Source organism: Ranitomeya imitator, chromosome 8 (assembly GCF_032444005.1).
Source record: "Ranitomeya imitator isolate aRanImi1 chromosome 8, aRanImi1.pri, whole genome shotgun sequence".
NCBI classification, from domain to species: Eukaryota; Metazoa; Chordata; class Amphibia; order Anura; family Dendrobatidae; genus Ranitomeya; species Ranitomeya imitator.
This window is the reverse complement of record NC_091289.1, coordinates 190,239,212-190,383,390: the sequence shown is the minus strand read 5'-3', so window position 1 is coordinate 190,383,390 and position 144,179 is coordinate 190,239,212. Positions and strand designations below refer to the sequence as shown.

General features: G+C 48.4%; 2 protein-coding genes across 3 annotated transcripts; one reads left to right on the top strand and one right to left on the bottom strand.

The window, feature by feature from the left end:
- Positions 1-34,034: 34,034 nt before the first annotated feature.
- GNG12 (G protein subunit gamma 12) lies at positions 34,035-112,227 on the top strand. Of its 2 annotated transcripts, none has more exons than XM_069738236.1 (4): positions 34,035-34,171; positions 69,056-69,110; positions 107,336-107,440; positions 107,523-112,227. In XM_069738236.1, exons 3-4 carry the CDS (start codon positions 107,348-107,350, stop codon positions 107,646-107,648), a joined length of 219 nt encoding a protein of 72 aa, XP_069594337.1. In that variant the 5' UTR covers positions 34,035-34,171; positions 69,056-69,110; positions 107,336-107,347; the 3' UTR covers positions 107,649-112,227. The 2 variants fall into 2 exon arrangements, with proteins under 2 accessions (XP_069594337.1, XP_069594338.1); XM_069738237.1 differs by having other exon boundaries at positions 34,115-34,226.
- An 8,560-nt stretch (positions 112,228-120,787) lies between these two features.
- Positions 120,788-125,526, bottom strand: GADD45A (growth arrest and DNA damage inducible alpha). The gene is made up of 4 exons (XM_069738235.1): positions 125,379-125,526; positions 125,153-125,254; positions 122,725-122,938; positions 120,788-121,451 (listed from the first exon to the last, which is right to left on the bottom strand). Exons 1-4 carry the CDS (start codon positions 125,420-125,422, stop codon positions 121,338-121,340), a joined length of 474 nt encoding a protein of 157 aa, XP_069594336.1. The 5' UTR covers positions 125,423-125,526; the 3' UTR covers positions 120,788-121,337.
- Between the last annotated feature and the right edge of the window lie 18,653 nt (positions 125,527-144,179).

Sequence of the window (144,179 nt, the reverse complement as noted above, 5' to 3'; positions counted from 1 at the left end):
TTTCAAACTTTTAATTTTATGCCCTTAGACCAGGAAGTTATGTCACACAAAATAGTTAATAAATAACATTTCCCACATGTCTACTTTACATAAGCACAGGTTTTGAAACGTAACTTTCTTTTTTGTTAGGGAGTTAGAAGGGTTAAAAGTTGACCAGCGATTTCTCATTTTTCCAACAAAATTTACAAAACCATTATTTTTTAGGGACCACATCAAATTTGAAGTGACTTTGAGGGATCTATATGACAGATAATACTCAAAAGTGACACCATTCTAGAAACTGCTCCCCTCAAGGTGCTCAAAACTACATTCAAGAAGTATATTAACCTGTCAGGTGCGTCACAGGAACTAAAGCAATGTGAAAAGAAAAATGAACATTTTACTTTTTTCACAAAAATTTTACTTTAGACCTAATTTTATTGTTTTCATAAGGGTAACAGGAGAAAATAGACCCCAAAAGTTTGTGTGCAATTTCTCCTGAGGACGCCAATACCCCATATGTGGGGGAAAAATGCAAAGTTGGCTGGAATCGACAGTGGACAACATGTTGTGTTTGGAGAGAATTTGATGTGCCTAAACAGTGGAAACACCCCACAAGTGACACCATTTTGGAAACTAAAATCTAAAAGGAACTTATCTAGATATGTGGGGAGTAACTTGAACCCTCAGGTGCTTCACATAAAATTTCTAACATATACTTCACTTTATGGTGCACCAAGCCACCACGATGCGTTACTGTAGGGAGCAATGAGCTACCATATGCTTCATTGTAGGGAGCACTGAGCCTCTGCCATGCTTCACTGTAGGAAGCACTGAGCCTCCGCCATGCTTCACTGTAGGGAACACCAAGCCACCATATGCTTCACTGTAGGGAGCACCAATCCACCATATTATTTTGTGAAGGGGAGCACCAAGCCACCATATGCTTCACTGTAGGCATAAGCCTCTACCATGCATAACTGGAGGGATCACCCAGTCACCACAATGCTTCACTATAGGCAGCACCAAGCCACCACCATGAATCACTGTAGGCATCAATGACCCCCCTTCCGTTTTTTACTGTAGGCATCAGTGACCAGCCTCTATGCTTCACTGTAGGCACCAGCGACCCTCCTCTATGCTTCACTGTAGGCATCACTAAGCCACCAAAATATTTCACTGTAAGCATCACCGAGCCACCACCATGCTTCACTGTAGGCACCAGAGAGCCTCTGCCAAGCTTCATTGTAGACATCACCTAGCCACCGCCGTGCTTCAATGTACGCAAGGTGTTCTTTTCAGCATACCCTTCATTCTTCTTCCTCGTCCAGACATTTCACTGAGCCAACAGCCTAGAAAGTTCCAGTTTGGTTTCATTTCTCCACAAAATGGGATCTTATAAATTTTGGAGCTTATTTATATGATTTTGAGCATATTTAAGTGACTTTTCTTTTGCTTGTTTTTTTGTCAGCAGAAATGATGTCTTGGACCTGCTTTTTCAGCATATCAAGAGTATTTGACCACCTGTCTCCTCAGGAATCAGCTGACAGCTTCGTCTTTTTTTTTTTTTTTGCCACATCCTGGCAGTGTAGCCACTGTTCATACAGCTTTATCTCTAGATACATTCCTTGTCTTTGACTTTTTTTAATTTATTTATTCATCAGAGATTTATTATAGAGCAGAGGCTTTATCATAACTTATTGCCTATATGTTTAAAAAATAGAAAGTCTGAACAGTGCAGATCAATGAGGACTCTCAATTCACTTTATATAGAAATCAATAAAGTTGCAGAGTTAATGATGATTTTCTTCCAAATCTGGACACATTCTTTGAACTCTGTGGCATGAATCACTCTGGAAATGCTTAGCTGGATGTATCCGCTGCCCCTATTAGAAGGGCTGGAAAGTTCTATAATAACAGTGATTTGCTGATTGCAGGATGTAGGAGGAATTCACTTTAGCATATATTTTGCATACTAATTAAAGGTCATTTGAATGTTAGCTATTAAGTCACAGCAAATATAGTATAGTTTGTGTTAGGTTCAGAAAATCAGGCAGAGAAAACATGAGCAGTGTGTGATAAAAAAAAAAAGCCTTAAACTCGAGTATATACGGTAGCTATGTGCACACGATGCAGATTTGCTGCGGATCCGCAGCGGATTTTACCGCGCAGAAACGCTGCAGATCCGCACTGTGATGTACATTATAATTTTAGTCTATGGAAAAAAAAAAAGCTGGGCTGTCGCGAAACAGAGAGGAACAGTGAAGATAAAGGACAAGTAAAGAGGAAGGAATTGAAACTATGTGTGGAAAATGCTATGTTTATTTTTGACTGGTAGTCTACCTCATTGAACATCCAAACATCTTGTCCTGGCAAACCAAGTACATTGGTTACACGGTGCCTTCCGGGTCATAGCGCCCGCACAGCGCAAGTCTACACAGCCAGCCAGGACACACACCTTCATGTAACGTGCCGGTGAGTAAGAGATGAGTAACTCAGCCACAGCTATCACCCCGCACCACGTTACATACTGAAAAGTCTTCACTAATGTACAGTAGGGAAAAAAGTATTTAGTTAGCCACCAATTGTGCAAGTTCTCCCACTTAAAAAGACTAGCGAGGCCTGTAATTGACATCATAGGTAGACCACAACTATGAGAATCAAAATGAGAAAACAAATCCAGGAAATCACCTTGTCTGATTGGGCAAAAATTATTTAGCAAATTATAATGGAAAATAAGTATTTGGTCATTAACAAAAGTTCGTCTCAATATTTTGTTATATATCCTTTGCTGCAATGACAGAGGTCAAACGTTTTCTGTAAGTCTTCACAAGGTTGGCACATACTGTTGGTGGTATGTTAGCCCATTCCTCCATGCAGATCTCCTCTAGAGCAGTGATGTTTTGGGCCTGTCACTGGGCAACACGGACTTTCAACTCCCTCCAAAGGTTTTCTATGGGTTTGAGATCTGGAGACTGGCTAGGCCACTCCAGGACCTTCATATGCTTCTTACGAAGCCACTCCTTCGTTGCCCTGGCGGTGTGCTTGGGATCATTATCATGCTGAAAGACCCATCCATGTTTCATCTTCAATGCCCTTGCTGATGTAAGGAGGCTTGCACTCAAAATCTTATGATACATGGCCTCATTACTTATTTAATGTACACGGATCAGTTGTCCTGATCCCTTTGCAGAGAAACAGCCCCAAAGCATGATGTTGCCACCCCCATGCTTAACAGTAGGTATGGTGTTCTTTGGATGCAACTCAGCATTCTGTCTCCTAAAAACACGAGTTTTGTTTCTACCAAACAGTTCTACTTTGGTTTCATCAGACCATATGACATTCTCCCAATACTCTTCTGGATAATCCAAATGCTCTCTAGCAAACCTCAGACGGGTCCGGACATGTACTGGCTTAAGCAGGGGGACACGTCTGGCACTGCAGGATCTGAGTCTCTGGCGGCAAAGTGTGTTACTGATGGTTACTGATCTATGCAGGTCATTGATTAGGTCCCCTCGTGTGGCTCTGGGATTTTTGTTCTTGTCATCATTTTGATCCCTCGGGGTGAGATCTTGCGTGGAGCCCCAGATGGAGGGAGATTATCAGTGGTCTTGTATGTCTTCCATTTTCTTATTATTGCTCCCACAGTTGATTTCATCACAACAAGCTGCTTGCATATTGCAGATTCAGCCTTCCCAGCCTGGTGCAGGGCTACAATTTTGTTTCTGGTGTCCTTCGACAGCTCTTTGGTCTTCACCATAGTGGAGTTTGGAGTCAGACTGTTTGTTGTTGTGGACAGGTGTCTTTTATACTGATAACAAGGTCAAACAGGAGCCATTACTACAGGTAATGAGTGGAGGACAGAGGAGCCTCTTAAAGAAGTTACAGGTCTGTGAGAGCCAAAAATCTTGCATCTTTTTAGGTGACCAAATACTTATTTTCCACCATAATTTGCTAAATAAATCTTACCAAATCAGACAAGGTGATTTTTCTGGATTTGTTTACTCATTTTGACTCTCCTAGTTGTGGTTTACCTATGATGTCAATAAGGCTACGTTCAGACTAGCGTTGTGCGCCGCTGCGTCGGCGACGCAACGCACAACGCACGCAAAAACGTGGCAAAACGCACGGAAAAACGCTGCGTTTTGCGACGCGTGCGTCGTTTTTTGCCGAAAATCGGACGCAAGAAAAATGCAACTTGTTGCGTTTTCTTGGTCCGACGCTTGCGGCAAAAAAGACGCACGCGTCGCAAAACGCAACAAGCAAAAACGCATGCGTCCCCCATGTTAAACATAGGGGCGCATGACGCGTGAGTCGCCGCAGCGTCGCCCGACGCTAGCCCGACGCACACTAGCACAACGCTAGTGTGAACGTTGCCTTACACACCTCTCATCTTTTTAAGTGGGAGAACTTGCACAGTTAGTGGCTGACTAAATACTTTTTTCCCCACTGTATACTACACAACACAGTACACATCTTCTATATACTACACAACACAGGACACATCCTCTATATACTACATCCCATGGGACACATCCTCTATATACAGCACCACATGGGACACCTCCCTTATATACTACACAACACGGGACACATCCTCTATATACTGCACCACACGGGACACATCCTCTATATACTACACAACACAGTACACATCTTCTATATACTACACAACACAGGACACATCCTCTATATACTACATCCCATGGGACACATCCTCTATATACAGCACCACATGGGACACCTCCCTTATATACTACATAACACGGGACACATCCTCTATATACTGCACCACACGGGACACATCCTCTATATACAGTACCACATGGGACATATCCTCTATACACTACACCACACGGGACACATCCTCTATATACTACACCACACGAGACACATCCTCTATATACTACACCACACGGGACACATCCTCGATATACTGCACCACACGGGACACATCCTCTATATACTGCACCACACCTCCTCTATATACTACACCACACGAGACACATCCTCTATATACTACTCCACACGAGACACATCCTCTATATACTACACCACACGGGACACATCCTCTATATACTGCACCACACGGGACACATCCTCTATATACTGCACCACACCTCCTCTATATACTACACTGCACAGGACACATCCTCTATATACTGCACCACACGGGACACATCCTCTATATACTACACCGCATGGGACACATCCTCTATATACTACACCACACGGGACACATCCTCTATATACTACCCTGCAAGGGACACATTCTCTATATCAGGAAACTAACAAAGAAATTACGCTATAGTAGGTATTTTATGAAAAATAACCTCAGAGTTTCTAGAAGCGTCTTGTCCTTTAAAAACCCAGCAGGGTTTGCACGAGTTTAGCAGACATTGCGTTTACAGAACCTTAGGACATCCTAAGAGCTACAGCGATGAGCATTTTTCTGAAATAGCTGTTTAATAGAATTTGCAAAAATAAAATTTGTATCAACGTAACAAATTAACACGGTGTAAATGTAAAACACGCGCTTGTATCATATGTACTTTTGCATTAGAGCCCCTTAATCTCACTATGATTTATCTGCTGCTTTTTCTATCTTTTTACGCACAGCCTTGAGAATATTTTGTGTCCTCCTTTTATTCGCTTTGACGTGAACAGCTGCCACAGAAGAGCCGTCCTCCAGATTACTAATGTTACAATGACACTGGCTTTGCCCTTGAGGAATACATGCAATTTGATTTCCTTTTCAATTGACCTCAGCCATAGCAGACAGTAAACATAAAACACTTTTAGCATGGAGCCGGACATTTATGATGTCGTAACTAGGACCCCCATGGCCATTTCTTTATTGAATAAAAGAATGAGGTTTCCCGTATCTTTTCTCTCTGACTCGACCAATGAGAATGGACTTCCTGAGACCCGCAGAGGCCACTGATCTGCCCCCTGGCGTCCCGCACTTCCATTACTAGTGAATGCATTAGGCTATTTATTACACATTAACCCTGCTGTTCTGTTGGTCAAAAATGACCGACTTTGAACTTCAATATTCTTTAAAATATTCAAGATGCGGCTCTGAAACCCGTGGCCGACCGACCCATCCTCATTTAAGTCAATCAACCACAAGTTTCAGAACCGCATCTTGAACACCCCAAAAAATACCAAAGTTCAAAATAGGTCTCCCCAGACCGAACAGAACAGCAGGGTTAAATGTCTTTCTGGGGGCAAAGGCATCTCAGAGGCCCAGATAAAATTCCTCACATTTCCATTGAACCTAGATATTGTCGACCGTGAAGCACAAGTGGGTGCAATACTCTGTGCAGTGTTCATTTCCCAGCTGCTGCAGAACATCCTTTAATTCAGCAGTTAATAAAGGTACAAAATGGAATCTGTTAGCAGGTTTTTGCTATTTTGGTAAATAGGCTTTCTCGGCTCCGCACACAGGTAATCATGGGAACACTGAGTTTTTAAGAAGGATGCACTTGGTTTAGTAATTACTGCAAGTTTTGCTCACAAAATAAACACAGCCCTCTGGGGAAAAACAGCAAAAGAAAACAAAATGGTAGCAAAACGTGCTGTCCTTGCATCAGTGGGGGTCAGCCCACTCAGGGTTAGCAATGTGCTTTGACTGGCACCACGTGCACAAACACTGTCCTGGAGTCTTCCTCTCCAGGCACTCACCAACCCACACTGCCCCTGGAATTCAGCCATATAAGACCAAACCATGTGACTCCTCCATCATGTGACTGATCACATGATTGTGACATCACACTGGTCCTGTCAGGAATCTGTAGGTGGAGTTCAATGAATGAATGTCCACATAAAACCAGCCCATTTATTTAACTTTAGTTTAAGCTTCACAACACTTTAGTGTGGAGTGGAGGAAAATACTCTGGCTTTATATACACCACTAAGCGTAGTGACACATATCTCCCCTCCAGTACTTTACCAGTGACTTTGTCACATTATGTAATCTGAAAGCAACTTGAAATAGAGGCTGAGACCCTGATTCCAGCAATGTGTCACTTACTGGGCTGCTTGATGTAGTTTGATGAAATCACTGCATGTGCAACAGTGCTCAGAATGCTGCGCAGTGTAGAATCCCGCCCATACCACTGATTGTCCGCTTCCTGTTTACTCTGTGCATAGGCAGAAAACTACCAGTCAGTCGTGGAGGCAGGGTTACAAAAATAAGCTGGACTAGGTTGCAGTCTGAAACCTCTGTCACTCCAGCTCTATTAGCACAAAAAAAGCGACAAATCCGCAGGTGCGTTTTCTGCCAGGAGAGACAGACTCCGCACCAGAAGTTCCTAAGCCTAATCTGCAACGTGTGCACATAGCCTCACTCTGCAACCATCTCTTCCATTCTCATAATATGCTGTAGCTTCACTGCAATTCTGCAATATTTTGAATCCTTTCCAATGCTTTACAATAGTGACCTGGTGACATAAGACTAAGGGCAAGTTAATCAGGCCAGTGAATACGGTAATTAGCATAGATTTGATTTATTTCCCATGCACAATGATTTGTTCTTATGCTGTGAATTATTTTCATCCATATATTACCACCTTAAATGAGTCGTGAACGCCCGGAAGCATTGTCATAAAATGGGCATTTCCAATACAAGTGCAGAACATTGTTCACGTCACTGTGTCACACTGTTTACAACTTGCAGAGTATTTTTGACAGACTGGTTGTCAATTCCAAACAATTCGGAATCCATGAGAAGGACGTCATCCGGTGTGTTGCAGACTGTACACATTATTATACAAGTGATCTTGTGCGACAGCACAGTCCTGAACAATTCAGTAAATGGAGCTAATGTAATGATATTCATCGTAGCCGGGATATGCTAAAACAGATTATTGCACTGACAATATTTCATTTAGTAAGAGCATGGATCGATCCCTGTGAAGCGTTCTTCCTCCTCCAGGAGAAGCACCATTAGTTTGTATGCAGAATTCATTTTCTTATGCAGAGAAATTACATGGGGGATTTAGTAAAAAATGTTGCACCTTCAATTACAATATTGAGATACTTGATAGCTGTTTTCTAATAATTTACACGGAGACCTTCTATGGATGCAGAATTGTTCTGCTATGGGCTCGTACTGTACCTCTGTTTGGCTCCAATTTTATAAGGGGCTTAATGTTCATCTGCAGAATTACACTCACTGAAATGCCTTATTGGCAGCAGCTTATCTTTCATGCCTGGTGAAATCCAATATACCCACTTGTTCTTTACACCCAAAATCTTGGAGGGTCAGCTATGTGGCTCTCACCATATTATCTCAATGGCAGGTGCTAATAAAATTAACAGATTGGACTGAGTTCTGTCTATTGTTAAGGGGCATATTTGGGGCCTTGAAATTTATCACAGAGTGTCCCCCTGTGGGGACCCCATAGTAATCAGCTATAATCGATAGCAAAATCCGGTAATAGATGTTGAACTTATGAGCAGCACTCCCGCAGGGTGAAATTAATCATTACACATTGACTATTCATATCAATGGGTTGTGTGTTTAACGCAGGACTGGAAAGGTCCTCCAGAGCGAGCCATTCTGTTTGTAATGCCTCTGTACTCCAGCCAAAAGGTGAGCAGCCTTTAAAGAGTTTCTTCAGAGTGAGAGGCGCTGAGGACATCGTGGTCACAGGTAGCTCCAAGGACAAGATGAGCTTTTGGTGAGTTTTTGATGTTGCCGATTTTCTGCACCCATTAAATAGGTGACTCGTATTTTCAAAAATATGCAGCGTCAATAACTCATCAAAAGTCATTGTGGGAACGTAGAATAACAATTCTTATCTAATGTTCTCCCAGTAAACACTAAGGTGTCAATCATGCCATTTACAGCATGATAACAGAACACTGCTAGGATGAGTTGCAGCGTTTGTTGGACTAGTTGAGGTTTTGGCATGTGCCAGTATTAAACTTTATCTTTTTAATAACTGCAGCACTTACTTATTAAAGATGTGTGGATTATTTCACGGGACTCTGGTCCATCGGTAAGGTCAGTAGTTTCTGGTCGTTGTATGGGAGGCTCATGAATCACCTTCCATGATCTACAGCATGGATTTTGATTAGCAGGTGTGGTAGATTGGCTCACTTGGTTGCACACGGACGTAGACACGGGAACACTGCAGCTTTAGAAATGCACTTGGTTTATTGGATATGGCATAAACCAAGCTGGAGCAGAAAATAAACACGGCCCTCTGGGCAAAACAAAACAGTAGCACTACGTGCAGTCCTTGCATTAGTAAGGCTCAGCCCACTCAGGGTTAGCAATGTCCTTTAACAAACACCACGTGCACAAACACTTTCCTGGAGTCCTTCCTCTCTAGACACTCCGTACCCAGACTGCCTCTGGAGCCCAGATATTTAAGCCCAGACCATGTGAATTCTTCCCCATGCGACTGATAACATGATTGTGACATTACACAGGTCCTGTCAGCACATGGCGGTGCCGGCTCTGCAGGTGGAGATAAGGTGGACACCCTCCCACACACTCTATGGATGTCCACTTAAAACCATCCCAATGATGCAACTTTAGCTTAAGCCTCACAACACTTTAGTGTGCTGGAGGAAAATACTCTGGCTTTTTATCACCGACGCCACTAAGCGTAGGGACACATATCTCCCCTCCAGTACTTCACCAGTGACTTTGTCACACAGGACTGGCACAACGTCATCACTGTCATTTTTTTTTTTTACATTATTCTATATACTGCTAAATCACAGTATTGCAGTATACAGAGAAAATTATGTTTCATTGGAGACCTATCAGATGGCGCCAAGGACCTTCAATTTCTTCTCCACTGCAATGACAACTGACCAGCACGCCACGATCGCGTTATGGAGGGCTGAGAGAAGTATCATTAAATTGCATCATTTAAATGTCTCTCAGTGAATGATGGCAGTATTTAAAATGTTTAAAAGCAGCAATTGGAGCAAGGTCCGGTCGCTACTGTTATAGGTAGCTACCCACTGTGTAATACAGCTTATATCTGCTGGGTATGATACAGACTCAGCTCCTGAGTCTGATCTATACATGGTTGTAGAAAAGCCGCGGAGACACCATCACGTGTTTCTCAACGCAAGTAATAAATAGCCAGGTCTTTCACCGGGAAGGAACAACCACCGGAAGGGCAGCATCCAAAAAGGAAAACCACCTATGCCAAAACATGGTATCCATCCACGGACAGCTGTTTCGGGGTATTTGCCCCTCATCAGTGTGGAGTAGGAAACTGGCTATTAGGAGCAGTGCCTATTAAAAGGACTATAAACATAAGGATGAATGACCTCGGGGAGATCAAAACATCCAACACCGCGGAGACACCATCACGTTTTTCTCAACACAGTGATCCAGAACACTGCCCCCATCCCTAATGGGAAATATGCAAATGCATGTAGAAAAGCCGCGGAGACACCATCACGTATTTCTCAACGCAAGCAATAAATAGCCAGGTAGTTCACCAGGAAGGAACAACCACGGGAAGGGCAGCATCCAAAAAGGAAAACCACCTATGCCAAAACATGGTGTTCTGGATCACTGCGTGGTCATTCATCCTTATGTTTATGATCTATACATGGTGACCCGGCATTGGACGTAGTGGCAAGGCTTAATTCAGGAAGGGGTTAAAGTAATTCTCTGGGATTTATTAGCTGTCTTTATGATAGGTCATCAATATTTAAGGATTGGGGGGAGGGGAGGTCATCACCTATCAGGTAGGGGTTGCAATAATAATTCAGGTCAGTCCCATTAAGGGGCATGGGATAAGGCAAAACTACCTGTATGAATTGAACCACTGTGCCTAATGGCAGAAGTGGCATTCATAAGTGCCCCTAGGTCACAATATTATCCTGAAGGCCAGACCCTCACCCGCTTAACACTTATAACTTATTGTTTAAAATCTAAGCCGGGAGATCACAATGTAGTTTGGATCTCAAGGCAAACATGCTGCATATATGGCGTTCTCAGCGGCTGCATATAAAGCCTCCCGAAGATTCATACTGATTTTCCTTTGTGGATTCTCAGTTATGGGAAGAGAAATAAAACCTTGTTCCGGAGAACAGAGACTTTAACTAAACAGTTGATAAGTTTTTCAAACAAACGAGCGGACGCAGGAAATTACTGTTTTCATTATTACTTACATTTTCATAGCAAAAAGACTGTAAGATTCTGACAAACGATATCCTGACTGATTCAGCGTCACGTTTAGGGCTCCTGAATATAAAAGACACTGTTCTTATTTACTGGCAACAATTATTGGGAATTGAAACATAAAATAATGTAGGAAGATAAAAAACATTACTAAAGGTATGAACTGTATGAAATAATTTTTTGGCCTTATGATATTGATGACCTATAATTATGATGTCAGCAATACCAGGCCGGAGGGGGTCTAAGACCCGCACCTATCAGCTGAAGTTGGACATCACCAGTGTATAGAGCTGAACAATCCACCAAGTGGTGATGTCCCATTAGTCACCTGACTACTGTAGCCTGTGACTGGCTCAGTGGGCATGTGACTGCAACAGGTCATAATTGGATGATGCCCTATTGAAGTCACCTGACCCCTGCACGTTAAACAACAAAAAGTGATAAATTCTGCTGCGTTTCGCTTAGTAAATCGCCTCCAATATGTGAAGATATTTCATACTCCTATAAAAAAAAGGATAGCACAGAATATCCTGGTGCGAATGTGCGTTTAAGGATTTTTTTGTACAATACATTTTTCATCTCTTTTTCACCCCACGGCAGACGCTGTAAACACTGCTAATTTTGCTTACAATACACAGAGCTGCACTTTAAAATGTATATTCTACAGTGTAGGTAACTAAGTCTGGTGACGTCTGCCCTCCTGCCCACGTATATCGCATAAACCAGTAGGATACAATGTATTGTTTTCTCGTGCTCAGCAAATTATGACAATGTTGCAGGAAATAATTACATTTTCTAGATTCGTATCAGTATTATTCCTTCTGTTAAAAAAATTACAATTCTGTCTTTTGGGGATGAGATTGTAGAATGTTAAGAGTTGGAAAATACCTCCAGGGTCATCGAGTCCAACTCCCTGTTCAATCTAGGATTCACTAAACCATCTCAGACAGATATCTGTCCAGCCTTTGCTTGAAGACTTCCATTGAAGGAGAACTCACCACCTCTTGTAGCCGCCTGTTCCACTCATTGATCACCCTCACTGTCAAAAAGGTTTTTCTAGTATCCAATCTGTATCTTCTCCCTTTCAGTTTCATTCCATTGCTTCTCGTGTTTCCATGTGCAAATGAGAATAAGGTTGATCCCTCTACAATGTGACAACCCTTCAGATATTTGTAGACAGCTATTAAGTCTCCTCTTAGCCTTCTTTTTTGCAAGCTAAACATTACCAAATCCTTTAACTGTTCCTCGTAGAACATACTTTGCAGTCCACTCACCATCCTGGTTGCTCTTCTCTGAAATTGCGCCAGTGTTTCAATGTCTTTTTTAAAATGTGCCCAAAACTTAACAGTATTCCAGATAAGGCCTAACCAAGGAGGAGTAGAGGGGGATAGTTATTTCATGTGATTTAGACTCTGTTTCTCTTAATACATCCTAGAACTATTTGCTTTTTTGCTGCTGCATCACACTGTTGACTCATGTGCAGTCTGTGATCTATTAGCATACCAAAGTCTTTTTCAGACGTGCTTTTGCTTAGTTCTATTCCTCCCATTCTGTTTTTTTTTTCTTGCCCATATGTAGAATCTTGCATTTCTCCTTGTTAAACACCATTCTTTTAGTCGCTGCCCACTTTCCAAGCTTCCATAGATCCTTCTGAATCCTTTCTCTGTCTTCTCTAGTGTTTGCTATCTAGTCTAGTGTTAGCTATGTCTTTACTTTGCAGTTTATTATACACTAGATGGTGGCCCGATTCTAATGCATCGGGTATTCTAGAAAATGCATGTCCACGTAGTATATTGCACAGCTCACGTAGTATATTGCCCAGCCACTTAGTATATTGCCCAGTCACGTAGTATATTGCCCAGTCACGTACTATATTGCCCAGCTACGTAGTATATTGCCCAGTGACGTAGTATATTGCCCAGCCACGTAGTATATTGCACAACGACATAGTATACAGCACAGAGCTATGTAGTATATTGGCCAGTCACGTAGTATATTGGCCAGCCACGTAGTATATTGCCCAGCCACGTATGTAACAGGTTAAAAAAGACTTAAAATAAAAAATAAGCATATAATCACCTTCCCGAGGGGCCCCTTGTAGTCCTGGTGCTTGTGTGTGGTGCACGCGGTAGCTTCTGGTCCCAGGGTTGGTATGAGCGCAGGACCTGTGATGACGTCGCGGTCACATGACCGTGACGTCATGGAAGGTCCTTCTCGCATAGCATCCTTGGCACCGGAGCCTGCCGCTTGCACTGCCGAGGACAGCGCGCACGTTGGAGGGTGAGAATAACTTTTTTTTTATTATTACTATTTGTAACATTTGATCTTTTTACTATTGATGCTGCTTACGCATCATCAATAGTAAAAAGTTGGTCACACAGGGTTAATAGCTGCGTTAATGGAGTGCGTTACACCGCAGCATAACGCGGTCCTTTAACACTGGCATTAACCCTGTGTGAGGGCTGACTGGAGGGGAGTATGGAGCGGGCACTGACTGCGGGGAGGAAGGAGCGGCCATATTGCCGCCGGACTGTGCCAGTCGCTGATTGGTCGTGGCAATGGTCGTGGGCGTTTTGCCACGACCAATCAGCGACTTGGATTTCCATGACAGACAGAGGCCACGAACAATGAATATCCGGGACAGACAGAAAGACAGAAGGACAGACAGAAGTGACCCTTAGACAATTATAGTAGATGTTGCCAGTTACATTTCATAATTCTCCTTTAACTCCTCAGTGACCAAGCCCAATTTTTTCAACTCTGATGTATGTCACTTTATGAAAGCTTCCACATGCGCCACTGATTTTATGATGTCTTTTTGTGACATTTTGTCTTTCATTTAAATGGCAAATTTAGGTCTATACGTTGTATGTTTTTTTTCTTTTATTAAAATATCTGAAATTATTAAAATTTTGAAAAATTTGAAATTTTCAAATTGTGAAATGTTATATCTTAAAACCAGATATTCATACCAAACAAAAAAATGTCTATTTTACATCAGTGCTTCACAAAAAAGTACTGTAACTTAAAGAGGAATGAAAATTATTTTTCCCACTAAAATATTGCTTTACTTAACCTGTCATGTCATGTCATGTCAGCCATCAGCACCCCATCAGTAATCGCGGGATGTCAGTGCGTTTAAAGAAGGAGACGCTCCTTCTGTTACTATTTAGATGCTGCTGATGCTATTGATGGGATCATCTAGGGGGTTAAACTACCACAATTGAGGCTGATACAACAAAGTTTTATCTATAATATACAAATGACACCCATCTGAGGGCGCTTATTTCTAAGGCTTCTTTCACACTAGCGTCGGAATCTCCCCGTCGCAATGCGTCGGGGAGAGATTCCGACGCTAGCGTTTGCTGCATTGCACAATGGGTGCAGCGGATGCATTTTTCCGGCGCATCCGCTGCCCCATTGTAAGGTGCGGGGAGGTGGGGGCGGAGTTCCGGCCGCGCATGCGCGGTCGGAAAAAGCGGTCCGTCGGGAGAAAAAAACGTTACATGTAGGGTTTTTTTCTCCCGACTGTCCGCCAAAGCACGACGCATCCGTCGCAAGACAGATGCGAAGTGTGCCAATCCGTCGCAAATGCGTCGTCAATAGAAGTCTATGGGGAAAAAACGCATCCTGCAAGAACTTTTGCAGGATGCGTTTTTTCTGCAAAACGACGCATTGTGACGGATTTAAAAAAACGCTAGTGTGAAAGTACCCTAAGATGCACTTGGGGGCAATTGTAAAAGATGTAAAGTCATAAAAAGGGGCTGTGAATTTGAAATAATTAAAGGGGTTGTCCAGTTCTTAGATGTTAATAAGCTATTCCTAGGAGAGGTCAGCAGTATGAGATTGGTGGGGTCTGACACCTGGCACTCCCACCAATCAGCTGCTTTCGAGTCAAGCAGCAGCTGGTTTCCAGTGACTTCAAATAAAGGGAATGGAAGATGGGAGAGAGATGCAACTAGGTGATTGTTTGGGGTATTGCCCACTTCCAAAATTTGATATTGATGAGCTATTATAAAGATCTTCACCCTCTGTAAACTATTCAAAGGCAGCAGAAATCTCCTTTAAAGGGAACCGGTCACCCCCAAAATCGAACATGAGCTAAGCCCACCGGCATCAGGGGCTTATCTACAGCATTCTGTAATGCATTCTGTAATGTTGTAGATAAGTCCCTGATGTCACCTGAAAGAGGAGAAAAAGAGGTTAGATTATACTCACCTGGGCGGGCGTTCCGGTCCGATGGGCGTCGCGGTCCGGTCCGAGGCCTCCTATCTTCATAGGATGACGTCCTCTTCTTGTCTTCACGCTGCGGCTCTGGCGCAGGCGTACTTTGTCTGCCCTGTTGAGGGCCTCTCTGACCTTTCCCGGCGCCTGTGCACTGCAGTACTTTGCTCTGCCCTCAACAGGGCAGACAAAGTACGCCTCCGCCGGAACCGCAGCGTGAAGACAAGAAGAGGACGTCATCGTAAGAAGATGGGAGGCCCAGGACCGGACCGCGACGCCCATCGGACTGGACCGCACCTGGGTGAGTATAATCTAACCTCTTTTTCTCATCTTTCAGGATACATCGGGGGCTTATATACAGCATTACAGAATGCTGTAGATAAGCCCCTCATGCTGGTGGGCTTAGCTCATCTTCAATTTAGGGGGTGACAGGTTCCCTTTAACCTTTTCAACCCCAAATATAGAGAATATCAAAATTCGGAACAACCCCTTTAAGCCAAATAGAGGAAATGCTGCCCATGCTCTAAAGGTCCTCATGTTAATTTTCCTGCAGCTGTGACTTGTCGCATATCCACAGGACCTGTGCAGCCAATCACTAGACAACCCTTTTCAATGTGATTCAATAAGAGACCTCAATCTAACATATCCCCAAATTTAGACCATTTAATCATTGTGGAAAAACAATGGATTATGCAAGAACAGAAGGGTCATGGCCCCTTCCTGGCACAGTGCACCTCTCGACCAGGCAGTCAAGTGTGATAACACAGCCCCATTGCTACTGCAAAATTCTGCAATGCATCTTATTAAAGGTATTGGTATCATACCCACGTTCTTGTGCCTGCAATCCCTTTATCTCGGCCTGTACAGTAAAACAGACGAAGAGAGGAGGAGGGAAACGCAACTGCAGTTTCACACTCAGGGTTTTAGTAAAATAGCACAAGGTGAAGGAAGAGGGTGAGTCTCTGAACAGAACAGTTTTTATATCATAAAGACACTGCCCCCATAGTGACGAACCACCGCAAGGCCAAATTCAGACTGTAATTATATTAAAACATTTATATTTTTTATTATTACAGGTTCAACAGGTTTATAATAACACTTTACTTTCAGTGAACACAACCATAATTATGCAATCCTAGATGGGATCAAATGAAGCTGTGGGCAAACTGTTTATCAGTCTACTACTTTATGGAGACCTCCTGTTACAGCCCCTTCTTAGCACCATCCTTGGCTTGTTAACGCATAATTCTCACACAAATCAACAGAACTTTTGCAGAGAAGGATGAGATAAAACTGTGGGGTCCACACATTGAAAACCAATGGAGCCTGAAATATGAATGTAATAGCGGCCAAATGTGACTACAAGGAAAAATCGCTAGTGGTGCTGCCAGTGGTACTCCCAAGGAGGCACTGTCTCTTGGCTCACCACAAAATCACTAGCGGTACTCCCAAGGAGGCACTGTCTCTTGGCTCACCACAAAATCACTAGCGGTATGTTATGTTTGCTAATGACAGGTGTTATGAAGGCAATCCAGAAACACAGTGTGCTTAGCGACCAGAGCGCACACAGTGATCTGACAAATACCCAAAAATACAAGAACGAGCTCTGAGACGTGGAAACTCTGTAGACTGCACACCTGATCCTATCCTAAACACAACTAAAAGCGGCTGTGGATTGCGCCTAACAACTACCTAGGCAACTCGGCACAGCCTAAGAAACTAGCTAGCCTGAAGATAGAAAAATAGGCCTGACTTGCCCCAGAGAAATTCCCCAAAGGAAAAGGCAGCCCCCCACATATAATGACTGTGAGTAAGATGAAAAGACAAAACGTAGGGATGAAATAGATTCAGCAAAGTGGGGCCCGATATTCTAGGACAGAGCGAGGACAGTAAAGCGAACTTTGCAGTCTACAAAAAACCCTAAAGCAAAACCACGCAAAGGGGGCAAAAAAAACCCACCGTGCCGAACTAACGGCACGGCGGTACACCCTTTGCGTCTCAGAGCTTCCAGCAAAACAAAAGACAAGCTGGACAGAAAAAAAGCAACAAAAAAGCAAAAGGCACTTAGCTATACAGAGCAGCAGGTCACAGGAACAATCAGGAGAAGCTCAGATCCAACACTGAAACATTGACAAGGAGCAAGGATAGCAGCATCAGGCGGAGTTAAGTAATGAAGCAGTTAACGAGCTCACCAGAACACCTGAGGGAGGAAGCTCAGAAGCTGCAGTACCACTTGTGACCACAGGAGTGAATTCAGCCACAGAATTCACAACAGTACCCCCCCCTTGAGGAGGGGTCACTGAACCCTCACCAGAGCCCCCAGGCCGACCAGGATGAGCCGCATGAAAGGCACGAACAAGATCGGAAGCATGAACATCAGAGGCAAAAACCCAGGAATTATCTTCCTGAGCATAACCCTTCCATTTAACCAGATACTGGAGTTTCCGTCTAGAAACACGAGAATCCAAAATCTTCTCCACAATATACTCCAATTCCCCCTCCACCAAAACCGGGGCAGGAGGCTCAACAGATGGAACCATAGGTGCCACGTATCTCCGCAACAACGACCTATGGAATACATTATGTATGGAAAAGGAGTCTGGGAGGGTCAAACGAAAAGACACCAATAAAACGAGGTTTAAATTTAGGAGAGGAAACCTTCATAGGAATATGACGAGAAGATAACCAAACCAGATCCCCAACACGAAGTCGGGGACCCACACGGCGTCTGCGATTAGCGAAAAGTTGAGCTTTCTCCTGGGACAAGATCAAATTGTCCACTACCTGAGTCCAGATCTGCTGCAACCTATCCACCACAGAATCCACACCAGGACAGTCCGAAGACTCAACCTGTCCTGAAGAGAAACGAGGATGGAACCCAGAATTGCAAAAAAATGGAGAAACCAAGGTAGCCGAGCTGGCCCGATTATTAAGGGCGAACTCAGCCAACGGCAAAAAGGACACCCAATCATCCTGGTCTGCAGAAACAAAACATCTCAGATATGTTTCCAAGGTCTGATTGGTTCGTTCGGTCTGGCCATTAGTCTGAGGATGGAAAGCCGAGGAAAAGGATAGGTCAATGCCCATCCTACCACAAAAGGCTCGCCAAAACCTTGAAACAAACTGGGAACCTCTGTCAGAAACAATATTCTCAGGAATGCCATGCAACCGAACCACATGCTGAAAGAACAAAGGTACCAAATCAGAGGAGGAAGGCAATTTAGCCAAGGGCACCAGATGGACCATTTTAGAAAAGCGATCACAGACCACCCAAATGACTGACATCTTTTGAGAAACGGGAAGGTCAGAAATGAAATCCATCGAAATATGTGTCCAAGGCCTCTTTGGGACCGGCAAGGGCAAAAGCAACCCACTGGCACGAGAACAGCAGGGCTTAGCCCTAGCACAAATCCCACAGGACTGCACAAAAGTACGTACATCCCGTGACAGAGATGGCCACCAGAAGGATCTAGCCACTAACTCTCTGGTACCAAAGATTCCAGGATGACCAGCCAACACCGAACAATGAAGTTCAGAGATAAGTTTATTAGTCCACCTATCAGGGACGAACAGTTTCTCTGCTGGACAACGATCAGGTTTATTCGCCTGAAATTTTTGCAGCACCCGCCGCAAATCAGGGGAGATGGCAGACACAATGACTCCTTCCTTGAGGATACCCGCTGGCTCAGATAAACCCGGAGAGTCGGGCACAAAACTCCTAGACAGAGCATCCGCCTTCACATTTTTAGAGCCCGGAAGGTACGAAATCACAAAGTCGAAGCGGGCAAAAAATAACGACCAACGGGCCTGTCTAGGATTCAAGCGCTTGGCAGACTCGAGATAAGTCAAGTTCTTATGATCAGTCAATACCACCACGCGATGCTTAGCTCCTTCAAGCCAATGACGCCACTCCTCGAATGCCCACTTCATGGCCAGCAACTCTCGATTGCCCACATCATAATTACGCTCAGCGGGCGAAAACTTCCTGGAAAAGAAAGCACATGGTTTCATCACTGAGCAATCAGAACCTCTCTGTGACAAAACCGCCCCTGCTCCAATCTCAGAAGCATCAACCTCGACCTGGAACGGAAGAGAAACATCTGGCTGACACAACACAGGGGCAGAACAAAAACGACGCTTCAACTCCTGAAAAGCTTCCACAGCAGCAGAAGACCAATTAACCAAATCAGCACCCTTCTTGGTCAAATCGGTCAATGGTTTGGCAATGCTAGAAAAATTACAGATGAAGCGACGATAAAAATTAGCAAAGCCCAGGAACTTTTGCAGACTTTTCAGAGATGTCGGCTGAATCCAATCCTGGATGGCTTGGACCTTAACTGGATCCATCTCGATAGTAGAAGGGGTAAAGATGAACCCTAAAAATGAAACTTTCTGCACACCGAAGAGACACTTTGATCCCTTCACAAACAAAGAGTTAGCACGCAGGACCTGAAAAACCATTCTGACCTGCTTCACATGAGACTCCCAATCATCTGAGAAGATCAAAATGTCATCCAAGTAAACAATCAGGAATTTATCCAGATACTCACGGAAGATGTCATGCATAAAAGACTGAAACACAGATGGAGCATTGGCAAGTCCGAACGGCATCACTAGATACTCAAAATGACCCTCGGGCGTATTGAATGCAGTTTTCCATTCATCTCCTTGCCTGATTCTCACCAGATTATATGCACCACGAAGATCTATCTTAGTGAACCAACTAGCCCCCTTAATCCGAGCAAACAAGTCAGATAACAATGGCAAGGGATACTGAAATTTAACAGTGATCTTATTAAGAAGGCGGTAATCAATACACGGTCTCAGCGAACCATCCTTCTTGGCTACAAAGAAGAACCCTGCTCCCAGTGGTGATGACGATGGGCGAATATGTCCCTTCTCCAGGGATTCCTTCACATAACTGCGCATAGCGGCGTGTTCGGGCACGGATAAATTAAATATTCGACCTTTAGGGAATTTACTACCAGGAATCAAATTGATAGCACAATCACAATCCCTATGCGGAGGTAGAGCATCGGACTTGGGCTCTTCAAATACATCCTGATAATCAGACAAGAACTCTGGGACCTCAGAAGGGGTGGATGACGAAATCGACAAAAATGGAACATCACCATGTACCCCCTGACAACCCCAGCTGGATACCGACATGGAATTCCAATCCAATACTGGATTATGGGTTTGTAGCCATGGCAACCCCAACACGACCACATCATGCAGATTATGCAACACCAGAAAGCGAATAACTTCCTGATGTGCAGGAGCCATGCACATGGTCAGCTGGGCCCAGTATTGAGGTTTATTCTTGGCCAAAGGTGTAGCATCAATTCCTCTCAATGGAATAGGACACCGCAAAGGCTCCAAGAAAAACCCACAACGTTTAGCATAATCCAAATCCATCAGATTCAGGGCAGCGCCCGAATCCACAAACGCCATGACAGAAAACGACGACAAAGAGCATATCAAGGTAATGGACAGAAGGAATTTGGACTGTACAGTACCAATGACGGCAGACCTAGCGGACCGCTTAGTGCGCTTAGGACAATCAGACATAGCATGAGTGGAATCACCACAGTAGAAACACAGACCATTCAGACGTCTGTATTCCTGCCGTTCAACTCTAGTCATAGTCCTATCGCACTGCATAGGCTCAGGTTTAACCTCAGGCAGTACCGCCAAATGGTGCACAGATTTACGCTCGCGCAAGCGTCGACCGATCTGAATGGCCAAAGACAAAGACTCATTCAAACCAGCAGGCATAGGAAATCCCACCATGACATCCTTAAGAGCCTCAGAGAGACCCTTTCTGAACAAAGCTGCCAGCGCAGATTCACTCCACTGAGTGAGTACTGACCATTTCCTAAATTTCTGACAATATACTTCTATAGCATCCTGACCCTGGCACAAAGCCAGCAAATTTTTCTCAGCCTGATCCACTGAATTAGGCTCATCGTACAGCAATCCGAGCGCCAGGAAAAACGCATCGACACTACTCAATGCAGGGTCTCCTGGCGCAAGAGAAAATGCCCAGTCTTGAGGGTCGCCGCGCAAAAAAGAAATAATAATCAAAACCTGTTGAATAGGATTACCAGAAGAATGAGGTTTCAAGGCCAGAAATAGCTTACAATTATTTTTGAAACTTAGAAACTTAGTTCTATCTCCAAAAAACAAATCAGGAATAGGAATTCTTGGTTCTAACATAGATTTCTGATCAATAGTATCTTGAATTTTTTGTACATTTATAACGAGATTATCCATTGAAGAGCACAGACCCTGAATATCCATGTCCACACCTGTGTCCAGAATCACCCAAATGTCTAGGGGAAAAAAAAAAGTGAACACAGAGCAGAAAAAAAAAAAATGATGTCAGAACTTTTTCTTTCCCTCTATTGAGAATCATTAGTTTGGCTCCTTGTACTGTTATGTTTGCTAATGACAGGTGTTATGAAGGCAATCCAGAAACACAGTGTACTTAGCGATCAGAGCGCACACAGTGATCTGACAAATACCCAAAAATACAAGAACGAGCTCTGAGACGTGGAAACTCTGTAGACTGCACACCTGATCCTATCCTAAACACAACTAAAAGCGGCTGTGGATTGCGCCTAACAACTACCTAGGCAACTCGGCACAGCCTAAGAAACTAGCTAGCCTGAAGATAGAAAAATAGGCCTGACTTGCCCCAGAGAAATTCCCCAAAGGAAAAGGCAGCCCCCCACATATAATGACTGTGAGTAAGATGAAAAGACAAAACGTAGGGATGAAATAGATTCAGCAAAGTGGGGCCCGATATTCTAGGACAGAGCGAGGACAGTAAAGCGAACTTTGCAGTCTACAAAAAACCCTAAAGCAAAACCACGCAAAGGGGGCAAAAAAAAACCACCGTGCCGAACTAACGGCACGGCGGTACACCCTTTGCGTCTCAGAGCTTCCAGCAAAACAAAAGACAAGCTGGACAGAAAAAAAGCAACAAAAAAGCAAAAGGCACTTAGCTATACAGAGCAGCAGGTCACAGGAACAATCAGGAGAAGCTCAGATCCAACACTGAAACATTGACAAGGAGCAAGGATAGCAGCATCAGGCGGAGTTAAGTAATGAAGCAGTTAACGAGCTCACCAGAACACCTGAGGGAGGAAGCTCAGAAGCTGCAGTACCACTTGTGACCACAGGAGTGAATTCAGTCACAGAATTCACAACAGCGGTACTCCCAAGGAGGCACTGTCTCTTGGCTCACCACAAAATCACTAGCGGTACTCCCAAGGAGGCACTGTCTCTTGGCTCACCACAAAATCACTAGTGGTACTCCCAAGCAGGCTCTGTCTCTTGGCTCACCACAAAATCACTAGTGGTACTCCCAAGCAGGCTCTGTCTCTTGGCTCACCACAAAATCACTAGTGGTACTCCCAAGCAGGCTCTGTCTCTTGGCTCACCACAAAATAACTAGCAGTACTCCCAAGCAGGCACTGTCTCTTGGCTCATCACAAAATCACTAGCGGTACTCCCAAGGAGGCGCTGTCTCTTGGCTCACCACAAAATCATTAGCGGTACTCCCAAGCAGGCACTGTCTCTTGGCTCACCACAAAATAACTAGCAGTACTCCCAAGCAGGCACTGTCTCTTGGCTCACCACAAAAAAACTAGCAGTACTCCCAAGCAGGCACTGTCTCTTGGCTCACCACAAAATCACTAGTGGTACTCCCAAGCAGGCTCTGTCTCTTGGCTCACCACAAAATCACTAGCGGTACTCCCAAGGAGGCGCTGTCTCTTGGCTCACCACAAAATCATTAGCGGTACTCCCAAGCAGGCACTGTCTCTTGGCTCACCACAAAATAACTAGCGGTACTCCCAAGCAGGCACTGTCTCTTGGCTCACCACAAAATCACTAGCGGTACTCCCAAGGAGGCACTGTCTCTTGGCTCACCACAAAATCATTAGCGGTACTCCCAAGCAGGCTCTGTCTCTTGGCTCACCACAAAATCACTAGTGGTACTCCCAAGCAGGCGCTGTCTCTTGGCTCACCACAAAATCATTAGCGGTACTCCCAAGCAGGCGCTGTCTCTTGGCTCATCACAAAATAACTAGCGGTACTCCCAAGGAGGCGCTGTCTCTTGGCTCACCACAAAATAACTAGCAGTAATCCCAAGCAGGCACTGTCTCTTGGCTCACCACAAAATAACTAGCAGTACTCCCAAGGAGGCGCTGTCTCTTGGCTCATCACAAAATCACTAGCGGTACTCCCAAGCAGGCACTGTCTCTTGGCTCACCACAAAATCACTAGTGGTACTCCCAAGCAGGCACTGTCTCTTGGCTCACTACAAAATCACTAGCGGTACTCCCAAGCAGGCACTGTCTCTTGGCTCACCACAAAATCACTAGCGGTACTCCCAAGGAGGCACTGTCTCTTGGCTCACCACAAAATCACTAGCGGTGCTCCAAAGGAGGCACTGTCTCTTGGCTCACCACAAAATCACTAGCGGTACTCCCAAGCAGGCACTGTCTCTTGGTTCACCACAAAATCACTAGCGGTACTCCAAAAAAGGCACTGTCTCTTGGCTCACCACAAAATCACCAGCGGTACTCCCAAGCAGGCACTGTCTCTTGGCTCACCAAGATGGGTTACCGTGATGGCAACTGTACAACAGGTCCTCGGGTTTTGATATCCAGTCTTTTCGCTTAGTCTACGTTCACACTAGCGTTCGGCTAGTGTGCGTCGCGCTAGCGTCGGGCGACGCAGCGGCGACGCACGCGTCATGCGCCCCTATGTTTAACATGGGGGACGCATGCGTTTTTGCTTGTTGCGTTTTCCGACACGTGCGTCTTTTTTGACGCTAGCGTCGGACCAAGAAAACGCAACAAGTTGCATTTTTCTTGCGTCCGATTTTCGTCAAAAAACGACGCACACGTCGAAAAACGCAGCGTTTTTGCGTGCGTTGCGTCGCCGACGCAGCGGCGCACAACGCTAGTGTGAACGTAGCCTTAGCTGTGGTAATGTCCAAGTTTTGCTCACTTTCTGGACACTTCAGATCCGAGTTACAAATCAAAATCACCTTTAGGCTATGTGCACACGTTGCGGATTTGGCTGCGGATCCCCAGTGGATTTGGCCCTGCAGATTCGCAGCAGTTTTCCATGTGTTGTACAGTACTATGTTAACCTATGGAAAACCAAATCCGCTGTGCCCATGCTGCTGAAACTTCCACGCAGAAACGCAGCGGTTTATTTTCTGCAGCATGTCAATTCTTTGTGCGGATTCCGCAGCCTTTTAGTTGTTTCGTTGTAGGATTCCGCAGGTGTAAAAACGCAGGCGAAATCTGCACAAAATCCGCAGAAAACTCACAGGGAGTCCGCAGGTAAAACGCAGGTATTTTTACCTGCGGATTCTGCAGAATCCGAGTGGAAAAATCCGCAATGGAATCTGCAACGTGTGCACATACCCTCAAAAGTCTCAGGGTCTGGGAAAATCACAGACGGCACATAGGTTCCCTCCGTGTGCTGTCTGTTACTGACATTGTACTGGTTGGGAGAGGATTTGCAATCTTCTTTTTAAGCATACGAGAAAATTACTGATAAAACACTGATGGTAAAAACTGACACAAAGATAAAACACTGATGAAAATCTGATTCATTTTCTTTTTACTACTAATAGGGGTGGAGCCGCATATTCATTACTGTAATAAGCGGCACCACGTGACCGCTCATACAGGAGAAGGTGCGGCGAGGACATGACGCTGCGAGGGAGCGTGTGAGTATTTTAGTTACAGCGGGGGGGCGCACAGGGGGTGGGAGGGGGGAGGGGACAGGGATCTTTATTTTAAACACGAGGACAAAAAAAAAAGATTTTTCATATCTTCTTTCCAGCGAACGCTGCTGGAGAGAAGATATGAATGGCCGCTTCAGCACCAGATGCAGGGGACAGCGCTTATCTCTAGCGCTGTCTCCTGCACGTTCCGTGTGGTACCCAGTCGGCACACGGGCGGCGCACGTGTGCCACACTGATGTACCACAGGAGCACACGGACATGGATAATTCCGGTACCGACTTTTCCGGTACTGGAATTATCTGGACGTGTGAGACTGTCCTAAAGGAGATTTTACCATTAAAATCAGTCAGGAATGTATTCAAAGAATGTATTTGACGTGGTTTTTGATGTGAATATTGTAGCAGAATAGTTATAAATCCTTGACAAAATCTCAGTCTGAACACACCATTAGGGCTCGCTTCCACAAGCGTATTCATCAGCAGAGTGCTATATGATGTTTTATCGCATAACACTCCGCCCAATGTCATACTATGGGGCAGTGCAGATCTGCAATTATTTTATCATGCCGATTCGAAATGAGAAAAAAGTCAAAGCCTGCTGTGAGTGGCAATGAAAATCAAATCACGCATACCCATGCCAGTCTATGGATGTGTGTGAAACATCGGACTGCGCTGGGATGTCACCCATGCAGTCTGATCTATTCAGACAAAAGAGAAATGAAGTTCTCTGTCTTCTCCGGACCTGTGCTGCAATTTTTGCATGCGGGAGAATCCGATCACAATAAAATTATACTCGGCTCAAACTCTGATCAGATCACAGTACTAATTGCTGCAGCAGAGCTGAACTACTTTATATCTGACGTGTACGACTATGTATCGGATTCTTGTACGTCTATGAATAGATGCTGGGGGTAGTTGTACCATTTCTAAAGCACACAAAATAATACATTTCTTGTATCTGATCATTCATTCCATCTCCCACTCATGAAACAGAGAAAGGAAATCACATTCCTGTTGTATTTCTCTGCATCGTTTCACCAAACATGGTGATACAAAGCATTTCTTGGTTTGTGTTTTGTGAACAGAGACAGGGAATAAAATGTTCTCTACAACAGCAACCAAAATATACAGCAGTAAGAGGAAAACTACTATTATTGCACAAATCTAAAATATGTACAGAAAGGTGTAGACAGATCTATATGGAAACATTTCCTAATTATCTGGATTTGCAGAGAAAATAGGAACAAGGGGAATCCCCTAAAAAACAATGGGGTAGGAAGCAGAGAGGGTATGTGTTATTGAATAAAGATTCAGAGAACATACACCCTCGTCTTCACTCTGTGGCAGACCCCGGGAATTACCGCTCTTTTTCCTGTTTGGTGTGAATTTAATAAGTCTATGTAATAAAGATTTACAAATTGGGGTCATTTTTCTATTGCTAATCATCCAGATGTATAAGGGGAAATGATTCATTTATGTAAGCTTCAACGTGATTGAGTGTAGATTGTGCAACAGGCAATCCCCACATGTATTCAAGCTGTCTAGCAGCCACAAATCATGCAGCTGCGCCGACATAAACTAAATCTCCGAGCATGCCGAAATACTCTGAGACCACCAGAGCACGCTCGGAGAAACTCGAGTAATGAGCATACTTGCTCATCACTAGTAGTAGGCTACATGCACACGTTGCGGAAAGTCTTGTGGATTTTTCCAGACTGACTTTGGTAAATCCGCAGGAAATCCGCACTGCGGATTTACCGCATTTTTTTTTACGGTTTTACACCTGCAGATTCCTTTTATGGAGCAGGTGTAAACCGCTGCGCAATACGCACAAATAATTGACATGCTGCGGAATAAACAACAAAGCGTTTCAGCATGTTTTTTTCCGCAGCATGTGAACTGCAAATTTTGTTTTCCATAGGTTTTCATGGTACTGTAAACTCAGGGAAAACTGCTGCGAATCTGCAGCGGCCAATCCACTGCGGATCCGCAGCGTGTGCACATACCCATAGGCTACTAAAATCCGCACTAAATCCGCATCGTGTGAATTCAGCCATAATGTCCCCCATCCTGGACCCCTTACAGGTTTATATGTCCACCATCCTGGGCTCCTTCCAGATATATATGTCCTCTATCCTGAGCCCCTTCCTGGCATATATGCCAGATTCCTGGGTTCCTTCCTCGTTTATATGTCCCCATCCTGTACTAATGTCCCACATCCTTGGCCCCTTCCTGATATATATGTTTCCCCTCCTGGTGCATATGTTCCCCATCCTGGGCCCTTCCATGTATATACACTACCGTTCAAAAGTTTAGGGTCACCCAGACAGTTTTGTGTTTTCCATGAAAACTCCTACTTTTATTAATCAAATGAGCTGCCAAATGAATTGAAAATCTAGTCCAGACATTAAGGTTCGAAAAAAATATTTTTATTTGAAATAATAATTTTCTCCTTCAAACTTTGCTTTCCTCAAAGAATGCTCCATTTGCAGCAATTCCAGCATTGCAGACCTTTGGCATTCTAGCAGTTAATTTGCTCAGGTAATCTGGAGACATTTCCCCCCATGCTTCCAGAAGCCCCTCCACAAGTCGGTTTGGCTTGATGGGCACTTTTTGCACCATACGGTCAAGCTGTTCCCACAACAGCTCAATGGGGCTGAGATCTGGTGACTGCGCTGGCCGCTCCATTACAGATAGATACCAGCTGCCGGCTTCTTCCCTAAATAGTTCTTGCATAATTTGGAGGTGTGCTTTAGGTCATTGTCCTGTTGTAGGATGAAATTGGCTCCAATCAAGCGCTGTCCACAGGGTATGGCATGGCATTACAAAATGGAGTGATAGCCTTCTTTATTCAATATCCCTTTTATCTTGTACAAATCTCCCACTTTACCAGCACCAAAGCAACCGCAGACCATCACATTACCTCCACCATGCTTGACAGATGGTGTCAGGCACTCTTCCAGCGTCTTTTCAGTTGTTCTGCATCTCACAAATGTTTTTCTGTGTGATCCAAACACTTCAAACTTGGATTTGTCTGTCCATAACACTTTTTTCCAATCTTTCTTTGTCCAATGTCTGTGCTCTTTAGCCCATATTGTTTCCTTTTATTAGCCAGTCTCAGATATGGCTTTTTCTTTGCCACTCTGTCCTGAAGGCCAGCATCCCGGAGTCGCCTCTTCACTGTAAACGTTGACACTGGCATTTTGCGTGTACTATTTAATAAAGCTGCCAGTTGAGGACCTGTGAGGCGTTGATTTCTCAAACTACAGACTCTAATGTACTTGTCTTGTTCCTCAGTTGTGCAGCGGGGCCTCCCACTTCTCTTTCTACTCTGGTTAGAGCCTGTTTGTGCTCTCCTCTGAAGGGAGTAGTACACACCGTTGTAGGAAATCGTCAGTTTCTTGAACATTTCTCCAACGGAATAACTTTCATTTCTAAGAACAAGAATAGACTGTTGAGTTTCACATGAAAGTTCTTTTTTTTCTGGACATTTTGAGAGTTTAATGGAACCAACAAATGTAATGCTCCAGATTCTCAACTAGCTCAAAGGAAGGTCGGGTTTATAGGTTCTCTAATCAGCCAAACTGTTTTCAGCTGTGCTAACATACTTGCACAAGGGTTTTCAAGGGTATTCTAACCATCAATTAGCCTTCTTACACAGTTAGCAAACACAAAGTACCATAAGAACACTGGGGTGATGGTTGTTGGAAATGGGCCTCTATACACCTATGAAAATATTGCATTACAAACCAGATGTTTGCAGCTAGACTAGTCATTTACCACGTTAACAATGTATAGAGTGTATTTCTGAATCATTTAATGTTAGCTTCATTGGAAAAAAAACTGTGCTTTTCTTTCAAAAATAAGGAAATTTCTAAGTGACCCTAAACTTTTGAACGGTAGTCTGTGTATGTCCCCCATCCTGGTAAATATGACCCCCCCCCATCCTGGGTTCCATCCTCATATATCTCTACCCACCCTGTACTAATCTCCCCCATCCTAGGCCCCTTCCTGGTATATATGCCCCCAATCCTGGGTTTCTACCTGGTATATATATGCCCTGTTCTGCCGCTGTCCTCTAATGCATAAGAAACCTCATTCTCCTTACCTTCCCCCGCTGCCATGACGTGCAGCGTAATCTTCTATAGCCGCCGCACAGGCCGATAGCTGACATCGACATGCCTGTGATAGGCAATGTATGACGTCACTGCCATGCACCTCCTGCCGACTTCAGCTGCCAGCCTCTGATTGCCCAGTGGTGTGTATTGCAGTGCAGGGAGTCCGCAGGTGTCTGCACCACAATACATCTCAGCTGGGTGTGCATCCTTGTACGCACTGCCAGCTGAAATAGGCACTGGAGTCGGTCGGCCCGCCTCCATCACAGGCCCGGTCTCACTCGCACCCTCTGCGACAGCAATCATTACACCCCTAGTGGTCGGAACAATCAAAGAATCAGCGCTGGCGGATTCCAGTGGTAAATACTGCTTGTTTTACAAGGAACTCTTCCCTCTGTAAACTGTTCAAAGGCAGCAGAATACTCATTTAAAGAAACAGACGAAGCATGAAACCAGACAGCAGGGCTATGTCGGAGCTGAAAATTAGCTCTACAACACATGGAAATGTCAAGTGAGATTTGTTGTTAAAAAGAGAATCACATTTTAAGATGTTCCTGGAGATCAAAATATTTGTCTTTAGGGAGGATTTCCTATCTACTTCACCTAATGTTCCATGGAAAATACTGGTTACAGAAACCTATTATGACCTATGAACATTTGTGACAACACAGAAAGGTTTTGGCTGCTGATCACACAAGTCAGGTTCTGCCTGTCTGGGTAGGGCAGGTCTGTTCTGATAATTCCTCAAGATTACCTGTTGTGTTGGGATTATACTTACAGAATATTAAGAAAAGTGAAAGTAACAGGAGTTGTCTAGGAAAAAAAATAAAAAATGTATATATATATATATATATATATATATATATATATATATATACACTATATATCTGTATATCCAAATCCGTTCATTCCTCAACCAAGAATCTTCAAAAACCCTAGTCCATGCCCTCATCATCTCTCGCCTTCACTACTGCAACCTCCTGCTCTGTGGCCTCCCCTCTAACACTCTCGCACCCCTCCAATCTCTTCTAAACTCTGCTGCCCGACTAATCCACCTGTCCCCCTGTCCCCCTGCTATTCCCCAGATTCTCCCCTCTGTCAATCCCTTCACTGGCTCACCATTACCCAGAGACTCCAGTACAAAAGCCTAACCATGACGTACAAAGCCATCCACAACCTGTCTCCTCCATACATCTGTGATCTCGTCTCCCGGTACTTTCCTGCACGCAACCTCCGATCCTCACAAGATCTCCTTCTCTACTCCCCTCTTATCTCCTCTTCCCACAATCGTATACAAGATTTCTCTTGCATATCACCCCTACTTTGGAACCCTCTACCCCAACATATCAGACTCTCGCCTACCATCGAAACCTTCAAAAAGAAGCTGAAGACCCATCTCTTCCGACAAGCCTACAACCTGCAGTAACCACCGATCGACCAAACCGCTGCATGACCAGCTCTACCCTCGCCTACTGTATTCTCACCCATCCCTTGTAGATTGTGAGCCTTCGCGGGCAGGGTCCTCACTCCTCCTGTACCAGTTATGACTTGTATTGTTTAAGATTATTGTACTTGTTTTTATTATGTATACCCCTCCTCACATGTAAAGCGCCATGGAATAAATGGCGCTATAACAATAAATAATAATAATATATAAATGAACTAGATAAATAACAATTATAATTCTCCGTCGCTGCCAATGTTTAGATAACTAAGTGATCAATTGGCTAACAGCTATCTAATGTGTAGCTTTATTCTGTAACGCTCATTTATGTATATTTTCTGTCTGGACAAATGTTTGTGAACACAGATTGCAATAAAAGGCAGAAGGAGCAGTCACACCTGAGCCCTGCTGCCTGTGGGGGCCACAAAGTTCCTCTTCCAAAACAACACCTGGATACTAAATGTCACATGGAAGATGCATTGCAATTGTTTTTTGTTTTGTTATCTTCTGTAACAGAAACGAATGATGGATTATCAGACTATCTGTCATATACATGTTAATATATGGTACCTGATTAAAGCAATTTTGACACACAGACATGAGGTACAGAAAGCAAGAGAGGAGGAGAGAAAGAAAGAGAGAAAAGGGGAGAAAGAAAAAGGGAGAAAGAAAATGGGAGAAAGATAGAAAAGGGTGAGAGATACAAAGAAAAGGGGAGAGACAGAGAGAGAGAGAAAATGGGAGATAGAGAAAAGGAAAGAGAAAGAAATGGAGAAATTGAGAGAGTAAGAAAAAAGGAGTGTGATAGAGAGATCATGAATCCGGTGTTCTTATGACTCCTGTGTATCCCGTGTAAATGAAGATATAGAGATACAGATTCGGCATTTTGCTTTCGACAAGTTACCATTTTTCCTGGAGTAATTTTGTCCTTTTCATTGCTGGGGCTGCCCCAGACAATTAGGAATAATGGAGGCTATTACGGCCTGCTGTCGAGCATCTTATGGCGGTGCAGGGGTTACACTACCTATTGATTGGCGCCACTGTATATCCTCTAATTGATCTGAGGACTCTATAGCATCAAAGAACTTCCACTTCAATAGGACTGACTGGAGTAAACTCTGCTACTAATGTCAGTCTGCTGAAATGAAGAGCTGGTTAGTCAGATGTGTGACTCCTCTCTGGGACGCTGCAGGGACTGATGAAGGGGCATGTCTGTGTTATTGTGTAGTGGTGTGTAAATGTGAATAAGGCTGTGGCTGCACAAGACCTTGGCCGTCCCACAGGTCATACAGTCAGACACTGCTCTATGTGACTGCTATATGGACACACAATGCAGGGGAATAGGGTCACATAGTGACCCACAAAGTACAGTGAAAATTTAGAGCAACCTGGGTATTTTGTGAAATGTCTGAAGCAGTTGCAGAACCTTGCAGGTCACAGTGCGACCCTAATGAGGTGCGATGTAGCAGTGGTATAAGGCAATCTTTTCCCGTGGCCAAAGTAATCCTAAATAAGTATATGCCTGTATTTCCCAGCATTGAGGATACCAACAAAAATAAGCAACACTGAGGACTGTAGATGCAGTGGTCGGTCATGGAAACAATGCAGCAGATGAAAGTCACATCATGTTACTTCCCTTCGAAATTAGAAGATGTCCAGCAAGTCCATCAGCTCAGAACTGACCGGAACCAGCGACACCCATCTACTGTATAGAGACGTTTGCCCAGAAGTCGTCTTCATGGAGAATTGTGGCCAAAAAGCGAGACCTTCAACATGAGAACAAGGCCAAGTGACTCAACCATGCACGAAAACATAGGAACTGGGGTGCAAAAAACTGCAAGCAGGTGCTCCAGACAGAAGAGACAAAATGTGAAATATCTGACTCTAACAGAAGTAGATTGTTCCTGGATGGCACAATAATGAGGGTCCGCAGGAGTAGTGACACACGGTGGAGGGTCCGGCAAGTTTGTGCATTTCAGCAATGAAGTTGTGGATTTGGTCAGGAGTAGTGATGTAAGAATGCTGAGAAATCCCGGCAGATACTGACCCATCATGTAATGTCAGGAGGCGTCTGATCGGCTCCAAATCTATTCTACAGCCGGACAACAACCCCCAACATCCAGCCAGTGTCATTAATAACCAGGAATCCTGGAGGTGATGATCCAGCCCCGGGCCCCTGATCTCACATCATCCCGTCTGTCTGGGATCACATGAAGAGACAGAAGGATCCGCACAAGAATCATACACAGATCTGAGGTCAGCTCTCCAAGATGTTTGGAACAACCTCCTGCCGAGTTCTTTCAAAAACTGTACAAGTCACGATAAGAAGGGATGGGTTTTTTTGAAGGAAAAGGTCAGTCCATTTTGCTTACATTTCCATTTTGTTCATTCATTTTGCATTTGTTAATTGATACAAATAAACTATTATCACCTCTAGTTTTTATAACTTCTTACTTTGCACCATTTTTTCCTCACCAGCCTAAAACGTTTGCACAGTAATATTAGTATTATACTAAAGGGAACCTGTCAGCAGGATTGTGCACACTAGTATCCACAGTGTCGTTATACTGATTACAATGATCCCTGGTGATGAATCCGTCTTGTGGTTCTTGTCTAATCTGCATTTTCAGTTTTGTGTTAATGAGATTCTCGTGCCCCGGGGCCTGTGGGGGAGGGACTGTGGGGGTCTTCATGTGGCGCTCTGCTTACAGTCATACTGATGGCTTATGACAGGTCATTGAGTCTCAAGAATGGGCTGATACTTCTGGAGTGTGCAGATGATTGCCATGGTTACCGGCCACCTCTGCAGTCTCAAGAGTGACTGGATTTTTAACCCTACACAAGTTTGGGATCGCTGTAATAGCACTGATCTGGAGAAAAAATACAAAAGTTATATCTCCTGGAAGAAGAGGAGGAAAAGGGAGTAAGTGTGTGTGTGTGTAGTGTGTGTGTGGTGTGTGTAGTGTGTGTGTGGTGTGTGTAGTGTGTGTGTGGTGTGTGTATGTATGTGTGTAGTGTCTGTGTGTAGTGTGTGTATGTATGTGTGTAGTGTCTGTGTGTAGTGTGTGTATGTATGTGTGTAGTGTCTGTGTGTAGTGTGTGTATGTATGTGTGTAGTGTCTGTGTATAGTGCTGCCGAGCTTCACATGATGGATTTCCGTGACTGTCATTTTACCTCACGCCCTCTCACCGCCGTCTCCGCTATCCCTCCCCTTTTCCCGCCTTTTTCTTCCTTAGTCTCCTCACTTGGTGACCACGCCCACACAGAAGGGGTGGAGCTTGAGACAAGGTGGCCGTGCCCTGCCAGGAGGCTCCTTCTGACGTCACGATCTTTCCCAGCATTCCCGAGCATTCACTGCCTTAGCAACCGAGGAGTGAGATCGAGGCGCGGCCGGGTGAGAGGTCAGCGGAGAGACACCGAGCCAGGCAGCGGGCGGCGGCTCGGAGTCACCGGGAGGAGCTCAGGCGGAGGTAAGAGCAGCGGGCGCGGAGCTGGTGACACTTGTGCGCGGCTCGGGGCTGTCAGGTAGGAGTCGGTGTCTCCTCCGGTCAGTGCGCGCTGTCTCCTCCGCTCGTCCTCGGCTGCCCCGTCTGGATGTCACCTGGTGGAGCCTCACAAGCTGTCACCGGATCACCTGCAGATCTCCAGGTTGTCGCTGGATCCCATAGAACGGAGGCGGTCCACTCTGGATCACTCGGATCCACTCCATTGTATGTCTGTCACTTACTGGATCCCAGTGGATCACCTGTGCTGCCAGTCCATCCACTCCTACCCCTGCCCATGCTAAATCTCTCCTCACCTGTAGGTCTCTGTTAATGGATCCTCTGTCATTTACCCCCCATGTATGACAGTGGATCCCATGAATTGATCCCTTTGTCTTTCATTTAGTGGATCCCAGGACACTAACCCCCCCCCCCTTGAATGTCCGGCTGTAGATCCCCCATATGTTTAGAGGATTCTGTAGATCACCTTGTATGTTATTGAGTTAGTGTATAGATCCTTGCATTTCTTGTAGCTCTCTCAGTGGATCCCAAATGTCTGTAGATTCCTCTGTTGTTTTAGATGACCCAATGTAACAGTAGATCCTATTGTATGTCAGCGGATCTCATTGAACTGCGAATATCCTAAAGTCTCTTAATGAATCTCTATAGACCTCTGATAATTTAGATATTTTATGGAAATGCAGATCTCCTTGTAGGTGTTTCTGTAGATCTCCTGTGTGGTGTATAGTGGATCCCTTGTATGTGTCTCATGCTGTGGGTCTCCGGAAACAAGATTCCCTCATGAATGTTGCTAATGGTGGATTCACTGTGTACTAATCTTGTAATGCCCGCTAGATCACTAGATTCTTCCTTGTCTGTCAGACGGTAGATCCAGAGCTGTCATTGTGATCTGTGGATCACTTTACGTCCCTGTAGCTTTGTGCCGTCATTTCTGACCATCATCGTCAGTCGCTCCGATGTTCGGGCCTCAGATCTTAATATTTCGCTTCTTTGGTGATCTCACTCCTGGTGATCTAGTGTGATGTCTGGCGAGGGGCAGAACCTACAGGAGATGCTTCAGTATAACTTTTGCTTATATATTTATTTCTGTACTGTGTATATGATCTAACTTGGGCTTTCAATAGGACGTCGCCTGAAGATCGGACGGTCACGTCTTTTAGTTGCTTCATGGCTTTTAAAGTGGTTAAAAAAAGTGAAAAAAAATCGTGAGCGTGTGCACAGTGAGCCGTCGTGACGTTGCTCTGTATATGGCCATTATTTTTGGCACCTTTTGTTGGTTATTCTTGTGGCTTGCAGGTGTAATCTCTCCTGAAAAATCTGTTGTGTGCACATAACCTGAGACTTGTCTGACCGAGGGTAAATCTAAGTATTGTCCTGCCAGTATGTGTCTCGGAAGCCTCCGCACGGGCGCCGCACTTGTGCCTGCTGGCGAGATGCGTCCATCACATGCAGTAATTGGGGTCAGTGCACGTTTTGTGACTGTCCAGCGCCTTCTCTGTGTAGTTTTGTACTACACTCTCATCAGTTATTCCGGACTCCAGCACAGTCCTCTCCAGTAGATGATTCCGGATCAATCCCTTGTCCTCAGTGTCTTCCTTTCTCCGCACTCGCCCGGCTCCTTTAAATTTCAGACTGTGACCTGTTCCCTCGATCTTACATAATCCTGTGTGGGAATCGTACCGCCACATCGAGTCTTATTGATCAAGCAGAGATTTAGGATTTTTTTTTTTTGGTTCCCGCTGCCATACAATCCCTGCCAAGTTCCTATTGGCACAGGTTGTGGGCGCAGCTTGCCATGTGTTTGCTTAATTATCTTTGTTTCCTTCGCCCTGTCTTGAAGTGAAGGTTGCCGCTTCCTTGGCGAGGCTCTAACCTTGAGTATTGTTATTGCAGACATGCGCTTTCCCTTCTGACGTCTTTCAGGGTGATGGATCCCAGTTTGCTTTTGTTACTTCTTTTCTCGTCCCTTTTAAGTTTGTTACTGGATGTTACTTTTTATTCTGTGTATTGCAGTTATACTTTCACTACACTGGGTACATACTATTTGTTTTCTTGCCTGTTAACCCTTTCTGCCATCTGTTATTGCCCCATTGCTTTATAAATCGTCATACTGTCAGAGCCTGCTGGGAGTTGTGGTCTTGCTGGAGGGCCGCTGGTTGGGCACCACTGCTGATCCATGGCCGATTTCACACATCTGTCATTCACGATCTGAGTGTGGACCGCAATGTCCCGACCGGCCAGGGGTCTCCTGACCTGAACTAAATACCTGTTGCTTTGGCATTTGGGTCCGGAGACCCTCGGGACGGTCTGGAGATCACGTCCTGTACTCGACTGTGAATGACAGATGAAGGAAAGCCGCCTAAACCTCTTCACACTCCTGCATTTGTGCACTGGATTTGGAGCTTTTCCTGACAAAACCATTCATTTTATTTTTGCTGAAAGGGATCAAAAGTGGTTCATTTAATACTTGTCTGCAAAAAAACAAACATGCAGTATGCAATTTTTTTTATTATTTTTTTACCAAAGCATCCATGTAGACGGTGGGCAGTGACGGGTACATTTCTATAAAGGCATATGCCCTATAGTGGCCAGAAATGCAATGAGCGGTTAGCTCAAGGCTCTGTTCATATCTGCATTCTTCCTGTTCCATTATAGGAAAAGATGTGCTGGACCCCAGCGGCTCCAGACAGACTCCGATGACTATAATGGGCTCCGTCTGCTTCCCATCATATTACAGCCTTTCTATCTTGTCCAGGACTGTTTGCCGAATCTATGGCAGAGACCAGGTCATACTGGGCACCTGCCGCCCAATTCTGCATCACATAGATGTCACAATTTCCAATATGCGAGGGGAGATGAATTCACATCTGTTCAGGCCCCTCTGCCGCCTTTTTTCTCTCTCTGCCTATAATTAATCCAGTTTTCAGAATCATTCATGTGAATTCTCCGGGATTTACAGCTGGATTAGTATGCGGCTGACGTGACTTCTGAAATCCACTCCGCACATATTAAACCAATTACGGATCGCTTTAATCAAACAGCTGTCAGAACAGATTTACTGTCAGATTCGAAGGTTTTGTTCCAAACCCAAAAATGGGTATAAAACTTGTCACTGAGAAGTGAAAGTAAACACCCTGATGGGCAGGAAGAGGTTAACAGATGTTGTGCCATGCATCGTTGGCACATTACATTTCATACATGTGATTATAAAGGCTGCACCATATAGTTGTGTGAGTGGGCTATTTATGAGGAGTTTTGCCTCCTTCGAAAGTGATGGCGTATAGCAAGGATAAGACCCCCACTGATCCTGAGATTGTAAGGACCACAGTTCTGTCCCCGGGTAGATCCCCTTGCTTTATGACAACAGGTGCAGGACACTGCTGATCCAGATGTACAGGAGCGCAGCTCTGCAGGCAGCAGAAATACAAAAGAGCTGCACCGCATTCATTCACCAATTTTCAGTCTCGCCCTCCCGCTCAATGACTGGACTTGGATGTCATATTCTAGCAATGTCACGTGAGCAGATGGGAGAATCAGAATTCCTGAAAAATAGTTCTCTGGAGCCCCGACCATTCACTTGAATGAAGCTGACTGAGTCTCTGCGGACTCTCTCCTCCATCCTGGCAGTATTCACCATCTTCAGACATTCACAAAACTGTGGTTTTCCTTGTTTAAAAACAAAAAGAACTCCGCTTCATTTAAGTCAATGGCTCCATCAGAAATCAGTTTTTTAGTTATTCCGACCTAAACACAAACAAACACAAACGTTGTGCTCAGCGTAGAGTACTGTGTGAACCTAGTCTAATAATACTAATAATATTATTAGTATTATTATTATTTCTATAGCACCAACATATTCCGCAGCACTTTACATTTCGGAGGGGATTTGTACAGCCAATAGACATTACAGCATAACAATAAACACAGATCAAAACCGATACCAAGAGGTGTGAGGGTCCTGCTCACAAGCTTACAATCTGTGATTGATCTTTGGGCTATAGTAAGGAACGTTGTACTCGCGTTGGTACTGTATGTTCTCCCTGTGTCCGTGTAGATTTCCTCCCAGGTTCTCCAGTTTCCTTCCACGCTCCAAAGACATCCTGATAGGGAATATAGATTGTGAGCCCCAATGGGGACAGTGATGTGTGTGAAGCGCTGCTGAATTAATGGCGCTGTATAAGTGAGTGCAATAACCCAAACAGATCAAGAGTGATATTAAATGGATGCAAGACTCTTAGCATAATGTGAACAAGACTTTGGTCATTGCGACTGCCTCTACAGGAAGTTGGGGGGGCGTGTCTAATCCCCTCTGTGGGAAGTGGGGGGGCATGTCTAATCCCCTCTGAGGGAAGTGGGGGGGAGTGTCTAATCCCCTCTGTGGGAAGTGGAGGGGGGGCATGTCTAATCCCCTCTGTGGGAAGTGGAGGGGGGCATGTCTAATCCCCTCTGCGGGAAGTGGAGGGGGGCATGTCTAATCCCCTCTGCGGGAAGTGGAGGGGGGCATGTCTAATCCCCTCTGCGGGAAGTGGAGGGGGGCATGTCTGATCCCCTCTGCGGGAAGTGGAGGGGGGCATGTCTGATCCCCTCTGCGGGAAGTGGAGGGGGGCATGTCTGATCCCCTCTGCGGGAAGTGGAGGGGGGCATGTCTGATCCCCTCTGCGGGAAGTGGAGGGGGGCATGTCTGATCCCCTCTGCGGGAAGTGGAGGGGGGCATGTCTGATCCCCTCTGCGGGAAGTGGAGGGGGGCATGTCTGATCCCCTCTGCGGGAAGTGGAGGGGGGCATGTCTGATCCCCTCTGCGGGAAGTGGAGGGGGGCATGTCTGATCCCCTCTGCGGGAAGTGGAGGGGGGCATGTCTGATCCCCTCTGCGGGAAGTGGAGGGGGGCATGTCTGATCCCCTCTGCGGGAAGTGGAGGGGGGCATGTCTGATCCCCTCTGCGGGAAGTGGAGGGGGGCATGTCTGATCCCCTCTGCGGGAAGTGGAGGGGGGCATGTCTGATCCCCTCTGCGGGAAGTGGAGGGGGGCATGTCTGATCCCCTCTGCGGGAAGTGGAGGGGGGCATGTCTGATCCCCTCTGCGGGAAGTGGAGGGGGGCATGTCTGATCCCCTCTGCGGGAAGTGGAGGGGGGCATGTCTGATCCCCTCTGCGGGAAGTGGAGGGGGGCATGTCTGATCCCCTCTGCGGGAAGTGGAGGGGGGCATGTCTGATCCCCTCTGCGGGAAGTGGAGGGGGGCATGTCTGATCCCCTCTGCGGGAAGTGGAGGGGGGCATGTCTGATCCCCTCTGCGGGAAGTGGAGGGGGGCATGTCTGATCCCCTCTGCGGGAAGTGGAGGGGGGCATGTCTGATCCCCTCTGCGGGAAGTGGAGGGGGGCATGTCTGATCCCCTCTGCGGGAAGTGGAGGGGGGCATGTCTGATCCCCTCTGCGGGAAGTGGAGGGGGGCATGTCTGATCCCCTCTGCGGGAAGTGGAGGGGGGCATGTCTGATCCCCTCTGCGGGAAGTGGAGGGGGGCATGTCTGATCCCCTCTGCGGGAAGTGGAGGGGGGCATGTCTGATCCCCTCTGCGGGAAGTGGAGGGGGGCATGTCTGATCCCCTCTGCGGGAAGTGGAGGGGGGCATGTCTGATCCCCTCTGCGGGAAGTGGAGGGGGGCATGTCTGATCCCCTCTGCGGGAAGTGGAGGGGGGCATGTCTGATCCCCTCTGCGGGAAGTGGAGGGGGGCATGTCTGATCCCCTCTGCGGGAAGTGGAGGGGGGCATGTCTGATCCCCTCTGCGGGAAGTGGAGGGGGGCATGTCTGATCCCCTCTGCGGGAAGTGGAGGGGGGCATGTCTGATCCCCTCTGCGGGAAGTGGAGGGGGGCATGTCTGATCCCCTCTGCGGGAAGTGGAGGGGGGCATGTCTGATCCCCTCTGCGGGAAGTGGAGGGGGGCATGTCTGATCCCCTCTGCGGGAAGTGGAGGGGGGCATGTCTGATCCCCTCTGCGGGAAGTGGAGGGGGGCATGTCTGATCCCCTCTGCGGGAAGTGGAGGGGGGCATGTCTGATCCCCTCTGCGGGAAGTGGAGGGGGGCATGTCTGATCCCCTCTGCGGGAAGTGGAGGGGGGCATGTCTGATCCCCTCTGCGGGAAGTGGAGGGGGGCATGTCTGATCCCCTCTGCGGGAAGTGGAGGGGGGCATGTCTGATCCCCTCTGCGGGAAGTGGAGGGGGGCATGTCTGATCCCCTCTGCGGGAAGTGGAGGGGGGCATGTCTGATCCCCTCTGCGGGAAGTGGAGGGGGGCATGTCTGATCCCCTCTGCGGGAAGTGGAGGGGGGCATGTCTGATCCCCTCTGCGGGAAGTGGAGGGGGGCATGTCTGATCCCCTCTGCGGGAAGTGGAGGGGGGCATGTCTGATCCCCTCTGCGGGAAGTGGAGGGGGGCATGTCTGATCCCCTCTGCGGGAAGTGGAGGGGGGCATGTCTGATCCCCTCTGCGGGAAGTGGAGGGGGGCATGTCTGATCCCCTCTGCGGGAAGTGGAGGGGGGCATGTCTGATCCCCTCTGCGGGAAGTGGAGGGGGGCATGTCTGATCCCCTCTGCGGGAAGTGGAGGGGGGCATGTCTGATCCCCTCTGCGGGAAGTGGAGGGGGGCATGTCTGATCCCCTCTGCGGGAAGTGGAGGGGGGCATGTCTGATCCCCTCTGCGGGAAGTGGAGGGGGGCATGTCTGATCCCCTCTGCGGGAAGTGGAGGGGGGCATGTCTGATCCCCTCTGCGGGAAGTGGAGGGGGGCATGTCTGATCCCCTCTGCGGGAAGTGGAGGGGGGCATGTCTGATCCCCTCTGCGGGAAGTGGAGGGGGGCATGTCTGATCCCCTCTGCGGGAAGTGGAGGGGGGCATGTCTGATCCCCTCTGCGGGAAGTGGAGGGGGGCATGTCTGATCCCCTCTGCGGGAAGTGGAGGGGGGCATGTCTGATCCCCTCTGCGGGAAGTGGAGGGGGGCATGTCTGATCCCCTCTGCGGGAAGTGGAGGGGGGCATGTCTGATCCCCTCTGCGGGAAGTGGAGGGGGGCATGTCTGATCCCCTCTGCGGGAAGTGGAGGGGGGCATGTCTGATCCCCTCTGCGGGAAGTGGAGGGGGGCATGTCTGATCCCCTCTGCGGGAAGTGGAGGGGGGCATGTCTGATCCCCTCTGCGGGAAGTGGAGGGGGGCATGTCTGATCCCCTCTGCGGGAAGTGGAGGGGGGCATGTCTGATCCCCTCTGCGGGAAGTGGAGGGGGGCATGTCTGATCCCCTCTGCGGGAAGTGGAGGGGGGCATGTCTGATCCCCTCTGCGGGAAGTGGAGGGGGGCATGTCTGATCCCCTCTGCGGGAAGTGGAGGGGGGCATGTCTGATCCCCTCTGCGGGAAGTGGAGGGGGGCATGTCTGATCCCCTCTGCGGGAAGTGGAGGGGGGCATGTCTGATCCCCTCTGCGGGAAGTGGAGGGGGGCATGTCTGATCCCCTCTGCGGGAAGTGGAGGGGGGCATGTCTGATCCCCTCTGCGGGAAGTGGAGGGGGGCATGTCTGATCCCCTCTGCGGGAAGTGGAGGGGGGCATGTCTGATCCCCTCTGCGGGAAGTGGAGGGGGGCATGTCTGATCCCCTCTGCGGGAAGTGGAGGGGGGCATGTCTGATCCCCTCTGCGGGAAGTGGAGGGGGGCATGTCTGATCCCCTCTGCGGGAAGTGGAGGGGGGCATGTCTGATCCCCTCTGCGGGAAGTGGAGGGGGGCATGTCTGATCCCCTCTGCGGGAAGTGGAGGGGGGCATGTCTGATCCCCTCTGCGGGAAGTGGAGGGGGGCATGTCTGATCCCCTCTGCGGGAAGTGGAGGGGGGCATGTCTGATCCCCTCTGCGGGAAGTGGAGGGGGGCATGTCTGATCCCCTCTGCGGGAAGTGGAGGGGGGCATGTCTGATCCCCTCTGCGGGAAGTGGAGGGGGGCATGTCTGATCCCCTCTGCGGGAAGTGGAGGGGGGCATGTCTGATCCCCTCTGCGGGAAGTGGAGGGGGGCATGTCTGATCCCCTCTGCGGGAAGTGGAGGGGGGCATGTCTGATCCCCTCTGCGGGAAGTGGAGGGGGGCATGTCTGATCCCCTCTGCGGGAAGTGGAGGGGGGCATGTCTGATCCCCTCTGCGGGAAGTGGAGGGGGGCATGTCTGATCCCCTCTGCGGGAAGTGGAGGGGGGCATGTCTGATCCCCTCTGCGGGAAGTGGAGGGGGGCATGTCTGATCCCCTCTGCGGGAAGTGGAGGGGGGCATGTCTGATCCCCTCTGCGGGAAGTGGAGGGGGGCATGTCTGATCCCCTCTGCGGGAAGTGGAGGGGGGCATGTCTGATCCCCTCTGCGGGAAGTGGAGGGGGGCATGTCTGATCCCCTCTGCGGGAAGTGGAGGGGGGCATGTCTGATCCCCTCTGCGGGAAGTGGAGGGGGGCATGTCTGATCCCCTCTGCGGGAAGTGGAGGGGGGCATGTCTGATCCCCTCTGCGGGAAGTGGAGGGGGGCATGTCTGATCCCCTCTGCGGGAAGTGGAGGGGGGCATGTCTGATCCCCTCTGCGGGAAGTGGAGGGGGGCATGTCTGATCCCCTCTGCGGGAAGTGGAGGGGGGCATGTCTGATCCCCTCTGCGGGAAGTGGAGGGGGGCATGTCTGATCCCCTCTGCGGGAAGTGGAGGGGGGCATGTCTGATCCCCTCTGCGGGAAGTGGAGGGGGGCATGTCTGATCCCCTCTGCGGGAAGTGGAGGGGGGCATGTCTGATCCCCTCTGCGGGAAGTGGAGGGGGGCATGTCTGATCCCCTCTGCGGGAAGTGGAGGGGGGCATGTCTGATCCCCTCTGCGGGAAGTGGAGGGGGGCATGTCTGATCCCCTCTGCGGGAAGTGGAGGGGGGCATGTCTGATCCCCTCTGCGGGAAGTGGAGGGGGGCATGTCTGATCCCCTCTGCGGGAAGTGGAGGGGGGCATGTCTGATCCCCTCTGCGGGAAGTGGAGGGGGGCATGTCTGATCCCCTCTGCGGGAAGTGGAGGGGGGCATGTCTGATCCCCTCTGCGGGAAGTGGAGGGGGGCATGTCTGATCCCCTCTGCGGGAAGTGGAGGGGGGCATGTCTGATCCCCTCTGCGGGAAGTGGAGGGGGGCATGTCTGATCCCCTCTGCGGGAAGTGGAGGGGGGCATGTCTGATCCCCTCTGCGGGAAGTGGAGGGGGGCATGTCTGATCCCCTCTGCGGGAAGTGGAGGGGGGCATGTCTGATCCCCTCTGCGGGAAGTGGAGGGGGGCATGTCTGATCCCCTCTGCGGGAAGTGGAGGGGGGCATGTCTGATCCCCTCTGCGGGAAGTGGAGGGGGGCATGTCTGATCCCCTCTGCGGGAAGTGGAGGGGGGCATGTCTGATCCCCTCTGCGGGAAGTGGAGGGGGGCATGTCTGATCCCCTCTGCGGGAAGTGGAGGGGGGCATGTCTGATCCCCTCTGCGGGAAGTGGAGGGGGGCATGTCTGATCCCCTCTGCGGGAAGTGGAGGGGGGCATGTCTGATCCCCTCTGCGGGAAGTGGAGGGGGGCATGTCTGATCCCCTCTGCGGGAAGTGGAGGGGGGCATGTCTGATCCCCTCTGCGGGAAGTGGAGGGGGGCATGTCTGATCCCCTCTGCGGGAAGTGGAGGGGGGCATGTCTGATCCCCTCTGCGGGAAGTGGAGGGGGGCATGTCTGATCCCCTCTGCGGGAAGTGGAGGGGGGCATGTCTGATCCCCTCTGCGGGAAGTGGAGGGGGGCATGTCTGATCCCCTCTGCGGGAAGTGGAGGGGGGCATGTCTGATCCCCTCTGCGGGAAGTGGAGGGGGGCATGTCCGATCCCCTCTGCGGGAAGTGGAGGGGGGCATGTCCGATCCCCTCTGCGGGAAGTGGAGGGGGGCATGTCCGATCCCCTCTGCGGGAAGTGGAGGGGGGCATGTCCGATCCCCTCTGCGGGAAGTGGAGGGGGGCATGTCCGATCCCCTCTGCGGGAAGTGGAGGGGGGCATGTCCGATCCCCTCTGCGGGAAGTGGAGGGGGGCATGTCCGATCCCCTCTGCGGGAAGTGGAGGGGGGCATGTCCGATCCCCTCTGCGGGAAGTGGAGGGGGGCATGTCCGATCCCCTCTGCGGGAAGTGGAGGGGGGCATGTCCGAACCCCTCTGCGGGAAGTGGGGGACTTGTCTGATCCCCCTCTGCGGGAAGTGGAGGGGGGGGGGTGTCTGATCCCCCTCTTTTGCAAGCCACTGTATGATTGGAGCATCTGCTTCCATCATTGATCTCCTGATATTCCACTGGTGTTATTGAAATGTTTGCAGGATTCGCATCTTGGAAGCTGCTCTGCAGACCCTGTGGCATTGGCTTCTGAGGCCACAGTGGTCCAGCACAATGTCCGGGTCTTCCGTATGATGTACTCACAGAAGAATCCAGATGTCACCAGGAGCTGATGATTTCAGCTGGTCAGATCCGCCGGTTTCTGCTTTCTTTGTCCCTTTCTCTTGTGTTTTTGGATTTTTACTATTCAGCTTGATTCTGATTGCACGCACCCTGCTTCCATGTTCAGCCTCCAGTGCCCTATATTATATCTGTACTTGGAAGTATCTGTGTAAGGCTGGAGGAAAACCGGCCCCACATCTGTCAGTGGCGCTGCCGTAAACTGCCCTCTGCACATTGTTTGCATGTAACCTGCAATATGGGCTGTTTTCATACTGTTGGCGCTTAGAGGGTTTGTCCAGGATCTGATCCACCTCTGTCCGTACGTTGTATGGTTACAATTCCAGATACATCCAATGGATATAAATTGCACTATTTCTGAAGGGGGGGAAAGCATTTTTTTCTAGTACTGAACTTTGTCTTGCAAATGCACATAATGGTAAACCTAACTATACCTAAATGAGTTATGATCTATTTAATTAGAAAACATGAGTCCATAGCTTATCATGGAGACTGTAATAGCCAGTGAATCTGATTAGCTTAGAGCTTACGAAGAGAATATTTGCTGGATGTGGATGCATGCACTAGCTTCTTTTTGGTAGTTGAGATCCTAAAGTTTTGTTTATTTTTTTTACAGATTTTCAAATTTTGCATTTAAAATCTGCCAAAATTCCACCATGTCTGACCTCACCCTAGGGCGGATTCACACATCCATGCATCGATGCACTTTCTGACCAGCAGGTACCGGATCTGAGCTCGTCAGCCTCATACACACGAGGGGGTCCGGTTTGGGTCTGGAGACCAGCAGCCAGATTGTGCACAGATGTGTGAATCCGGCTGGAGTATCTGGTGGGTGAGAGATGGCAGATGGCATCGGTAGGTATCGAGAACGTGGAGCCTTCACCATGGGTTCAGTTACTGTGATTGTGCATCTATTAAAGGGGGTGTCGTACAAGGACCACGCCTGCCATATGCCCGCTCTTTATCAGCGGCTTCCGTTCTGAGGGATAGAAGCAGTCCTTGTGGATGGCTGCCATATTTATACAACGGTGAGTTACCACCATCATTCTTCAGGTCTTTTGTTCACTCCTCTAGGTTTCCATAGTTGGGTGTTGTGGATCTGGGGGTCTGTGGCAGCTTGTCCTGTGTTGTGGATAGTCTGTACTCTGCTGTGTATCTGCAGTGAACACTGAATTAACTTTCTCTGTACTCGGTAGCGGATAAGAGGCTTTTACTACTGATGGTTAATGGCCGATACTCCCTCGATCTTAGAACAACACCCTGGAAGTTTTTCTTCTGTGTACTTTGGCAGCGCAAGTCGTTGTGATTGCTTCACGAAGCATTTCCTACACCCTCTTGTGGGTTTAGAGCTTCTGATGTGTCAGCGGTGACGTAACTTGTGTAAATGGACGGTTCTGGCTGTTTCTTTCGATAACTTTCACTTTTTAGAATGTTTTGATCCTCGTATAAGTAATGGCGTTCTTAGAGGGAAACGGTCACTTTGTAATAAATATAAAACATGGTCCTATAACCATAAAATAAAACTAGTGGTACAGAGTCTGCACCAGGAAACAGATCTGCTCATTCCTACCTCCATAATGAGAATAAGCAGAGGAGTGAGTGCAGCTCTGGGGTATAATACAGGATGTAACTCACGATCAGTAATGTAATGTATGTACACAGTGACTGCACCAGCAGAATAGTGAGTGCAGCTCTGGAGTATAATACAGGATATAACTCGGGATCAGTAATGTAATGTATGTACACACTGACTGCACCAGCAGAATAGTGAGTGCAGCTCTGGAGTATAACACAGGAGGTAACTCAGGATCAGTAATGTATGTACACAGTGACTGCACCAGCAGAATAGTGAGTGCAGCTCTGGGGTATAATACAGGATGTAACTCAGGATCAGTAATGTAATGTATGTACACAGTGACTGCACCAGCAGAATAGTGAGTGCAGCTCTGGAGTATAATACAGGATATAACTCGGGATCAGTAATGTATGTACACACTGACTGCACCAGCAGAATAGTGAGTGCAGCTCTGGAGTATAATACAGGAGGTAACTCAGGATCAGTAATGTAATGTATGTACACAGTGACTGCACCAGCAGAATAGTGAGTGCAGCTCTGGAGTATAATACAGGAGGTAACTCAGGATCAGTAATGTAATGTATGTACACAGTGACTGCACCAGCAGAATAGTGAGTGCAGCTCTGGAGTATAATACAGGAGGTAACTCAGGATCAGTAATGTAATGTATGTACACAGTGACTGCACCAGCAGAATAGTGAGTGCAGCTCTGGAGTATAATACAGGAGGTAACTCAGGATCAGTAATGTAATGTATGTACACAGTGACTGCACCAGCAGAATAGTGAGTGCAGCTCTGGAGTATAATACAGGAGGTAACTCAGGATCAGTAATGTAATGTATGTACACAGTGACTGCACCAGCAGAATAGTGAGTGCAGCTCTGGAGTATAATACAGGAGGTAACTCAGGATCAGTAATGTAATGTATGTACACAGTGACTGCACCAGCAGAATAGTGAGTGCAGCTCTGGAGTATAATACAGGAGGTAACTCAGGATCAGTAATGTAATGTATGTACACAGTGACTGCACCAGCAGAATAGTGAGTGCAGCTCTGGAGTATAATACAGGAGGTAACTCAGGATCAGTTAGGTAATGTATTGTATGTACACAGTGACTGCAGCAGCAGAATAGTGAGTGCAGCTCTGGAGTATAATACAGGATGTAACTCAGGATCAGTAATGTAATGTATGTGCACAGTGACTGCATCAGCAGAATAGTGAGTGCAGCTCTGGAGTATAATACAGGAGGTAACTCAGGATCAGTAACGTATGTACACAGTGACTGCACCAGCAGAATAGTGAGTGCAGCTCTGGGGTATAATACAGGAGGTAGCTCCGGATCAGTAAGGTAATGTCCAGCGTGTAGCTGTAGATACATTCGGGTTTCTCCTCGCTGCACTTCTACTCTCTGCCTGGTGTCTGAGCTGTCTGGGACCTCCTTTTGGGTCTCCTTTGTAGTAGGACAGATTTCTATCTTGCCCTTCAGGCTGTTGTGTCTTTGCTCATCCCGGTATTATGGGATTACGTGCAGGAATTATTATCCCCTTCAGATCTGAGCTCGCACTTCTTGTAGGTTCCTGGCACACACCCTACTGTTTATATACCACACAATACAGACACTTGGAGGGGATGGTCGTCTTTGGTCGGGGATCATTATAGTGATAAAAGGTGGCTTTTTTTTCTTCTTAAGGTTATTGTGTCATGTAGACAAACTGTGTCTGCTGCCTCAGAATGGGGAGATCCGTGCATCAGGTCAGATATTTTTTGGAAGTTTTGAAATAAGAGCATTAGAAATAATGATGTGCCCTGAGGAACAGTCATATAAATCAAGGCTCCTATAAAGGATCATTCCCAAGACCGTACATGAACTTGCTAAGTCATGAACTTGCCACGGCGGATGCAATTATATAGATAAGAACAATGTTTGGGCGATGTAAGGAGGGGGCAGGAAGTGGGTGCGCGCAATTTTAGTTTTCCCTGGCGTTGCCTGAAATTTGTGGTTGTATACAGATCTCCTCTGCTCCCTGCTGTGAATGAGAAAGTGACTTTATTGGGCAAAGGAGGCACATGGGTCAGTTTGTATAAAACTTTTAGGGTATGTTCACATAATGCAGATACAATGGTGTGTGTTTTTTTTTTTTTTTTTTCCTCTAGTTTTACAGGTGGAATCTGTTACATATTGTGGTAATGGCAGATAACTGTGGATTTTACATTTGCTGCAATTTTTCCACTTTGATTTCAGTAGAGGAGGTAAAACCTGCTTGTTGCAAATGTTGCTGCTGATCAGTGTGTAATTCACAACAAAATGTGCGTCCCCTAGAAAGAGAGAACACTTCGGGGTGTGGTTTTTTTTTTTGTAAAGTTTACAATAAAACTTCTGAAATACTAACTGCTGCCCTGAAGTCTCTGCGGCTCCCATTCCTGATCCTCTGCTGGCCTCTGTATAGTCAGGGTATGTGCGGTAATTTATTGCTCCACCGTATCCTGGGTGGCCTAAGCCTCTCATGCGTTCTGTGCCAGCTCTGCACATTTCTAGCTTTTTGCCTTTTGTAAACAGGTGTGAACCTTCAGCTAGAAGAGTGATATCTGGCCGCATTGTGTATACAGACGAAGGCCAGAATCTCGCCTCAGTGTATAAACAGACGGCTGCAGAGAATAACATGTATAAGCCATGTGCTGCCATCCGCCTGGACCGCTCCGATGGCTGTGAAACCATGTAAAAACATGTAGGGAGACGCGTGAAGCAGTGACCGACATGTTGGGGGTCTGTACACACCTGTAGTTTTATAAGACAAGAGGCCAGAGTATAGAAATCCCCAAACTCATATTAGCTAATAGTAATGTATATTTTATTATAGCCAGAAAGTAGCAACAATTTGAAACATCAAATATTACAATGACACGTGTAAAACAGGAGAAAATGTGGAGGAAACCTATAGGTATGCTGAATGGTGAGGGAGAACCTAATTCACCCGGGCTAAGTATAAGAAATATCAACACGAGAAACCCATTGTCAGGACAGGGTTGTAAAGCACATAAATGTGCAAGCGTACGCCCCTATATTAAATCCCAGTCAAGTTATGAAGTACCAAAACTTTATAAAATATGTAAAAATGGTGGCGCAAAGTGTCCCACGCTATAAACAAACCCTGCTGCAATACCAACAAACTTCCACCAAAGGTTTGTCAAGGATGTGCACAAAAAAGAATAAATAAATATATGCATACCGATATATGCACTCTGTGCATATATTTATTTATTCTTTTAAGTACCAAAACTTACCCATGTAAAAAAGGTGAATGGTTCTCCCTGTTCCACCAGCGGCCCCCTGACGCTCGTTTCGCGGTCAGCTTTTTCAAAGACCCTCACCATTCAGCATACCTATAGGTTTCCTCCACATTTTCTCCTGTTTTACACGTGTCATTGTAATGTTTGATGTTTCAAATTGTTGTTACTTACTGGCTATAATAAAATATACATTACTTTTAGCTAATATGACTTTTGGGATTTCTATACTCTGGCCTCTTGTCTTATGTGTATTTTGGAGTTTCCCTGTGAGTCCTATTGATGCGGACAGCAATACCATTGTGCTCTCGGCCATTAACCCATGATATGCTTTTTGGTTTATGTATAGACACCTGTAGTTTGTAATCCCTAGAATGGAACAGTGAGACGGAATTCATGTGATAAGACAGAACCGTTACGTATCGGGTGCAAACTGCACCAGAAGGGCCCCGTCCACTGTAATGGGAGTTTCCTAGTTTCTTTTAATGGTGTCTTATTTTACTGGTAAAAATAGCTCTGTGGATGGATTTTAGGGGGAACAGACGGTCCTGTGTTTATGGGGAGTGTCACTACCCTCTCCTGATGGCAGATGTCGGAGGAGAGAAGATGGCAGGCATAATAGAGATTGTCATGACTAATCTTTTGGTTTTTTTGCAGGAGTTAATCATCTGCCAGACGTGTCTCATGCCGACTCATTTCCATCTTCATCCTGAAGTGTTCGGGAGGGTCACAACCGAATTGCTATCAGCGTTGTCATATTAGCTTGTACTTTGATGACTGTTGTTGCCCATGAGCCCTTTTGGAACCTATCATATAAGGGGGTCTCCTGCACCACCCTGGCCAGAACGGAGACATGGATCACCGTTGGTCTAGATGGCCACCATGGACTATCTCCTTCAGTGCAGGGGAAATGTCTAAGTTCTTCAGAGAGGGGAGATCTTCAAAGTCACTTATGGTGGTCCTAAACTATCCCCCCCTCCCTATTAAGCAAAATGCCATCAGAGTTATTCATAATATTGGTCATTTGGACACTTTAAGCTTCTCCATGATCATTACTTTTGTGATCATCTTGATTCATCTCGTTCCTGATCATCATTTTTTTTTACACTTTCTAAATTTTCATTATTTTGTTGGGCTCAATTTGGTCAAGGGTCTGCAATCTTCCCCATCTCCCAGGGTGTTAATACTTTTAGTGGTCTACGGATGGATCGATGGGTGATTGCACACTTATTTTTTTGTGACCATGACCACCGGTCTGTGTCATCCATGAGACCTGCGATGATGAATCTCCATAGATCTTCTGATCCACACGTCCGAGACGAGAGCTGTATGACTCCCGTGGTTCTCGTGTGCTGCGCCGGATCATCTGCCAGTGTCTAGATTTTCCCTGAAAATGTTTGCACAGGACCGGAGATGAGAACTTTTATCTGGATGATAACCAGTTAACGTCTTGTGCATTGGGCTTTTTGGTAACCAGACTATGTTCCCTGGTTCGGGAGGGATGACGGGAATTGTTTGCAGAGATGGATTTGTGTTTCGCTCCTCCTTCTCCTTCTACCAGTAATGAGTCACTGGAACAAGGAGCTAATTTCTCCACACCTCTCCGCCATCGCTCGGCTTTACTACCTGCCTTTTGTGCTTGTGTTTTCAGCTCGTTCTTTCCCTCAATATTTATATTGGCGCGCTATTGGTGTTGGCACAAAATCCACTCACAAGTTCCCTCTGTGCCTCCAGGATTTCTTCCGTATGATAGCACTTCTTAAAATCCTGCTTTTATTTTTCCAGTGACCGAACCTCCTGATCAGATTTATGATCTCTACAAGCCCCTTAAGGATCTTTTAAGGAGACAAAGGGGCTCTAGTTTGTTGGTCTAATGAGGGGATCTGCCAACTCTTTGCCATGGCTCTGAAAATCCAAATATCCCAGAAATCTGCTGTTGTTGTAAAGAGGTTGTGCCCTGTGTGATGGTGGAGCCCTGTGTGATGGTGGAGCCCTGTGTGATGGTGGAGCCCTGTGTGATGGTGGAGCCCTGTGTGATGGTGGAGCCCTGTGTGATGGTGGAGCCCTGTGTGATGGTGGACATGGAGAGCCGCTGCAGCACCTGGGTGGCCGTCCAGCGCAGAGAAGTTTTAAGGGTTCTTTGGAGGCTTAAACGGGCGATCCAGAGACTCTGCTCACTTCTCAGCCGTCAACCAGGGTTCTTGCTCGGCCCCAGATATTGGGCACCTTCTGGGCCGGCACAATACCTGCTGATACCTAGTAGGCAGATGTTATATCAAGAGCAAAGGGGAAAAGCCTTGGTTTATTATTTTGGGTTTTAAGATTGACTGCAGAAAAAAAAACTCATAGCGGTCAGGTCACTTTGCTCATCAAAATCTGTGGTTTCTTGGGTCGTAGTCTTTGATACATGGCAGAAGCACCATCTCTGGGTGTCCCCAGGACCTTTCAGTTGGCTGAGAGAAGGATATTTTATTAGAAGATTACTATTTTTTTTTTTCCCCTTCTTATTAAGATCTGTGGATTTTATGTGATTCCAAGATGGTAGTTTTCCATATGGTTTTTCTCCCACTTCTTGGGCTTTGTACCCCTTCTCTGATGCGTTCTGTGCTGCGTTTTTCCAGCTTGGCCGTATACTGGATCTGTGATCTATGTGAATGGTTACATTGCTTTACACGACTATTAGAAGCCTGGCTCCGGGTCGTAGCCCTTTTGGTAATTGGGAGTAAGTGTATTAGAAATGTGAGTTTTCTCTGAGCTGGCAGTCTGCGGCGGCTGGGCAGTCTGCGGCGGCTGGGCAGTCTGCGGCGGCTCGGCTCCTGCACCACCGCTCTAAGGCTGCGGAATAGCTCGCCTCTATCAGTCGGGCCCTGGAAATGTAAACATGACACGGTGTCTGTGCTCGCCTGACTCGCAGGTGCGGCCCCTGACAGCTGCTGCGCTCTCACGTCTCCTTTATGTACATCTGACCTAGATCTGTGAAAGCAATTTAAAGACTTTTATGTCCATTGTTGCAGCCTTTTTTTTTTCCTGTGCACCCAAAAATTTTAAAAAAATCACAAGTCTTTCATTAATAATGTTATTGTTTTGATTCTTTAGCTCCTGTATAGACCTAAAAATGTTCCCACCTTCGAGGGCCATTCTTCCCCCTCCTAGGGATCAGTTCAATTCCTAGGGCCACGTACTAATTGAATACAGAGCCCGGTCCCAAATATTCACCCTCCGTCCCATTGAGGGTTCGCATTTCTGTTCTATTCAAGAGAGCCTACTTTTCTGTATCGCAGAAACCCACCTTCTGAGTAATCGGACCCCCAGAGATTGGTAAATGATCCCCTACCCCTAGAGGGGTATATCCAGGATGTTCACATCTGTAGGGAGCGGAGATCCCGTGACCCAGGTCCTATCTGATGAATGTATTATATGTCTCCTTATTCGTGGGATCCGTGAGATGAACCTAATGAGCTGGACCTTTTTTTTCAGTAGAGGTTATAAGATTTGGGGCGCGTTCACACCTTACACACCGACATTTACATCACTGAATTACTCCAGCTTGAACCTCCCCCATCTGAAGCTTTGGAAGATGATTATTGCTGATGGTCAGTGACGGGTCTGCAATGTTAACCCCGTCTGTTTGTACACATGACTGTCTGTGGAAGGTACTAGAAAGACCTGAATGACCACCTACACAGTCCTATCGGACCCTCGTAAAGTTCAGCTGGATATTACAGGTTGTGGATGAGGAGCGGCACTGAACCAGGGGCTAAGGGTCAAGCTGTGGTTTGTTTGATTTATTTTTTTCCTCCCTAAGCCCATTAATAAAGGGTTAAACAGTAGTGGACACCCCCTTTAAGTCACCAGACACCTCTGCAGACATCTTTTCTTTCTAAAGAGAAATAAATTAAGGCATATCAAAATCCAACATGCCCTATGTTCCAGCCCTGAACAGGGAGAAGTGTGGATACTATACCGTCCTGTACACGTTATCAGTCCTGCCGAAATCATCAGTCACCTGATTTTCATCTAAAGACAACAGACCATTTAAGAGATTGGATAAAATAGACGTCATGGATGGTCCCCGATGCCCTGGACCCCCTCTAAGGCCTGAGTGTAGAGCTGCCACAGCCGCTGTGTCATCTAAACGTCCCCCGGAAGTGATGGCTCCTCCAATTTTCAGATTACAGAAAGAAATGTGTGTGATAAAATTATATGGGGTAGTGTGACATGTCTGGTCTATTGTGAGCGCTGCTAAAATAGGGTCTCACCAAAATAATCCAAAGAGCGTGGACAATGTGCGACTGTGAGAAATGTTCTGTATGCAGAGTTGTTACCAGGGTCCTCTAACTATGGTACCTGCTCCACATACCCACATGTTATCATTTTGCTGTTCATCCTGAGCCGTCTGGTTCATTAGATACGGAAGATGTAGACTAATATATCATTCACAATCAAAATCAGAATCGCCCACTATCAACACCCAAACAGCTGCATTATAAGAGCTGCCTCCTCTGCACTGTGGGGAGATGGTGACCAGAGATTGACCACTTCTTGCTTCGGGCGGCTACTTCTACGTGTGGGGAGATGGTGACCAGAGATTGACCACTTCTTGCCTCGGGCGGCTACATCTACATGTGGGGAGATGGTGACCAGAGATTGACCACTTCTTGCCTCGGTCGGCTACATCTACATGTGGGGAGATGGTGACCAGAGATTGACCACTTCTTGCCTCGGGCGGCTACTTCTACGTGTGGGGAGATGGTGACCAGAGATTGACCACTTCTTGCCTCGGGCGGCTACATCTACATGTGGGGAGATGGTGACCAGAGATTGACCACTTCTTGCCTCGGTCGGCTACATCTACATGTGGGGAGATGGTGACCAGAGATTGACCACTTCTTGCCTCGGGCGGTTACTTCTACGTGTGGGGAGATGGTGACCAGAGATTGACCACTTCTTGCCTCGGGCGGTTACTTCTACGTGTGGGGAGATGGTGACCAGAGATTGACCACTTATTGCCTCGGGCGGTTACTTCTACATGTGGGGAGATGGTGACCAGAGATTGACCACTTATTGCCTCGGGCGGCTACTTCTACGTGTGGGGAGATGGTGACCAGAGATTGACCACTTCTTGCCTCGGGCGGTTACTTCTACGTGTGGGGAGATGGTGACCAGAGATTGACCACTTCTTGCCTCGGGCGGTTACTTCTACGTGTGGGGAGATGGTGACCAGAGATTGACCACTTCTTGCCTCGGGCGGCTACTTCTACGTGTGGGGAGATGGTGACCAGAGATTGACCACTTCTTGCCTCGGGCGGTTACTTCTACGTGTGGGGAGATGGTGACCAGAGATTGACCACTTCTTGCCTCGGGCGGTTACTTCTACGTGTGGGGAGATGGTGACCAGAGATTGACCACTTCTTGCCTCGGGCGGTTACTTCTACGTGTGGGGAGATGGTGACCAGAGATTGACCACTTCTTGCCTCGGGCGGCTACTTCTACGTGTGGGGAGATGGTGACCAGAGATTGACCACTTCTTGCCTCGGGCGGTTACTTCTACGTGTGGGGAGATGGTGACCAGAGATTGACCACTTCTTGCCTCGGGCGGTTACTTCTACGTGTGGGGAGATGGTGACCAGAGATTGACCACTTCTTGCTTCTGGCAGCTACTTCTACATGTGGGGAGATGGTGACCAGAGATTGACCACTTCTTGCTTCGGGCGGCTACTTCTACATGTGGGGAGATGGTGACCAGAGATTGACCGCTGCTCCTATATTCTGATCCTCTGTTACGGTCTCTAGCCTTCACCTAGATTGATGGTTGTTTCTTGTGGGTCATATTTGTACCTAGATAATGGCTCCTGAGGGCCCATGTTTTTGTGCAAGAAGCCACTCCTCAGTCGTGTTTAACCACTTCCTTGCTCATTTATGGCTAACTGCAGGTAGAGATGGTGGGCAGGGATTATTGCCATACCCCCTGGCTTATGTTTGTAGGCACCCTTATTATCAGTTTCTGGGTTCTGTTTGTGACCTGCTCCATCTAATGCCATCTTTGCAGAGATAATCCTGTGCACCTAGGGAAATAGACCTGTCTGTCCATCCTGAGCTCCTAATCCACAAATGCTAGAACTACAAATGGAGAGTCCAGACACCTTACATGTTTGGCCAGTTAGGCTAACCTTCATCTGTTATGTGGCTTTCCCAGGAGCTTCTGTTAGGGTATGTGCACACGTTGCGGATTCTCTGCGGATGCGCAGCGGTTTTTGGGGTGCAGAAACGCTGCAGATCTGCAATTGATTTACAGTACAATGTAAATCAATGAGAAAAAAAAGTGCTGTGCACACTTTGCGGAAAATCCGCTGCGGAAACGCTGCGGTTTAAAAGTAGCATGTCACTTCTTTTTTGTGAAAATCCGCAAGAAAACTGCAGCAAAAACGCACAAACGCGATAAATCCGCAGGTGCGTTTTCTGCCAGGAGAGGCAGAATCCGCACCAGAAATTCCTAAGCCTAATCCGCAACGTGTGCACATCGCCTAAATGTTCCTTGTACTCTTTTCAAGAACTCAACCTACAAGGTGATAACATCCAACGTAAGCTATAAGGGTATGTGCACACGTTGCAGATTTCCTGCAGATCTGCAGCTTTTTTTTCCACGCAGAAACGCTGCAGTTCTGCAAGTGATTTGGGCGAAGTGCACACGATGCGGATTGGGGTGCAGAATTTTCCACACAAAATCTGCATCTCCTGGCAGAAACCGCAGGTGCAGAATTGCCGCGGATTTTGTGTGGTTTTTATGCGGAATTGATGCGGATTTTCTGCGGTTATTACCATTGTAGATTTCTATCATGGAAGGGTGCAGAAAAGCTGCAGATCCGCACAAAAGTAGTGACATGCACTTCTTTTAAATCCGCAGCTTTTCCGCACCATCTGCACAGCTTTTTTTTTTTTTTTTTACCATAGATTTACATTGTACTGTAAATCACAGTGCGGATCTGCAGCGTTTCTGTGCTGAAAAATCCGCTGCGAATCCGCACTAAGGCTACGTTCACATTTGCGTTGTTGTGTGTTGCGTCGGCGACACAACGCATGCAAAACGCATGCAAAAACGCATTGTTTTGTGACCCATGCGTCCATTTTTGGCTTGATTTTGGACACAAAAAAATGCAACTTGCTGCATCCTCTGCGCCCTGACGCTTGCGCCAAAAATGACGCATGCGTCACAAAACGCAAGACAACGCATGTCCATGCGCCCCCATGTTAAATATAGGGGCGCATGCGTCGCCGCGGCTGCGCCCGACGCAACGCTAATGTGAACGTAGCCTAAATCTGCATTGTGTACACATAGCCTTACAGTACAATGTAAATCAATGGCAAAAAAAAAAATGCTGTGCTAATGGTGCGGGAAAATCTGCACGGAAAACGCAGCAGATTCAAAAAAGGACCATGCCAATTCTTTTTGCAGATCTGCTGCATTTCTGCACCTATTCCATAATAGAAATCTGCAGGGGTAAAAAAAAAGGAAGAAATCCGCACACAAATCTGCAACGTGTGCACAGACCAAAAAAAGGTGCAGATTCTGACCCGCGTTTTCTGCCAAGAAATTCAGAATCTGCACTGAAAATTCCACACTCAAATCTGCAACGTGTCCACATAGCCTAAATTTCCTTTCCAGAAAGCGCCTCTAAAGGTACCGTTACACTTAACGATTTACCAACGATCACGACCAGCGATACGACCTGGCCGTGATCGTTGGTAAGTCGTTGTGTGGTCGCTGGGGAGCTGTCACACAGACAGCTCTCCAGCGACCAACGATGCCGAAGTCCCCGGGTAACCAGGGTAAACATCGGGTTACTAAGCGCAGGGCCGCGCTTAGTAACCCGATGTTTACCCTGGTTACCATTGTAAGGCCATGTTCACACAGTGCGTTTCTTTCTGCGGAACCGCAGCGTTTTTGCCGCTGCGCTTCCGCAGCTGTTTTCCATGCAGGGTACAGTACAATGTACCCTATGGAAAACAGGAACCACTGTGCACATGATGCGGGAATCGGGAAAAAAAGCCGCGCTGAATAGCCGCGGTAAAAAAGAAGTACCATGTCACTTCTTTTTTCGGAGCCGCAGCGGTTCTGCACCCATAGACCTCCATTGTGAGGTCAAACCCGCAGTAAAACCCGCAGATCAAAAATATATCTGCGGGTTTTATTGCGGTTTGTGGTGCCGAACAGCTGCAGCAGGAAGTGCGGGGAAGCGGGCGGAAGTGCGTGGGCGGAGTGTGGCTGCCCCGATCCCACCCCCCCATGCTCCGATGCCCCACCCCCCCGTGCTCCGATGCCCCCCCACCGTGCTCCGATGCCCCCCCCCCCCAGTGCCCTAATCTCCCCCCCTTATACTTACCCGGCCTCCCGGTGTCCGTCCGGCCGTCTTCTCCCTGGGCGCCGCCATCTTGCAAAATGGCGGGCGCATGCGCAGTGCGCCCGCCGAATCTGCCGGCCGGCAGATTCGTTCCAAAGTGCATTTTGATCACTGAGATAGGTTATATCTCAGTGATCAAAATAAAAAAAATAGTAAATGACACCCCCCCCCCCTTTGTCACCCCCATAGGTAGGGACAATAAAAAAAATTAAGAATTTTTTTTTTTTTCCCAATAAGGTTAGAATAGGGGTAGGGTTAGGGGTAGGGTATTTTCAGCCATTTTAACCCTAAAAAACTTCCTAGAAAACACACAGACTCTGCATAGAAAACTGCATCAAAAAACGCACCAAAAAAGCACCAAAAAAAGGACCTGCGTTTTCTGCAAAGAGCTGCGGTTTCAGTCCTGAAAAAAAAAGGAGGGAAATCAGGAACGTGTGAACATACCCTAAAAGTAAAAAAAAAACACTACATACTTACATTCCTGTCGCGTCCCCCAGCGTCAGCTTCCCTGCACTGTGTAAGCGCTGGCCGGAAAGCAGAGCGATGACGTCACCGCTGTGCTCTGCTTTATGGCCGGCTGACGCTGAAGGACGTGACAGGAATGTAAGTATGTAGTGTTTTTTTTTTTTTTTACTTTTACAATGGTAACCAGGGTAAACATCGGATTACTAAGCGCGGCCCTGCGCTTAGTAACCCGATATTTACCCTGGTTACCAGTGAACACATCGCTGAATCGGCGTCACACACGCCGATTCAGCGATGTCAGCGGGAGATCCAGCGACGAAATAAAGTCCTGATCATTCCCCAGCGACCAACGATCTCCCAGCAGGGGCCTGATCGTTGGTCGCTGTCACACATAACGATTTCCTTAACGATATCGTTGCTACGTCACAAAAAGCAACGATATCGTTAATGATATCGTTATGTGTGACGGTACCTTAAAAATACTAACACCACCTGTATGGTAATGGGCTTCTCCTGTGAATGTGTAGGATCATGTTCTCAAAAAGCCAAGGCTATCTTAAAATGTTGTAGGACCGGACCTGTTGCTTTAATGACCAACCTCTCCTTTAAGAATAATTACTTTTCAGTGCATGATTATGGGTAGCACAGTGGCTCAGTGGTTAGCACTGCAGCTTTGCAGCTCTGGGTTCCAGTCCCACTAAGGACGAAATTTGCAAGGAGTTTGTTCTCCCTGTATTTTCATGGGTTACATCCGGGTTCTCCCGGTATCCCCCACACTCAGATATCAGGATAGGGAATGTAGATTGTGAGCACCAATGGGGACAGTGATGATGGTGTCTGTACAGCGCTGTGTAATCATATAGAGTAAAATAATTAAACCTAGAAAGCACCCAGTGCACAAACTGACATGACTGTATCTTGCACCAGTTTACCTCTCTGCAGATGTTCTCTGAGCTAGTGGGTGGAGAATAACAGCAATATTGACTCCCATACACAAATCAGAGGCACATATTAAGAAGCGGTAGCATGGAAGACAACAAAAACCAGTACTTTGCTTTACATCTGTGTGTTTTTACAGATATAACTCTGTAGCTTTGAATCTAGCTCTAGGGGAGCTAAAAGACTAACTAGAAAGCAGCAGAATGGAGAATGTGATACATCTCTGAGCAGTACAGCTGTGACTCCAGCCCTGGGGGACCTAAAAGACTTCCTAGAAACAGCAGAATGGAGAATGTGATACATCTCTGAGCAGTACTGCTGTGACTCCAGCTTTGGAGGAGGTGGAGCTAAACGACTTACTAGAAAGCAGCAGCATGGAGGATGTGATTCCAGCTTAGGGGTGAAAAAGCATTTACTAGAAAGCAGCAGCCCAGCTCTGTCTCTCTTCCTCTGTTCCTCCATCTGCTTTTCCCTCGCCTTACTAGACGTTAATAGGCACCAATAATCGGATCTCTCGGTGAGTTCACATTTGAATAGTTTTTTAGAATGAGTTTAGCAGCAGAGGTGGCTCATAAGTACTGAAAGAAGCAGATTTTGCTTCTAAGATATCTTATAAAGATTCCTATATTCCATTTACACGGTGTTTGTTGAAACGACAGTGACCATTTATGGGTCTTCGCACGGACCTATAGTTGGCCGAACGCTCACTTCTGCACTTTGGCCGAAGTAGACGGGGCAGCGCTGGGCCAGCAGGAGGCCCTTTCATCAGCTGGCTGGGTCATTTATGCAGCACATTAAACTTACCAAAAGATCTGGCGCACAGCTATAAACTATACACATAAAAGGGGGGTGCAAGTAGCAGCATAGTAAATGACAAAAAGGGAGAAGAAAGACGCTGCTACAAAAATTGCACACCACCCGGTATATGAACATACCTGGACATAAATACATGTGTATATACATAGCAATAATTATACAGCCTATCAATATGTCCATAGGGAATATAAACCCTATATGGACATGTATGCTGGTAAACACCTACCTAATGGCTCATGAGGACTCTGAATACAAGCCTATTATAAGAGGGATATATATCCTGCAGAACCCACAGGCAAGTGTGCCAAATAATGACCACCCACCTGCCCATATGAAGGAAAAAAAAAAAAAGAGCCTAAGCAGTGGGGGCAAGATATCCCCAACCCAAACCTGTACCAACCTATGTCCGATAAGCTGAGGTGTCCAGGGGGAGAGACAGTGGACCCTAACCCCACGCGTATCGCCTCCTTAATGAGGCTTCGTCAGGGGAATTAGGTAGGTGTTTACCAGCATACATGTCCATATAGGGTTTATATTCCCTATGGACATATTGATAGGCTGTATAATTATTGCTATGTATATACACATGTATTTATGTCCAGGTGGTTTACAGTGGTTCTATGTTTTTAATTGTTTTTATTGTCTATGTCAATAAAGTGTTTTTTGCATGTTCATATACCGGGAGGTGTGCAATTTTTGTAGCAGCGTCTTTCTTCTCCCTTCTTGTCATTTATGCAGCACATCGCACCGTATAAGTGGGATGATGTGCTGCTGAGAATATACCTGCTGTATAGGGGCAGAATTACCTACGGTCGGCACCTGTACAGTTTGCATCGTCCCCAGTAAGCACCATAGTGAGTGTTCCCAGTACAGGCAGAGATCCTCCTGTCATTTCAGCTCTCTTCTCAGCTAATCACAAGGTGTCATGGCCGTGCCCTCTTCTATGTCACAGCTAGAAAAACGAGTCTTTTTGGTCGGCCCGGCTCCTGGCTCGTGTTTTGATCTTGGCTCCGCGTTGCTCGCTCTCATCACGACTTGCGCATTTTTTTCAACAACTTTCTGTTTAATAATTCCACGTTCTGCTTCCTCCCCTGTTTTGCGAATGTTGCACTGAGTCAGCGAGACCACGAGGATTGCAGGCCCCGAATACTCGTCGCCAGGATGACAATTGATTTTGTTTTTCCTGTTTGAGCGGTGGCGTGAAGCGAGGGATGTGCTCTGCGGTGCTCATCGGAGGAGAAGTCGCGGAGGTTTCATCAGATAAGACGTGTGTTGCTGTCATTTACTTATCTAGTAGCATAGATTGCATTGTCAGGTATTTCATCTTCCTCTCCGGTGAACAGGAAGTGGAGCGACGCCTGTTTCTTGCTAGTTTTACGTATTTTTAGATAACAATCAATATTTTTTTCTTTAATTTTTTCTTGCTAGATGAGCAAGTGCCACATTGTGTGACCTGGGTTAAGGGGGTCCGCTTGCACAGGCCGATGCGTGCCCACCACAATCTCCAATCACACAGCTGTCAATTTAGGAATTTGATAGTCACATCATTGTGAGGACCACATTGATCGATAGCACAAAAACGGGGCAACGTCAGTATTTTCGTTGGATCGATGGACAGGTTTACACGCTGCAGTGACCGGTAACCCTTGCCTACAATCATCGCCCTGTGTTGAAGATCCTCAAAGTACATCAGTTATTAAATTTCACTGTATAAACTGCAAACATTAGTAAATAGCAGTGACCATGCTCATGTGCTAAATGTCTTCGGTGTGCTCGAAAAATATATCCAAGTCCCCGCAGCTGTCAAAAAGCCGCGAGACATGCAGGTGCGGGTACACAACATATTATTCGAGCACGTTCGCTCATCACTAGCTAGAGATGGTGGACTTACTATGAAAATCCATCTCAGAATGGCTGTAACATAGAAAAATGAGCATTTTGTGCTTCTGTTAAAGAGCTCGAGTGTATTACATTTCTGCTCACCCACCCAGACTGACTTACTGCAGCTTGTACTGAGCAGAGTGAGAGCTTGGCACCAACAGGGAGGAGGAACTCTGAGGAGCTGTCATTTTAGCAGAAGTCGGTGGATATTTGGCAGCAGGGCAGGGGGCACTGATGAGCGTACAGTTAGAATATGTGAGTGGAGAATCGTCAGCAGCAGGGAGGAGGGATACTGATGAGCTTTCAGGTAAAGATATCGGATATTTGATAGCATGAGAGAGAAGTGGACACTGAGAAGTGAGCAGAGATTCGGCAGCAGTGAGCAGTTTCTATATGAAGTGAGTGGAGATTCGGCAGCAGCAGGGAGGAAGGACACTGAGGAGAAGTGAGCAGAGATTCAGCAGCAGGGAGGAAGGACACTGAGGAGAAGTGAGCAGAGATTCAGCAGCAGGGAGGAAGGACACTGAGAAGTGAGCAGAGATTCGGCAGCAGTGAGCAGTTTCTATATGAAGTGAGCAGAGATTCAGCAGCAGGGAGGAAGGACACTGAGGAGAAGTGAGCAGAGATTCGGCAGCAGTGAGCAGTTTCTATATGAAGTGAGCAGAGATTCAGCAGCAGCAGGGAGGAGGGACACTGAGGAGAAGTGAGCAGAGATTCGGCAGCAGTGAGCAGTTTCTATATGAAGGGAGTGGAGATTCGGCAGCAGGGAGGAGGGACACTGAGGAGAAGTGAGCAGTTTCTATATGAAGGGAGTGGAGATTCGGCAGCAGCAGGGAGGAGGGACACTGAGGAGCTGTATAATGCTGCTACATGGGTAGATCCTTTTAAAGAAAAAAAACTAAAGTGAAATTAGAGGGCCCTATGAGGAGATTATAGTTTTTAATGCCTTGATTTTGAGTGTCCATGTTATCACTGGGCACAGATTATTTAATGCTATTGACCCTCCTTTCCCGCTGTAGCTCCGGTAGTCAGGACATTTTCGTTTGTCTTATCTGTAGCCATTGTTTCCCTGCTGATAACCCGCCTGCTCCGTCCTCTTCAGGAACAATGCTATAAACCTTCATCAATAGTAACAGAAAATTTGGATCGAATATCACGTTGGCGTTTAGTGATAGCCTGTAATACAGCCGGGCAGATGCCAGGAGAAGCTATCCTTCCTGGATACGGTGCCAGCGGGACACTATGGTGGAAAAGAAGGAACTACTATGTTAGATGTGTCCGTAATCAGATTATAAAGCACTAATAGTGATCTTCAGCTTTGGTCACAGATTTGGCAGCCCATCTTGAGCCCTCTGTTGGGTCATCATCAGCGCTGTTGGTGGAGGGATCTTACTGATTAACTTATGTGCCCATCTTTGTCGCAGCGTAAGAGTAGAGAAGGGGGCTGGCTGATCAGGTAAAACGAGCGGTCAGCCAGCCCCCCTCACACGCAGCTGAGAACAGGCCAACACCAGTAATTCTCCTGTCCTGCACTGGGCCGAAAGTGGAGAGGCTGAATATGGGACCAAGGCTGAAAGCTGTAGATGGGGCACAATTAAGTCAGTTCTTTATAATCCTGTTACGAACGGATCAACTAGTAATTATTTGCATGTTGACCAGCCCATAAACCAAGACTGCAGGGAAATACAAATGTCTTTAGGTGTAAATTCAGCCACCGGATATCCTGGCCTTGGCCAAGATGTGCTGAAGGCATGTTCAAGACCCTTCGCCGGTAAGTGGAGTCTATAGCAAAAAAAAAAAAAGTAGCTCTCGGATGTCTCTGGTGGTGAAATAAGATGTCTCCAATCATGTATGGTCGTGGGAGAACAAACGGGGATCTGACGTGCTGGAAGCCACCGGTGCGGGTGATGTTCTGAGGCAGCTGCGGTTGTTATGAAATCCCAGCTCTCTGCCTCCTGTCTGATTTGTGGTCCGGTCAGTGATGGTGTCTTATGGCTTCAGGCTATTTAACGCTTATTTGGATTAGATTGATTTTCTTGCCATTCATTAAAAGTGGCTAATTAACGTCTATTAAATCCGAGACCTTATGGGACTAGAGGTTCCTGCATGCTGGCTGAAGAAGGAAAGTTGTGGTCAGAGCCGGCATATATGGAAACGAGGACTAGTAAGATTCTCTGTCCCTGGTTCATGTGAAAATTGGAATTATCGATTCATCAGACATTCACAGGTCTCCATTTATGGACAGCAGACTAATCTCTTCATCTGCACCTTGTACTATCACATAAGGTCTGGTCGACTCAACAGGTCTTGTATCCTTGCAATTGAAGTAAGGGAGGCATCATGTTATAGCGGCTGCTGATAGATGATTATAGAGGGGGGGAAAGCTGCTGGAGAGAATTAAAAAAAAACAACTTTGCTGCTCCTTTCTTGTAAGTGCTGGATTCACAGCTATACTGCTCAGTTTTGCTGCATAGTCATTCATGCTGCTGCTTACTGTTAAGTGTTTATCTTGCTCCAAAGCTGGGTTCACAGCCACACTGCTCAGTACTGCTATGTAATGTCCTCCATGCTACTGCTTTCTAAGTGTATTCACAGTTACACTGCTGAGTACAGCAGTATAGTTTTCTCCATGCTGCTGATTATAAACTTGTTATATAGAAAAAGGAAAGCAGGAATCTCTCATGTCTGTGTGTGCTGTGTATGGGAGACATGATAGCGGCTCGTCTCCATCCACTCGCTCAGAGAACTGGAGATGGAGAAGGCAGAGGAGGAAAATGCAGGATCCAAGTCTTATAATTGCCCTACCTTGTGTATGAAGCCTCCCGCCAGGATGACCTCTGCACCGTGTGAATATCTTGTAATCTAGTGAATGTGATGAATGTTTCCTGCTCATTGGATCAGTCTCCCGCATGTTCTCCGCTCTCTTCATGGTTCCAGCTGATGGACCAGCTGTGATAAGGACATGCTGATCTGGGAATACTGATCCTTTTACATTGCCTTTATAGCAAACGTCAGACCTGAAGCTACGCAGCGCCAGGTGGCGGTGATTTTAGTCTCGACTGTAGGATGTTTTTTGGTAAATGTGAGGCTCTTCTGAGCCGGGTGATGGTCGCTCCGAGATCATTCCTCTTTGCCTCTATGGTCGGTTAGATGAAGCCTCCTGTTCTCCAGGGGAAGAAGCGGACGGACGTCTCATTTCCAGTTATCGCAACAAGGCGGAGAACCATCAATGCGCTGCTGCCGCGGGGTCCTGGGGCCTTGTGCAGGTTACCACGATACATTGCTACAGCAAAATTTGCAGTTGTCTACTAGTGATAAAAAATAAGAAAAAAATCTTCACGTTTTCAAACCTCTGATGCTCCTGCAAAATGCCCCAGTGTCCCGCCGGGATCTCCTAGCTTGATGTTCTAGTGGTGGGCATCAGATGGCCGGTGGGTCGTTCCTACCAATCTGCAGTAGTGACATATTGCCCACTTTATCTGTCAGTCACCACCACCCGCACCTATCTCCTGAGCTGCGCTCCTTAACCATTTAAATGCCGCTATCAATCACCAGTTCACTTCTGCGTCCTGTAATGTCATCATGGGGTGGGGGGTTATTATGGCAGCTGCAGGTTTAAGTTTCCTAATGGGACAAAAAATATGAAACAAAATATAAAATTTCGACTCCTCACCCTTCTTCTCACTCTTTCTCATAATAATAATGATATTTTCAGCATCGCCGAGTACATAAAAGTCTCATCTATCAAAATGTAAAATGAACAGCAAACGCCATAATGTGAAAAATCATTATTGTGAGCAATATTTTATTTTTGGTCACCATACTTACCTTAGAAATTGCAATAAAAAGTGATCAAAATCTTGTAGCCACCCAAGAAAAGGAATTAAAAAAAAAAAAAAAAACCTACAGCTCGCCATGCAAAAAAAAAAACCAAGCTGTGGAATTGCGCCATTGACGGAAAAATAAAATGTGCTTTAACTGCATCCATCAACTCTGGCCAGCTTCCCCCCCCTCCCCCAACAGCATGACACTGCCACCACCATGTGTGATGGTGGGGATGGTGTTTGCGTTAGTTTTCTGACACACATAGCGTTCTGTATTTAGCCCAAGAAGTTCTCCTATGGTCTCACCTGAGCAGAACCCCTTCTTTCATATGCTTACTGTGTCCCCTACATGGCTTTTTGCAAACTGCAAACAGGACTTCTTATTAGTGATGAGCGAATATACTCGTCACTCGAGATTTACCGAGCACGCTCGGGGTCCTCCGAGTATTTTTTAGTGCTCGGAGTTTGTTGCCGCAGCTGAATGATTTACATCTCTTAGCCAGCATAAATAAATGTGGGGGTTGCCTGGTTGCTAGGGAATCCCCACATGTAATCAAGCTGGCTAAGAGATGTAAATCATTCAGCTGCGGCAAGAAAAACTAAAACTCAGAGCACTAAAAAATACTCGAGGACCCCCGAGCATGCTCAAAAAATCTTGAGGTACGAGTATATAAGCTCATAAATACCTCTTATGTTTTGCTTTAAAAAATGGCTTCTTCTTGTCACTCTTCCATAAAGGCCAGATTTGTGGAGCATAGGGCTAATGTGCTGTGGACAGATTCTCCCACCTGAGCTGTGGATCTCTGCAGCTCCTCATTGACCTTGGGCCTCTTGGCTGCTTCTCTTATTAGTGCTCTTCTTGCTTGGGATGTCAGTTTTGGTGGACGGCCATGTCTTGGTAGGTTTGCATTTGTGCCACACTCCTTCCATTTTTGGATGCTGCATTACACAGTGCTGAGGTGAGATGTTCAGAGCTTGGGCTATTTTTTATAACCCAGCCCTGCTTTCCTCTTCTCCACAACTTTATCCCTGAACTGTCTGGTGGGCTCCTTGGTTTTCATGATGCTGTTTGGTTTACCTGAGAACATCAGGGATCATTGAGGTCTGCACAGAACAGCTGTAGTTATACTGAGAAGAGATTACACCCAGGTGAACACAGTGTACTAATTATGTGACTTCTGGAGGCGTTGGTCGCTCAGGATTGTATTGTGGGGTATCAGACTACAGGGGGCTGAATACAAATGCACATCACCATTTTAAGATTTGTATTAGTAAAATAAATAGAAAACCCTCTTTATCATTTTTTTACACTTCACAAATACTTGGTGCTTAGTGTTGGTATCACATAAAATTCCAATAAAATACATTTATGTCTGCAGGTGTAATGTGAAAACATTTGGAAAAGTTCCTGGGGTGTGAATACTTTTTCAAGGCGCTGTATCTTAAATTTCATGATTGCATATGTATCCAGTGAGCGGTTGGATCGGTCTCTATTCTTTGTGACTGTGGCGTGCACACAATGTCCCCGTTGTACTCCTCCGCTATCGCTCGCTTCCTCGTGAATGCAAATCTTCGGCATCATTGTACAGTTAGCTTGTGAATACAAAGATCTTTATGGAAATCCGAGTTCATGGTATGAAATGTGAGCAAACATCATAAAACAAACCTGCCCCTCTGCAGAAATGAGCAAGTCATGGGTCATCTTAAAGTGAACTGTCCTTTTTGACAAGGCTCAACACTATTTCCTATTACAGGCACTTCTAAAATGTGCTGCTGCCAATTTTCACCACTAGGAGGCGACCTGTATACAGCAGTGACATGGATCTCATCTCCTGGAGTTACAGCAACACTGCCCTCTAGTGGTGACAGCAGGCGGCTGGAATCTTGTGTTGTGGCCCCCTTGTGGTGACAGCAGGTTGCTGGAATCTTGTGTTGGGCCCCCTAGTGGTGACAGCAGGCGGCTGGAATCTTGTGTTGGGCCCCCTAGTGGTGATAGCAGGCGGCTGGAATCTTGTGTTGGGGCCCCCTAGTGGTGACAGCGGGCGGCTGGAATCTTGTGTTGGGCCCCCTAGTGGTGACAGCGGGCGGCTGGAATCTTGTGTTGGGCCCCCTAGTGGTGACAGCGGGCGGCTGGAATCTTGTGTTGGGCCCCCTAGTGGTGACAGCGGGCGGCTGGAATCTTGTGTTGGGGCCCACTAGTGGTGACAGCAGGCAGCTGGAATCTTGTGTTGGGGCCCACTAGTGGTGACAGCAGGCGGCTGGAATCTTGTGTTGGGGCCCCCTTGTGGTGACAGCAGGTTGCTGGAATCTTGTGTTGGGCCCCCTAGTGGTGACAGCAGGTTGCTGGAATCTTGTGTTGGGCCCCCTAGTGGTGATAGCGGGCGGCTGGAATCTTGTGTTGGGCCCCCTAGTGGTGATAGCGGGCGGCTGGAATCTTGTGTTGGGCCCCCTAGTGGTGACAGCAGGCGGCTGGAATCTTGTGTTGGGGCCCCCTAGTGGTGACAGCGGGCGGCTGGAATCTTGTGTTGGGGCCCCCTTGTGGTGACAGCAGGTTGCTGGAATCTTGTGTTGGGGCCCCCTTGTGGTGACAGCAGGTTGCTGGAATCTTGTGTTGGGCCCCCTAGTGGTGACAGCAGGCGGCTGGAATCTTGTGTTGGGCCCCCTAGTGGTGACAGCAGGCGGCTGGAATCTTGTGTTGGGCCCCCTAGTGGTGACAGCAGGCCTGCTGGAATCTTGTGTTGGGCCCCCTAGTGATGACAGCAGGCGGCTGGAATCTTGTGTTGGGCCCCCTAGTGGTGACAGCAGGTGGCTGGAATCTTGTGTTGGGCCCCCTAGTGGTGACAGCAGGTGGCTGGAATCTTGTATTGGGCCCCCTAGTGGTGACAGCAGGCGGCTGGAATCTTGTGTTGGGCCCCCTAGTGGTGAAGGCAGGCTGTGAGTGAGAGTAAGCCAAGAATCGGCGACCTTCGCACTCCAGCTGTTGTTAAATAACATCCCCCTAGCATTCACTTATGTTGGGAGTTGTGGTTGCACAGCAGTGGCAGTTTCTGGTGCTTGCACTGAGCCCTTCTCCGACGCTTCCGATGTAGCCATACATTGCGCTTGGTGACCGACTTCGCCGGCTTTTCATGTTCCTCCAGACTTCCACCAGAGCCGCCATTAACATCCTTGTGTTGTTCTTCTGCAGATTTCCAGGAAGAGAAGAGGCGTCAGTCGGGTACGAGCGGCTGTCTCCCTCCGAGGTGAGTCCCAATCATCAGCGATTACTTACTGACCCTACGACCACCGCTCCGTTGTCCTCCGCTTATTTCTTCTATTCTTATAGAACTTTTTGTAATTTTGGATCAGATGGCTTTCCTTAGTTTAGGAGAAATCATACTGCCTCAGTAATGGCGGCTGTGTGCGAGCGCCACAAGAGGCCACTTTGTCATATACACCTGTGCCGGTCTGTACCTCCCTCATATTGGGGCTTGTGGGGGGACGGTGATGTAGGGAGGGTCTCCTGGGATCATATACACTTGTGCCGGTCTGTACCTCCCTCATATTGGGGCTTGTGGGGGGCGGTGATGTAGGAGGGTCTCCTGGGATCAGATACACCTGTGCCGGTCTGTACCTCCCTCATATTGGGGCTTGTGGGGGACGGTGATGTAGGAGGGTCTCCTGGGATCAGATACACCTGTGCCGGTCTGTACCTCCCTCATATTGGGACTTGTGGGGGACGGTGATGTTGGAGGGTCTCCTGGGATCATATACACCTGTGCCGGTCTGTACCTCCCTCATATTGGGGCTTGTGGGGGGGCGGTGATGTAGGAGGGTCTCCTGGGATCATATACACTTGTGCCGGTCTGTACCTCCCTCATATTGGGACTTGTGGGGGACGGTGATGTTGGAGGGTCTCCTGGGATCATATACACCTGTGCCGGTCTGTACCTCCCTCATATTGGGGCTTGTGGGGGACGGTGATGTAGGAGGGTCTCCTGGGATCATATACACCTGTGCTGGTCTGTACCTTCCTCATATTGGGGCTTGTGGGGGACGGTGATGTAGGAGGGTCTCCTGGGATCAGATACACCTGTGCCGGTCTGTACCTCCCTCATATTGGGGCTTGTGGGGGGCGGTGATATAGGAGAATCTCCTGGGATCAGATACACCTGTGCCGGTCTGTACCTTCCTCATATTGGGGCTTGTGGGGGGCTGTGATGTAGGAGGGTCTCCTGGGATCATATACACCTGTGCCAGTCTGTACCTTCCTCATATTGGGACTTGTGGGGGACGGTGATGTAGGAGGGTCTCCTGGGATCATATACACATGTGCCGGTCTGTACCTTCCTCATATTGGGGCTTGTGGGGGGCGGTGATGTAGGAGGGTCTCCTGGGATCATATACACCTGTGCCGGTCTGTACCTCCCTCATATTGGGGCTTGTGGGGGGGCGGTGATGTAGGAGGGTCTCCTGGGATCATATACACCTGTGCCGGTCTGTACCTTCCTCATATTGGGGCTTGTGGGGGGGTGGTGATGTAGGAGGGTCTCCTGGGATCATATACACCTGTGCCGGTCTGTACCTCCCTCATATTGGGGCTTGTGGGGGACGGTGATGTAGGAGGGTCTCCTGGGATCATATACACATGTGCCGGTCTGTACCTTCCTCATATTGGGGCTTGTGGGGGGCGGTGATGTAGGAGGGTCTCCTGGGATCATATACACCTGTGCCGGTCTGTACCTCCCTCATATTGGGACTTGTGGGGGACGGTGATGTAGGAGGGTCTCCTGGGATCATATACACATGTGCCGGTCTGTACCTTCCTCATATTGGGGCTTGTGGGGGACGGTGATGTAGGAGGGTCTCCTGGGATCATATACACATGTGCCGGTCTGTACCTTCCTCATATTGGGGCTTGTGGGGGGGCGGTGATATAGGAGGGTCTCCTGGGATCATATACACCTGTGCTGGTCTGTACCTTCCTCATATTGGGGCTTGTAGGGGACGGTGATGTAGGAGGGTCTCCTGGGATCATATACACCTGTGTTGGTCTGTACCTCCCTCATATTGGGGCTTGTGGGGGGCGGTGATGTAGGAGGGTCTCCTGGGATCATATACACCTGTGCCGGTCTGTACCTTCCTCATATTGGGGCTTGTGGGGGACGGTGATGTAGGAGGGTCTCCTGGGATCATATACACCTGTGCTGGTCTGTACCTCCCTCATATTGGGGCTTGTGGGGGGCGGTGATATAGGAGAATCTCCTGGGATCATATACACCTGTGCCGGTCTGTACCTTCGTCATATTGGGGCTTGTGGGGGACGGTGATGTAGGAGGGTCTCCTGGGATCATATACACCTGTGCCGGTCTGTACCTCCCTCATATTGGGGCTTGTGGGGGGGCGGTGATGTAGGAGGGTCTCCTGGGATCATATACACCTGTGCCGGTCTGTACCTTCCTCATATTGGGGCTTGTGGGGGACGGTGATGTAGGAGGGTCTCCTGGGATCATATACACCTGTGCCGGTCTGTACCTTCCTCATATTGGGGCTTGTGGGGGACGGTGATGTAGGAGGGTCTCCTGGGATCATATACACCTGTGCTGGTCTGTACCTTCCTCATATTGGGGCTTGTGGGGGGACGGTGATGTAGGAGGGTCTCCTGGGATCATATACACCTGTGCCGGTCTGTACCTCCCTCATATTGGGGCTTGTGGGGGACGGTGATGTAGGAGGGTCTCCTGGGATCATATACACCTGTGCCGGTCTGTACCTCCCTCATATTGGGGCTTGTGGGGGGGCGGTGATATAGGAGGGTCTCCTGGGATCATATACACATGTGCCGGTCTGTACCTTCCTCATATTGGGGCTTGTGGGGGGACGGTGATGTTGGAGGGTCTCCTGGGATCATATACACCTGTGCCGGTCTGTACCTCCCTCATATTGGGGCTTGTGGGGGGCGGTGATATAGGAGAATCTCCTGGGATCATATACACCTGTGCCGGTCTGTACCTTCCTCATATTGGGGCTTGTGGGGGGACGGTGATGTAGGAGAATCTCCTGGGATCATATACACCTGTGCCGGTCTGTACCTTCCTCATATTGGGGCTTGTGGGGGACGGTGATGTAGGAGGGTCTCCTGGGATCATATACACCTGTGCCGGTCTGTACCTTCCTCATATTGGGGCTTGTGGGGGACGGTGATGTAGGAGGGTCTCCTGGGATCATATACACCTGTGCTGGTCTGTACCTCCCTCATATTGGGGCTTGTGGGGGGCGGTGATATAGGAGAATCTCCTGGGATCATATACACCTGTGCCGGTCTGTACCTTCGTCATATTGGGGCTTGTGGGGGACGGTGATGTAGGAGGGTCTCCTGGGATCATATACACCTGTGCCGGTCTGTACCTCCCTCATATTGGGGCTTGTGGGGGGGCGGTGATGTAGGAGGGTCTCCTGGGATCATATACACCTGTGCCGGTCTGTACCTTCCTCATATTGGGGCTTGTGGGGGACGGTGATGTAGGAGGGTCTCCTGGGATCATATACACCTGTGCCGGTCTGTACCTTCCTCATATTGGGGCTTGTGGGGGACGGTGATGTAGGAGGGTCTCCTGGGATCATATACACCTGTGCTGGTCTGTACCTTCCTCATATTGGGGCTTGTGGGGGGACGGTGATGTAGGAGGGTCTCCTGGGATCATATACACCTGTGCCGGTCTGTACCTCCCTCATATTGGGGCTTGTGGGGGACGGTGATGTAGGAGGGTCTCCTGGGATCATATACACCTGTGCCGGTCTGTACCTCCCTCATATTGGGGCTTGTGGGGGGGCGGTGATATAGGAGGGTCTCCTGGGATCATATACACATGTGCCGGTCTGTACCTTCCTCATATTGGGGCTTGTGGGGGGACGGTGATGTTGGAGGGTCTCCTGGGATCATATACACCTGTGCCGGTCTGTACCTCCCTCATATTGGGGCTTGTGGGGGGCGGTGATATAGGAGAATCTCCTGGGATCATATACACCTGTGCTGGTCTGTACCTTCCTCATATTGGGGCTTGTGGGGGGACGGTGATGTAGGAGAATCTCCTGGGATCATATACACCTGTGCCGGTCTGTACCTTCCTCATATTGGGGCTTGTGGGGGGACGGTGATGTTGGAGGGTCTCCTGGGATCATATACACCTGTGCCGGTCTGTACCTTCCTCATATTGGGGCTTGTGGGGGACGGTGATGTAGGAGGGTCTCCTGGGATCATATACACCTGTGCCGGTCTGTACCTTCCTCATATTGGGGCTTGTGGGGGGACGGTGATGTAGGAGGGTCTCCTGGGATCATATACACCTGTGCCGGTCTGTACCTTCCTCATATTGGGGCTTGTGGGGGGACGGTGATGTAGGAGAATCTCCTGGGATCATATACACCTGTGCCGGTCTGTACCTTCCTCATATTGGGGCTTGTGGGGGGGCGGTGATGTAGGAGGGTCTCCTGGGATCATATACACCTGTGCCGGTCTGTACCTCCCTCATATTGGGGCTTGTGGGGGACGGTGATGTAGGAGGGTCTCCTGGGATCATATACACCTGTGCCGGTCTGTACCTCCCTCATATTGGGGCTTGTGGGGGGACGGTGATGTTGGAGGGTCTCCTGGGATCATATACACCTGTGCCGGTCTGTACCTCCCTCATATTGGGGCTTGTGGGGGGACGGTGATGTAGGAGGGTCTCCTGGGATCAGATACACCTGTGCCGGTCTGTACCTTCCTCATATTGGGGCTTGTGGGGGGGCGGTGATGTAGGAGGGTCTCCTGGGAGTCATACAACCGTATGCGAGTTGCAGGATAGACAAACGTTTTGAACAGACCCCTCCATCCACAGCAGTGCCCCCTTGGGTTGCTCCAGACATGATAATAGGACGATGCTTGGATTTGCAGTCTGTGAGGCTTTGTATTATTGCAGCACCGAGACCCGATCCTGCCTAGGTCTGAGGACATAAAGAAATGGGCAGCGTGGCCTCTTGTCTAGGCAGACTTTCCATCCAGGAGTGGGAGGAAGTGAGTGATGGTAATCGGAGCAGATTCCTTCTTCATCCGTGCAGTCATGCATCACCTGGACCACTAGAGGGCAGTGCAGGCTGATGTGTCCCTCTCTGTAGGGCTCACTCACAGATCGTCTGACCTTCCTCGTGTAGTAGTTTTTACCCTCGGACATGTGGCCCGGTCTGCACTGCTGGATGGTGCAGACTGGATGCCTCTACATTGCAGCCACATAACATTGGACGCGCTGCCACCCGGTGGATGTTCTGGTTATGACCGTTGTAGAAGGATCTGTGGGGTGAGAAGCGTCTGCCGCAGATTCTCCCCCAACCCGAGAAATGCATCATTGATGAATTGAGAAGCAGTCGGGTGCTGGTCTTCCTTTGTCCTTTGGGAACAATTTTTTTTCTTAAATTCCTATATTTTGGGGTAAAAATCATTTTTACAATTGAGTTTCATTAAACATTTTTCATCGTTTTCTTTCTCACCTCTGTGTTGCTCAGTGTATTGCTGGCTGTAGAGCGAGTAATGTGAGAATCAGTCAGTGAGCTCGCTATGACAGTCTCACAGGGATTCTCTAACTTTTTTTTTTCTCCGAGCTCCTCTACGCTGCCTTTTATCCACAGACCAAAATATTTAACTAAACCGATTTGGCAAAATTATTTTAGCTTCAAATACATGTTTTAAATAATAAAAAATAAAAAAATGTGTGTATATATATATATATATATATATATATATATATATATATATATATATATATATATATATATATATATATAATATTTGACCACCCCTTTTATGCCATGGCTTTATACTCTTGACATCATGGCTCACCGGGACGGGTTTCGGGGGCTTTGTTAGGCACCCAGTTGCCATGACAACCCATTGGTGCACTCACGCTGCGGATTTGGGTGACCCTGTGCCCCATTAACCATCCAGATGCTGCAGTTGCTATTGACTCCAGATTTAAGGGTTAAACTGGATTCCCTCCAGTCCCAGCTGTGTCCGAGCTGTGGATCCCCGCACACATTGCCTCTGCTCGCTGACGTGTCATTACCTCTGGGTGCAGGACGACATCGCGGCACTGCACAATCCCAAGCTGTAATACGACAGCCGGAAACCTCTGCGGGGCCGCAATATCGCTTCATGATCCCGTGGATTCACATGGTGGATTTTCCCTTTTAAATCTGCATTAACCCAGCATAAAACTGGTGAGTCCCTGCTCTGCTGTGCGCAGCAGAGCGTCTGTCCCTGCAGGGACTTATGTGCCTCCGTGCAGGAGGACGTGACACAGGAGGAAAAGTCATGGGATTCATGACAGCGGAGTGACACCCCTACAGGTGGTGTAATGGACCCCATGAGGCTGGGGCGGCACAGATCGCTGTATGCTGCGGTTACATGGCGGTGCGATCCTGGAGGTTGCACCGCACCGTACAAGTCACAAATTCAGAAGTGGATTTTTTTGTGATTTCCTTGTCGTGACCGTGACGCCCTGGGGGCCCATCCACCTGTATTACTCTGCAATTTAGAGCAGCAGGATTTATGTCTCAGGAATAGTTACCTTACAGCTGCAGCCGAAGCCTTATGTTTGTGATGTAATGCTGGCACTTGTAGTTTCTCAGTGGCAGAAGTATACATGGCGTCCATACCAAGGATAAATCACTGCACAACTTATATATACAGTAACATCTCGGTTCATGCAGCTGTTTTCCTTTTTGCAATGTGCACATTGTTGATTCAGTCTGAAGATGGCCGCTTTACTTTTTGCCCCCTTTGGCATTTTCTCGGCAGCTTCTTCAGGTTGTCACCTGGAATGGCATCCAATGAACAAGCCGCCTTCGTCCAGACGTCATTTGTAGAATCACCGGCCTTCAGGTAGTATTTACGGCCAGCAGTTGGGTTTTGCAGCGGCAGTTTTGCTACACAGCTCCAAGCATTGCTGAGCCTATTCTACATCTGTCCTAAGCCAGAATATGGCAAGAAGCAGGCAACTAAGTAAAGAGAAACCACAGTCCATCATTACTGTAAGAAATGAAGGTCAGTCATTCTGGAAAGTTACTAGAACCTTGAAGGTCTATCCTCAAGTGCAGTCGTCAAAACCATTAATTGCTATGATTAAACTGGCTCTTATGAGGAGTGTCCCAGGAAAGGAAGACTAATAATGGCCTCTGCTGCAGAGGATAAGTTCATCAGATTTACCGGCCCCAGGAACCACAAACTGTTGTCACCTCAGATAACGTCCCTCATAAACGATGCACAGACATCAAGTAGTAGACACATCTGTGCATCATCTGTCTAGTGGAAACTGTGATAAGCGGCCTATATGATCGAATTGTCACAAAGAAGAGATGTGTCTGGACCGAGCAACACAAGGAGCGACCATTAGATCAGTGGAAATCTGTACTCTGGTCTCATGAGTAAAAATGAGATTATTGGTACCGACCTCCATGTCTGTGTGAGACGCTGAAAAGGTGATGAGATTTTTCTCCATGTGTGATGCCCACCGTGACGTATGGAGGGAAGGTGTGATGGTCGGGGGCTTACTGTGGCCGATTTATTCCAGATTCTGGGCACATTACCCATCATGGCAACTTCAGTGTTCTGCATGGACCGTGGACAGCTCTGAGCTGCACTTAGTGCGGCCGTCTTCTGTGATGCATCAGGTCAATGACCTAGAAGCTTTTCTTCCTTCGTGGTTTTGCTGCCTTCAGTCTGTGTGATTACTTACGGCGACTGATTCTGTGCATGTGCCGATCACCGCAGATCTGCTCTATGACCCTTGCTGTTTTCCCACATTTGCAGGTAATTGCCGGCCTCCAGGTAAGCCTCGTCTAGACCTTACCTCAGCGGCAGCATTCAGGGGTGATGACGGGTCTGTGTTCACTGCGGTTACTGCAAGTGATGGAGGTTTCCTTTGTTTTTCCAGCTCTGTGGCTCCCCCTGCAGGAGGCTTATATCATGTCACCATTGTGTTTACTCCATGAAGGCTGCATTCTATATTTTGTCCACTAGGTGGAGACCTTGTCCTGTTCTTTGCTTTTGTGGCTCTGAAAGTTTTCAACTTATTGTCATGGCATCTCCTGAACTATGAAATCCGGTAATTGGTCACATGACCTGCCGTCACTTTTTGAGTTTTGCAAGTTAAGCTGGAAATAATTAATTTATCTGTTCAGGGTTTTTTTTTATCCAGATATATAAATCTTTCTTGAACTGTTCAAGAAATGCTGAATTCCAGTAATTCTTGTGTCTGCAGGAGATCTTTGCTGAATTCTGATATTTGGTTCAGTTCGCTGAATCAACAGAGATCTTATTGTTAAGAATTGAAAGACAATGGAAAATTTTCCCTAATGTGTCCCCATGTCTGACCCCAAGCTATAGTGTCCGGGGCAATGGTCACAGCGGCTTACTGCCCCACTGCAGGTCCTCGCCTATAAATTAGGGGAAGCGCTGGGTTGTGACCACCGTGTCTGATGGAACGCGCTCACCAACTGGTCTTGCGTTTGTTTTAACGGACGTGTGAAATTCTACAAGATCTATTAGTTTTTCCTCTCCACCATCTCAGATGTTTTATAGGTTTGCAAGTTCCAAGACTTTGTGCGTTCTCAGGTCATCTCCTGTCTGAGCCGAGACACCGCGGACTTCACTGAACTTTCAAGGGGTCATTCCCATCTTTACAGATGGATTTTGTTGGATAAAGCTGGTAAATACAAGCAGTCTTACTGCTTGTTAAAGTTTTCAGCTTTTTTGAGATAGTAATGCTTTTTATTTACAGCTCGTTGCCATGGAGACCGACCACTGCTGCTAGCCAGCAGAACATGCGCTGTGCTTGCAAGCTTTATCTCCATTGATCTTGTAAGCAGCGATTTGCAGTTGGCAGGATTTCTGTAGCGCGCTATTACCTACCAATCAGTACGGTGCTTACAAGCTACGCAGCAGTGGTCGGTCTCCTAGGCAACACGCTGTAAACAAGTGTTAGTAAAATGTGCATCTGTTCTTCAAATAGTAAAACCGTTATAAACAACAATGTGTGTTTATGAAGATTGGAATAACCCTTTAAGGAGGCGTCTAAGACAAGGATAAGTTTTTGGACCTGTCAGATTTACTTTTTGTTTTAGCTTCTCGCCACTGAAGATTGTATAGCTTGCGGTCAGTGAATGGAGGCATGCAACTGTAGCAAACATCCAGCTGTTTGATGTATCGCGTCGTCTTCAGCCTTAGTATTGGCGGGTTGCAGGGGATATGCCAGTGTTTTGATCGGAGGGGGCTGCCGTAGATCCTGAGAATATTGGGGCTGCTGTGCCACCTTCTGGGAACTGCAGCTGCCCCCTCTCCCGCACAGTGGGGGGTGGTCTGAGCACCACTATGTTGGGAGCGATGCAGCCACGTCCGTGCTGTGACCCCTGTTACGATGGGTGTGGGGATGGCGACCAATCCTGTACATAAAGTCGCCATATACCATCACTTTATGAAATGGGAATACCAGGATTAAAAGTCCTGGTGCTTGGAAGGGAGGACACAAAAAGATCACAAGTGTGACCACTGACTGTGTCCTTAAGGGGCTACAGACTGATCCCCCTGGAGCTGAGGGTTTGCTGCACTTGTGTGTAGTCGGGGCTATCCTCTGCACTTCAGACATTTACCTGCACTGACACATTGTTGCAAATTACGAGGACGGGAGAGAGACGTGATGCTGGCGTGTATCTGCCCAGAGTTCTCACGGGTGACACAGATGAACAGCTATCTTGGGGTGATTATCGGCGGTGTGTGAGTATGAGTGGTGGTGTGTGTCGCGGTGGGTTGTGGCGGTGTGTGTATGGTGCAGTATGAGTGGGTGTGTGTGTAGCGGTGTGAGTATGAGTGGTGGTGTGAGTGCGTACGAGTAGTGTGTGTATGTGGGGCGGTGTGTGTGGCGCACTGAGTGGTGTGTGGGGCAGTGTGTGTGCGCAGTATGAGTGGTGGTGTCACTGTGTGTGGGGGGGCAGTGTGTGTGTGTGGGGGGGGGGGGGGGCAGTGTGTGTGTGTGTGTGTGTGTGTGTGTGTGTGTGGCTGAAGTGCGTCTGCTGCTCGGGTAACGCGACACCGGCATGATGCAATGTAGGTCACGGTGAGGAAAGCTTCACACCTGTGTCGTCAGCCGGCTTCTCGCACCGGAGTTGTCGGACTTTGCTCGGTGCATGTGATGTCCTGGGCCGGAGCAGAGAGTCCTACTCCATGCTGGAATCCTCGGTCATTGTGGCAGGAGGCCGGGGAGCTGACCGTCCTCCTCTGTGAGTGCAGTCACTTCTATGAGAAGTTGCTGTGCGTGTTATATAGAGGGCTGGCAGTGGTAGTGACGCAGGTCTCCAGAATCCCCCCTTACTGAGGCCCCTCTTCGTGTGTGTATATATGTCCCCCCTTACTGAGGCCCCTCTTCGTGTGTGTATATATGTCCCCACTTACTGAGGCCTCTCTTCGTGTGTGTGTGTGTATATATGTCCCCCCTTACTGAGGCCCCTCTTCGTGTGTATATATGTCCCCCCTTACTGAGGCCCCTCTTCGTGTGTATATATGTCCCCCCTTACTGAGGCCCCTCTTCGTGTGTATATATGTCCCCACTTACTGAGGCCTCTCTTCGTGTGTGTGTATATATGTCCCCCCTTACTGAGGCCTCTCTTCGTGTGTGTGTATATATGTCCCCCCTTACTGAGGCCTCTCTTCGTGTGTGTGTATATATGTCCCCCCTTACTGAGGCCTCTCTTCGTGTGTGTGTATATATGTCCCCCCTTACTGAGGCCCCTCTTCGTGTGTATATATGTCCCCCCTTACTGAGGCTCCTCTTCGTGTGTGTATATATGTCCCCACTTACTGAGGCCTCTCTTCGTGTGTGTATATATGTCCCCCCTTCGTGTGTGTGTGTGTGTGTATATATGTCCCCCCTTACTGAGGCTCCTCTTCGTGTGTGTATATATGTCCCCCCTTACTGAGGCCCCTCTTCGTGTGTGTATATATGTCCCCCCTTACTGAGGCCTCTCTTCGTGTGTGTGTATATATGTCCCCCCTTCGTGTGTGTGTGTGTGTATATATGTCCCCCCTTACTGAGGCCCCTCTTCGTGTGTGTATATATGTCCCCCCTTACTGAGGCCCCTCTTCGTGTGTGTGTGTATATATATATATATGTCCCCCCTTACTGAGGCCCCTCTTCGTGTGTGTATATATGTCCCCCCTTACTGAGGCCCCTCTTCGTGTGTGTATATATGTCCCCCCTTCGTGTGTGTATATATGTCCCCCCTTACTGAGGCCCCTCTTCGTGTGTGTGTGTATATATATATATGTCCCCCCTTACTGAGGCCCCTCTTCGTGTGTGTATATATGTCCCCCCTTACTGAGGCCCCTCTTCGTGTGTGTATATATGTCCCCCCTTCGTGTGTGTATATATGTCCCCCCTTACTGAGGCCCCTCTTCGTGTGTGTGTGTATATATATATATGTCCCCCCTTACTGAGGCCCCTCTTCGTGTGTGTATATATGTCCCCCCTTACTGAGGCCCCTCTTCGTGTGTGTATATATGTCCCCCCTTCGTGTGTGTATATATGTCCCCCCTTACTGAGGCCCCTCTTCGTGTGTGTATATATGTCCCCCCTTCGTGTGTGTATATATATGTCCCCACTTACTGAGGCCCCTCTTCGTGTGTGTATATATGTCCCCCCTTACTGAGGCCCCTCTTCGTGTGTGTATATATGTCCCCCCTTACTGAGGCTCCTCTTCGTGTGTGTGTATATATGTCCCCCCTTCGTGTGTGTATATATGTCCCCCCTTACTGAGGCCCCTCTTCGTGTGTGTATATATGTCCCCCCTTACTGAGGCCCCTCTTCGTGTGTGTATATATGTCCCCCCTTCGTGTGTGTATATATGTCCCCCCTTACTGAGGCCCCTCTTCGTGTGTGTATATATGTCCCCCCTTCGTGTGTGTATATATGTCCCCCCTTACTGAGGCCCCTCTTCGTGTGTGTATATATGTCCCCCCTTCGTGTGTGTATATATGTCCCCCCTTACTGAGGCCCCTCTACGTGTGTGTATATATATGTCCCCCCTTACTGAGGCCCCTCTTCGTGTGTGTGTGTGTGTGTATATATGTCCCCCCTTCGTGTGTGTATATGTCCCCCCTTACTGAGGCCCCTCTTCGTGTGTGTATATATGTCCCCCCTTACTGAGGCCCCTCTTCGTGTGTGTATATATATGTCCCCCCTTACTGAGGCCCCTCTTCGTGTGTGTATATATGTCCCCCCTTCGTGTGTGTGTGTGTATATATGTCCCCCCTTACTGAGGCCCCTCTTCGTGTGTGTATATATGTCCCCCCTTACTGAGGCTCCTCTTCGTGTTTGTATATATGTCCCCCCTTCGTGTGTATGTGTGTATATGTCCCCCCTTACTGAGGCCCCTCTTCGTGTGTGTATATACAGTGGGGCAAAAAAGTATTTAGTCAGTCAGCAATAGTGCAAGTTCCACCACTTAAAAAGATGAGAGGCGTCTGTAATTTACATCATAGGTAGACCTCAACTATGGGAGACAAACTGAGAAAAAAAAATCCAGAAAATCACATTGTCTGTTTTTTTAACATTTTTTTTGCATATTATGGTGGAAAATAAATATTTGGTCAGAAACAAACAATCAAGATTTCTGGCTCTCACAGACCTGTAACTTCTTCTTTAAGAGTCTCCTCTTTCCTCCACTCATTACCTGTAGTAATGGCACCTGTTTAAACTTGTTATCAGTATAAAAAGACACCTGTGCACACCCTCAAACAGTCTGACTCCAAACTCCACTGTGGTGAAGACCAAAGAGCTGTCAAAGGACACCAGAAACAAAATTGTAGCCCTGCACCAGGCTGGGAAGACTGAATCTGCAATAGCCAACCAGCTTGGAGTGAAGAAATCAACAGTGGGAGCAGTAATTAGAAAATGGAAGACATACAAGACCACTGATAATCTCCCTCGATCTGGGGCTCCACGCAAAATCCCACCCCGTGGGGTCAGAATGATCACAAGAACGGTGAGCAAAAATCCCAGAACCACGCGGGGGGACCTAGTGAATGAACTGCAGAGAGCTGGGACCAATGTAACAAGGCCTACCATAAGTAACACACTACGCCACCATGGACTCAGATCCTGCAGTGCCAGACGTGTCCCACTGCTTAAGCCAGTACATGTCCGGGCCCGTCTGAAGTTTGCTAGAGAGCATTTGGATGATCCAGAGGAGTTTTGGGAGAATGTCCTATGGTCTGATGAAACCAAACTGGAACTGTTTGGTAGAAACACAACTTGTCGTGTTTGGAGGAAAAAGAATACTGAGTTGCATCCATCAAACACCATACCTACTGTAAAGCATGGTGGTGGAAACATCATGCTTTGGGGCTGTTTCTCTGCAAAGGGGCCAGGACGACTGATCCAGGTACATGAAAGAATGAATGGGGCCATGTATCGTGAGATTTTGAGTGCAAACCTCCTTCCATCAGCAAGGGCATTGAAGATGAAACGTGGCTGGGTCTTTCAACATGACAATGATCCAAAGCACACCGCCAGGGCAACGAAGGAGTGGCTTCGTAAGAAGCATTTCAAGGTCCTGGAGTGGCCTAGCCAGTCTCCAGATCTCAACCCTATAGAAAACCTTTGGAGGGAGTTGAAAAGCCAAAAACATCACTGCTCTAGAGGAGTTCTGCATGGAGGAATGGGCCAACATACCAACAACAGTGTGTGGCAACCTTGTGAAGACTTACAGAAAACGTTTGACCTCTGTCATTGCCAACAAAGGATATATTACAAAGTATTGAGATGAAATTTTGTTTCTGAGCAAATATTTATTTTCCACCATAATATGCAAATAAAATGTTAAAAAAACAGACAATGTGATTTTCTGGATTTTTTTTCTCAGTTTGTCTCCCATAGTTGAGGTCTACCTATGATGTAAATTACAGACGCCTCTCATCTTTTTAAGTGGTGGAACTTGCACTATTGCTGACTGACTAAATACTTTTTTGCCCCACTGTATGTCCCCCCTTACTGAGGCCCCTCTTCGTGTGTATATATGTCCCCCCTTACTGAGGCCCCTCTTCGTGTGTATATATGTCCCCCCTTACTGAGGCCCCTCTTCGTGTGTATATATGTCCCCCCTTACTGAGGCCCCTCTTCGTGTGTGTATATATGTCCCCCCTTACTGAGGCCCCTCTTCGTGTGTGTATATATGTCCCCCCTTCGTGTGTGTGTGTGTGTGTGTGTGTATATATGTCCCCCCTTACTGAGGCCCCTCTTCGTGTGTATATATGTGGGCAGCGCCCTATAATCACTATGTCCGCTGCTCACACAGATTGTGATCCCACACTTGTTCTCCAGACAAGCAGAGCTGCGGACGGTCTGATAGATGGGGGTCACTGTCCCCCGGCTTCTTATGAGGCCACACAGTAGCGGAGCGCTGACCGTGGAGCAGCCGGACATCAGTGCCCCTCTCCTCGGTGATAATGCCGTACCTGTGGTCGGCCCGGAGTACCCCTTTAAGCTTTATAAGGGGGCTGGAGCACCCGGGCTCCTGATCATTAGCTGCTCCTGATTTTGGCCATCCAGCTACTGTAAGGGAATGTCCTAAATCTCCTCCGACAGCCAAGGATCAGGAATGGTAAACTTGACGCCGCTGCAGGTCTCCGTACTTGGGCCGATTTGAGTCTCCTCCGCGCTCGTTCCCGGTCATCGGCCTTTGCAGACGAGACAGTGAACATCAAACAACAAAATGCTCATTACAGGCCGACTCCAACCTTTACGTCGGGTTCGGACCCACATTTGTGTGACGCTGAATGAGGACATTAATAGTGGATTATCCCCAATAGTCCTAGGGTCGTCCCCAACATCCCATGTACATGGCGGAGGAGATCAGACCAGAGCGGCCGCCATTACAGATGAGCTCCTGCCATGGGCTTTCACAGTGGCGTCTGCTCCTCTGCCCGGTCGTGCCCTTTCTGATCCATCCTTACATGTTGCCGGTGGCCTCCTGGCTGCGCACTGCCAGCTCTGCTAATTACCAGTTATGGAAATTGAGGTTTACAGATCAAATGTTCCAGATTCTTTTGTTACCAGTCACTGCACATGCCACGGATCATCCAACCTCATCACATGCTGCGCCAGACACCGTCTGCTGCAGAACTACAACACCCAGCATGTACCGCGGATCATCCAGCCTCATCACATGCAGGTGCCAGACACCGTATGCTGCAGAACTACAACACCCAGCATGTACCGCGGATCATCCAGCCTCATCACATGCAGGTGCCAGACACCGTCTGCTGCAGAACTACAACACCCAGCATGTACCGCGGACCTTCCAGCCTCATCACATGCCGTGCCAGACACTGTCTGCTGCAGAACTACAACACCCAGCATGTACCGCGGATCATCCAGCCTCATCACATGCAGGTGCCAGACACCGTATGCTGCAGAACTACAACTCCCAGCATGTACCACAGATCATCCAACCTCATCACATGCTGCGCCAGACACTGCTGCAGAACTACAACACCCAGCATGTACCGCGGATCATCCAGCCTCATCACATGCCGTGCCAGACACTGTCTGCTGCAGAACTACAACACCCAGCATGTACCGCAGATCATCCAACCTCATCACATGCTGCACCAGACACCGTATGCTGCAGAACTACAACTCCCAGCATGTACCACAGATCATCCAGCCTCATCATGTGCAGGTGCCAGACACCGTATGCTGCAGAACTACAACTCCCAGCATGTACCGCGGACCTTCCAGCCTCATCACATGCCGTGCCAGACACTGTCTGCTGCAGAACTACAACACCCAGCATGTACCGCGGATCATCCAGCCTCATCACATGCCGTGCCAGACACTGTCTGCTGCAGAACTACAACACCCAGCATGTACCGCGGATCATCCAACCTCATCACATGCCGTGCCAGACACCGTCTGCTGCAGAACTACAACACCCAGCATGTACCGCAGATCATCCAGCCTCATCACATGCCGTGCCAGACACCGACTTCTGCAGAACTACAACTCCCAGCATGTGCCGTGGACCTTCCAGCCTCATCACATGCAGGTGCCAGACACCGACTTCTGCAGAACTACAACTCCCAGCATGTGCCGTGGATCATCCAGCCTCATCACATGCCGTGCCAGACACCGACTTCTGCAGAACTACAACTCCCAGCATGTACCGCGGACCTTCCAGCCTCATCACATGCCGTGCCAGACACTGTCTGCTGCAGAACTACAACACCCAGCATGTACCGCGGATCATCCAGCCTCATCACATGCCGTGCCAGACACTGTCTGCTGCAGAACTACAACACCCAGCATGTACCGCGGATCATCCAACCTCATCACATGCCGTGCCAGACACCGTCTGCTGCAGAACTACAACACCCAGCATGTACCGCAGATCATCCAGCCTCATCACATGCCGTGCCAGACACCGACTTCTGCAGAACTACAACTCCCAGCATGTGCCGTGGACCTTCCAGCCTCATCACATGCAGGTGCCAGACACCGACTTCTGCAGAACTACAACTCCCAGCATGTGCCGTGGATCATCCAGCCTCATCACATGCCGTGCCAGACACCGTCTGCTGCAGAACTACAACACCCAGCATGTACCGCAGATCATCCAGCCTCATCACATGCCGTGCCAGACACCGACTTCTGCAGAACTACAACTCCCAGCATGTGCCGTGGACCTTCCAGCCTCATCACATGCAGGTGCCAGACACCGACTTCTGCAGAACTACAACTCCCAGCATGTGCCGCGGATCATCCAGCCTCATCACATGCCGTGCCAGACACCGACTTCTGCAGAACGAAGTCTCTTGGGGCAGAAGATTCTTCTCCAGTTTCTTTATCTAAAATAGCGCCACAGTGGCCCACAGGTTGCATCTGGAATTACAGCTCGGCCCTGTTCACTACACTACCAGGTGTGGTGCTGTTTCTGCTAGTAAGCGGCCATCTTTTTCTCATCCCGCCCGGGCATTACTCACTATGGCTGCGGGCAGGACGCGCACTGCTGCATTCTCCCATTAGGGGACCCCCTGGCTGTAGTATTGGGGTGGGCTGTGATCTCACACCAGTGTATAACAACCGCATAAATGGTAATTCCAGTGATGGCCGGAGGAGTTGTCATATATGCAGGCGGCCCCCTGGAGCCTGTGCGTCTGGCTGTCGGCACATTGAGGCTACGTGCACACGTTCAGGTTTTTTCGCTTTGTTTTTCATGTTTTTTTCGTGGTAAAAACGCTATAAAAACTCATTAAAAACGCATACATTATGCATCCTATCATTTAGAATGCATTCTGCATGTTTTGTGCACATGATGTGTTTTTCCCCCCCGAAAAAAAACGCATCTTGGTAAAAAAAATAATAAAAAAAAAAAAAAGCAGCATGTTCATTAATTTTGTGGACTTTCTGAGTTTTTCCCGCTATTCTATGCATTTGGGAATAAACGGACAAACAACGCATCAAAAACGCGAAAAAAACGCATGCGGATTTCTGGCAGAAATGTGAGTTTTATGTTAGGAAAATTTCTGCAAGAAATCCTGACGTGTGCACATAGCCTGATAGGTGGCAGCGTGTTCTCCGGGATGGGTTAATGTTGCGTGCAGGCGGCAGGGTGTGCCCGCTCCCGGGTGCAGGGTAAACAGCGCTGCCTATCAAATGCCACAAACAAACCTGTGTAATAATGTCCTGTAACCTGATCCTCCCCCGGTGACGCTGAGGCCGCAGTTCCTGCTCTCTCCTTACAGGGGCGCCTTTACCTTGTGAGCCCCTCTGGGACTGACGAGTGTGATCTGTGTACAGCGCTGCGGAGTGTGGTGGTGCTATACCCGGAGGATTGTGTGTGGCCCCATCCGGCAGCCATATTGCTCTCCACATATCGGTTATAGCCAATACTGACGGTGAGATGGCCCCGAGGCCGTGTGCTTCCTCCTCTGCAGCTCGGGTACAGTCCTTAGCGGTGACGTGTGTCGGGCATTGTGCTGTCACTGAGCGTCACGAGGCCAAAGTCCGGGGAAATTACCAGGAAGCCGGAGCTCACATCATGGATCTGCTGCTGCAATAGCCAGAAATCTGACCTGAGATCTGCTGCACCTTCTGCACAGCCTGCCCCCGTGGCCGCACATGTAGGTAATGGGTCTGTATGATGGCACACGGACTGAGTGTAGCATACCTCCGTAACATGGTGATCGATGGAGCATATGATGGTACTGTCGCCGAGCACCACCAGCGATCCACGGAGCCAACACCGTCAGCTGAACAAAATTACCGCCGGCATAAACCTTTTTCCTTGAGGTGCAAACCAGAGCAAAGTGCATAATCCAAGTGAAAAGAAAGAGGTGGCACTCACCGGAATAAAATCCAAACTTTATTGGTCCAAAAACTGTTTAAAACATCTCGGGCAGGTGGGGAGATGGAGAGTGCAAAGACGGCGGCCGTTTCGTGCACTGTTGCGCTTCTACGGGTCTTGATATGATGGTATTGTGCAATATGCACCTGTAAATCTCCATGGGGGACATATTACACATGCACAGTGCAGCCATATGCAAGGAGCCTGATCGTGGCCAAACACCTTGGCTGTAGGTGTCCAATACTTGTTTGGCTGATGGCTATTCCTCCTCTGACACTTCCAGGCATTTTGAATTCTTAACTCCCACCTTCCTGTATCCTCTTCTTTATTGCCACCTGCTACGCACCTACTCTTTATCTTATGCCAACCTGCCGGGCTACCAGCCTCCCTCTCCTCCAGCCTGCCGGGCTACCAGTCTCCCTCTCCTCCAGCCTGCCGAGCTACCAGTCTCCCTCTCCTCCAGCCTGCCGGGCTACCAGTCTCCCTCTCCTCCAGCCTGCCGGGCTACCAGTCTCCCTCTCCTCCAGCCTGCCGGGCTACCAGTCTCCCTCTCCTCCAGCCTGCCGGGCTACCAGTCTCCCTCTCCTCCAGCCTGCCGGGCTACCAGCCTCCCTCTCCTCCAGCCTGCCGGGCTACCAGTCTCCCTCTCCTCCAGCCTGCCGGGCTACCAGTCTCCCTCTCCTCCAGCCTGCCGGGCTACCAGTCTCCCTCTCCTCCAGCCTGCCGGGCTACCAGTCTCCCTCTCCTCCAGCCTGCCGGGCTACCAGTCTCCCTCTCCTCCAGCCTGCCGGGCTACCAGTCTCCCTCTCCTCCAGCCTGCCGGGCTACCAGTCTCCCTCTCCTCCAGCCTGCCGGGCTACCAGTCTCCCTCTCCTCCAGCCTGCCGGGCTACCAGTCTCCCTCTCCTCCAGCCTGCCGGGCTACCAGTCTCCCTCTCCTCCAGCCTGCCGGGCTACCCGTCTCCATGTGTTGTGCGCGGAGCCCTCGCCAGCAGTTGTCAGACGGGGCAGTATCGCCGTCAGCTCTGCATGTTGCTGCTGCGCTCCAGCACTCTGTGTATATTAAGGATAAACACATCGTCCGCTCTGACGTCCCCGGATCTGTCCCCCGCTCCCCCAGAAGAACGCCCTGCACTGAAGAAATCCTATGTCTTGGCTTTTCACATGGCCCCAACTCAGGAACTGTGGGAAAGCGACTCAGCCAGGGAAATGTAAGACCCTGAGAGCGCGCGGAGCGTGCAGCGTGGAGACCGCAGCCTGTGACATATGTGCGGCCGATCTCCCGCTGACGCAGTTGTGCTCCGTATGAGGCAAGCGCGCTCTACTGCCTGGAGCACAGGGTCAGATATGAGGTCCGAGACTAATGCAGCCGTCCTCCTCTGGAGACGATTGCTGATATACGGGACCTAGTATCTTATTGCATTTTTAGTTTTTCCGCATTTTTGGTGTTTTCTACCCCCACCCACCTGCAACTGAATGAGGGGTTTTGTTCAAAAGCAAATCCTGCGGGGTGCACCGGGGAAAGAACATTAGGCCTTTGGTGTATGGATGGTGCCTAAGTGCATCACCCTGGAAAAGGGGATAAACCCCTCTCTCTTTTTGGATTGTGGGGCTGAGCGGTGCTTGTGGGGTCAGGCGGGGCTGTGCTTGTGGGGTCGGTCGGGGCGGTGCTTGTGGGGTCGGTCGGGGGCGGTGCTTGTGGAGTCGGTTGGGGGCGGTGCTTGTGGGGTCGGTCGGGGCGGTGCTTGTGGGGTCGGTCGGGGGCGGTGCTTGTGGAGTCGGTCGGGGGCGGTGCTTGGAGTCGGTCAGGGGCGGTGTCTGCTGTTGGGCGGGAGGGGTGAGGTTGTGTCCCTTTATATTGGGCGGGCCGCTCCAGACCAGGGCTATAACCTGACATCTGTTAGTATAGCTGCAGTGGCCCCTCCCAGGTGATGCTTTCTGGGGGTCCTGTGCCCCGCTGACCTCTCCTGTCCCATTAACCTCTTCATTGCTGGCCTCCTCGTAGACCCCAGTGTGGCCCACAAGCCCCCTCTTCTGCTTCCAGCTGCAGATTTGTAGGGGCGTTTGCTGCCTGTCTTATGTCCAGCCTTGCACTAATCTTTCGGGGGTCTGTCATCACTGGTTTTGTGACATAGTCCTCATCAGGGGTGCACATCCTGCAGTCCGGGGTCTCCTTGTCAGTCAGTGGCCCTTGTTGTGCCCCCCTGGGCTGTGGAGCTCTGCAGTGTCAGCTGTGTTATCGTTTCCCACGCTCCTTCCCACAGAGCAGACCCCATCGCTGATCTCTGGCCGCCCCCTGGTTTATGATCTCTAGACATCTGAAGACTATATTTAGTAGGAGGATAATTGAGGGTCTCGCATTCCTTAGGAAAGTCCTGGCCATGCGGGATCCTACCATGGAGGCTCACTAACACCTTCTCTGCTGTCCGCACCATGGCTTGGCTCTGGTAGTTAGTGCACCTCTGTGGGAAAAATTGCCTGGCCAATGAAGAGTTAACTTTGCTCCTGACCCCAGAATGTGGCAGTGACCTCGCTTCTTAACGTCAGTTGTAGCTGACGTTCACCCGTAAAAGCGCATTTTGTGCGCGCGGTGGGGCTTTCTAGGTTGTTGCCGCGGCCATTTTTTTTTTTTGCATTGGTGAACTGTCATCCATAAAGGGCCATAGTGATGATCACTCCCATTATTAGGGTTGCACCAGGCAGTTGTGCCCCCCTTAGTATTCTCCTCTTTGTGTCTAGAACCCTGGATGCAGGGCTACGATGGGCAGCCTTTGCTAGTGAGGGTTTTTCGCTTATTGTGTCCATTAGGTGGCGCTATTCTGTGAACCTTGTAAATTCTTCTAATTCAAATTCTCCATAACTTCCTCGTCCTTCCTGGAATCGGATTGACGTCTCAGATATATCATTTGGCAAACGATTATCAGCCCTGGCTCCAACAATCAGATTCTGATCTCTATTGAAGGGTGACATTGCTGGTGGCGAGAAGCAAAGAAAACGGCGCGCTAAGAAAATCTGTCCCTGCTGGGAGGGAAGTGTCCTCTCCGGATCATTTCATCCTGTAGATCTTCACCTTGGATTTCACACTCTGCAATAAAAAGGGTGAAGGTTGTGATAAGTGCAGATATCGCAGCTTCGGGTTTACTCTGGAACGTCTGCTGCAGATGTGAATGGATGCACGCCGTATGTGTGCGACCACTGTATGTATGCGACCGCCATATATATATAATATGTGCACCGTATGTATGCGACCACCGTATATATAATATGTGCACCGTATGTATGCGACCACTGTATGTATGCGACCGCCATATATATATGTGCACCGTATGTATGCGACCACCGTATATATAATATGTGCACCGTATGTATGCGACCACCGTATATATAATATGTGCACCGTATGTATGCGACCACTGTATGTATAATATGTGCACCGTATGTATGCGACCACCGTATATATAATATGTGCACCGTATGTATGCGACCACCGTATATATAATATGTGCACCGTATGTATGCGACCACTGTATGTATGCGACCACCATATATATATGTGCACCGTATGTATTCGACCACTGTATGTATGCGACCACCATATATATATGTGCACCGTATGTATTCGACCACTGTATGTATGCGACCGCCATATATATAATATGCGCACCGTATGTATGCGACCACCATATATATAATATGTGCACCGTATGTATGCGACCACCGTATATATAATATGTGCACCGTATGTATGCGACCGCCATATATATAATATGCGCACCGTATGTATGCGACCACCATATATAATATGTGCACCGTATGTATGCGACCACCGTATATATAATATGTGCACCGTATGTATGCGACCACCGTATATATAATATGTGCACCGTATGTATGCGACCGCCATATATATGTGCACCGTATGTATGCGACCACTGTATGTATGCAACTGCCATATGCGACCACTATGTATGCGACCACCGTGTATATATGCATGTGACTGCCGTATATATGTGACTAAATATATGCGTGCGCCGTATGTATGCGACCACTGCACATGTATGCGACTGCCGTATTATATATATATATATATATTTCAGTCGCATACATACGGCACGCACATATATAAGATAGAGATATATATCTATCTTATATACGTGCGTGCCGTATGTATGCGACTGAAATATATATATATATTTATTTTTTTTTTTTTTTTTTTTATTTTGATTTGTCCAGATTCCCGTCAGGGGCTGCAGGTTTTCGGCATGGGGCCGATGTGGCCCCCGCGCCCCGGTGTGTGGCCACAAGGACTGGTTTTCCTGAGCCTCCAGGACCCGTCCGGCCGTCGCTGCCACTAATATGGGTCAGGTTATCAGGAAGTCAGAAGCCGGCGGATCCTGCGCACTTCCCGCTATCACTTCACTATTTGCATCCTCGTTACATGGCTGCTGGGATTATGGGATGGCGAAACCTTAACGAGCGGCTTTTCTTATCTAACAGGTAGCGCGGCCTCCTGCTGCTCCGCTCTCCTCACATTACTCGTTGCTGATGTTAGAGATCAGTGCGGCACTACAGCTCTCAGCATGACCGGACCGCTGCAAGCTGGGGGTTGTAGTGTCTGATGGAATGATCCTGCATATAAAGGGTGCCGCTCCTGACCTCAGAGGTGGCCGGGGACGGGGTGGAAGACGCCGGCACCTGCGCCGCACACGTGGGATTGTTCCACACACAAGAGCTGGGACCGACCCAACATACACAGAGAACTACGCAGGCGGCCGGGGAAGTGCGTGGAGACGGACACGACCGGATCCTTAAAGGAGACTCCCGGCATTTCGTTAGGGTCATTCACATGTAAGACGTTATTTTGGGCCCCCCCCAACCTGGTCCAGGACCCCAGATTCTGAAAACATCCCCCGATACTGTCTGTACCAACGTTATCAGCTTGTGAGGATGTGACGTTCACAGACCCCCAGACATGTCATCTGTGAGCCCCCCCAAACAGGGCACAGGTCGCCCCCGCAGCACTCTGCAGTCAGTGGGCATCCTAGCCGGCCCATGTGTGATGATAGGATAGCCGGGGTCTTACTGGTGACCCTCAGGGGTTTCTCATTAGCGTTTTTTTTTCCTGGATGGAAATATATATATATATAAATTTTTTTTTTTTTTTTAATAGTCATCAGATGATTTTCTAAGAGTTGATAATCCGTTTAATGCCGATCCCCGCGCTCGGTGTCCGGCTGTTAGCGCCCCTCTCCTCCTAGGAGGCCTCATTTCCTCTTTGGTTTCTTGTCCCCGGAGCCTTTCAGCGTCCATGTGCTAATTGCATCTTATCGGAGGGTTTGCAGGTCTCTAGTCCTCCCCAGATATCCTCCTAATTGTCCCAGCAGGTGGTGGTCTGGTGAGAGCCCCCTCCTCTGTGATAGTGATGGGCCACAATGAGGGGCCTGTGTGTCCTGATAGTCGGACCCTCTGGACAGAAACCAAACTGATCTGGCTCCGCTCACATCATGGAGGGGGTGATGATCTGTCACATATCGGACCCCCATTGATTATAACAGGGTGCACAGGGGGAGATGTGTCATGTCACTGACCCTCTGAGTGTTAAGGGGTATACAGGGGCAGATATGTTACGTGACCCCCATTAACTATAATGGGGTACACGGGACCATCTGTCACACGACTGACTCTGACTATAACGCAGGGTGTCCGTTCTCCTTCCGGTAACGATGGCTCCGCACGATGTGATCCGCTCCCCGTGATCCTGAGATGTGATCACACCCTCGCTATCTCACTTTCTGGGTGAAGGTTCGCACATCCGTCATCCATTACCATCTCCCGTTCTCACTGTGTAACGTCGTGGGATTCGTCCTCTGGACACTTGCGTCTATTCTTAAAGGGATATCCCAGCCTGACGCCTTATCTCCTAGCCACTGGATGACGTCGGGGTCTGACCTCTGGGGGGGCCGTGTTCATTCAGCGATCCGCTGACCCTCTTAGTTGCGGTGTTGCAGCTAGGTGATGGGGGACATATAATTGGGGCCCCCGTTATTCATTCATGGTGGGGATCTGACAGGTGGGACCCCACGTATCCTGCCATCTATCCGGGGCTTCGGTAATCTGGGCGTTCTTGATGGTAGTCGGAGGGCAGAGGCTGTGACTCCTCTGTGTGACTGATGCTATAGCCGGCCGCCCCTCCAGGGCTATCCTCTTGGCAGGACGGAGGTCTCCTTCAGTGCACGGCCCCCCGTGTCTGCTCCCGATATGGGAGGGCAGTTTGGCGTCTTTTCTCATCGATGTGTAGAACATCTTCTCCAGGGAAGATGCGGACGCTGCAGATGTTCTACATTTGGTTCTGATATCAGGAAGTTCCCACGTTGTTTCTAGGAGGTAGGAAGCTTTCCCTGACGGGGTTAATGCCAGGCGGTTGTGTAACACATTGCAAACACAGCTCCACACCACAAACACGGAGGTGAGGACGCAGCGACAAAAGTGTGAAACCGCAGAGATGGGAACGTGGGGCTCGCTGCTCCACCTGCGGACCCCCTGCAGACCACCATACCTCATCATGTCTGCCCCCTTTACTTCTCTAACGTTGCCTGGAAAGCCGATCTTCAGGGTCTTGTGGCCACATTTACCATTCAGAGATCTGGGAAAGTTTGGTGATGACCTCTGGAAGCTGAAAGGCCTCGATCATCGCCTGTCGTCCCCAGGAAGAAATGATTTAACCGCTTGGCAGGAACGAGCGGGGTCATCTGGTCTGATGGAGTAGATGGTCGGCGGAGGCGGCCATATTCACAGTAATCTGTAAGGATTGTTTGGTGGGACCCAGGGTCGGACTTGTGGATGTCGGACCCTCACACTCTGGGAAAGTAGTGACGTGGTGTCTGGAGACGGCCGTCCCCCTCAGGATTGTTCCAGTTGTTGGCTTCGCCACCGTGTAGGTCTGTGACCTAATTATCACAGCTCCCTGTAATCCCGCCGGGCCGAGGGTCTGGTCCTCGCCGGTCCTGCCGTTCTATGACTGATTGCCGTAATGGCCGAGAGTCTAGATTGTCAGCAGAACGTCTCACAAGCCTCAGGCTGCAGGATAGGACCTAAGGGTACCGTCACACAGTGAAATTTTGATCGCTACGACGGCATGATTCGTGACGTTCGAGCGATATATCCGTGACGTTCGAGCGATATCGCAATGTCTGACACGCTCCTGCGATCAGGAACCCCGCTGAGAATCGTACGTCGTAGCAGATCGTTTAAAACTTTCTTTCGTCGTCTAGTGTCCCGCTGTGGCGGCACGATCGCATGGTGTAACATATATCGTATACGATGTGCGCATAGTAACCAACTGCTTCTACATCGCACATACGTCATGAAATTATCGCTCCAGCGTTGTACATTGCAAAGTGTGACAGCAGTCTACGACGCTGGAGCGATATTGTTACGACGCTGGAGCGTCACGGATCGTACCGTTGTAGCGATCAAAATTTCACTGTGTGACGGTACCCTAAGGCTACTTTCACACTTCCGTCTTCTGGGCTCCGTCGCAATCTGTCGGTTTGCTTGCAGGATGCGTTTTTTGCCCATAGACTTGTATTAGCGACGGATGGGCACACGTCGCGCCCGTCGTGCGACGGATCCGTCGTGTTTTGGCGGACGCGACGCAGCAAAAATAAGTTCAATGTAACGGGGGTTTTTTTGCGTCGCACATGCCATTTTTGACCGCGTATGCGCGGTCGAAACTCCACCCCCTTCTCCCCGGACTGCAGAATGGGCAGCAGATGCATTGAAAAACTGCATCCGCTGCCCACGTTGTGCAGTAATTTCACAACGTACGTCGGCCCGACGCATTGCGAAGGGCCCGTACCGACGGAAATGTGAAAGTAGCCTTAGGCCTCCATTTCCGGGCATGTACCCCCAAGTTCGACCCACCCATATGCATGTGCAGTAAGCGAGGGCTTTTTATGCGATCAACTGATATTCTGTGTGCAACCCTTGAATATGAAAAGGCAAAAGACCCGTGACCCTGTGCGGCCCCCCTGTGATCAGTGCGGCCCCCTGTGATCAGTGCAGCGTCACACACAGTCTACTTGTAATGTTTACTGGCCCTTTAAGATAATAGTTAGATAAGTCAGGATAGTGGACACTATACACAGATAAGCCCCCTGTTCTGTGTGAGACCACCCTACCTGCATATAATCCCACCCGTATCCATTATCGGTGCCCGCACATTCCCGATCTCCCTGCGTGGCGGACCTCTCCTGTCCTCTGTGGGCCGTGAAGGGGTTAACGTGTGACGCCGCCGGCTATAGATGGATTTGCGGCGTTCCTGCCGGAGTAGGTCACTGCTTTTATAGGTCGGGTTGTATAACCTGATTACAGGTGGTGGCTGTTATCCGGCCCGGGGTGTATTGTACCGGAGAGCGTCAGACCCCGGCCACGTAACCGGTGGCGCCAGCAGATGTGCGCCCTGCAGAATATTCCCCGGATGTGGGGGGCCGGGCGCTGCCAATTCGCAAAGAAGAATAAAGCGTTAAGTGGAAAATTCCCATTCTGCAGATATTGAGCCATTATTGGATGTGGTCGCCAGCCTAGAAGACCACATAGACCTGCAGCCCCCCGGCACAGGCGCTGCCCCCAGAGGACCATGCCGGGTCCTTGCTCCACTTTCTCCTTTTCTCCCTGAAATAAGACTTTTTTGTTTGTTCCCTCGGACAGTGCGCCTCACCTGTGAACAGACAGAACATTGAGGGTATGTGCACACGTTAGGATTTCTTGCAGAAATTTTCCTGACAAAAACCGGAGATTTCTGCCAGAAATCCGCATGCGTTTTTACCGCGATTTTACCGCGTTTTTGGTGCGTTTTTTGTGCGTTTTTTTCCCAAATGCATAGAATTGCAGGAAAAATGCAGAAAATCCGCAAAAATAATGAACATGCTCATTTTTTTACCGCGATGCGTTTTTTTCGCGGAAAACGCATCCATGTGCACAAAACTTGCAGAATACATTCTAAATGATAGAATGCATAATGTATGCATTTTTATAGCATTTTAAGCGCGAAAAAACCTGTACGTGTGCACATAGCCTGAGGTGGCACAGGGACCCTCTATCTGATGTCTGTTACCTTTTGTTTGCAGCCTTTTGTTCTCTGTTATCAGCCAGTGCAGGTGTTTACTGGTTCATTACTCTCTGATCATTCTGGTGAATGTGGGGTAAAGATCCCGTGTACAGTCAGCAGCGAGGACAGCGGGCGCGAGACATGATGAAACTGCAAGAAACCGCCGCTCCTCCTGACACACTGAAACGCTGGCAATCTGCTGTCTGCGCTCAGGGAGGGGCTGGGAAACGACACTGGGGGTCTACACTGTAACACTGGTTGTATTGGGGACCCCTGAACGTCCCGCTATAGGGCCCCTTTAGCCGGCATCTTTCTGGACACAGAAACTTAAAGGGAATGCACCGGATCCCTGCTCTCAAGATCTATGGGGGGCTTCTGCTGCGGGCTCCCACTGATTCCTAAATTATCAACTATTCTTTGGATGAATGATAATTTTGCATTTTGTTAATAACTCTTTAATAGAAGTTGTCCAGCAGTAGACAAAAACCAAGACTGCCTTCTTCCAATAAACAGCGCCTCCCCGATCTATAGGTTGTATCTGGTATTGCAGCAGTAGTAAAGTGAATGCGGGTGGGCTGCAATCTCGCACACCGCTTTGGATAAGGGGGGCTGTTTTTGGAAGAGCTGCCTTTTTCGAATATTGGAAAACTTTGTGTTAAAGGGATTTCCCAACCTTTTAAAGTCTTCACCTTCCTAAATGACGGGTGACCGTGTTGGGATCAGTGGGATTCTGAGTGTTAGGACCCCCACAGATCATGAGACCACCTGCACAGCTACCAATCTGTTCCAACACCGCATAAAAGAGCTTTTCTCTGTATCCCTGGGGGCTCCTGCGGTTGGACCCCTGAATCATGGGACCCCCATTGGACATGTGATAATACAATATTGGGGGCTTGCTTTTTCCTTTTTCTCCCCTACTTTCATCAGGTAATATGAGAAATCTCCGTGTGGAGATGAATCTGTGACTCCGGGGAGGAATCCGGCTGTAAATCCACAGAAGCTGCAGACTGGAAGGTCGGCGCCGCGTGTCCGTGTAGATGAGGGGGAAAATCCTCAAAAATCCGCTGCTAATCAATAATTAATCCCTTGTTTAGAGACTGGTTATAATTTTTTGCTTTTCTTCTCTAGTTAGAAGTAATTGATTTGCTAGTTACTTGTGCTTTGTGCTTTTACAAGGGTCGGATTTGTCCTTTATCTCCGTGGCGATTCTCCTTTTGCTTGTCGTGTGAAATTGCAAATTTGCAAAGTTTTCCTCTCATTGATGTGAATGGGGTTCACATGCCCCAGACAAAGAGGGGAATAAAGCATATGTGGATTCTGCATGAGAAAACTCCTCCTGGATCCTGCAAGTTACTCAATGTGGCCTTTACAGGATGCATGCGTGGCCCGTGTGAGCGCCCCCAGTGGTGGCAGCTGGAATTGCATCATTTACCTCTGACTATGGCGGAGATCTGGGGTTCTGTCCGACCATAGACCAAGCCGCCATTTGTTCTGGGCGCTCTTCTGTGTGTAGTATGTACCGTGAGACCACCCCCCATAAATGTGATATTTCCTCCAAACTTTAACCAGTAAGATCCGACTTCTTGTACAATAATCGACCTTGTTTGCTCCCTCGACCCCGGTGCCCGTCGCTTTATTGCTTTCTAACTTGTCTGGACCAACTTCTCAGCCCAGGGATTGTGAATGACTTGAAGAAACTTGGCTGTCTGCCCGCGCAGCTTCCTGAAACCTGCAAACTTTGTTGACTTTCCCCACCACCGAATCCCCAGTCTGTAGGACGTTTGCATAATTGCACAACAGGAAACGCAGGAGGATCCGAGTCTCTAGAGATCCACGGCCTTCACTGTTGTCAGATTGGTCACCGCAGAGCATGTGTGGCCCCAATACACCCAGCGCCAGCTGTACGCATGGGGTCTGCATATGACTGTTGGATGGGGGGCACAGGGTCTGCATATGACTGTTGGACGGGGGGCACGGGATCTGCATATGATTGTTGGATGGGGGCACAGGGTCTGCATATGACTGTTGGACGGGGGGCACGGGATCTGTATATGATTGTTGGACGGGGGGCACGGGATCTGCATATGATTGTTGGACGGGGGGGCCACGGGATCTGGATATGATTGTTGGATGGGGGCACGGGGTCTGCATATGACTGTTGGACGGCGAGCAAGGGATCTGGATATGATTGTTGGACGGCGAGCAAGGGATCTGGATATGATTGTTGGATGGGGGCACGGGATCTAGATATAATTGTTGGATGGGGGGCACGGGATCTGGATATGATTGTTGGATGGGGGCACGGGATCTGCATATGTTTGTTGGACGGCGAGCAAGGGATCTGGATATGATTGTTGGACGGCGAGCAAGGGATCTGGATATGATTGTTGGATGGGGGCACGGGATCTGGATATGATTGTTGGATGGGGGGCACGGGATCTGCATATGATTCTTGGACGGCGGGCACGGGATCTGGATATGATTGTTGGATGGGGGCACGGGATCTGCATATGTTTGTTGGACGGCGGGCACGGGATCTGGATATGATTGTTGGATGGGGGGCACGGGATCTGCATATGATTGTTGGATGGGGAACGGGATCTGCATATGTTTGTTGGACGGCGGGCACGGGATCTGGATATGATTGTTGGATGGGGGGCACGGGATCTGCATATGATTGTTGGATGGGGGGCACGGGATCTGCATATGATTCTTGGATGGTGGGCACGGGATCTGGATATGATTGTTTGGATGGGGGCACGGGATCTGGATACTATTGTTGGATGGGGGCACGGGATCTGGATACTATTACATAGTTACATAGTTACATAGTTATTAAGGTTGAAGGAAGACTATAAGTCAGTCTAGTTTAACCCATAGCCTAACCTAACATGCCCTAACATGTTGATCCAGAGGAAGGCAAAAAAAACCCATGTGGCAAAGAGTAAGCTCCACATTGGGGAAAAAAATTCCTTCCCGACTCCACATACGGCAATCAGACTAGTTCCCTGGATCAACGCCCCATCAAGGAATCTGATATATATATAACCTGTAACATTATACTTTTCAAGAAAGGTATCCAGTCCCCTCTTAAATTTAAGTAATGAATCATTCATTACAACATCATACGGCAGAGAGTTCCATAGTCTCACTGCTCTTACAGTAAAGAATCCGCGTCTGTTATTATGCTTAAACCTTCTTTCCTCCAGACGTAGAGGATGCCCCCTTGTCCCTGTCTCAGGTCTATGATTAAAAAGATCATCAGAAAGGTCTTTGTACTGTCCCCTCATATATTTATACATTAACATAAGATCACCCCTTAGTCTTCGTTTTTCCAAACTAAATAGCCCCCGGTGTAATAACCTATCTTGGTATTGCATACCCCCCAGTCCTCTAATAACCTTGGTCGCTCTTCTCTGCACCCGCTCTAGTTCAGCTATGTCTTTTTTATACACCGGAGACCAGAACTGTGCACAGTATTCTAAGTGTGGTCGAACTAGTGACTTGTATAGAGGTAAAATTATATTCTCCTCATGAGCATCTATGCCTCTTTTAATGCATTCCATTATTTTATTTGCCTTTGTAGCAGCTGCCTGACACTGGCCACTGAATGAGTTTGTCATCCACCCATACACCCAGGTCTTTTTCATTGACTGTTTTGCACGGGGTCTGCATATGATTGTTGGATGGGGGACACGGGATCTTGATACTAATGTTGGACGGGGGCACGGGGTCTGGATATGATTGTTGGACGGGGGGCACGGGGTCTGCATATGATTGTTGGATGGGGGCATGTGGTCTGGATATGATTGTTGGACGGGGGGCACGGGGTCTGCATATGATTGTTGGTTGGGGGCACGGGGTCTGCATATGATTGTTGGACAGAGGGAATGCTGCCAGCTGCTTTAAAGAGTGCACGGTGTAGGGAAGTGTGAAAATGGCATCGATATAATGGGACCCTCCGGCACAGGGAGTTTGTTTTTTTTTTTTGCACCTTAGTTTGTTTTTGGGGTTTGGTTGAAGTCTTGGAAGATCAAGTCTGTGATCATTTCCCGCAGAAGTTGCAGGGGCCTGATAAGTGCCAGAGGCGTCCAGAATGCCGGATCGAGGATGCCGGCTGCAGATGTGAATAGGCCCGGACTGGACATCGGACCCCGGCAGTGTGATATTTTTTTTTTCTCATTACTGGGTACCTCTGGATATTGCACCTTGCTCATCGCTTCTCCTCCGGTGTATGGCCGGGGATGGGTATATGTAAACCTTGCTGTGTCCTCCATGACTGTATATAGAACCTGTGATCGCAGGTGTGGCGTTGCATTGTCAGATTGGCTGCGTTGTTTCCTCAGAGTATAATCTGTCAGTTATGTGAATAATCCAGACTTTCTCCGGTCCACGTCATTATACAGAATTCCTCCGTGCACAATGGGCAGGTGCACTCGCAGCCACATACCTGCACCTCCCGGCAGAGCTGCGCACATTCGGCTATTTACAGGGCTGAGCCTGTTTTTTTGTTTTTAGTTTGGAGGATGAGTCACGAGCGATAAGTTGTGATGATGTGGATCCGTCGTGGCCCTGGACGCTGCTGTAGACAGGTTGTGGATGTTGGAGCACATGGCCCTCTCTACGCTGTGTACCGTGCCAGATCTGGCCAAACACTAGCCAATTCTCGGCAGCCATTTGTCTAGGTCTCCGTAGAACTTGCTTGATTAGAAAGGGGAATTAAAGGGATTGTGCCAAGTTTACATTATTAATTTTTGGGGGTCCGACTGCTGGGACTGGTCTGATTGAAGCAGAGGAGACCCTAACCCGTCACCATGGTCTCCGCAGATAATTTATTCATTGTGCGTGATACGAATATTTGGTGAATAGAGTGGGATCGGAGCCCGTTCTGGGAACGAGGGAGAAGTTTCTCACTCTGAATGTCCAGGTGGTGATGCGCAGTGATCGGACTCTTCACGGCCGTAGTGATCGGACTCTTCACGGCCGTAGTGATCGGACTCTTCACGGCCGTAGTGATCGGACTCTTCACGGCCGTAGTGGTCGGACTCTTCACGGCCGTAGTGGTCGGACTCTTCACGGCCGTAGTGATCGGACTCTTCACGGCCGTAGTGATCGGACTCTTCACGGCCGTGCACCAGAGGCTTTTAATGGCCGATTTAGATCATTTTCTGCCAATCTGTGCATTTCTATGACCTGTCAGAGCAGATCAATGCCGGCCATGTTGGATTTTTGTGCTCACTGTCAGACAGATGCGCATCCCATCAATCAAAGCCAATAACCCAGCAGAGCGTGAGCGATCACTGCATCCGAATTGTCAGAATAACTCCTGCCGCTCACGTGTGCCCGTACAGGTTAGGATCTGATCTGACCACATCCCGGTGTGACTCCCGTCACTGAGCATCTCCCTCAATCACGGGGTTAATATGAAGCTGTTGACAAATCCTTACCTGCGTGTCCCGGCCGTCGTGACGTCTCGCTGCTCAAACAGGTGGAACCGCTTTGTTTATTAATGCAGGGTATAAAATAGTCACAAATGTCACCGACGTCAGCCGCCAATGGCTGCACAAAAGGCTAAATGTAATACCAAAGTAATGAGAGGGGATGTCGGAAAACCCCTGTCCATCACATCACTAGGGTGGGACGCCTCGATCCCCCCAGCCATTGCTAAAATGTAGGGACGGAGCCCTTTCCAGGTGACTTTAATTTGCCCTTTAAGGATAGCGGCAATACAAAGGACAAGTGCTTGGTCAGGAAGCCTCAGTCCTGGCCGCCATTTTTACCTTATTGGCAGCCTGATCCCTTTTATTCTACATGATCCGGAGGGGTCGTCCAAGGTCATAGACGTGGAGCATAAGGACCCCGTCCCATGCGTCCTGCCATGTGTTGCGTAGGATTGGCTCGATGCCACCGTCCAGGGATCTGAGTGATTTCTGCTGCTGATCACTGCATAGTGCAACCTGCTGCTCTGCCGGGAATCCTTCACTATGCTTGTGATCGGCCGTGGAGACGTGTGGGGCGATCACCTGCGATCTCGGCTTTTCCTTCTGCTGCTGCGGTGACTGTGCCGCGCTCACCTTGCCGTCTCTGCACTGCGCCTCCTCGGGCCGAGCCGTGTCGTGTTCAATCTTGGCCGCAGTCCCATGTCGCATGTCCCCGCGGTTTAGTAACCAGTCCCCGTCCTGCGCTGTTGCCACGTTCTGAGATCCTCACTAATGAAGGTTCCTGCGTCCTTGTCTTCTGCGTCGTTGGTTCTCGCACAGCCGCTTTGTGGCCGGTGATTCCAGGCTCTTGACGGGCGTGTAGAGAACATGGCCTCGCATGCAGGCGCTCCGTGTGATCGGACACGATGTCTAATGTACTTTGCCTTTAGGTTTATTTATGGTCTCATATTCATAATGTGACTTTTTTTTAACTTTATCTACAGAAATGAAAAAAATATATTTATTTTTTTAATTGTGGCCATACACCTGAAAATCTGCCCAACCTACTGACTTTAGGAGCTGCATGATCAGCTGAGCCAAGTGTGTATATAGGGTCACTCGTCTGTATGAAGAAAGGATTGGGCATGCTTGAAATTCAGCAGCCCGATTCTCCTTGTGAAGATCTCCCCTCATGCATACAGCGCCTCTGTAGACTGATGTGTCTCCATGGTAACAGACTACAAACCCTGTGTATGACAGAAAAACGATTGGCACATCAAAACTAGTGTGAATAGGTGCATACCAGGAGCAGCTACCTCCATATACAATATACGTTGCACTCTATTGTGCCAAAGTATGTCATAGTAACATAGTAACATAGTTAGTAAGGCCGAAAAAAAGACATTTGTCCATCCAGTTCAGCCTATATTCCATCATAATAAATCCCCAGATCTACGTCCTTCTACAGAACCTAATAATTGTATGATACAATATTGTTCTGCTCCAGGAAGACATCCAGGCCTCTCTTGAACCCCTCGACTGAGTTCGCCATCACCACCTCCTCAGGCAAGCAATTCCAGATTCTCACTGCCCTAACAGTAAAGAATCCTCTTCTATGTTGGTGGAAAAACCTTCTCTCCTCCAGACGCAAAGAATGCCCCCTTGTGCCCGTCACCTTCCTTGGTATAAACAGATCCTCAGCGAGATATTTGTATTGTCCCCTTATATACTTATACATGGTTATTAGATCGCCCCTCAGTCGTCTTTTTTCTAGACTAAATAATCCTAATTTCGCTAATCTATCTGGGTATTGTAGTTCTCCCATCCCCTTTATTAATTTTGTTGCCCTCCTTTGTACTCTCTCTAGTTCCATTATATCCTTCCTGAGCACCGGTGCCCAAAACTGGACACAGTACTCCATGTGCGGTCTAACTAGGGATTTGTACAGAGGCAGTATAATGCTCTCATCATGTGTATCCAGACCTCTTTTAATGCACCCCATGATCCTGTTTGCCTTGGCAGCTGCTGCCTGGCACTGGCTGCTCCAGGTAAGTTTATCATTAACTAGGATCCCCAAGTCCTTCTCCCTGTCAGATTTACCCAGTGGTTTCCCGTTCAGTGTGTAATGGTGATATTGATTCCCTCTTCCCATGTGTATAACCTTACATTTATCATTGTTAAACCTCATCTGCCACCTTTCAGCCCAAGTTTCCAACTTATCCAGATCCATCTGTAGCAGAATACTATCTTCACTTGTATTAACTGCTTTACATAGTTTTGTATCATCTGCAAATATCGATATTTTACTGTGTAAACCTTCTACCAGATCATTAATGAATATGTTGAAGAGAACAGGTCCCAATACTGACCCCTGCGGTACCCCACTGGTCACAGCGACCCAGTTAGAGACTATACCATTTATAACCACCCTCTGCTTTCTATCACTAAGCCAGTTACTAACCCATTTACACACATTTTCCCCCAGACCAAGCATTCTCATTTTGTGTACCAACCTCTTGTGCGGCACGGTATCAAACGCTTTGGAAAAATCGAGATATACCACGTCCAATGACTCACCGTGGTCCAGCCTATAGCTTACCTCTTCATAAAAACTGATTAGATTGGTTTGACAGGAGCGATTTCTCATAAACCCATGCTGATATGGAGTTAAACAGTTATTCTCATTGAGATAATCCAGAATAACATCCCTCAGAAACCCTTCAAATATTTTACCAACAATAGAGGTTAGACTTACTGGCCTATAATTTCCAGGTTCACTTTTAGAGCCCTTTTTGAATATTGGCACCACATTTGCTATGCGCCAGTCCTGCGGAACAGACCCTGTTGCTATAGAGTCCCTAAAAATAAGAAATAATGGTTTATCTATTACATTACTTAGTTCTCTTAGTACTCGTGGGTGTATGCCATCCGGACCCGGAGATTTATCTATTTTAATCTTATTTAGCCGGTTTCGCACCTCTTCTTGGGTTAGATTGGTGACCCTTAATATAGGGTTTTCATTGTTTCTTGGGATTTCACCTAGCATTTCATTTTCCACCGTGAATACCGTGGAGAAGAAGGTGTTTAATATGTTAGCTTTTTCCTTGTCATCTACAACCATTCTTTCCTCACTATTTTTTAAGGGGCCTACATTTTCAGTTTTTATTCTTTTACTATTGATATAGTTGAAGAACAGTTTGGGATTAGTTTTACTCTCCTTAGCAATGTGCTTCTCTGTTTCCTTTTTGGCAGCTTTAATTAGTTTTTTAGATAAAGTATTTTTCTCCCTATAGTTTTTTAGAGCTTCAATGGTGCCATCCTGCTTTAGTAGTGCAAATGCTTTCTTTTTACTGTTAATTGCCTGTCTTACTTCTTTGTTTAGCCACATTGGGTTTTTCCTATTTCTAGTCCTTTTATTCCCACAAGGTATAAACCGCTTACACTGCCTATTTAGGATGTTCTTAAACATTTCCCATTTATTATCTGTATTCTCATTTCTGAGGATATTGTCCCAGTCTACCAGATTAAGGGCATCTCTAAGCTGTTCAAACTTTGCCTTCCTAAAGTTCAATGTTTTTGTGACTCCCTGACAAGTCCCCCTAGTGAAAGACAGGTGAAACTGCACAATATTGTGGTCGCTATTTCCTAAATGCCCGACCACCTGCAGATTTGTTATTCTGTCAGGTCTATTAGATAGTATTAGGTCTAAAAGTGCTGCTCCTCTGGTTGGATTCTGCACCAATTGTGAAAGATAATTTTTCTTGGTTATTAGCAGAATATTATGTCGAATATTAATGCATGAAATATGAATAGCAAAATGGTTTTTTAAACATTAGGAAAAATATTTGAGATGCTTTGCACAGAATCCGTGTGTAGTCTAGTCCAGCAGTTACATCGCCGACCAGCCTTCTGCTGACCTAGGAAATGAGTTAATAATAAGACGAGTAAATGGCAGAGTGACTGCACGATCAGACCACACACAGTGGAAGGGGCTAACTCACCGATCGCTGAGACCCCCAATGATTCTCAGAATGGGGCCCCCACCTGAAGAGCGATCGGAGGACAAATGTACACCTTGGCTCCATTACTTGTCTATGGGACTGTCTGAAGTATGGGACTGCATTCTCTGAACGTCGGTGAATGGAGCAGAGCTGCGCAGGCTCGACCTCCGCTCCCTGGATGGCTTGTGAACGGAGCAGAGCTGCGCAGGCTTGACCTCCCCTCCCGGGATGGCTTGTGAATGGAGCGGAGCTGCGCAGGCTTGACCTCCCCTCCCGGGATGGCTTGTGTATGGAGCGGAGCTGTGCAGGCTCGACCTCCGCTCCCGGGATGGCTTGTGAACGGAGCTGTGCAGGCTTGACCTCCCCTCCCGGGATGGCTTTTGAATGGAGCGGAGCTGCGCAGGCTTGACCTCCCCTCCCGGGATGGCTTGTGTATGGAGCGGAGCTGTGCAGGCTCGACCTCCGCTCCCGGGATGGCTTGTGAACGGAGCTGTGCAGGCTTGACCTCCCCTCCCGGGATGGCTTGTGAATGGAGCGGAGCTGCGCAGGCTTGACCTCCCCTCCCGGGATGGCTTGTGTATGGAGCGGAGCTGTGCAGGCTCGACCTCCGCTCCCGGGATGGCTTGTGAACGGAGCTGTGCAGGCTTGACCTCCCCTCCCGGGATGGCTTGTGAATGGAGCGGAGCTGCGCAGGCTTGACCTCCCCTCCCGGGATGGCTTGTGAATGGAGCGGAGCTGCGCAGGCTTGACCTCCCCTCCCGGGATGGCTTGTGTATGGAGCGGAGCTGTGCAGGCTCGACCTCCGCTCCCGGGATGGCTTGTGAACGGAGCTGTGCAGGCTTGACCTCCCCTCCCGGGATGGCTTGTGAATGGAGCGGAGCTGCGCAGGCTTGACCTCCCCTCCCGGGATGGCTTGTGTATGGAGCGGAGCTGTGCAGGCTCGACCTCCGCTCCCGGGATGGCTTGTGAACGGAGCTGTGCAGGCTTGACCTCCACTCCCGGGATGGCTTGTGAATGGAGTGGAGCTGCACAGGCTTGACCTCCACTCCCGGGATGGCTTGTGAATGGAGTGGAGCTGCACAGGCTCGACCTCCTTTCCTGGGATGGCTTGTGAACGGAGTGAGATGCGCAGGCTCGACCTCCATTCCCGGGATGGCTTGTGAACACCTCCGCTCCCAGGATGGCTTGTGAACGGAGCTGCGCAGGCTCGACCTCCTTTCCTGGGATGGCTTGTGAACGGAGTGAGATGCGCAGGCTTGATCTCCATTCCCGGGATGGCTTGTGAACGGAGTGAGCTGCGCAGGCTCGACCTCTGCTCCTGGGATGGCTTGTGAACGGAGCTGCGCAGGCTCGACCTCCACTCCCGGGATGGCTGGTGGTCCCAGCGATCGCTGTGCTTGGGAAATTTCTCGCCTCCCGTTATTAGCGTTTGGTCCTCCTTTACATCTTCATTATGTGTCTTGTAGACAGTGTGAGCAGGACTTTCCGAGATGTATCTTTGGTGATTGTTCTAATCTTCTCTGTCCGTAGACTTCACCAAAGATGTCTACCAAAACGGCCAGCACCAACAACATAGCACAAGCACGGAGAACCGTCCAGCAGCTGAAGGTGGAGGCGTCCATAGAAAGAATAAAGGTAATCTCCATCTCCCCGTCCCTGTCATCCCAGAAATCCCACATCCTGTCAGTAACGTAATTTTTCATTTTCGACCCTCCAGATTTCCAAAGCATCAGCCGATCTCATGCGCTACTGTGACGAACACGCCAAGAACGACCCTCTACTCATGGGCATTCCCACGTCCGAAAACCCCTTCAAGGATAAGAAGCCTTGCATCATATTGTAGTATCCGCAGCGAACGTCTCGACTGTATCTTCACGTACAATGCCAAGCAGAGTCCTACTCCGATGACACGAAGGGTTTCTGGTTTCCACATAAAGAGAAAAAAAAAAAGCTTAATTTTCTTTAATCTCCTGAACCAATTATTTTTTTTTTTTTTTTTTACTTTTTTATTTTTTAGATTTCATGGAAAAAGTCAAACTTCTTATTTACGGGACTTGGGCAGATTTTTTTCAGCATTTCTGTTAAGTTTTATTCCTTTTTTTTTTACATTTTTTTTTATAATGTGCATCGTCTACTCCTCTAGTCTTGGTATCACTAGGAGAAATCGTATCGAGACCAAAGTTGCCTCCGTTTTCTACACAGGATGCAAATAGTGAAGTGCAACTAGGGTTCTGTTGCCATAAACCCGATTTCTGCCATTCCAGGACCCTTATTATTATTTTTTTCCCTCTTCTCGTCTTGCTTGGGTCCATTTTCATCATCTTAATCCACAATAACCAGCATCTTCTTCCATTACTTGAACCCACTAAATCATGTAGACTAGGCAGCGGCCATTTTTCAAAATCTGCTGCAGTGTTGGATACTGTTAGTGATGGGTTACTTATTGGCTGGGTCACACCATGGCCGCCTGGATCGTGTGGAGGTACTTTAAGGCACCCATTAACTAGGTGTCCTTTCATTTCTTGTCTTTTAAACTCAGAGAGCCTCCGTTCACTCGTTTTATAAATTGGGCATAAACTTCTCTTCTCAAGTATTATAGGACTTTACCGCAACTTTTTGTGTAGAGGGAGACATGACGTTCAGTGTGCTATTCAGGAACCCCTCCAGTTCAATCTTGCTTATTAGATGGTGCTAGCGTCACACAGGCACACGGACCCCTGACATCTTCAGAAAGTCCATCCAGGCGCTGACCCACAAAATAAGAGCCATGTAGAGTAAGGGACAAGTTTTTTATTTTGGGAGTATTTTTGCAGATAAGGTTTTTTTTTTTTTTTTCACCAAAGATATTAAATACTCGTTTTTGCATCACTTTTCTGCAGTGCACACATTTTTACACATAAGGGGAGCAGTCACCATTGGGGGAGGAACTTACCCCTCGAAGTCTCAACATGCAGCTTTGCATTATGGACCTATCCTGCTGCTCATTAATGTGCACAATACTTACAGCATCAGCTACAGATCCCTAAAGCCTAGGCTGTAAATCAATGCCAGTCAGCTGCTGCAAAGCGTGCAACTACAGAGCCATGTGGCTCCATGTGAATGAATGGACCAGAAAATAGCATCACGGCTCTACCGACAAGCAGCTGGAGTTATTGTATAGCCCGAGTCGATTGTCTTATTTATAAGTCGCCTGTGTTTAGTTTTGGTCCCGCCATGGGGGTCAGTTTCACCCACTAAATGAGATTTCTCAGTCCACTTCATCATGTCAGTGTTTTTGTGTTTTTAAAGCCAAGTATTGAAACCATTAAGCCAAAGGACCTTTTTGCACTCTGTTACCCTTCAACACCTCTTGTATGCAGTTTTTAAAGACACCCCCTCCCCCCATACATCTTACTTTTCTGTAACCACTGAGTTTGTCACCAAAAATCAGCCAAGAAAATTGTGCCGAAAATTACATTTTTCAACTTATTTTTTATTATTACTTCTCTTTCCCAATCTCTCGCAACCTGATACAGCGGGTGCTTGGAGATGAATGCCATAACTGTAGAAACCCCCTCCTTAACAAGAAGACTTCAGTAATATATTGGTATATTTCTACTAGAACCGTCTCCTTCTGTGTTTGCAAATTTTAATCAGTTATTAAGATGAGATTTTATTATGTAGCAAAGAGTAAAAAGTGGAATTTTTGTACCGAACACTTTGGGGGAATGCAGAGGTTATTACTCAAACACTCCTACCGTGCCATAGTGTTGATTATTCTATATTACTCGTAGGTTCTCAAACTGGAGAGGGTTGCAGTCTACATGAAGTTCTGGGCAACTACCGAGTATAATGGGGTTTGTAGTCCTGCACAGGCAGGGCCTCCACTTTGAGAATCACTTTCACTGGTGTTTAATTCACACAGTATTCTGCAGTGGCCACGGACCCGCACAAAGCTGGGGAAGCCGTTTCACTCTTAAAGATGGCGGCAATCAAAGCCGGTCATGGAAGCCTTTTATGTCACGTCCCCTTAACCAGGCCGTGAGGATGTGGTGATTCAGGACCCACAATGGTTGCGAGTTTCTTCTGAGAGTTTTGTGTTTGAGTCACAGACATTTATAATATGGGTTTTTTAGGTTGTTATACTGGTGTTTTAAAGGGAGTGGTGGGGGGGCAGCTATATGGTTACTAGCAGACCAAAATAAGGGGCCAAAGACCCTCACGTGGAGCGGTTGCACATAAACTCTGTGCTGCGGAGGCTCGGACAGGAAACCACAGTTAATAAATACCTCGAGTGCGTTTTCGTGCTATGAGGGGGTGTAGGGGCTCAGACGCCGCGACCTCCTTTGTCACATCAAGGATTGTGTTTTGTTTTTTTTCCAAATATTTACAGCGACAGCTGTGAGACATAAGACATGTGGGGTGAGCGCCCCTTATCCTCCGCCATAGGATATAAGCCATATCCCCACCCCCCAATCTGGACGTTGGCGCACACGAGTAGTGATGACTGCGGCAGGGGGTTTCCTTTTCTAAGCCGTGATAAGATGTGCAATTTGTGACATGAAGCCAAATAAGGAGTGGAGACCCCTGAATGAGGGGGACGTGTGAGAACGTGCTGCTATATTGGTGGTGTAATCAGCGTGGGGGGCGCTATCTCTTGTAAACATCCCTGAGAGCCGGGATTGCTCTAATGGCTGATTGTAGCAGGGGGGGGGGGGGGGGATATTTCCGGTATGTTTGGAATGTCATAGTAAGGAGACAACACAGGGTCCTTGTGAATTGGGCCCTGTAATTGGGGAAGATACTACAGGTTGATGATCCCCCAATCCTCTGATCTTCTACGGTCCCGCCATGTGGTGCTATTCTCGCCATCAAAACCACATTTTAATCCTTGGTGATCAGCTGTGATATGTTGGGAAGCCTAGTAGTAAGTGCTTAGTTTCCTTACAGCATTCCCAGAGGAGAAGTGAAGTATTACACCATAGTGGGAAATAGAAGACAGAATGAGACCTCCGGAGAGAGAGACTCTCTATCGACCCAAACAGGGGACCCACTATTATTTTTGAAAATGTGTTATAAAATGGACAACCCCTTTTTAATGTCATTTATTATGCAAGTACCGCTGATCTAGAATGTGCCGTGTCATCATGGCAAACTGAATCCCCAATTACCTCGTCAGTTTCCTCCACCTGTGACGATTAATCCCCCAGCCAATGACCAGGATGGACTCTAGACCCAGCGCCAATGACCCGGATGGACTCTAGACCCAGCGCCAATGACCAGGATGGTTTCTAGATTCAGCGCCAATGACCAGGATGGACTCTAGACCCAGCGCCAATGACCAGGGTGGACTCTAGACCCAGCGCCAATGACCAGGATGGACTCTAGACCCAGCGCCAACGACCAGGATGGACTGTAGACCCGGCGCCAATGACCAGGATGGACTCTAGACCCAGCGCCAATGACCCGGATGGACTCTAGACCCAGCGCCAACGACCAGGATGGTTTCTAGATTCAGCGCCAATGACCAGGATGGACTCTAGACCCAGCGCCAATGACCAGGGTGGACTCTAGACCCAGCGCCAATGACCAGGGTGGACTCTAGACCCAGCGCCAATGACCAGGATGGACTCTAGACCCAGCGCCAATGACCAGGATGGACTCTAGACCCGGCGCCAACGACCAGGATGGACTGTAGACCCGGCGCCAATGACCAGGATGGACTCTAGATCCGGCGCCAATGACCAGGATGGACTCTAGATCCGGCGCCAATGACCAGGATGGACTCTAGATCCGGCGCCAATGACCAGGATGGACTCTAGATCCGGCGCCAATGACCAGGATGGACTCTAGATCCGGCGCCAATGACCAGGATGGACTCTAGATTCAGCGCCAACGACCAGCCTCGTTCTACCAGGACAGAGAACAAAGCGCCGTCCGAATTCTATGGCGCGTTCCTGCTCCGGCAGCCATCATCTGTGTCATGTCTTGTACCTGAAACATTATATTTTTCCATTTTGGGAGGGGAAAAAAAGAAAATTATTTGCACCAAAAATGTTGAATGTGATTTTGCTAGATCCCAATTGGTTATTGTGTTCGATCGACTGCTTTCTTTATTTTGTGAGACGATTGGTGGATTTACCTTTTTATTTTTTTCCACTTGGACCTGTAGTAGCGCATGGCATTGTGGGTAACGGGGTAATCTAGTCTCGCTGGAGGGGCGTACGTCGCGGTTTCTCCTCATCGTGTTTAGCAAATATTTTTACATCATCAAATAAATCTGCGGATCTTCTAGAGGATATTTCCTTTCTTTTTATTCTCCAGCTATTTTTGTAATCTATATTTTTCTAAGCTGTCAGTTTCACAGTAAATTTAGACATTTTTCAACAGGATTTCTAAAAAAAAAAAAAAAAAAATGAATAAATTAAATAAAATATTTTTTTCTCATACCGGCCTTTTGGGTGCCAGTGGGGCTCGGGAAGCAACGCCGGACAGGAAACACTGGCAGCTGAGGGGTTAGTTTTATTTGTAACAGTTTGTTTAGGAAACGGTTAACAGCACCTGAACCCGGCACTGATTCTCGGGGGTGGCGGCTTTTTCATTCGCTAAAAGTTATTGTGTCATCTGTAGCAGCCAATCAGATCACTGCTTAATTTTCTACCCTAGAAATAAGGTGTCATGTGATTGGCTGCTGTAGGAAAATCATCACCATCGTGCCAAATCTGTGTTCCCAACACCTGGGGCTGACCGTCTGCTGCTGTAGCCTCCATATAGAAGTTTTTGGGTAGAGGCAGAGTAACTTTTTAGCTCCCTCCACTCTCATTTTTTGCTGAAGATAAACTCTTCTGTTTGTTCAGTCTTAAAGGGATTTTTCATAATTTAAAAACGTGTCTGCTTTCCTCTATAAACATCTCTACTGCTGCTCCAGGATCATGACTGGCATTGCTGCTCGGTTCTATTGAAGTGACAAGAGGCTTAGTCGTAATACCACGCACAACCTGAGATCAGGGGTGGCGCTGTTTTTGGAAGAAAGCAGCCATGTTTTTTCTAACTTTGGCTCTGATCTGTTTCCCTCCCTCCTCCACCCCTGTTGTCTGTCGGTGCCCAGTTCACAGTGATGCATTTAATATACGGTAATAAAAATGTAAAATTATTAAAAAAAAAATCTTTGTTTTTATCTGTAACCCGCCGGTGTGGAGTCTCTGATCCGTCTGACGCTTCCCCGGACCATGGGTGACATGTTCTTGTATGATTTGTCGGTGTTAGTTTTTTTGTTTTTGTTCTACCAGGACGGTTCTCGCAGCGGATCGTTCTCGATTTGTGACTCTGTAAAAACTTTACCATGCAAATACATCAATGTTGTAGCCATTTACAGCGCGTCTCCTTCTTGTGTTCGTGTCATTTCTTTCTCTTCATTTTGTGGGCTAGAAAGTCACTTTTCTGTGTTCTAAAAATCTATATTTTTTTGTTGTAGTGTTTGTTTCTTTGTTTCTCCATTTACAACTAGAATAAAAGTAAAACTGCAGTTTCCCGGAGTCCGGGCCTAAGGTCGTATTCACACACTGCTCTTTTGGTTTTCTCTTCTTTTTCTACAACCAAAACCTGCTGTCTAGACAGTAAAGAAAAAAAACGCAATTAAAAAATCAAAACTGTTTTTTGTTTTTACTCTCCTGATAACTTGTGATTTGTCTATAATACATGTGTAATAAGTAGTTTTAGTCACTCATTTATTGGTGTTTTTTTTTTTTTTTTGTTTTGTTTTTTTGCAGTTTCTCATTGCTATGAGTGAAAAAATTGCTGCAAATACACAAAGAATTGACCTGATTCAGATATTACTAAATGCTGCAGATTCAGCAGACCAACAGAGAAAACAGAGTGTAAAAATAAGTCTCATAAAATAACATTTTATCACAATATTTATTAATGAACAGTCATAAATAAGACACAAACAGAGCGCTCCTGCTATAGGTGGCGCCATCGTGCATGCAGATAAACTTAGCAGAGAATATACATATATACCCCTAGTCAAAGAAAAAGGGAAACGATGACTAATGCTTAACAATTTTTAGCTAGAAGATAATTCAAAGTGTAATACATCAAAGATGGTATGTGAATGTACCGGGCTGGAGCGTTCATGTACCGGGGTGGAGCGTACATGTACGGGGCAGAGAGTACATGTATCAGGGTGGAGCGTACATGTACCGGGGTGGAGAGTACATGTACCGGGGTGGAGCGTACATGTACGGGGCAGAGAGTACATGTATCAGGGTGGAGCGTACATGTACCGGGGTGGAGCGTACATGTACCGGGGTGGAGCGTACATGTACTGGGGTGGAGAGTACATGTACCGGGGTGGAGCGTACATGTACGGGGCAGAGAGTACATGTATCAGGGTGGAGCGTTCATGTACCGGGGTGGAGCGTACATGTATCGGGCTGGAGCGTTCATGTACCGGGGTGGAGCGTACATGTACGGGGCAGAGAGTACATGTATCAGGGTGGAGCGTTCATGTACTGGGGTGGAGCGTACATGTACCAGGGTGGAGCGTACATGTATCGGGCTGGAGCGTTCATGTACCGGGGTGGAGCGTACATGTACGGGGCAGAGAGTACATGTATCAGGGTGGAGCGTTCATGTACTGGGGTAGAGCGTACAGGTATCGGGGTGGAGCGTACAGGTACCGGGGTGGAGCGTACATGTACCGGGGTGGAGCGTACATGTACCGGGATGGAGCGTACATGTACGGGGCAGAGAGTACATGTATCAGGGTGGAGCGTTCATGTACTGGGGTGGAGCGTACATGTATCGGGGTGGAGCGTACATGTACCGGGGTGGAGCGTACATGTATCGGGCTGGAGCGTTCATGTACCGGGGTGGAGCGTTCATGTACCGGGGTGGAGCGTACATGTATCGGGCTGGAGCGTTCATGTACCGGGGTGGAGCGTTCATGTACCGGGGTGGAGCGTACATGTACGGGGCAGAGAGTACATGTATCAGGGTGGAGCGTTCATGTACTGGGGTGGAGCGTACAGGTATCTGGGTGGAGCGTACAGGTACCGGGGTGGAGCGTACATGTACCGGGGTGGAGCGTACATGTACCGGGGTGGAGAGTACATGTACCGGGGTGGAGCGTACATGTACCGGGGTGGAGCGTACAGGTATCGGGGTGGAGCGTACATGTACCGGGGTGGAGCGTACATGTACCGGGGTGGAGCGTACATGTACCGGGGTGGAGCGTACATGTACCGGGGTGGAGCGTACATGTACCGGGGTGGAGAGTACATGTACCGGGGTGGAGCGTACATGTATCGGGGTGGAGCGTACATGTACGGGGCAGAGAGTACATGTATCAGGGTGGAGCGTTCATGTACCGGGGTGGAGCGTACATGTACCGGGGTGGAGCGTACATGTACCGGGGTGGAGAGTACATGTACCGGGGTGGAGCGTACATGTATCGGGCTTGAGCGTACATGTACCGGGGTGGAGCGTACATGTACGGGGCAGAGAGTACATGTATCAGGGTGGAGCGTTCATGTACTGGGGTGGAGCGTACATGTACCGGGGTGGAGAGTACATGTACCGGGGTGGAGCGTACATGTACGGGGCAGAGAGTACATGTATCAGGGTGGAGCGTTCATGTACTGGGGTGGAGCGTACAGGTATCGGGGTGGAGCGTACAGGTACCGGGGTGGAGCGTACATGTACCGGGGTGGAGCGTACACGTGCGGGCACCTAGATCAGGAGCGCTCTGTCTTATGTCTGTTCCTTTATAAATATTGTAATAAAATGTTATTTTTAGAACACTTATTTTTGCACTCTCTTCTCATGTTGGTCTGCTGATTCACTTTAGTGTATCTCTTGTAAAGATCTTGTTTGTTTTTTGGTGATATTCAGTTCTCAGATTCAGTCAAGAAATAAAACCAAATGTGAGCGATATATTTGTGAACCCTCATAGCTTTTTACTGATGCTGTGAAATTGTTGCTTTTTTTCTGTAGAAAAGCAGCAAACAAACTCTTTGTGTGAACATAGCCCAATCCTTATCATAAGAACAAAGCGTTTGCTCCAATTCTATCCAAACTTGCGATTGATACATTGTAACAAACCCTCCTGTCTGAGCGATGGAGCTGCTGCTGAACTGTTTACAATTGTAACAAATGCTCAGCTGTGAACAATATTCTTACAAACAATGTTGCCAGTCATTGACAGCAAGCAGAGATCCTGGAAGTGAAGAGGAATTGAAAAAACGGGATCCTGATGTTTCCTCCTTCTGGTAATAGTTGGCCATAGTTTTTCTGGAGCTGCACGGCTGATGTGTTGGGGCATACAGATGTGTTAGAGGGGGAGGCGAGGGCTTAGTCTGGGGACCCCTTTATTAGACAGAGCAAACACCTGTATTTCATGTTTAGTTATGGGGGTCCGGTATTAGTGGGGTAGCGCTTAGTGCAGCAGCTCAGTCCTGCTAAAAGCGTATTCCACTAAAGGCTGCGCATTCTGCATCCTCAATCGATGATACTGGTAAGAAGAGGTTCACAGGGCTTCAGACCACCAACATGGCCGCTGATCCGGGGTCCTGGGATAATTTTGCTCAACTTACAAAGATATTTTGTTACACAAAACTGAACTTTCCCTTTTAATCCGAGATTGGGCATTGCCTGCAATCAGCCATTGATCTTATTCATCGATTGAGGTTCCAGGCCCCAAGTCTGCAGCTCCATTCATCCGATGTCCCTATGATAAAACTCCCGGTCCTGTGCCCTGACAGATCTGGAGTAAGAATTATGTAGAATTTACAACTTTTCTTGGAGAAGTGTTTAAAGGGAACCTGTCACCCCGTTTTTTCATGAGGAGATAAAAATACCGTTAAATAGGGCCTGAGCTGTGCTTTACAATAGGGTATTTTTTGTCCCCTGATTCCCTACCTATGCTGCCGAAATACCTTACAAAAGTGGCCTTTTTCGCCTGTCAATCAGGCTGGTCAGGTCGGATGGGCTTGGTCACAGCGCTGTTTCTTCCCCCAGATCTTGCTTATGTTCCCGTTGGTGGCGTAGTGCTTCTCGCATGCGCAAGTGCCGAATGCACTGCGCAGCTGTAGGAAAAGAGCGCGCTCGCCGCTATTCAGCGGTTTCTCGGTGGGCGCGGCCATCTTCCTGAGGCCGCGCGTGCGCAGATGGAGTCTCCTGCTTCCCGGGGCTTCAGGAAAATGGCCGCGGGATGCCGCGCGTGCGCAGATGGACATCGCGGCGGCCATTTTCCTGAAGCCGAGATTCGAACTTGCGCATGCAAGAAGCACTACGCCACCAAGGGGAACATAAGCAAGATGTGGGGGAGAAACCGCTGTGACCACGCCCATCCGACCTGACCAGCCTGATTGACAGGCGAAAAAGGCCACTTTTGTAAGGTATTTCGGCAGCATAGGTAGGGAATCAGGGGACAAAAAATACCCTATTGTAAAGCACAGCTCAGGCCCTATTTAACGGTATTTTTATCTCCTACTGAAAAAACGGGGTGACAGGTTCCCTTTAATAAAATGTAAAGATCTCCATGGAGATGTCCTATAAAGAGGTTGTATGGGACTGGGAAAACCTAGAAAACTGGACCCAGCAGCACCACATCTGGTCAAGGGTCGTCCCCGGCATTGTATCCGCTCCATTGAAGAGGATGGGGGCTGAGCTGCAATACCGCACATGAACTGAGGGCAGGAGAGGCGCTATTCGGTGTCAAACTATTCTAGTTGACATTAAAGAAAAAAATTAAATTGTAGTAAATGTCTCACACTGGATGGGTCCAAATTGATGTCCACAGCCTCATCGTGTATGAGGATTTGGACCCATGCACTTGAAGTGTTGTCATGGGGACCCGGGTTACAAGCGCCAGGCTGGTCATTTTTGCCAGTAACGTCTCTACATGTGAATGGTGACTACAGAAATGACCCGCGGGTTGTGCCGGAGAGGTGAGATCAGGACTAATGTGATATATACAGAGACACGGGAGCGGCTGAGCGTGGCAGTAGGGATGGACATTACCGGATCTGACATAACGGGTCATTACTACAAAGACTCCCGTGTGATAGAGCCTGTTCACATCACTAATATATGCACATATCTCCCATAGACTACATTAGAGGTTATACCAGGCGCGGCGCCATTCTTGTACATTGGACCCTGGATTTACAGCTCAGCAAAATATATGGAGACAGACTCTTAAAGGGGTCCTCTAGTCTGCGCCAAGTATAACTTTTCCACCGGATAGGTAATATTTGTCACATTGCCGTTCATTTTCCTGTGGTTGCAAAACTGCGGCCAGTTGCCCCCTTCATTGGCTTCAGGAACGACAGGTTAGTCTTTGGACCCGAGCACATCCAGCTAATGCAGTAAATCTTTCATTATGATTGCCGCTGTCTTGTACACAGGGCAGAAGTCCCATTGTTCTGGCGATTGGGGGTCCCAGATGCCATGCCACTCTCCACAATCTAGTATATCCCTTTAATAAACCCTGTCGTATCCGTTGTTGCCCTTTACGCGCTGAGTGCCCTCTGCAGTACAGGAATGATAGAACCAAGAGCGAGAAGATGCGGCGTCTTGTGCTGGATGGGATGTCATATGGTGGTAGTAGGGCCGGGGGCCGGCTGTGGCCCCTGTACCGAAGGACGTGACGTCTGGAGGGGACACATTAAATCTACGGACTGCTTTATGGCGTGTGGGAAGACAGGAAATGGTGGGTGACCGGGAATGTAGATTACTGGGATTCCATAGAGGGATGAAAGTGATTGTGGCCAATGATGAGAGGCGGCCGGACAGGTGCTGTCAGGGGTCAGCAAGTGGCAGGTCATCTGAGGCAGCGTATGGGGGCAGAATGGTTAATCCCCTAATGTTACACATGTAATTATTAGTGATGAGCGAATATACTCGTTACTCGAGATTTCCGAGCACGCTCGGGGGTCCTCCGAGTAGTTTTTAGTGCTCGGAGATTAAGGCTATGTGCGCACGTTGTGGATTAGGCTTAGGAATTTGTGGTGCGGATTTGTCGTGTTTTTTTGTGCGGCTCTTGTGCGTTTTTCTTGCGGATTTGCTGCGGTTTTTTTTTATAATTGAATGGGTACAAAAACGCTGCAGATTCACAAAAAAGAAGCGACATGCTACTTCTTTTAAACTGCAGCATTTCTGCAGCGGATTTTCCGCAAAGTGTGCACAGCATTTTTTTTTCTCATTGATTTACATTGTACTGTAAATCAACTGCGGATCTGCAGCGTTTCTGCACCTCAAAAAACGCTGCGGATCCGCAGAGAATCTAGCCAGCTTGGTTACATGTGGGGATTCCCTAGCCACCAGGCAACCCCCACATGTACTTATGCTGGCTAATAGATGTAAGTCATTAAGCTGTGGCAAGAAAAATAAATCTCCGAGCACTAAAAATACTTGGAGGACCCCCGAGCATGCTCAAGAAATCTCGAGTAACGAGTATATTCACTCATCACTAGTAATTACACCACTGTGTAGAAGGAAAAAAAAAAAAAATCCTATAAATTATTTCTAACACCCTCATTCACACATTGGGAAACGGAGGATTTCAGTAGAGATTCTGCACAAAAATGTTCTAATAAGTCGCCTCCAATACAAGCAAATGAGATTTACAGACCTCCGGTTCACACATGGCAAAAAGAAGCGTCTGCGCAATTTTAGAGAAACCTCGTGGAAACACACCGACATTTCCATCCATTGCAGTAAAGGAATCCTCAGATTTTTAGCTGGTGCTTTACTTGCCTGGAGATCAGAAAGGGGTCCAGGAGCCAAGACCCCCAGATGGTGCTCACTCTCAGAACGGAGTATGTATTCAGAATAAAGCAGGACACAGACCCCCAGGAATCTGCAGACGAGTAAAGGGTCACTGTCTGAAAGTTTAGCTAGTCTTTAGGCCGCTTTTTACTTTATTTTTGGGAGGAGATTTTGCACAGAGTCTCCTGTCACTCACAGATCTGAAACATGCAAGAGTATGATTGATTGCACGTGTCAGTGTGAGCCTGCTCCAAATCGTTCAGGCAGGAGCCAGGAAAGTATGGTCTTGAGACAGTGATAAACAAATGTTCATTCACAGATGGAAAGCGGAGATTTTGAAAATTGTAGAAACTGACAGTAAGTGATATATATATATTTTCGGACCGTACTCGATGTCATCAGAATGTGGTCTGATTTTTCCCGCAGATCAAAAAAAAATAAATATTAGACAAGGTCTCTGCGATTTTCCGCAGACCACGCTCTGAGAAAAAAAAAAAAAAAGCCATGGAGATGTGAATGGCCCCATAGCACGTGGACCCGAGACGTCCATCGGTGAACACCACGGATCACACAAAGTCAGGACGTGTGAGTGAGGGCGAAGTTACATGTTAGAATCAAGGTGAATTATGCAGATGAATAAAAACAAAGTCCAGCTCACAGGTAATGCCTCAATCCAGTCCCGTCCAGAGCATAGACAGGGTTACTGATAAGATCACCCAAAACTGGAAGCAAGGAAGAGAGATTCAGCTCCACAAACCTATATAAAACATTTATTTTTAATAGATATATCTAGACCTAAAATGCTTGTAAGACCCTGTTTTGTTCTAAAATGTTTAATAAAATAAAATTTTATGGTTAAAAAAAAAAAAAATCTCATCTATACTAATAAAAAATTACATAAGTTCATGGAGCGGGATCTCTCTTCCTTGCTTCCAGATGCATCGTGCAAGGTCAGAAGTTTTCAATGCAGCGCAGTGCTGGCGCTGAACCGCGCACGTGGTTATCAGCATTGGCCATTTTCTATTTAGCTTTGATTCTACATTGAAGTTAATGGAAAAATTAAATACAATGTACAACTTTGGGTTTTTGGACCTTTACTGCAGCAAAAGTGCACCGCATGCAAGTATCCAAAAAGCAGTGTCCGATGTTCTGCAGAGGGAGTGTGCTCACGTTTGCCCCATATCCTAAACCCAATCATTAGGTGCAAAATGAATGAAGTGAGGCTCACAGTTTTTGGTTTTAAATTTTTTTATTCAAACACCAATTTAAAAATGTTTTTTAAAAAATTACATTTGGTTGCAATAACCAGTCGGTATGTAGTACCAAGGAATTCATACAATAGGTAACAAAGTTGCATAAATAAGTCTGAAATAAATAAACTTTTAAGATCGATAACTTTAAGCGTTAACCGTTCTTCTCCATTAAATAATGTCGCAGATGAAATTACTCCAGGCAGTTAGAGTCCGCACTTTTCTGGAAATCCCTGACCTCTTCCTGAACGCTAAAATCCGGTCGCCTCCAAAACCGCGAGGTGGTCCCGCAGCGGACGTCGTTCCTCTCCTCCTCCATCTTTAAATACAATATTCTCCTTTCTCCCATAAGTCGGCAGCAGCGGCCGTCTCATATCCACAGAAGGTTTAAGCCTCACTTTACACGTGGAAACGTCCTCTGGGTAGAACAAGCGCCGTTTCTGTAAAGTACTTTTTTTTGTATATATTAAAGATATTTTAATTTTTTTTTTTTCCCCAACAGAAAGTGTCCTATATAGGTCCAAGGATAATCATCGCTCAGGGAGGTTGATCACCGGCACCCACTGATCCAAGTAACGACTCTCTTTGCAAAAACTCATCACTTGATTGATGGCAGGATCTTTCAGCTGGGAAGCGTGTGGATTCTAGGAAGAAAAAAAAAAAAAAAAAAAAAAGTTTTACAAAAATAATAAACTAAATATATTTTATACATTCATTTTTTAATATCAAAACAAGTCTGCTCATTTTCCAGAAACAGCACCTCTCCTGTCCATGGCTGTATCTGGTACTGCAGCCTCGTGTAAATTAGTCAGAGAAATTTCTAAAGTTTTCCCTCCCTTCAATCTAACCCCCCCAGCAAAAAAAAAAAAAAAAAAAAATTTATGAATGAATCAAAAATATTTCAAATGTAAAAGGCACCTGTTACCCTACACACTGCTCCACCTGCAGCTTCCGCTAGTAAAAGGACATGTCGGAACAAGTTACCGGGGCAGGAATGCCCCAGTGATGAGATCACGAGCCGTTGTCCAAAGTGCAACAGCAGCGATGAATTAAAAAAAAAAAAAAAAAAAAAAAAAGCGACTGTAACAGAGAGCAAAGTCATTGTGATCTCGCATTACCAAAACTGGTGGCCGGGGCGGCGGCAGACGCGGAGCGCAGGAATGTGGGAGTCAGACAAGTCTTACAGGAGTTGGGATATAACAGGGAGCTGGCAGCAGACAGCGAGGGCTGGGCAGGACGGGCTCACAATACCCTCTGAGCAACAATTGTTCTGTGCTGGGGGGGGGGGGCTATAGGAGCAGGAAGCCCTGACACCGGGGTGTGGCAAGAGTCGTAGGTGTAGGGCGATAGTTGGGAAGGAAAAAAAAAAAAAAAAAAAAAAAAAATTGTATAGAAACCAGTGTTATAATTGTTATAAAACACACCTATATAAGTGCAGAATGGAGTGTGACATTTATTCTGCACAGAGGTAATAAAAAAATTAAAAAAAAAAAAAATGTGCATGTCTCTTTAAATAGCATCCCAAAAATAAGTATATTTTTTAACAAATAAAAATAACCCGTAAATATAAGTTCTGGAGTCATTTTTAAAAATTCATCTTAAACCTATTGCACATGTTAAGGAAACTGAGTGTTGTATTGCAGAACTCCTGGGAAAGCAGCGTGACCCCCATACAGGTTAACGGTAGCGGTTACCTAACTTTCCTAGAAAAGCCAGGACAGTTTTAATGACGGCTCAAGGACTTGTAGAAGTTTACATATGGGGCAGGTTCAGGGCAGAATGTGTGTTGCCATCAACAAAGGGAATGTTGTCCCCTCCCGGGTACTGAACTCCGCCACCCACAACAGTCCCGCTTCAGGTGAGAGGCCTGGAATTCGGCAGAAACCTCCGCCCCCTCCCACGGAGAACGGCACCTACGTTGATCAGGATACAATGCAGGTCGGCAGGTTCCCCGGCCTTGTCAGCGCCGCCCAGGATCTCCGCCAGCCGGCTCATGTTGCTCACTCTCAGGATGTTGATGTCATTCTCGCAGCAGAACGCCTGGATCAGAGTGAAGTGGATCTGTAAGGCGACATCCTGATCCTCCGCCTTATCTGTGGCAAGGAGACAAAGCACCACATTGTCCGGGTCCCTGCAACGTACAAAGGGTTAATCAGGACAGAATGCACACATGGGGACCCACACAGTAAGAATTAATTGGGGGGGGCAGCAAATTAAGAGGGTGCCTTAACCCCCCCCCCAATACTTTTACAACAAAATCCAAGAAATGGCAAAAATCAGCGCAATCCATAAAGAAAAAACGCCTGCACAAAAAAAAAAATAAATAAATTAACGATCCCCTTACAATGCTACAATTAATGGTAGGGGAACTATTAGGGTATGTGCACACATCAGGATTTCTTGCGGGAGTTTCCTGAACAAAACCGGACATTCCGCATGCGGATTTTTCTGGGATGCAATAATATAGTGGGAAATACGCAAAACACTGAACATGCTGCATTTTTTTTTTCACAGAAAAAAAAACGCAACATATGCACAAAAATTGCAGAATGCGTTCTAAATGATGGGATGCATATCTATGCGTATTTTACGAGTTTTTATAGCAAAAAACACTAAAAAAAATAAAAATAAAATCAGCAAGAAATCCTGAGGTGTGCACATAGCCTAAGGCCCAGAATGCTCTGACAATGACCTGCAAGCTTCTGCATCAGAGAACTTCAACCTGCAGCTCTCCAGCTGTTAAAACTACAACTCCCAGAGAATGAGGGCATGCTGGGGATTGTAGTGTGCAACCAATGGAGAGCCGCAGGATGAGGATGACAGCTTTACATGAAGTGACAGCACGAAAACGACGATTGGACGCGAGGACTCTGGAAATAAAGCTGCACAAGAGTTTCCTGTAACTTCATGTGGAGCAACAAATCCTCAACCTGTGTCGCTGCAAAACTGTAGCGTAGCTATTGGGGCATGCTGGGATTTGTAGTTCTGCAGCTCCACTAGGTGTCACTTTGACTTGGTTGATTGATCAGTAATTTCTTGTGCAACGGTGACCCTCAGCCATCCGAGGAGGAGCCGGGAAGACCCTCAGCCATCCGAGGAGGAGCCGGGAAGACCCTCAGCCATCCGAGGAGGAGCCGGGAAGACCCTCAGCCATCCGAGGAGGAGCCGGGAAGACCCTCAGCCATCCGAGGAGGAGCCGGGAAGACCCTCAGCCATCCGAGGAGGAGCCGGGAAGACCCTCAGCCATCCGAGGAGGAGCCGGGAAGACCCTCAGCCATCCGAGGAGGAGCCGGGAAGACCCTCAGCCATCCGAGGAGGAGCCGGGAAGACCCTCAGCCATCCGAGGAGGAGCCGGGAAGACCCTCAGCCATCCGAGGAGGAGCCGGGAAGACCCTCAGCCTTCCGAGGAGGAGCCGGGAAGACCCTCAGCCATCCGAGGAGGAGCCGGGAAGACCCTCAGCCATCCGAGGAGGAGCCGGGAAGACCCTCAGCCTTCCGAGGAGGAGCCGGGAAGACCCTCAGCCATCCGAGGAGGAGCCGGGAAGACCCTCAGCCTTCCGAGGAGGAGCCGGGAAGACCCTCAGCCATCCGAGGAGGAGCCGGGAAGACCCTCAGCCTTCCGAGGAGGAGCCGGGAAGACCCTCAGCCATCCGAGGAGCGGTGACTGGAGCACAAACTGTACGTGACCTTGCAAGTATCATCCAAGCTGTACAAACTTCTCTGTAACTCTGACCTTCCACCTTTTGTTCCCTGGTGGTTGTAGAACTATAATCCCCAGCATGCCCTGACAGCCAGTGTTGTAGTTTTTCAGTTGCTGGAGAATCACAGGCTGAGGATTCGCCTCTCCGCACTTGTAGACACTTTATCTCCATCACATGCAATCATCCAGGTTGTAGACAATTCTATAACTGCAGGTGGGGCGGTGATCGTCCAGACACAGAACTACAGTCCCCAGCATGCCCTGACAGCCAATGCGGTCATTTTGCAATTGCCGGAGTGACAAGATCAGCTGCACATAACTTTCCAGTGTAATCGTGTACATTCCGTGTAACTACAAGTCCCAGGATGCAAGTTGTAAAATCCGTGTGCTCGCTGGCTGCACGCTGAGCCTTGTGGTCCCCCCCCTCTCGCTGCACGCTGAGCCTTGTGGTCCCCCCCCTCTCGCTGCACGCTGAGCCTTGTGGTCCCCCCTCTCGCTGCACGCTGAGCCTTGTGGTCCCCCCCCTCTCGCTGCACGCTGAGCCTTGTGGTCCCCCCCTCTCGCTGCACGCTGAGCCTTGTGGTCCCCCCCCCCTCTCGCTGCACGCTGAGCCTTGTGGTCCCCCCGCAGATCAGTGGCACTTACACGTTGAGCAGCTTGGCCGCCTCGTACACCCCGATGGTGAGGGTCCTCTGCCCCTTGGCCTTGCGCAGCACCTCCTCCAGCGCGGACCCCACTCCGTCCATCCTGGAAGATGACAGCACAGGTTAGTGATCGTGCGCTGCACACCCGGCGGGTCACTCACCCCTCACTGCACCAACGGTCGCCGCAGCCCACACACAGCCATCAGCGCTCCCCCGGCAGCCCTTACTTTCCCACGCTTTGCTCTCCGGCAGTGAACTCCTCCAGTGTCATAGTGTCCGCGGGGATCTCCGTGCGTCTCGCGTCCGTCCTCTCTGTACCTCAGCTCCAGTCAGTGTGACTCACCTCGCCCCGCTACCCGGCTACATGTGCCGGGGCCCCCGGCCAATCAGCGCGCGCTGCATTAACATATCAGCTGATGATTGGCTCATGTAAATGAGCTCCCGGTCCTCACTACAACTACAGCTACTACTAAGGAAAGCAGCGGCGATTGGCTGGCGCAAGGATGAGGGGCGGGGCTGTTGTGGGAAGACGGTTGCTAGGTGATAGGATTGGTGGCATAACCCTTTCCATGCTGGAGGCGGCTACTGTGATTGGTCGCCGCTCCCCCCATAGATGAGTAATAGTCACCAGCAGTGATGCCATCGGCGCCCCCCAGAGTGATCCCACGTGCTGCAGCAGCAGCGGTCACCTCATCCCTGGGGCTCCTGCAATACACGGACATGAGGCCAATCAGCGCCTTCCTGTCATTGCTGTGTCCCAAATGTCCCAAAATAAGTGCAATGCAGAACGTGGTCCTGGGAATACCGGCGTGTGGCCTGAGCAGAATCCACAGCAGAATCCGGGGCCACAAGGGCCAATGTAGTCAGTCACTATCGGCCCCCGGGGTCACAGTCTCCATCATCGGCCCCCGGGGTCACAGTCACCATGAAGGGCCCCGGGGTCACAGTCTCCATCATCAGCCCCCGGGGTCACAGTCTCTATCATCGGCTCCCGAGGTCACAGTCACCATCATCAGCCCCTGAGGTCACAGTCTCCTTCATCGGCCCCCGGGGTCACAGTCACCATCATCGGCCCCCGGGGTCACAGTCACCATCATCAGCCCCTGAGGTCACAGTCTCCTTCATCGGCCCCCGGGGTCACAGTCTCCATCATCGGCCCCCGGGGTCACAGTCACCATCATCGGCCCCCGGGGTCACAGTCTCCATCATCGGCCCCCGGGGTCACAGTCTCCATCATCGGCCCCCGGGGTCACAGTCACCATCATCGGCCCCCGAGGTCACAGTCTCCTTCATCGGCCCCCGGGGTCACAGTCACCATCATCGGCCTCCGGGGTCACAGTCTCCATCATCGGCCCCCGGGGTCACAGTCTCCATCATCGGCCCCCGGGGTCACAGTCTCCATCATCGGCCCCCGGGGTCACAGTCACCATGAAGGGCCCCGGGGTCACAGTCTCCATCATCAGCCCCCGGGGTCACAGTCTCTATCATCGGCTCCCGAGGTCACAGTCACCATCATCAGCCCCTGAGGTCACAGTCTCCTTCATCGGCCCCCGGGGTCACAGTCACCATCATCGGCCCCCGGGGTCACAGTCACCATCATCAGCCCCTGAGGTCACAGTCTCCTTCATCGGCCCCCGGGGTCACAGTCTCCATCATCGGCCCCCGGGGTCACAGTCTCCATCATCGGCCCCCGGGGTCACAGTCACCATCATCGGCCCCCGGGGTCACAGTCTCCATCATCGGCCCCCGGGGTCACAGTCACCATCATCAGCCCCTGAGGTCACAGTCTCCTTCATCGGCCCCCGGGGTCACAGTCACCATCATCGGCCTCCGGGGTCACAGTCTCCATCATCGGCCCCCGGGGTCACAGTCTCCATCATCGGCCCCCGGGGTCACAGTCTCCATCATCGGCCCCCGGGGTCACAGTCACCACCTCGCCCCGGGGTCACTGTCTCCTTCATCGGCCCCTGGGGTCACAGTCTCCATAATTGTCCCCTCTTTACTTTCTATTTTTCCTCCTTCCAGGATCCAGAAGTTTCTCACATATTTGGTCACTTTTTTGTTATTCCCTTCAAGACGCTGTTTTCGTCATCACCGTTTTGGGGTCGCCAAGACTTTCTGATCTATTTCTTCCCTTTCTTTCTTTGGAAGGTGAAGTGAACTTAAGAGAAGCGTTTCTGCCATCTGATTACTTTCTCAGTTCAACCTTCACTGTACAGGATTCATATTATTTTATTAGTACTTTAGACCATAATGCAAGCCGCGATACCAAACACATTTGGTTTGTTTTTCACTTTTTTAATTTTTTTTTTTTTTACATTTTTTATTTGGTCCCACAAGGGGACATGGACCTGCGACTACTTGTACCATGCACTGTAAGGTCGCTGTATTGCAAAATCCCCGCTCACCAATGAAGCCTGGCCATATGTGTACAAACATGGCGGACGAGGACGGGGCCTTCAGTCGGTCCATGCCAAATGCTTAAGGCTGTGTGCACACGTTGCGTTTTTCCCGATAAAAACGCTATAAAACCGCAAAAAAAACGCATACAATAAGCATCTCATCATTTAGAATGAATTCCGCATGTTTTGTGCACATGATGCGTTTTTTTCCGTGAAAAAAACGCATCACGTTAAAAAACGCAGCATGTTCATTAATTTTGCGGTATTTTTGCGGATTTCCCACTACAAAATGTATTGGGAAGTGTCCGGAAAAAACCGCGGCAAAACCGCAGCAAAAACGCGTCAAAACCGCGGCATAAACGCATGCGGTTTTCTTGCAGATTTCTTGCAGAAAATGTCCTGTTTTTCTCAGGACTTTTCTGCGAGAAATCCTGAACGTGTGCACATAGCCTAAATGTCAGCATCTAAGGGGTTAAACTGCTGCCATCTGGGCTGCATGAGGCTGGCGCTGCCCTGGTTCCCTTTGGTTTTCAGATGTCTCCATGGTGTGAGGATCAGCAAATATTCCAAAGCTTGCTCCTCCTTATCCTCATCTGTGGGGGGCTCCAGATGTAGAAGAAAAGAAGGGTCAGGCCGATTAAAGGGAACCTGTAACCTGAATTTGGTGGGACCGGTTTTGGGTCATATGGGCGGATTTTTCGGGTGTTTTATTCACCCTTTAATCACCCTCTGGCTGCATGCTGGCCACAATATTGGATTGAAGTTCATTCTCTGTCCTCCGTAGTACACGCCTGCACAAGGCAATCTTGCCAGCACTGGCAGTACTACTAGTCCTATGTTGTACGGTACGAGCTCAGGAGCTGTGTTATACAGCCGACACCTGACACTAACAGCAGAGATCGGAGTCAGTTCTGATCACTGCTGTGTAAATGCTGCTGTCAGTCTCGAACGGTGGCACAATACCAAAAGATGCGATGACAAAAAGTGGCTGTGACAGCCAGGAGTCTGCTGAAGATCCCGTCGCTCCTGGGGTGACGGTGACAGCCAGGAGTCTGCTCAAGATCCCATCGCTCCAGGGGTGACAGCCAGGAGTTTGCTGAAGATCCCGTCGCTCCAGGGGTGACGGTGACAGCCAGGAGTCTGCTGAAGATCTCGTCGCTACAGAGGTGACGGTGACAGCCAGGAGTCTGCTGAAGATCTTGTCGCTAAAGGGGTGACGGTGACAGCCAGGAGTCTGCTGAAGATCCAGTCGCTCCAGGGGTGACGGTGACAGCCAGGAGTCTGCTGAAGATCTCGTCGCTACAGGGGTGACGGTGACAGCCAGGAATCTGCTGAAGATCCCCGTTGCTCTTGGGGTGACAGCCAGGAGTCTGCTGAAGATCTTTGTCGTCACCATCTTTATCCTGGGCGACAGGCTGGAATAATGAAGTATTCCAATATATGTCACAATCGACAAAACAAGCATAAAAAAGTGAAGGAACAAAAATAAAGCAACACTATATCCATTTCAATATAGAGAAATAAAACAAAAAAGTGTATTCCTCCTCGCCGTCTGTAAGACTTCGATCTACGGACGTATAACCATAATCCAACCCAAACTGCGTAAAGAAAAAAGTCGCTGCCCCCCAAACAAGCCGCAAAACACAATCAAGATGTCACTATTTTCACCTAAAATGGCAAAAATATAAACAGCAAAACATACGAGCAGCCGGCAAAACGCAAAGGTGTCGGGTCCGGGAAGATGGCGGCACACAACATACAAGCCTGGTGCCGCCGTAAACGCACCGACCTGGGGGGATCCTGTTACCAGAACATTTTACTGCTGAACCAACACAAAACCCCAAAGAAACAATGGCCGCGTTGCGTTTTTTAGGGGGGTTTAACATTGCACGGCATGCAGGATTTTTTGTTCAGTTTTTCGCATATTTTGACGCTGTTCACACCCACAGCTCCAACTGCAGCAACCAAGCCTCTAACCGAGTCCGGAAAGAAAGGACAGGAGGGCAAAAAGTGAAAATGGCCACAGCAGGAAAGGGTTAACGCTGTAATTGTGCATTCTCAGAGGTTCGAGATTTCTCGAGCACGCTCGGGTGACCTCCGAGTATTTTTTAGTGCTCGGAAATTTAGTTTTTCTTGCCGTAGCTGCATGATTTACATCTGTTAGCAGCATAAGTACATGTGGGGGTTGCCTGGTTGCTAGGGAATCCCCACATGTACTTATGCTGGCTAACAGATGTAAATCATTCAACTGCAGCAAGAAAAGCTAAAACTCCCAGCACTAAAAAAATACTCGGCGGTCACCCGAGCGTGCTCGAGAAATCTCCAGTAACGAGTATATTCGCTCATCACATCTATGAGACATGCGGCCTTCGCCTCTATGTTTGTCAGTGGGTATGCTGGGACTTGTGGTACCGCCGGGCGCAGGTCACGACTCCGCTCCCCGTGGCTCCCGGTGACACAATCTGCACCGCCCACACTGAGGAGAAAAGAGCGCGGGAAAACACAGCAGTGACGTCACCGCGCAGGGCGAGGACCCGGCTGTTGCCATGGCGCCCGAACTGACTGGAATCCGCGTGGATCCCCGGTGCAGACTTTAGAGTCAGTGCAGGAAGCCGGTCACGTGGTCCCGGTCTCCTGTCAGTCACACGGGGACTTGCACAATGCCGGAGCTTCCTGTGAGCTCAGGACCTGGCGCGGTGTGAGGCCGGTCAGCTGCCGGCATGAGTCACTACTGCACAGCAGCGGTCTAACAGCTCCAGCTGCTGCACAACCTCTTGTTGATTATGACTTATTGCGTCGCGGACCAGTTACAAAAAATATTGCTAATGTCTGTGTGTTCTGTAGTAATGCAATAAAAGTAAAATAAAAAGCTTAGAAATCCGCAACTGCACCCGCTACAGACCCCAATACAGTGCACCCGCTACAGACCCCATACAGTGCACCCGCTACAGATCCCAATACAGTGCACCCGCTACAGACCCCATACAGTGCACCCGCTACAGATCCCCATACAGTGCACCCGCTACAGATCCCCATACAGTGCACCCGCTACAGATCCCCATACAGTGCACCCGCTACAGATCCCAATACAGTGCACCCGCTACAGATCCCCATACAGTGCACCCGCTACAGATCCCCATACAGTGCACCCGCTACAGACCCCCATACAGTGCACCCGCTACAGATCCCAATACAGTGCACCCGCTACAGATCCCCATACAGTGCACCCGCTACAGACCCCCATACAGTGCACCCGCTACAGACCCCATACAGTGCACCCGCTACAGATCCCCATACAGTGCACCCGCTACAGACCCCATACAGTGCAGCCGCTACAGACCCCATACAGTGCAGCCGCTACAGACCCCATACAGTGCACCCGCTACAGATCCCCATACAGTGCACCCGCTACAGACCCCATACAGTGCAGCCGCTACAGACCCCATACAGTGCACCAGCTACAGATCCCCATACAGTGCACCCGCTACAGACCCCCATACAGTGCACCCGCTACAGACCCCATACAGTGCACCCGCTACAGATCCCCATACAGTGCACCCGCTACAGACCCCCATACAGTGCACCCGCTACAGATCCCCATACAGTGCACCCGCTACAGACCCCATACAGTGCACCCGCTACAGACCCCCATACAGTGCACCCGCTACAGACCCCATACAGTGCACCAGCTACAGATCCCCATACAGTGCACCCGCTACAGACCCCCATACAGTGCACCCGCTACAGATCCCCATACAGTGCACCCGCTACAGACCCCATACAGTGCAGCCGCTACAGACCCCATACAGTGCACCAGCTACAGATCCCCATACAGTGCACCCGCTACAGACCCCATACAGTGCACCCGCTACAGACCCCATACAGTGCACCCGCTACAGACCCCCATACAGTGCACCCGCTACAGATCCCCATACAGTGCACCCGCTACAGACCCCCATACAGTGCACCCGCTACAGATCCCCATACAGTGCACCCGCTACAGATCCCCATACAGTGCACCCGCTACAGACCCCATACAGTGCACCCGCTACAGACCCCATACAGTGCACCCGCTACAGACCCCATACAGTGCACCCGCTACAGATCCCATACAGTGCACCCGCTACAGATCCCCATACAGTGCACCCGCTACAGACCCCATACAGTGCACCCGCTACAGATCCCCATACAGTGCACCCGCTACAGATCCCCATACAGTGCACCCGCTACAGATCCCATACAGTGCACCCGATACAGATCCCATACAGTGCACCCGCTACAGATCCCCATACAGTGCACCCGCTACAGACCCCATACAGTGCACCCGCTACAGATCCCCATACAGTGCACCCGCTACAGACCCCATACAGTGCACCCGCTACAGATCCCCATACAGTGCACCCGCTACAGACCCCATACAGTGCACCCGCTACAGACCCCATACAGTGCACCCGCTACAGATCCCCATACAGTGCACCCGCTACAGATCCCCATACAGTGCACCCGCTACAGACCCCATACAGTGCACCCGCTACAGATCCCCATACAGTGCACCCGCTACAGATCCCATACAGTGCACCCGCTACAGATCCCCATACAGTGCACCCGCTACAGACCCCATACAGTGCACCCGCTACAGACCCCATACAGTGCACCCGCTACAGATCCCATACAGTGCACCCGCTACAGATCCCATACAGTGCACCCGCTACAGATCCCCATACAGTGCACCCGCTACAGACCCCATACAGTGCACCCGCTACAGATCCCCATACAGTGCACCCGCTACAGACCCCATACAGTGCACCCGCTACAGACCCCATACAGTGCACCCGCTACAGATCCCCATACAGTGCACCCGCTACAGACCCCAATACAGTGCACCCGCTACAGACCCCATACAGTGCACCCGCTACAGACCCCATACAGTGCACCCGCTACAGACCCCATACAGTGCACCCGCTACAGATCCCCATACAGTGCACCCGCTACAGATCCCCATACAGTGCACCCGCTACAGATCCCCATACAGTGCACCCGCTACAGACCCCATACAGTGCACCCGCTACAGACCCCATACAGTGCACCCGCTACAGATCCCCATACAGTGCACCCGCTACAGACCCCCATACAGTGCACCCGCTACAGATCCCATACAGTGCACCCGCTACAGATCCCCATACAGTGCACCCGCTACAGATCCCATACAGTGCACCCGCTACAGACCCCCATACAGTGCACCCGCTACAGACCTCCATACAGTGCACCCGCTACAGACCCCCATACAGTGCACCCGCTACAGACCCCCATAGAGTGCACCCACTACAGACCCCCATACAGTGCACCCGCTACAGACCCCCATACAGTGCACCCGCTACAGACCCCCATACAGTGCACCCACTACAGACCCTCATACAGTACACCCGCTACAGACCCCCATACAGTGCACCCGCTACAGACCCCCATACAGTGCACCCACTACAGACCCTCATACAGTGCACCCGCTACAGACCCCCATACAGTGCACCCGCTACAGACCCCCATGCAGTGCACCCGCTACAGACCCCCATACAGTGCACCCGCTACAGAGCCTCATACAGTGCACCCGCTACATATCCTCATACAATGCACCCGCTACAGACCCCCATACAGGGCACCCGCTACAGATCCTCATACAGTGCACCCGCTACAAATCCTCATACAGTGCACCAGCTACAGACCCTCATACAGTGCACCCACTACAGATCCTCATATAGTGCACCCGCTACAGACCCCCATACAGAGAACCCGCTACAGACCCCCATACAGTGCACCCGCTACAGATCCTCATACAGTGCACCCACTACAAATCCTCATACAGTGCACCAGCTACAGATCCTCATACAGTGCACCCACTACAGATCCTCATACAGTGCACCCGCTACAGACCCCCATACAGAGAACCCGCTACAGACCCTCATACAGTGCACCCGCTACAGACCCTCAAACAGTGCATCCGCTACAGACCCCCATACAGTGCACCCGCTACAGACCCCCATACAGTGCACCCACTACAGACCCTCATACAGTGCACCCGCTACAGACCCCCATACAGTGCACCCGCTACATACCCCCATACAGTGCACCCGCTACAGACCCCCATACAGTGCACCCGCTACAGAGCCTCATACAGTGCACCCGCTACATATCCTCATACAATGCACCCGCTACAGACCCCCATACAGTGCACCCGCTACAGATCCTCATACAGTGCACCCGCTACAAATCCTCATACAGTGCACCAGCTACAGACCCTCATACAGTGCACCCACTACAGATCCTCATACAGTGCACCCGCTACAGACCCCCATACAGAGAACCCGCTACAGACCCCCATACAGTGCACCCGCTACAGATCCTCATACAGTGCACCCACTACAAATCCTCATACAGTGCACCAGCTACAGATCCTCATACAGTGCACCCACTACAGATCCTCATACAGTGCACCCGCTACAGACCCCCATACAGAGAACCCGCTACAGACCCTCATACAGTGCACCCGCTACAGACCCTCAAACAGTGCATCCGCTACAGACCCCATACAGTGCACCCGCTACAGACCCCCATACAGTGCATCCGCTACAGACCCCATACAGTGCACCCGCTACAGACCCCCATACAGTGCACCCGCTACAGATCCTCATACAGTGCACCCGCTACAGATCCCATACAGTGCACCCGCTACAGATCCTCATACAGTGCACTCGCTACAGATCCTCATACAGTGCACCAGCTACAGACTCCCATACAGAGCACCAGCTACAGACACCCATACAGTGCACCAGCTACAGACCCCCATACAGAGCACCAGCTACAGACCCCCATACAGTGCACCAGCTACAGACCCCATACAGCGCACCAGCTACAGACCCCCCATACAGTGCACCAGCTACAGACCCCCATACAGTGCACCCGCTACAGACCCCCATACAGTGCACCCGCTACAGATCCTCATATAGTGCACACGCTACAGATCCTCATACAGTGCACCAGCTACAGACTCCCATACAGAGCACCAGCTACAGACCCCCATACAGTGCACCAGCTACAGACCCCCATACAGAGCACCAGCTACAGACCCCCATACAGTGCACCAGCTACAGACCCCATACAGTGCACCAGCTACAGACCCCCCATACAGTGCACCAGCTACAGACCCCCATACAGTGCACCCGCTACAGACCCCCATACAGTGCAACCGCTACAGACCCCCATACAGTGCACCCGCTACAGACCCCCATACAGAGCACCAGCTACAGATCCTCATACAGTGCACCAGCTACAGACCCCCATACAGAGCACCAGCTACAGACCCCCATACAGTGCACCAGCTACAGACCCCCCATACAGTGCACCAGCTACAGACCCCCATACAGAGCACCAGCTACAGACCCCCATACAGAGCACCAGCTACAGACCCTTATACAGTGCACCCGCTACAGATTTCCATACAGTCAGACCAAATGTCAGACCAAATGAGAATCACGCGGTTAAAGGAACCGGCCAAGGAGCTCAGATACAGAACTGTGGCAAGGCACAGATCTGGCCAAGGTTACAACAGAATTTCTGCAGTACTCAATGTTCCTAAGAGCACAGTGGCCTCCATAATCCTTAAATAGAAGAAGTTTGGGACCACCAGAAGTCTTCCTAGACCTGGCCGTCCAGGCAATCTGAGCAATCATGGGAGAAGAGCCTTGGTGAGAGGCAAAGAAGATCCCCAAGATCACTGTGGCTGAGCTCCAGAGATGCAGTAGGGAGATGGGAGAAAGTTCCACAAAGTCATCTATCACTGCAGCCCTCCACCAGTCGGGCCTTTATAGCAGAGTGGCCGACGGAAGCCTCTCCTCAGTGCAAGACATATGAAAGCCGCATAGAGTTTGCTAAAAAAAACACATGAAGGACTCCCAGACTATGAGAATTAAGATTCTCTGGTCTGATGAGACGAAGATAGACCTTTTTGGTGATAATTCTAAGCGGTGTATGTGGAGAAAACCAGGCACTGCTCATCACCTGCCCAATACAATCCCAACAGTGAAACATGGTGGTGGCAGCATCGTGCTATGGGGGTGTTTTTCAGCTGCAGGGACAGGACGACTGGTTGTCATTGAAGGAAGCATGAATGCGGCCAAGTACAGAGATATAATAATAATAATAATAATAATAATAATAATAATAATTGAAGGAGGAAAAAAAAGGAGCATTCAGGTATATATATAAAATAAAAAGGAAATTTATTAGTAGTATATCAAAACACATGTGAACCATAGTAATTAAACAATTGCAACAAGTAAAGCAATAGCAGGATAGAAGCAGAGGAACCAGGGAATCCATATTTGCAACTGCCCATGTAAACATTCAGAAGTTATAGTAAAGTGCCAGTGCCAGTATATTCATGGTAAAGTCGCCACTCCAACCAAAGCAATAATGCAATTAGTAAACCAAAAAAATCAAGGAGGGCAAGACTTACCAGTGGCAGAGCAAGGAGGAACCCTGGGCCAGGTGTAAAGAGACCCCGACGCTCGTTTCACGTGTCAAATGCACCGCTTTATCAAGGGGAATGTAGATGTGAGGGAAGCAGGACCTTTTAAGGCCATATGATAGATCATGTGACGTCCGGCTGGCCAATGATCGTGGTTTTCGTGGCGCATGCGCACCGCGCTGCTCCAGCCCCGACACATTCACCGGAGCGTCAGACATTACTACGCACGTGTGGGGAAAACCCCAGGCGTGCGAGGAAGGTCAGAAGACGCGCCGATGCATGCCGGGGATCAGGAGCGCTGGGGCGCATGCGCACTCCCACAACATCACCAATGAGATTTAGGAAGTATATTACAAAGTGTGCCACACAGTAGGTGTTAAAATAAAAAACCCCTACTGCTCACAATAGGGGATCTAAGATAGGATTGATGGTAATGTGAACATACAGACACATAATACAATACAATATTGCGCACAAATATAAAGCCCCAATATTGATTAACATCAAATAATTCAAAAGTACAATAACATCACAATCGCATGGAACAAGTCATAAGACTAATTGTATCTGTGTCCAGGGGCTGATGCGGTGGGCACGCAGAAGGATTGATCAGTAAAAGGTAGATCACTCAAGCGAACTCACAATAGGGGATGGGGGAGTCAAAGGTCCTGCTGTAATATTAAAACAATAAGTGACAACAAATTACACACCAATAAAAACAATATGATAGAAAAGAAGATAACAAGGATGGGATACACCAAGGCAAAGGGTGTAAAGAAACTGGCAAAAAATGTACATATATATATATATATATATATATATATATATATATATATATATATATAGTAGAGGTACATAATCAAGAACGGATAAATGCAGGCACTAGAAGCCACATATCACAGAGAGATCATAGAAAGGATGAAAATGATAATGCTTCATTAAGGCCCCTAGGGGTCATAGTATGCAGTGTAACAATCCACTTGGCTTCAGTTTGGGCCAAAAAATTTTATAGTCACCGCCTCTAATCCCTAAGTGGATGACATCAATCCCCCTCACCATAAAGGTGGATGGTTCACTGTTGTGATATTGCCTAAAATGGCGTGGGATGGTTTTAAGGAGGGAAAGGTCGGTCACTATAATATCCACCGTGGACATAGTAGTCAGCATGGGTACCTAGCCACTGCAGGTCCCAGTTTTAAGAAGGACTATTATTGCATCTTCATTGGACTATTGGCCAGTTTACTGGCATATTTGCTCCCCTGATGAGTCTCCGCTACTGGTTATGAAATGCGTTGGAAGAAAGACACCACGGTCCATGTTTTTTCTGGTGGAGTCCATAGACAGGAATCACTTGGGGCCTGTCCTTGTTAGGACAGGAGCTTGAACGTGTTTTACAGGGAAGAGAGATATTATCCCACACCCAGTCCCTATCCCTATACATGGACTACAGGCTCCCAGTCAAAGATACTGGGAGGTGATCTATGATGACTATACGTCTGTTATACCGGAGAGGCACTCCGCTCTGCTACCTTTGGTGAGATCCAACCAATTTTATTGTTTGAGCACTGGTTCACATGAGCACCCGTTTTTTGTTTTGCGTCGGTGGAGTTTATTGTTTTTGTGGTTTATTATTAAAAGCTAAGTTTTAATATAGGGGTATCCTCCTAGCTGATATATATTGTTGACCCTGAGGGTATTATAATAGTGGTGATTATTTCACACTATAGCTAACTGTATCTTTATGAATTTACCAAATGGCTGCAATGAAACAAAGAGTGAAAAATGTGAAGGGGTCTGAATACTTTCCGTACCCACTGTATTTTTAACCCTTACAAAAATGTATTCATATAAATAGAAAGCAGAATCTATTTTGCTTTGTCAAGTTGGAACACAATCAGCAGATCCTCCCACCACGTGGGCGACCTCAGTTCCCTCTTGTGGAGTTTATGTGTTATGTCGCTGCTAGGAAATGTCAGTCTGCTAATATTTAATTGTATCATTTAGAAAATAAATACATTGTCACAAGATGCCATCATGAGGAGGATGCATGAGTGTGAAATGATTTAGACAAGGGTGGACCCCTGTAGATAACCTCCTGACATGAGTTCAGACATTGTAGAATTGCTGTAGATTAGTTATGTGTGAATTTAGCAAATCTGCAGCAATTTACACATTTTCAAAGCCCTAAATGTAGTAGAAAAATCCATATAGAAAATTGAGCACTCCATGAATTTTCCAGTATGATACATGCATAGTTTCCTGCAGAAAAGCAAATGATTGCAGATTTCAGCCTGTTGGGCTTTGTTCCCACCATGAGCTCTTCCTGAGTTTTTCATGTTGCAGATTTTCTGCACCTATTAAGTAAAATAGTTTACTTGCAATGTTTCTAAAATCCGCTGCTTAAAAAAATCACCAAAAATTAATTGTGGGAACTCAGCCTAAGGCCTGTCCCACACGTCCAGATAATTCCGGTACCGGAATTATCTGTTTCCGTGTGTACGTGTGCTCACGTGGCACATCAGTGTGGCACACGTGCGGCATCCGTGTGCTGCCCGTGTGCCGACTGGGTACCACACGCATCGTGCAGGAGACAGCGCTACAGTTAAGCGCTGTCCCCTGCATCTGGTGCAGAAGCCGCCATTCATTTCTTCTCTCCAGCAGCGTTTGCTGGAGAGAAGATATGAAAAATCTATTTTTTTTTGGTGTTTAAAAAAAAGATCCCTGTCCCCAACCCCGTCCCACCCCCTGTCCCCCCTCACCCCCCCCCCCCCCCCCATTAATAAAATACTTACCCGGCTCCCTCGCTGCTTCCTCTCCTCGCCGCAGCTTCTCCTGTATGAGCGGTCACGTGGTGTCGCCCATTGCAGTGATGAATATCTTCATCAGCGAACGCTGCTGGAGAGAAGAAATGAATGGCGGCTTCAGCACCACGCTGGGGGGACAGCGCTTACTGTAGCGCTGTCTCCTGCACGGCACACGGACTGCACACGGACAGCATCCATGTGCGGTACGTGTTTTACATGGACCCATTGACTTTAATGGGTCCGTGTAATACGTGCGCTCCCAAGAACACTGACATGTCTCCGTGTTTTGCAAACGGACACACGGTCCGTGAAAACACGCTGACATGTGCAGAGACACATTGATTTTAATGCGTCTACGTGAGTCAGTGTCACTGGTACGTGAGGAAACTGTCACCTCACGTACCGGAGCTACTGACGTGTGAAACCGGCCTAAGGGCTGATGCTCATCTGCGTTTAGAAAATTGTCCCGATGTTGGTCTTGAAAAGTTGGACGAGCGTCATGCGAGTACAATGCGATTCTTCTCACCTAGCATCTGTATGACATCCATATGACATGCGCGTGCAGTCCGTGCTCAATGCGATTTTAACATCAGCTTTTACGTATGGGAATTCTCTGTGTCATTTCAAGCTAATTTACTAACTAATAAAGCAATCTTAGATACAGATAGATATAGATAGATAAATCTATGACCGGGTTCATCAGCTATGAACTCCGGTGACCTTTTTGATGTCAGCCCTAGACATTTTAGGAGAGTTCTCACGCTCCTGTGCCAGTGTGCTTACTGAGTGGTCCCATCAACGAACCACCCAGATGTAGTAGATTTTATTTTACAGTAATAAATGGGAAAAAGACGGATGGGAAGTATTTATTTAAAATAAAGGAATCTGTGTCTTTCTTTCAATTCAAGAACTTTATTCTGGCTGTGTATTTTTTTTTCAATATGACTATGGGGTTACTAATGGGGGCGTCCTATCGACACCTCTCCATTTCTAACCCTTGGGCTTGATGTACTCTGCCCATACAAAGCTGACATCAACCCCAATACCATTACCCCACTTGCCACCGCACCAGGGCAAGTGGGAAGAGCGGAGGCTAAGCGTCAAAATTGGCAGATCTTATGGAAGCGCCATTTCTGGAGTGGTTAAGGGCTGACGGTCTTAGTCTGGGAGGGGGACAATATCCATGACCCCTTCCTAGTCTATTAATATAAAACGGCAGCTGTCTGACTAGCTTTTGCTGGTTATTAATTATATGGGGATTCCATGTGATTTTTTGGGGGAGGTCCCCCATTGATATTAATAGCCTGGAAAGCTCCATGTTTATTACCCCCTTCCCAGGCTATAAACATCATCCCCCGGCTGTCGGCTTTCCCTCATCTGATTATTACAAATTTGGGGAACCACACTCCATTTTTTCTTAAGACATATATATATATATATACATATATACATATATATATATATATATATATATATATATATATATATGTATATGTGTGTGTGTACAGTATATATCTTCTACTCTACTTGGCGGATGAAATGTCGGATTTCATATGAGATGGGTACATAAAAATTGTACAGCACACACATGGCTCGTATGCCGTGTGTTTTTTTAATAAACCCATTGACTTGCATTGGCGAGTCTCGTCCGATATATGCGGCCGCTCGCAGTATGCTGCAATTTTGTTCTCAGTCCGATCTGAGCTGAGAAAAAAATTGTTGATGAGCAATGAATCATTGAAACACATTAGTCAGAGTGCAGTCTGGTATTTCTTCGGATCGCTCTCGTCCGTTTTTTATACAGATGAGTTTGAGCCTTTTGGCTGCAGCCACAACATATGAACACAGACAGAGGACCATTCTACATGTGCATATAGCCTAAAACTGGATGGATCACGGGATCCTGGCAGCTTCAGTGCCCCAACGCTCCACCTACACTGCAGAAGCTGAGCTGCTCTGCTTGCAGCATTGGAGAGCGCACAGATCGGATAAACGGTGCAACAATCCAGCTAGTCCTCACTGTCAATTATGGTAATCAGGATTACATCACCCTGTAAGACCGGAGTCACACAAGTGCGTGGCATCGGATGCGATATGTTGGTGACAGTCAGCTCCTGGTCGAGCGTGATCTAAGTATCAGTGCTCTGTGCTCCGGTCCTCCGGCAACAGAAAATCAGAGCACAGCTGCGGAGGAGATGGAGAAATTAATTTCTCTATCTCCTCCATTGCCGGCTGGAATCGCACTGCACTTGGGTGATATCCGTGTGCAGTGTGATGTTTCACACGCAGCCATAGACTTGTATGGGTGCAATCCGAATTTCACATGTAATCTCAGCATGCTGCTTTTTTTTCAGTCCAATAGGAGCCGGAAAAAAAGCAGATGAGGGCACACTCATAGAATAACATTGGTCTGAATGCATTCCGAATTTTTATCGGATTGTATTCGTCCAATTTATGCGCAAGTGTGAGCAAGTCCTAAGGCAGTGTTCCCCAAGTCCGGTCCTCAAGAGCCACCAACAGGTCATGTTTCCAGGATTTCCTTAGTTTTGCACAGGTGATAATTGCATCACCTGCAGCGGCAATAATTCCATCACCTGTGCAATACTAAGGAAATCCTGAAAACATGACCTGTTGGTGGCTCTTGAGGACCGGACTTGGGAAACGCTGTCCTAAGGTATAAACTGGGAAGCAGTGAAGAGACTTAATATGGAAGTTAGAATCCACAGTAAATCTGCAATAAAATCCTTATCTAACACACGGGAATTTAGCTGCTGATTCGCCAATAATATGCAGCAAGAATTTCCCAGCTACGTTTGTACGTCCCGAGTCATGGTCATATCACTGCATTACCAGTTTATGGAAAACTACTCTGCGGTCGCTGACCACTGTGCCCTCACCTGACCTGTAAGGTGTGAAGCCGCTAATCAGGGTTTATTTTCCACTATACAGAGCTGGATCGTTATCCATTGATGCAGGCGACGCCGGCCCTGTTTATGCAGCATTTATTTCCTATGGAAAGTGGAATCACGCAAAGCTCCACGACGCTCTGTCACTTGATCAAACAGAACGATTACATGTTAGGTGTGCGGTAGAAAATGGTGATGTGCAGCAGCGGATGAACACGTAAGAAAGTGCTAAACCGTGCACAATATGATACAATATTACAGATTAGCGTCATAATACTAAAGGTGACTATCCTCCATGCCATCACTGATGGTCTGACCGCTGGGACCCCCAACAATACGTGGAAACCCTAGAATGGCGCTCTGCAGCCCCATCTTAAATGGAGGAAAGTACGTAGACTCGACCTCCGCTCCGTTAAGCGTTAATGGGACTGCCGGAAATTCCAGCAGTGAATAGGCAATGAATGGAGCGGAGATGGAGCATATGCACACCCCAACATTCAAGACCAGGCTGTGTTATAGATAGGGGATAACATATATATATATATATATATATATATATATATATATATATATATATATATATATATATATGAAGAGCACGTCATCGTATGAAGATGGGAGGCCCCGGACCGCGACGCCCATCGGACCAGAACCGCATCGGGACCGCCCCAGGGTGAGTATAATCTAAAGGCCCCTTCACATTAAGCGACGCTGCAGCGATACCGACAACGATCCGGATCGCTGCAGCGTCGCTGTTTGGTCGCTGGAGAGCTGTCACACAGACCGCTCTCCAGCGACCAACGATGCCGGTAACCAGGGTAAACATCGGGTAACTAAGCGCAGGGCCGCGCTTAGTAACCCGATGTTTACCCTGGTTACCATGCTAAAAGTAAAAAAAAACAAACACTAGATACTTACCTACCGCTGTCTGTCCTCCAGCGCTGTGCTCTGCTTCTCTGCTCTCCTCCTGTACTGTCTGTGAGCCGGAAAGCAGAGCGGTGACGTCACCGCTCTGCTTTCCGGCTCACAGACAGTACAGGAGGAGAGCAGAGCACAGCGCTGGAGGACAGACAGCGTTAGGTAAGTATCTAGTGTTTGTTTTTTTTTACTTTTAGCATGGTAACCAGGGTAAACATCGGGTTACTAAGCGCGGCCCTGCGCTTAGTTACCCGATGTTTACCCTGGTTACCAGTGAAGACATCGCTGGATCGGTGTCACACACGCCGATCCAGCGATGTCAGCGGGAGATCCAGCGACGAAATAAAGTTCTGGACTTTATTCAGCGACCAACGATCTCCCAGCAGGGGCCTGATCGTTGGTCGCTGTCACACAAAACGATTTCATTAACGATATCGTTGCTACGTCACAAATAGCAACGATATCGTTAACAATATCGTTATGTGTGCAGGTACCTTAACTTGTTTTTCTTATCTTTCAGGTTACATCAGAATGCTGTAGATAAGCCCCTGATGGCGGTGGCCAAAGCTTATAAGGGTGACAGATTCCCTTTAAAGTTATTTTACTGCATATTCAGTGAGGAAAATAATATTTGATACTCTGATGATTTTGCAAGTTTCCCCACCTACAAAGAATGGGGAGGTCTGTAATTTATATCGTAGGTAAACTTCACCTGTGAGAGACAGAATCTAAAAAATATCCAGACAATCACATTATATGATTTTTACATAATTAATTTGCATTTTATTGCATGAAAAAAGTATTTGATAAAATAGAAAACAGAACTTAATATTTGGTACATAAACCTTTGTTTGCAAGTACAGAGGTCAGATGTTTCCTGTAGTTCATGACCAGGTTCGCACACACTGCAGCAGGGATTTTGGCCCCCTCCTCCATACAGATCTTCTCCAGATCATTCAGGTTTCGGGGCTGTCGCTAGGCAACATTAAGTTTCAGCTCCTTCCAAAGATTTTCTACTAGGTTCAGGTCTGGGTAACGGCTAGGCCAGGGGTGTCAAACTGCATTCCTCGAGGGCCTCAAACCATGCGTGTTTTCAAGATTTCCTTAGCATTGCACAAGGTGCTGGAATCATTCTCTGCAGGTGATTAAATTATCACCTGTGCAATGCAAGGAAATCCTGACAACATGACCTGTTTGCAGCCCTCGAGGAATGAAGTTTGACACCTCTGGGCTAGGCCACTCCAGGACCTTGAAATGCTTCGTACGGAGCCACTCCTTAGTTGCCCTGGCTGTGTGTTTCAGGTCATTGTCATGTTGGAAGACCCAGCCACGACCCATCTTCAAGTTCTGAGGGAAGGAGGTTGTTGACCAAAATCTTGTGATACATGACCCCATCCATCCTCCCTACAATGTGGTGCAGTCCTCCTGTCTTCTTTGCAGAAAAACACCCCCAAAGTATGATGTTTCCCCCACCATG

Bases quoted from the DNA above. Each gene is read 5' to 3' on its own strand.
- GNG12 (XM_069738236.1), top strand. From the start codon at position 107,348: ATGTCTACCAAAACGGCCAGCACCAACAACATAGCACAAGCACGGAGA. The intron at 107,441-107,522 runs GTAATCTCCATC...TCGACCCTCCAG, and splicing joins CGTCCATAGAAAGAATAAAG to ATTTCCAAAGCATCAGCCGA.
- GADD45A (XM_069738235.1), bottom strand. From the start codon at position 125,422: ATGACACTGGAGGAGTTCACTGCCGGAGAGCAAAGCGTGGGAAA. The intron at 122,939-125,152 runs GTAAGTGCCACT...TGTACGTTGCAG, and splicing joins GCGGCCAAGCTGCTCAACGT to GGACCCGGACAATGTGGTGC. The intron at 121,452-122,724 runs GTAGGTGCCGTT...TTTTCTTCCTAG, and splicing joins TGCATTGTATCCTGATCAAC to AATCCACACGCTTCCCAGCT.